The sequence below is a fragment of the Oncorhynchus nerka genome, linkage group LG27 (assembly GCF_034236695.1).
Source record: "Oncorhynchus nerka isolate Pitt River linkage group LG27, Oner_Uvic_2.0, whole genome shotgun sequence".
In the NCBI taxonomy this organism is placed as follows: domain Eukaryota; kingdom Metazoa; phylum Chordata; class Actinopteri; order Salmoniformes; family Salmonidae; genus Oncorhynchus; species Oncorhynchus nerka.
Window position 1 is genome coordinate 68,796,799 of NC_088422.1, and position 144,179 is coordinate 68,940,977.

The window sequence follows — 144,179 nt, forward strand, 5'->3', positions numbered from 1 at the left end:
TGAGAGGGCAACTGCCACCTCCCTACTGTGGCATAAATATGCTGGTCAAACTACTTAAGCAGTGCAGACGTCTGTCAGGGGCAAAGAACTGTCATAATTATTCGCCTTTAATCCGGTGTTGAAAACACAACTGGCCTGCTGGGGCAACATTCCCTGCCTCTCTTCCATCACATCTATTGTGAGTCTGGCCCTGCTGCAATCTTTGACTGGTGCTTGTGATGACTAAGACACTGAGTGCCAATGACCCTCTAGCTCTCCTTCAGATCATATTGAGAAATGTAGTTTTTGGTTGGATGCTGATACCAGACTTTGATACTGCCATTTATGCCCATTAGGAATCCCGAGGGAGAGGAGGCTGAGAAACTCGGTGCTTTAGCAATAGGGATAGTAATATTCTGGTCACACTGCAACAAACCTCACAAGAGGACCATGGGGCCAGCAGGATTTAACGTATAGAGTGGACTGACCTGTAAAAAGGTATAAATTAGTTCCTCTTGATTGGCGACAGGAAAAGGGGGGTTGGAAGCTGCTCGTATCAGAGGAACAGTTGAGGCATTACACAGAGATCTGTCATCTCTAAAAGCAGCCAGCATGAAGAGGGAATCAGAATGGGTTTTGGGGACATTTTGTTCCAACAGGTACACAACAGAAAATCCATTGGCCCCACTGCACAAAGAACATTATATTCCAGCAGATATGAGAATTACAGCATGATGCTTTGGACTGAGATTTTTACAAAAACCTCTCCACTCTGACTAGGTTCTGCGGAATAAGCCTGGCTTTCTGCTGTGCCCCTTAATTGAGTCTCCATTCTCTCCCACAGCTGCAGTATGCTTGGCACTTACAAAACTGCCACTGAAGCCATTCACAAAGGGCCTGCACTCTGAGCAGATGCAAATACCAATTTTCCAAATTAAAGTTTCATACGACTAGACGATTTGAATTCCATTAACGGCGTCACAACAAAAGGGAGGCCCAGAAAGGAAATGAGTGTACAGTGGGACATGTCATTCGGGTTCAAGTCCAGGTTCTGGCTGGGCCACTCAAGGACATTCAGAGACTTGTCCCGAAGCTGCTCCTGTGTTGTCTTGGCTGTGTGCTTAGGGTCGTTGACCTGTTGAAAGGTGAACCTTTGCCCCCAGTCTGAGGTCCTGAGTTCTCTGGAGTAGGTTTTTTATCAACGATCTCTCTGTACTTTGCTCCGTACATCTTTTCCTCGATCCTGACTAGTCTCCCAGTCCCTGCCGCTGAAAAACATCCCCACAGCATGATGCTGCCACCACCATGCTTCAACGTAGGGATGGTGCCAGGTTTCCTCCAGACATGACGCTTGGCATTCAGGCCAAATAGTTAAATCTTGGATTCATCAGACCAGAGAATCTTGTTTCTCATGGTCTGAGAGTCTTTAGGTCCCTTTTGGCAAACTCCAAGCGGGCTGTCATGTGCTTTTTACTGAGGAGTGGCTTCCGTCTGGCCACTCCACCATAAAAGCCTGATTGGTGGAGTGCTGCAGAGATGGCGGTCCTTCTGGAAGGTTCTCCCATCTCCACAGACGAACTCTGGAGCTCTTTCAGAGTGACCATCGGGTTCTTGGTCACCTCCCTGACCAAGTCCCTTCTCCCCCGATTGCTCAGTTTGGCCGGGCGGCCAGCTCTAGGAAGAGTCTTGGTGGTTCCAAACATCTTCCATTTAAGAAGGATGGGGGCCACTGTGTTCTTGGAAACATTACATTCTGCCTAATTGTTTTTGTACCATTCCCCAGATTTGTGCCTAGAAACAATACGGTCTCGGAGCTCTAGCACGATTCCTTCAACCTCGTGGCTTGGTTTTTGCTCTGACATGCACTTTCCACTGTGGGACCTTATATAGACAGATGTGTGTCTTTCCAAATCATGTCCAATCAATTGAATTTACCACAGGTATACTCTAATCAAGTAGTAGAAACATCTCAAGGATGATCAATGGAAACAGGAAACAGAAAGCGCCTGAGCTCAATTTCAAGTCTCATAGCAAAGGGTCTGAATACTTATGTAAATAAGGTATTTCTGTTTTTTATTTGTAATAAATTAGCAAACATTTCTAAAAACCTGTTTCGCTTTTACATTATAGGGTACTGTGTGTAGATTCATTTTTATTGAATCCATTTTAGAATAAGACTGTAACGTAACAAAATGTGGAAAAAGTCAAGGGGTCTGAATACTTTCAGAATGCAGTGTCTATAGAAAAAGACAATGCAAAACCAATGCGTCAATAAATCGTTGTGGTGCTGAATATGTTATCTTTGCTTTACTGTGAATCCATTACTTTACAAAATAATGACACCATATCGTTCAAGCACTGAATCACTCGTTAGAGGGGAGGAAATAATGGCTTGCACCAGCACATTTGCATCCCTACGAGGCATAAAGTCAAAGTCTCAATGTCCCACTGAACTCACGCTGGCATCAGAGATCAATAGCCTTCTCAACCTTACAATATAATATTGTATATCCATCTTCTATGATGCCCCCCATTGAGCGGCTGTTGAGATGTTTCAGTGCTTATTACCGTTTTCAGGCCTGCAGGGGTGAAATCATTTTTAGGCCTGAGGGGTGACATTGCTCTCATGCTTTCATGTTCCAGAGGAATACAGGGGGAGAGGGATCAGGCCCTGTCTGATATGCACACAGCAGGAGCAACTGGGCACACTGGGTTCCCTCCAGAAGGAGTCACTGTGCATGATGGGGTCAGTTCTAAGACCACTGATGGAAGGACTGGGCCAAATGCTTTCACCATGGTCCCTACCCAAACAGTTGTAGCCTGTTTCAAGTAGGCTTCTCACTCAGGGACACCTAAATGCACACAACAAATATTGATTTCTGTGCCATTGTGCAATTAAGTCTGTTGCTGTGCATGCAAGGATAATGTGTATTCTAAGCGACTTTGATTACAATAATAATGATGACGATGAGGATGAAAATGGGAATGTGTTTCAGCACCTTATTGTTTTGTTTGGCTGTCTGTTTGTGTACTCCACTGTGTCCTCATATAGCGTACCTGTGATGATCAACCGAAATGTAGTAATTGGGTTGTCCAGTGTTCCTCCCTTTGGACAGAGAATAGACTTAATCTACGAGCAACAAGCAGGACACTGTTATGAGATAAACGTGTTCATTTTCTAACATGAACCTCTCCTGTCGAACTGATGAAGTAGTGTGAACAAACAATTATAATACACCTTGTCATTTAGGTCCCAGTGTCTCTATCTTGTGGCTTAATTAAGTATTGCTAGTGATCTCTCATGCTCAGTGCTTCATTCATTGGAAACAAAGTTGAATGTTCAATTTGCAGGGGGAGACACGATAAAAAAAATAGGTCAATCATTTATTTGGATACAGAAACCATTAGGTGTCAACAATTACCATAAGCAATACGGGGATACTTTTATCACAAGTTCATGACATACCAACTGATTCCACTTTTCAACATGAGGAGTGCTTTCTCCAAGCCAGTCAGTCTGATTGTCAGTAAAGGTGACACTATTTAATATGCTGTCATCTCTAGGATACGTTTACTAGGCCTACTCTTAGTATGTGACAGGTTGTAGATGACAAGAATGCATGTGACAATAAATAAGTATTTGACAAGAATGTAAACGTCACATTTCGCTATATAAATTGTATTCTAGGTTTTAATATTTTCCTTGATTGGAAAACAGTAAAGTCAAACTTGAATCATTTTATGACTTCTTGGACTGTACAGTAGCCTACCTTTATGTCAAAATAGGAAAATATTGAAACAATTACAGTTAATAATTGCTGCGACATTGTAAACGAGCAATTACTATCTATTAATTATTAGCACAATTGAAAAGGTTCACAATAAAACCCTCCCACATTCTAATCTAAATGGATAATTGTGGAAATGAATGCACAGTAGCCGATTACACAATTTCACTATCGTATCTCATTGGACAGCGGTTGAACGTATGTTCCACACGCCTTCTGTCGGTCGGGGAAATCGCGACTGGTGTGGACTTAGGGAACGAAAATAGGGAACGTTCGTCACCAAGGCAATCAACTTTACTTTCCAACAACTGAGATATTTTTTAAAATCTTCGACCTACCTATTTGGATTAAATCAGCCTTCTGCGTGTGAAGACACAGTGCGGTTATTGGCTCCGTTGCCCGCGTTTGCAGAACGAATTGCAACGTTGTGGAGTTGTTGTAATTTATCCAGGTTGCTCTCAAGTGACGCGCATAGCACATTCTATGATTTTGGTGGGCGACAGTCGCACTTGTCCTCTGGTATACTGAATTTCGTTGGCTGTATGGAGGGATGTCGGGATGGCTTGCACCAGGAGAACCAAAACTTTGGTGTCTACATGCGTGATCTTGAGTGGCATGACCAACATCGTGTGTCTCCTCTATGTTGGATGGGTCACTAATTATATCGCGAATGTATACATCAAAGTCCCTATGCCTGTCCCAGAGAAAAAGTTAGAAGGCGACAAGAAGGGGGAAACCCTACGGATCATAGAACGACTTGATCGACTTGAGAATGTGGTCAACCAGCACATACAAGGTAAAGTAACCACTACAGTGAGCAAGTATCCTTTAATTGGCATTTGATAGATTCTGAGTTGCATATGTTTAATTGCATTGAATGCATGGTTTGTGATTTATTCATGATATAGGCTCGTTCACATAGGTCGATATCTCCAAACGCAGCAAATAATGACATTGGCCATAACATTGTCCTTTATGAATAATGTGACCGCCATTTGTCATCTCCTTACTTCGAATGGTTTGCCTGTCTGGACCATGTGACAGAAAGGGAAAAGGACAATGAGATCATTGCAAAGGCCATTGATACTCTGGGGGCAAAATTCCTAGTAGTCTATGCATTATAATTTGAACAGTGTTGGTGACCATAATAGCTTCTCCCACCATGTTAAATATACATATAATAAATGTATAGCTGCAGTTATACTCAACCTTATTGTTCAGTTTGCTGTCTCTCACATGCTGAAGCTTGAAACCTTTTTCAAAACCCAAGTCTGTCTCCTTATACATTTTGGCATAATTGTCTATTTTTTTGCGTCTGCTCATCAGGTTTATTATGAAACTCTTGAAGTTTGTTTTTCTGTTAGGCCAATAGTAGAAAACGGTCTAATTCTCTCAGACTGTCTCAAGACTGTCTACAGTTTGTAGTGTAGAATGTGAACTAGCCCAGCATATACTGTACGTATCTGCTACAATGTCATCTATTTTGAGCTATAAACTCAATGTCAAATGTACTGGGACTACATTTTGAAGGATGTTATGTCAATGTAATACGGCACACACAGTATAAACTGTACCCAAACAGACGTTGGTCTGTCTTCCCCAGACATAGCGTTGGAGACATTGTTGAACTTGCAACAAGTGAATTTCCACAGACACTTTTTTTTATACTGTACTTTATAGTGTTATCTCACAAGCTCAAATGCAACAGAATGGTGCCATTAATTCAGTTAATCTAATGGGAATTTGATATAACATTTTTTTTTTTGAATATCCTTTTGACTTTGGATTACTCTTGTGTTCTAGGGAATGTCTGGAATTCCCTTCTCAAATTCCTTCAGGCTTTGCCCCTCGCTACAGCATTACTCCATACTCTTACTGTAATTCTCTCCCTCCCTTTCTGTGTCATGATTTGAGCTTTACTATTGTCAACTTGAGAATAATGTTACCCAGGCTCTGATTTGAAGAGAGGACAGGTAGAGTATGAGTTACAGACAGACAGGGAGGCACCCATCCCTAGGTCACGGGCAGAGGTGGACTGAGCTGTGAGGCACCGTACATAGTCAAGCCTGGCTGGTCAGTTGAGTAAACATTCTTTGTGGGGCCAAGACTACATTTCACTGTTTGGCACTGACAGAGAGCAGCCTGTTGAACAGCGGTCTGTACGTTTTCTGTGTAAGACTGTCTGCCTAACTGTCCTATCTCCTCAGGAAATGTTTTGACTATTTGTGTTACTCAAAAGGGTAAATGTCGCATTAGGTCAGATTGTAAAGATCAATTCAATGTGGCACAGAACACGGCTGGAAGGACAGAATGCCCTCTGTCTATAGCACTATACTGTATGGATGGAGGGTGGACTGATAAAACATGCACTGTAACTCAGCTGTACATGCATGTTGATTTGGAATGTATCATCAATCAGCCTATTAGAGGTGGGCCTCAGGTTTGAGAGCGGTTTGAAGACACTGCTTGGGCAGGCATAAAATATTTGGATTCATTTTGTAGAATAGTAAACTAGGAAGACTCCTACTCAGAACACATCTAGAGTTCTGTTTATCTTGCCAATGTAAGTGCCAAGAATGAAAACATTTCTAGTTTGCGTAGCTGACAAGTCCACACACGCCCACCATAAGTGCTGTTACTGCACTCTATGGCTTTCCTCATACTCCCAAAAGGCTTCATACTGTTAATGCATGTGTGTGAGGGTGCTGCTGTACTAAACGGACAACAACTTACACTGTCCTCTATTAATAAATGCGCTGCCATGACACTTGTTTACCCCGAACAAATGACTATCGTTCTAAACCATTTAGTATGTGACAACCAAATATGGACGGAGTGTTCTTGTACAGAGACATAGAAATGTGTCTTGCACTGTATAACACTGGGCATCATTCAGGCATCAACCACTCCGAATTATGGTGTTTGTCTTGTAAGTGTGAAGTGTCTTTCCTCCTGCAGTGTATTTACCTGGCTTTTTATGAGCATACCAGCGCTCACATTTTGAGCCACTCCGTGTGCTCCTCTACACAGGTAACTGCGAATTCACCTGAGAGGTCTTCTTGAGTCATCAAAAAGTGAATGTGAATTTAGACATGACAGAACTCCAAAGGAGTTTTCTTCCATAAAGTACAGTTGTGCCTCAGACTTTTTTTTTACTATAGATCTCCCCTCTGAACATGAGGAAAGAAAAGACAGAGTATGGGTCTATTTAATGGTGATTGTTTTTGTGAGAAGGCAGTGGTCCTCTGGTTGATTTAACCTCAGGGGCTGTATATTACCCCTGGGGATAACTAATTATATGGTGCTGATTCAGAGGGAGATGATGATGCCTCAATCAAATCAACCTGTCAAATCAATTGAAAAGCCCTCTAAATCATAATGAGTGTTTACTCTTGAGAAGAGGAGTGGGAGAGTGTGTGTGTGTGTGTTATTGTATAATCGAACAAGAAATGTATATCCGATGGTATTATCTTTTTGCATGGTTTTGGCTACAGAGCACATATCTGCCTTGTTGCTTCCACTAAAATATCACTCCACATAATCTGCCATGCCAAGTCAGTTTGCCCCTATATCCTTTCAATGAAATATTGAATGACACATAACGACTGCAAGAGGCTGCAGGCGTTGACCAAGTGTCATAATAATACATAATGCTTAACTTGCTGAATATAGGTTAAATATGGATCGCAAACAAGTGGTTCTCTTGATCTAACATTAGGGCTGAATCGGTCGTGTTCCGCTGAGCTGCTGACGGTTGGGAAGCTGCCCAAAACATTAATCAAGTCATTGGCGATGCCAGGTTACTTATAGATATTTAGTTAAGTACCCTGCTTCCTTTCACTGACAGTCTTTATGTAGCCTACTCTTCAGAGACCAATGAATATCCTCATTTCAGAGCAGAATGCAGATATGCTGTAACCCTTTTCCCTCAAAGGGAAGTGGAGATACAGCATCTCATTCTCCCATACTTCCTTTTTTTTCTCTCAGAATTCCTCTGAGCAACTCCCACAACTCCCTTAGCAGGTTGTGGATTGGTAGAATGTGGGTGTCAGGGTAACATTAGTGCCACCATAATCAAGTAGAAATGTTGTCATTTCTCTACAGCGTGTCTGTTCTTTACAGAGCACAGCCTCAATGTATGTAGTGGTTTTGGGATTGTAAACTTACTGGAATGACTAAGATCTACCAATCCTAAGTGAATGTGGTGTCAGTGAAAGTGTGCTGAAGCAGAGCTGAAGTGTGGATAGGGAGGGGAAAGGGAGTCTCCAGAATGTTGATTTCCTTTACCAGTAAAGGAACGATTATTGAATTACAGTTAAACAAATGCACAGGAGGGCGATTGCTAATGAAAACAATTAATTACCATGTATCCAGAGGGCAAAAGCATCATGAAGAAAATCTGAATAAATTAGAAATTGTAACCTCCCTTGCAAGTATTTCAGTTCTGAGTTTCCCCTGACAATTTACTCTAAACAGGAAAATATCTATGGCACTTCTTCAAGGCTACTGTTCCTTGTTTATTTGAATTAACTAATAAAATAGTATCTTCATGTAATTGTTGTTAGTCACTACTCTGATTCTGAGGTAGATTCATGTCTCATTTCTGGAGAAGTGTAAGGAGGGGGTTATTTTTACGGTTTACTCCGTATCTGCTATAATATCTAGAAACCAACGTGCAGATAATTCAGGACAGCGTTTAGAAGTGTCCCACTGAAACAAAAGCGTTTGACAGCCCTCTCTGGCTTTACCTTGATTAAGATGGTCCCAATGCAGACTCTTCCTCTCCTCTATGCCCCACCATCATCCAAAGCAATTTGTCTCAGTCCCTCATATCTGCCCGGTCTATTTGCTAAGTGCACACATGGGCACAAAGACAGCTTGTGTTCCACCATACAGACTTTTTAGGGAAGGCTCATCTCCATGTGGCGAAATGAGGAAGCTGAGTGAAGGTGACAGTAACTTAGACAAATTGGAGTGCTTTGTTTTTACATGCTAGATTGTCTACCCATATTCATCTGCCATCCTATATACTTCATAATTCATGCCTCTGAGTAAGAAAGCAACATTTTGGTTTGAGCAAAAAATAACGTATTATTTCTGGAGTTCTACAGTCTTTCTAGTTTTCTAATACCCTATTAGTCTTTGTTGTATTCATTTATGAGTAGGAGTGTTTTCTCATAGAGCAGGAAACATACCAGGATGTACTACACAGGGGAAATGCACAAACACATTTTCTTAGGAATTCGTATAGAAACTCCCTGACAAGCATGAAGGAAGGGTTGGCACAGTGGTGCAAATCGAGGTCATGCGGAGCACAGCACAGTCTGGCTGCATTCAAAATCAGGTCTGGAGATATTTACATATGTAGGATCTTAATTTGAGCCATTTTGCTACAGCAGGAAAATAATCCTGCAGCAACAGGAAATGTGAAGTATTATGTGGATTATCACGAATGGACATCTTTGTAGGGGTTGATGCAATTTTTCAAAGGGAAAATCAAGGGAATAAAAGGAAAATCAAAGGGAAATTCCAAACTTCAGAATCCTTTTTAAACCTTAAATACACTACACGTTTTACATTTTCTGCATTTCAGGAAGGTTCTCCTGCAACACAGTGATCAAATTAAGATCCTGTATCTGTAATGAAGATATTATTCCGTAGGTAGTGTCTGCAGGTTAAGACATTTTAAGGTAGGGTATTGCTGGAGTCTATTGGCAAAGAGGAAAAGAAGAGTTGTTCTTTATTGCATGCCTAATTACTCTGCGCCTCTCCCTTGTGAATCAGCAGACTACAGATGTAGGATCTTAATTTGATCACCCTGTTGCAGGTGAACTTTCAAATGTAGTGTATTTGAGGTTTAAAAGGGCTTCTGAAGTTTGACATTTTCAGACATTTCAGACTGGATTTACCCTTTTGAAAAATGTATCAACCTCTACAAAAATGTCTTAATTATAATCCACATTTCCTGTTTAACCATATTTTAACCACTGTAGCAAACTGGCTCAAATTAAGATCCTACATCTGTATCCTGCTGAATGTTGGTGTAAACCGTGGATTGATAACCCAGAGACTGAAGGAAGAGATGACAGGAAGGAAGGAGGATACTCAGCAGGAGGCTGCCTCACCAGTGACCTGCCCGGAGATTCATCGCTGTTAACCCTAATTGGGATGTTAATCAAAACGCGTATGTCTCATCATGTCCCCAGCTCACTGGCTCCCAGGGCTCATAAAACAATAATAATAATCCATCACTGATACAGAAGTGAACCGAATGGACCTAACTAACTGTCATTGTGTGTTATTCTATGATCGTTATTCATTGGCACATGCATAGCTGTGAGACTTGAGGTTGTTGCTATGTCGTTGTTTAACAGTCAGTGAGTGAAACAACTCCCTCCTGCATCAGTGTTCTTATTACGGAGTGTACTGAGTGGAGAGGCTTTCTAACTTATACTAACTATTGAGTGTATGACGCAGCTAGTTACAGAGAAGCTACTTTTTTGCACCCATATCTTGAGCAGGGGATTCTAATTAGCGGCAATGGGACCTAATTGCTGGTTAATTAGAGGGAATGAGGAACCTGTGAGTAGCTGTGAGTATCGGCCCAATCAGCCAGAGTTGATCCTGACAGAAATTAGCGCTCCACTGCAGACAGGCATTTGTGCTGATGTATTGCAAGAGAGTGCTACTAAGGCATCTCATACCCACAGGATGTTGAAAATCAGCCTCAATTATCACTATGTCTCATTTGATAATTTTTTCCCTGGAACTTAATTACTTAGTGCCGCTAAATTCTCCTGTTATCTAATTGTTTTTCAGTATTCCTCACAAAACACCTGAAGGCAACACCCACACCACACAGGTTTATTTTCAGATGTTTATTAAAATCGCTATAGCAATTAGCATCTGGCCACTTTTGTCCACTGGGCTGAAACACGTCCTGTTATTCATAATATTTATTACCAATCCATATAATCACAATCTGCCCTGTGTGCATTAAAGACATACCTCATTCATGCTGTTGTGTTTTCTTATAGTGCACATTATTACTATCAATAATAGACTGCACATTACTATCATTATATTGAACATATTCCAAGTAGGGCTGTGGGGGTCATGACATTTTGTCAGTCGGTGATTGTCAAGCAAATAACTGCCGGTCTCACACGGCAATGTACTGTTAATTAACATAAACACTTTTAGCATCTCCTGGCTTCCACGCATAGCCTACAAGCCACTGATGCAGACCTTAGGAACATCTACATTTTAAAAAGTTGAATTAATCCATTTAATATAGCCTACACCATCACAATAAATCCATGATTAATTTTAGCCCGGTCTAAAGAAACATGATATGAAGAAAATGTAGTCTTTCAGAAGATCAGTACAGCATTCTGAGTTGTCCATATATTAGCCATATGGCTGTGGGCTACACTAGTTCATTTAGCAGACGAGTTGCTTAGATTCCACATGATTTTATAGTATGGAGAATACAATTGAACATAGCTGAATAAAAATGAAAGGATATTTTCCCCAAATTATTTCCAAAGAAGTGCACGCTATTCTGTGTTAACAAAGAAACAGGTCCTGATATACATAAATAACTCAATATTAATCATAACTTTAGTTGTGATGTAAACGTTGGGCTATATGTTTAGATTTAGGCATGAGCTCTGATTTGTTTGTTCTGCAGGCTGCACAAACTTCGTCAATCACTCATTCACAATTTGACAAGCATTTGATAATATTCTCAACAGCCCATTGTTCCAATAGCAGTCGGAAATGTGTTTTGTCTTGTCCCGTGTATATATAATATCTTCATATATATTTCGTATATATTGTTAATCTCAATTTCCATCTACGGACTGAACATACTCTCCTGCAACCCGCCTCACCCAATGTGGTACGGATCTGCTATTGTTTTATACTTTAGAACCAGAACCCCCATCAGAAGCTTACTAGCTAGTCGTCAGTTAGCCACTGCTAGCGGTCATCTCCGTTAACTCGGACATCAGCCAGCCTCAGTCCGGTCAATTCCTGCCAGTCTGCACAGCGTGATATCAACCCAGAGCATATCGCACTGCTTTTTCTCTACTACCGCTCCTGAGTCCTACTGCAAGCTCTGGACCTTTTACACCGGATCTTCGCAGCTAGCTAGCTCCTATCAGAGTGGCTACTCCTGGCTGACGTCTCTGTCCCGAAGCAAGCACCAGTTAGCCTGGAGCTAGGCCCATCTCCCGGCTAGCCGAAGAGGTCCATCAGCCAATTCTTGGGCTACAATACCTCGTTTGCCAATTTGCCTGGACCCGTGGCTGCCGACACGGAGCCCAATCCATCATGACTGGTCCACCAAAGTAACCGTCCGAGGTGGTTTCAACAGGCTCTTCCGTTGCGACGTCCCCTGTTTTGGTTAGTGATTGCCTTTATTTCACTGTAGAGCCTCCAGCCCTGCTCAATATGCCTTAGCTTGTCCTTCTGTTCCACCCCCCACACATGCGGTGACCTCACCTGGCTTATATGGTGCCTCCTAGAGACACAATCTCTCTCATCCATCACTAAATGCCTATGTTTACCTCTACTGTACTCGCATCCTACCATACCCTTGTCTGTACATTATGCCTTGAATCTATTCTTCTGTGCCCAGAAATCTGCTCCTTTTATTCTCTGTTCCAAACGCACTAGACGACCAGTTCTTATAGCTTTTAGCCGTACCCTTATCCTACTCCTCCTCTGTTCCTCTGGTGATGTAGAGGTTAATTTGTAAGTCGCTCTGGATAAGAGCGTCTGCTAAATGACTTAAATGTAACCCAGGCCCTGCAGCCCCCAGCACCACTCCCATTCCCCAGGCGCTCTCATTTGTTTACTTCTGTAATCGTAAAAGCCTTGGGTTTCATGTATGTTAACAGTAGAAGCCTCCTCCCTAAGTTTGTTTTATTCACTGATTCAGCACACTCCGCCAACCCAGATGTCCTAGCCGTGTCCGAATCCTGGCTTAGGAAGGCCACCAAAAATCCTGATATTTCCATCCCTATAACATTTTCCAACAAGATAGAACTGCCAAAGGGGTCTGAGTTGCAATCTACTGCAGAGAGAGCCTGCAGAGTTCTGCCATACTATCCAGGTCTGTGGCCAAACAATTCAAGCTTCTACTTTTTTAAATCCACCTTTCCAGAAACAAGTCTCTCACCGTTGCCGCTTGTTATAGGCCCCTTTCAGCCCCCAGCTGTACCCTGGACACCATATGTGAATTGATTGCCCCCCCCCCCCCCCCTGTCTATCTTCAGAGTTTGTACTGTTAGGTGACATAAACTGGGACATGCTTAACACCTCGGCCATCCTACAATCAAGCTAGATGCCCAAAATGATCAAGGAACCTACCAGGTACAACCCTAAATCCGTAACTATGGGCACCCTCTTAGATATCATCCTGACCAACTTGCCCTCTTGATACACATCTGCTGTCTTCAACTAGGATCTCAGCGATCACTATCTCATTGCCTGCGTGCGACAACCGCTCCCTAAAACACTTCAGCGAGCAGGCCTTTCTAATCGACCTAGCCCCGGGTATGCTGGAAGGATATTGACCTCATCCCATCAGTAGAGGATGCCTGGTTGCTCTTTTAAATGTGCTTTCCTCACCATCTTAAATAAGCATGCCCCATTCAAAAAATGTAGCGCTAAGAACAGCATTTTATTGATCACCTACCAACCAGGAACAATTCCGGCTCTCACAGACCTGTTAGTTTTCTTTAAAATGCAAATTAATTACTTAAACCATACAATGTGATTTTCTGGATTTTTGTTTTAGATTCCATCTCTCACAGTTGAAGTGTACCTATGATAAAAATTACAGACCTCTACATGCTTTGTAAGTAGGAAAACCTGCAAAATCGGCAGTGTCAAATACTTGTTCTCCCCACTGTGTATATATATATATCTCAGTCAGTTAGGAAAGCAAAGGCTAGCTTTTTCAAACAGAAATTTGCATCCTGTAGCACTAATTACAAAATGTTTTGGGACACTGTAAAGTCCATGGAGAATAAGAGCACCTCCTCCCAGCTGCCCAATGCACTGGGGACAGGAAACATTGTCACCACTGATAAATCTACGATAATCAATCATTTCAATAAGCATTTTTCTACGGCTGGCCATGCTTTCCACCTGGCTACCCCTACCCCATCCAACACCTCCGCACCATCTGCAGCAACTTGCCCAAGCCTCCCCCTGCTTTTCCTTCACCAAAATCCAGACAGCTGATGTTCTGAAAGAGCTGAAAAATTGGGATCCCTACAAATCAGTTGGGCTAGACAATCTGGACCCTCTCTTTCAAAACTTTCTGCTGAAATTGTTGCAACCCCTACTACTAGCCTCTCGTATCGTCTGAGATCCCCAAAGATTGGAAAGCTGCTGCGGTCACCCCCCCCCCCCCTTCAAAGGGGGAGACACTCTAGACCCAAACTGTTATAGACCTATATCAATCCTGCCCTGTTAACTTGGCTTTTGAAGATTTTAGAAAGGCAGATCACTGACCATTTTGAATCCCACTGTACCTTCTCCACTGCAATCTGGTTTCCGAGCTGCTCATGGGTGCACCTCAGCCACGCTCAAGGTCCTAAACGATATCATAACCGCCATCAATAAAAGGCAGTACTGTGCAGCCGTCTTCATCGTCTTGGCCAAGGCTTTCGACTCTGTCAATCACCGCATTCTTAGCCTTGGCTTCTCAAATGACTGCCTCGCCTGGTTCACCAACTACTTCTCAGATTTCAGTGTGTCAAATCGTAGGGCCTGTTGTCCGGACCTCTGGCAGTCTCAATGGGGGTGCCACGGGTCAATTCTCGGGCCGACTCTCTTCTCTGTATACATCAATGATGTCGCTCTTGCTACTGGTGATTCTTCATCCACCTCTACACAGACGACACCATTCTGTATACATCTGGCCCTTCTTTGGACACTGTGCTAACAAACCTCCAAGCAAGCTTCAATGCCATAACACTCCTTCCATGGCCTCCAACTGCTTTTAAATGCAAGTAAAACTAAGTGCATGCTCATCAACTGATTGCTGCACGCGCCCGCCCGAATAGCATCACTACTCTGGATGGTTCTGACTTGGAATATGTGGACAACTACAAATACTTAGGTGTCTGGTTAGACTGTAAACTCTCCTTCCAGACTCTCATTAAGCATCTCCAATCCAAAATTAAATCTAGAATCGGCTTCCTATTTCGCAACAAAGCCTCCTTCACTCATGCTGCCAAACATACCCTCGTAAAACTGACTATCCTACGGATCCTTGACTTCGGCGATGTAATTTACAAAATAGCCTCCCACAGTCTACTCAGCAAATTGGATGCAGTATATCACAGTGCCATTCGTTTTGTCACCAAAGCCCCATATACTACCCACCACTGTGACCTGTATGCTCTAGTTGCCAAACCCACTGGCTCCAGGGCGTCTAAGTCTTTGCTAGGTAAAGCTCCGCGCCTTGTCTCAGCACACTGGTCAGCATAGCAACATCCACCCATAGGACGCGTTCCAGCAGGTATATTTCACTGGTCATCCCCAAAGCCAACACTTACTTTGGTCGCCTTTCCTTCCAGTTCTCTGCTGCCAATGACTGGAACGAATTGCAAAAATTGCTGAAGCTGGAGTTTTATATCTCCCTCTCTAACTTTAAGCATCAGCTGTCAGAGCAGTTTATACCTATCACCGTGCCTGTACACAGCCAATCTGTAAATGGCACACCCAACTACCTCATCCTGATATTGTTACTTATCCTCTTGTTCTTTTGTACCCCAGTATCTCTACTTGCATATCATCATCTGCACATCTATCACTCCAGTATTAATTAATTATTTTGCCTCTATGGCCTATTTATTGCCTTTTATATTTTGGCAGGTAGCCTAGTGGTTAGAGAGTTGAACTAGTAACTGAAAGGTTGCAAGATCGAGTCCCCGAGCTGACAAGGTAAAACTCTGTCGTTCTGCCCCTGAACAAGGCGCTGTTCCTAGGCCGTCATTGAAAATAAGAATTTGTAATTAACTGACTTGCCTAGTTAAATAATGGTAAAATAAAATTTGCACACACTGTACATAGATTATCCTATTGTGTTATTGACTGTACGTTTGTTTGTAACTCTGTGGTATTTTTGTTGCACTGCTTTGCTTTATCTTGGCCAGGTCGCAGTTGTAAACTGGCCTACCTGGTTAAATAAAGGTGAAATAAAAAAATGAATTTCCCAGTGGCATCCCCCTTGTGTGGCCATAATGCCACCTAAAAAATCCATGCCTTTTGCGTTGGCCGTTGTGCCCTTGTGCTGAATATAACAATTATAATTCCCCCCCCCCTGGCTGTGGCACTCCAAAGCGCCTCTCACTCACATGGCTCTCTCGGATATCTAAATTCTTATTAACCAATGCCCTTCACGTGATCAGGTCCGACTCCGGGATGCTGGCCTTCTAGGCAGAGTTCCTCTGTCCAGTGTCTGTGTTCTTTTGCCCATCTTAATCTTTTCATTTTATTGGCCAGTCTGAGATATGGCCTTTTTATTTTCAACTCTGCCTAGAAGGCCAGCATCCCAGATTCACCTCTTCACTGTTGACGTTCAGACTGGTGTTTTGTGGGTACTGTTTAATGAAGCTGCCAGTTGAGGTCTTGTGAGGCGTCTGTTTCTCAAACTAGACACTCTAATGTACTTGTCTTCTTGCTCAGTTGTGCACCGGGGCCTCACACTCCTCTTTCTATTCTGGTTAGAGCCGGTTTGCACTGTTCTGTGAGGGGAGTAGTACACAGCATTGTACAAGATCTTCAGTTTCTTGGCAATTTCTCGCATGGAATAGCCTTAATTTCTCAGAACAAGAATAGATTGACGAATTTCAGAAGAAAGGTCTTTGTTTCTGGCCATTTTGAGCTTGTAATCGAACCCACAAATGCTGATGCCCCAGGCCAGTTTTATTGCTTCTTTAATCAGAACCACAGTTTTCATCTGTGCTAACATAATTGCAAAAGGGTTTTCTAATGAACAATTAGCCTTTTAAAATGAAACATGGACTAGCTAACACAACGTGCCATTGGAACACAGGAGAGATGGTTGCTGATATTGGGCCTCTGTATGCCTAGATATTCCATAAAATCCACAAATTAAAGTTTGTCACGTGCGCCGAATACAACACCTTACAGTGAAATGCTTACTTACAGGCTCTAACCAATAGTGCAAAAGAGGTATTAGGTGAACAATAGGTAAGTATAGAAATAAAAACTACAGTAAAAAGTCAGTGAAAAACAGTAGCGAGGCTACATACAGACACCGGTTAGTCAGGCTGATTTGAGGTAGTATGTACATGTAGATATGGTTAAAGTGACTATGCATATATGATGAACAGAGAGTAGTAGTAGCGTAAAGAGGGGTTGGTGGGTGGTGGGACACAATGCAGTTAGCCAATGTGCGGGAGCACTGCTTGGTCGGGCCAATTGAGGTAGTATGTACATGAATGTATAGTTAGTGACTGCATATATGATAAAACCGAGAGAAGCAGCAGCGTAAAAGAGGGGTTGGGCGGGGAACACAATGCAAATAGTCCGGGTATGTACAGCCCCGTCGATGAGTGAGGGCGTGCTCGGTCCTCCTTTTCCTGTAGTCCACAATCATCTCCTTTAGTCTTCGTTACGTTGAGGGATAGGTTGTTATTCTGGCACCACCCGGTCAGGTCTCTGGCCTCCCTATAGGCTGTCTCGTTGTCGGTGATCAGCCTATCACTGTTGTGTCATCTGCAAACTTATTGATGGTGTTGGAGTCGTGGGTGAACAGGGAGTACAGGAGGGGACTGAGCATGCACCCCTAAGCGGCTCCAGTGTTGAGGATCAGCGTGGCAGATGTGTTGCTACCTAACCTCACCACCTGGGGGTGACCCGTCAGGAAGTCCAGGATCCTGTTGCAGAGGAAGGTGTTTAGTCCCAGGATCCTTAGCTTAGTGATTAACTTTGAGGGCAATATGGTGTTGACTACAGCTCAGCGTACAATGAATGGTTATTCTCACATATGTTAATTTTGTTCACGTGGGAAAGGGCAGTGTGGAGTGCAATAGATTGCATCATCTGTGGATCTGTTTGGGCGGTATGCAAATTGGAGTGGGTCTAGGGTTTCTGGGATAATGGTGTTTATGAGCCAGCCTTTCAAAGCACTTCATTGCTACAGACGTGAGTGCTATCGGTCTGTAGTCATTTAGGCAGGTTGCCTTTGTTCTTTGGCACAGGGACTATGGTGGTCTGCTTGAAACATGTTGGTATTACAGACTCAATCAGGGATATGTTGAAAATGTCATTGAAGACGCCTGCCAGTTGGTCAGCACACGTCCTGGTAATCCGTGTGGCCCCGCAGCCTTGTGTATGTTGACCTGTTTTAAAGGTCTTACTCACGTCTGCTACTGAGAGCGTGATCACAGTCCGGAACAGCTGATACTCTCATGCGTGTCTGTGTTGCTTGCCTCGAAGCGAGCATAGAAGTGATTTAGCTCGTCTGGTAGGCTCGTGTCACTGGGTAGCTCGCGGTTGTGCTTCCGTTTATAGTTTGCAAGCCCTGCCACATAAGATGAGCATCGGAGTCGGTGTGGTATGACTCAATCTTAGCCCTGTTTTGACGCTTTGCCTGTTTGATGGTTCATCGCAGGGCATAGCAGGATTTCTTGTAAGCTTCCGGGTTAGTGGCAGCTCTGCCGTTTTTAGTTCTGTGCAAATGTTGCCTGTAATCCATGGCTTCTGGTTGGGGTATGTATGTACAGACACTGTGGGGATGACGTCCTCGATGCACTTATTGATAAAGTCAGTGACTGATGTGGTGTACTCATCAATGCCATCGGAAGAATCCCGGAACATGTTCCAGTCTGTGATAGCAAAACTGTCCTGTAGTTTATCATCTGCTTCATCTGAGCACTTTTTTTTTATAGACCGAGTCACAGGTGCTTCCTGATTTAAATTTTTGATTGTAAGCAGGAATCAGGAGGACTGAGTTGTGGCTGGATTTACCAAATGGAGGGAGAGCTTTGTACGTGTCTGTGTATTGAGTACATGTGATCTAGAATGCACATTTAACATGCCGATAGAAATTAGGTAGAACTGATTTAAGTTTCCCTGCATTAAAGTCTCCGGCGACTAGGAGCGCCGCATCTGGGTGAGTGGTTTCCTGTTTGCTTATTTCCTTCATTTGCTGACTGAGTGAGGACTTAGTGCCAGCATCTGTCTGTGGTGGTAAATAAACAGCCACTAAAAGTATAGCTGAAAACTCTCTAGGCAAGTAGTGTGGCCTGCAATTTATATCAATATAAGCAAAATCTAGAAACGTCCTCCGATTTCGTGCACCAGCTGTTATTTACAAATATGCACGGACTGCCCCGCCTCGAGTGTGCTGTTCTATCTTGCCGGTGCAGCGTATATTCCACTAGCTGAATATCCATGTCGTAATTCAGCCACGATTCTGTGAAACATGTCCTGTTGGTAGGATATTCGTAATCGTACCTCATCTAATTTATTGTACAATGATTGCATGTTGGCGAGTAATATTGATGGTAACGGCAGCTTTCCTACTCACCTTCTGCGGGTCCACTCGAGGCATCCCACTGTGTGTCCCCTGTACCTGCGTTTCTGCCTCTTGCAAATAACAGGGATGTTGGCCCTGTCCTGTGCCTCTTGCTTGTTGAAGAAAAACTCTTTGTCTAATCCGAGGTGAGTGATCGCTGTCCTGATATCCAGAAGCTCTTTTTTGCCGTAAGATACGGTTGCAGAAACATTATGTACAAAATAAGTTACAAATAACATGAAAACAAAACATAATAGCACAATTGATTGGGCGCCCGTAAAACTGCTACCATTTCTTCCGACGCCATTTTACTACAATAGTCATTTACAACATCTACACTGTATTTGGAATTAATTTGATGTTATTTTAATGGAGAAAAGTGCTTTTCTTTCAAAAACAAGGACATTTCTAAGTGACCGATCCTGATGATTTGTTTTGAAGCCAGAGCAACGTGCACGGTTCGGTTGAAGCCCATTGAGGGCACCTGCTGTTGTTATTGTTTTTTGTTGTAAACCACAGATGACTCAAAAGACTAACTTTGAACAGATGTTATTATGAGGGGCAAATCATCCATGCCTGTACTATCAAACCTCTCCATTCTGGCCAGTGGGCGGATGGCAGCGGTTTAGTCATCTCTTGTCTCATAGACTGACTCATCTCGTAAGGAAGAACAGAGCTGTAGAAGCTAACAGACACTCAAATTCAGCGTAGGTCACTCAAGAGACTGTTGTCTTGAAACAAAACATTGGATTAGGTTTAATATTCGTTTTTTAAAGCAGTTTCCCAAGAACGGTTCAGGTAGGCTTCAAGGCAAGCTCCTAATCTGCTCTGCTCAGAAAGAAGACGCAATGATGTGTAAACTTTCCCACTGTGTTAACTTTGCCACCTGTGTCGGTATGTTTCGCCTCTGGCATTACCATGCGTCTTGTAACCTTTTGAATCGAGATAAAATTGCTTCAAAGAATATCAACCACTCTCATTATCCCATCCTGTTTTCATTACTTCATTCACCTTACATCAAAGATAAACCCTAATTATTTTAACTTTAAGTTGTGACATTAGCATGAAAGACAGTAGCCTTAAATTCTTATTTTAAGAGAATGATAATCTATTTAGCCTTCAGGTTCAACTCTTCCTCTTCTCTCCAGTTGAAATTGAAAGCCCCTGTGACATTGGCATTTGCGTACGTCAGATGTGAGGACAGATAGCAGCCTGTTCCTCTGCTGTTTCAGTAAACTCTTACACTTGGGGTGTTGGTGTCAGATGCCTCATGTTGAAGAGCTCAGACCACAGGGCTGGAGGAGGAGAGCCCTTTATACGTCTGTTTTCACAGGGAACCAATACAGAGACGACTCTGTTACTGTAGGACGTGATGCTAGGTGAAGTTATCAGGCCCTTTGAAGCTCAGAGCTTGCACCTGAATTGCATCAGTGTCACAGGGGACATCTTCCACATTGACTACAGCAGGTGGGGGTATTTATCATACACAATATTCAGGCGTATCAAATGTTTTTTTCTGTTTTAAATGTTGTCTGAAAATGTCTCTTCAACTTGTCAACACTGGTTAAGTCCTATCCACCTCTCTAGAGCTGTCACTATGTCACTGCAGGCCATACCTCAAGGAATGCCCAGCGAGATGAGTGGTGTTCTGAAACATGTCGTCTCTACTCCTGAAATAGTCTGACATTTTACTTGTTCCAACAAATGCGTCTGGCACACAGGCATCACACATGTGTTTCTCAATCAGCATGAGGTTTTGCACATTTGAGAGGTATGAATCTGTAAACCTACATCCTTATGAAACCTGCTTCTGCTGGCATTCTTTTTGAGCTGCTATTCTTTCTATTGATTTAGGAGAGATTCTATGTTCATCAAGGCCATCAGCCTCTATAGAAAAGTAGCCTACGCCAGTCAGAGGTTGAAGTGGAGCCAGAAACTTTGGTCAGAAGAGGAGTTTATGCCTGGAGTGCTCTGCTCTGCTCTGCCAGACTCTCTCCTCTGCCTCTCTGTTCCGCCTCCTCACTGCACAAGTGCAAGCCATCAAATATTCACTGCTGCCTTTAGAATGCAAATGCAAAGTGTAAAAATAGATCCAATATGTTTTAAGGTGGTGATACTGGAAGGAACGAGTCATTACACATTCTCCCCAAAGATGCTTAAAATGCTGTTTGTGTTTGCATCTGACCGCCTCCACTGAATTGTGTGCGGAACTCTAATGAACTCAGGCTGAGCAATCCAACAGCGGTAGTGTTGGCTCGCTGCAGTCTGATTCTGTTGGACCCACAAAAGGATCCTTTAAATGGTAGTGGTGCATTCATCAAAGAGGATAGCCTGAAGTGTATGATGTGCATCTGCTAGTACTTTGCGCACACATGAGCCCTCAGACCTCAGGTCTCAGGTTCAGGTTCTGCCTCATTAGCTACTCCCGCTCTCTATCAGTTATTTAATAAATTCCCTAAACCGCAATTATTCAGATAAATATCTATGTGAAGACAAATAGCACGGCGTGGAGAAGGTTAGAGGAATGTTAACAACAAACCTGATGCAGGTATTACATTCTAATGTTAGTTCCACAACAGTGTATTGTATACTCTTATTACAGGTTTATCAACTCTGATGAGAATTTGTAGAGAGGATAGTACTGTACTGCTCTGTAATAAAATAACAATTTGTCAGTTACATCTGCTACAGAGGGACAAGAGTGATCCATGGAAATGAAAGTGCTAAAAACAAATTAGCTCCCTACTTTAAAAATGAGATGGAGAACAAGCTATGAAGGAAAATACTGGAGTTTTGGTGCAGGTACAGCCAACTAGTGCAAAAATAACATTGCGATATATTCAAACTGATATGATACAATATATTGTAAAATAATATCCTGATGTGCTTTAATCCTTAACTGTATACTTTTTTTTCGCTATCTCTAGTAATAACTCTACAGCAGGCATGCTGCACAGAGCACAATGCAAATAATGCCTATTTAGTAACCAGATATTCATTCTCCAGTCACAGCGTTGAATGTCTTCCTGCTATGGTTGGAGAATATTGTCCAGCAACCAGCAGCTTGAGAAGAACAGAAAAGAGAATGGTCTTGATTTGAAAGGCTACAGGGTATTGTGTGTTACTTCTGAAGGCTCTCAATGGATACTTCTGAGCTGCCTTTCATAAAAACCCAGTTTGAAGCTTTGGAAAACAGATATTCTGACAAAACGTGATAGGAGGAGCATAGCCACCAGGCAGTGCTTTGTCAGTCTGGCACAGAGGGCAATGGCAGCCGTCAGCAGCCAACCACTCTGTCTGACCTAAGGGGTTAGCGAAGCAGCACAGCGAAAACCTTCCCTCTCGTGTGCTTTAGTGGGGCATCTGCAGGGTGGTGATAAGGAGTGGACTGTTTAATTCCCCCCCCCCCCCCTCACTGCAGACAGTTTCGAGTCAATTAAATCTCTCATAGCACTTTTTAAAATTTTAAGTTAGGGAAATTGTTTGGTTTAGAATTTGCAACCCCAGTCGTGATAGAACATGTTGTAAAAGGATAGCTGGGTTTATTGTCATAAACCCCTCCAACAGTAAGGTTAGCATGGATGTGCTTTACTCTGATTACATAATTATTGAACATTAAGCATTTATTCCCTCTCACTGTGCTGCATATGCCAGGAGACTGCAATTTTCTTTGAATTAGAGCTACAGTTTAAACTTAATCTTATTGCATCTGAGTATCAGTGTTACTGCCAATTTCACATACCCTAGTCAATTTCAATTCATCAAGTTCACCTCACATGGGAGTTTTACTCCATTTTAATGATTTTGAAGGTAACATTTCCTTCTGTAAATAGTTTGAAGAATGATGGCTCTAGTGTTTTCTATGCCAGGAGACAGAAACGGCATAGACGTGCGTGATGTAGAATGCTTTATTCTCCAAAATGCAGAGACTTCCAGGGACTACATACTATCGGAAGTTTCTTCAATGAATTAAAATGTAAACCGTAGGTGATGTCAACAATTGAAATGTCTTTTCTTCCATGGTTATCTATTGCTTTCTTGAGACGTAGTAGGCTGTGTATGAATATAAGTTTGTTTTCATAACTGTTCAAACTCTTCAGCACTCCCATAATCTAATATCGCGTTCATGTGCTAGTCGTAACTAGGAAACTCGTACATTTACGACTTGCTAACAGGTTGTGGTTATACATGTGCCGTGTCCAACCAGTTAGCAAGTAGAACATTTCCCTACTTCCGACTAGCACATGAACGCGGCATTAACTGGTGGTCCATGCAGCTGCCTGTTGTGATTCACTTTAAAGAATGTGTTGTTTGATGTGTCTGAGAAACTATGCTAAGGAGATAGGTCAAACCCTCCTAGCTTTGAGAGAAATGAAAGTTGTCTGCTGTAGCAAGGTTGGTGAAATAGTAATTATCACAAATGAGAACGCTTTTACCTTTCCATAAATATTTAGAGAGGAAAAACATCCATGAAAAAAATATAAGACATCTGAATGCACATCTTTGTAGCCTCATTTGAGTAGCCTTCCACCTCAGGCAAACAAAGCGTAACGTTGTTTGTCTGGTACATACAATGCAGATTCAGCCAAGCACTTCTCCCTCTGAGAGGAGCCTAAAGCTCCCTGCTGGATGTCTGTCTCTGCAGCACACAGACTGAGCACACTCAGCAGCACAGAGCCCCCCCAGTTTAAAGGACAGTCTCATCCAGTCACCCCTAGCCTCCTCCCTCTTTCTTCCTGCTTCAGCCACTTCCTTCCTGCTCCAGCCTTCCCCAGTCTCCTCCAGCCTCCTTCGGTCTCCTCCAGTCCTGCTCCTTCTGGTTAGAGAGCTAATAGCTTCTGGAAGAGGAGGGGATCTGGGCCTCATTGAGAAGGACGGGCCTTTTCATTTGGTGGAAGTGCTGTGTCCATTGTGTCCATTGGTCCCGTCACAGGGTTTCCATAGTCACCAGAAAGTTCATTAATCTCTTTGGAATATGTGGGACAGTAGCGTCCCCCCACCTTGCCAACAGCCAGTGAAAGTGCAGGGCGCCAAATTCAAAACAACAAAAATCTCAGTTAAAATTCCTCAAGCATACAAGTATTTTACACTATTTTAAAGATAAAATTCTCATTAATCCAGCCACAGTGTCTGATTTCAAAAATGCTTTACAGCGAAAGCACCACAAACGATTGTTAGGTCACCACCAACTCACAGAAAAACACATCCATTTTTCCAGCCAAAGAGAGGAGTCACAAAAAGCACACATGGAGATCAAATTAATCACTAACTTTTGATCTTCATCAGATGACACTCATAGGACTTCATGTTACACAATACATGTATGTTTTGTTCGATAAAATGCATATTTATATCAAAAAATCTCATTTTACATTGGCGCATTACATTCAGTTGTTCTAAAACATGCGGTGATTGTGCAGAGAGCCACATCTATTTACAGAAATACTCATTAGAAATGTTGATGAAAATACAAGTGTTATTATACATGGAATTAGAAATATACTTCTCCTTAATGCAACCGCTGTGTCAGATTTAAAAAAATAACTTCGCCAAGAAGTTAGTGGCTCTGTGGTACAGGGGAGCGGGCAGGTTCAGTTGGAGAGGGGTAACCATTTAAATTCTGCTCTCCTTGTGCCCATATTACTCCCTCCGAGAGAGTGAGAGGAGGTGGAGACAGGACTCAAGAGAAAGCTGTTTATTTTCAGACTGCATGCACCCTTATGGGTGCACCCTTATGGGAGACTTCTTGGGCTCTGGGGCTTGTTTTCCACCTTCAATGGCTGGTGACACATTCAGCCTGCTGGTTCAGTTAAGGAGGCTCTGCTATTACAACAACAACAACACTACTACCTCAGGCTATCATTCCACCCATCCCATCTCTCCTTCATGCAGCAAACCTGTTCACACCGGCAGCAGAACAGAGGAGGCTGGTTCAGTAGAGCTGGGTTAGCAGAATATAATGCCAGACAAATCACACGCTTACTGTACTTTCATCAACTCTGTGCTTTGGTGAAGCAGGGTGGTGTACGTGTGATCCTAGCCTCTGCCATCTAGGAACTTATGTTCCTAGCCAAAAGCCAAGCACCAACAGAGCAGCAGTTCGTCTGATTTGAAGTAATTGCAAAAGGCTCAGTCTGGACTGACCTGTACCAGATTCCCATCAACATTCCCTCAGTAAAAATCTGAGCTCTCCCAACTTGAATAATTAATTGAAAACCAACACCAGCTGGAATAACTGATGTTATGATGATGAGAGATCCCAGTGATTGGGCCTGCAATCCAAATCCATGTGGACCTAGTGTTCTAGTATATAGGCCAGTGAAGTCTGTTTTTAGTTGCAGTGAGAAACGACTCCAGCTCATGAGCACATCACAAGCAAGTGGTTGGTGTGACATCTGTAGAATGGCTGTTTTAAAGACAGCAGTCTGTTAAATGAAATATTTTAACACAGCAGATAGAAACATTCAGTTGTCTCAAGTTCCTTTACACTTTACCTACTGGTGTCTAAATGAGTCTTTTCAAGTTCCTTTTTACTTTATCTACTGGTGTCTTCATGGATTGGTACAGGTAAAGGAATAGGTCATGGTGGAGCATGACTTGAATTCTAGATTTGTGTTTTTTGTTCTTTCTGTTCAAAGTTTTCTTTATAAAATATTATGTTGTCTCATTTGCTTGATTACAATAATTAAGATTTAGATATGGTTTAGATTAGAGGTCGGAATGGCCGATTTTAATTAGGGCCAATTTCAAGTTTTCATAACAATTGGTAATCCGCATTGTTGGACACCGATTATGGCCGATTACATTGCACTCAACAAGGAGACTGCATGGCAGGCTGACCTCCTGTTACGCGAGTGCAGCAAGGAGACTAGCTATGCATTAAACGTATCTTTATAAAAATAAAAAAAATCTTAACTAGTGATTATGTTAACTACACATGGTTGATGATATTACTAGTTTAACTAGCTTGTCCTGGGTTGCAAATAATCATTGTGGTGCCTGTTCATTTCTCATCGAATCACAGCCTACTTCGCCAAACGGGTGATGATTTCGCATTCACGAAAAAAGCACTGTCGTTGCACCAATGTGTACCTAACCATAAACATCAATGCCTTTCTTAAAATCAATACACAAGTATATATTTTTAAACCTGCATATTTAGTTAAAATAAATTAATGTTAGCAGGCAATATTAACTAGGTTGTGCAATGGAACAGCAATATTTAGACTTATGGATGCCACCCATTCAATAAAATACTGAAGTTCCGTATTTCACTGAAAGAATAAACTATATGTTTTTTTAAATGATAGTTTCTGGATTTTACGATGTTAATGACCTAAAGGCTTGTATTTCTGTGTGTTCATTATGTTATAATTAAGTCTATGATTTGATAGAGCAGTCTGACTGAGCGGTGGTAGGCAGCAGCAGGCTCGTAAGCATTCATTCAAACAGCACTTCTGCTTTTGCCCGCAGCTTTTCGCAATGCTTGAAACACAGCGCTGTTTATGACTTCAAGCCTATCAACTCCCGAGATTAGGCTGGCAATACTAAAGTGCCTATAACAACATCCAATAGTCAAAGGTATATGAAATACAAATGGTATAGAAAAATAGTCCTATAACTACAACCTAAAACTTCTTAACTGGGAATATTGAAGACCCATGTTAAATGGAACCACCAGCTTTCATATGTTCTCATGTTCTGAGCAAGGAACTTAAACGTTAGCTTTATTACATGGTACATACAGTTGAAGTGGGAAGTTTACATACACTTAGGTTGGAGTCATTAACTCATTTTTCAATCACTCCACAATTTTTTTGTTAACAAACTATAGTTTTGGCAAGTCGTTTAGGACATCTACTTTGCATGACACAAGTCATTTTTCCAACAATTGTTTACAGACAAATGATTTCACTTATAATTCACTGTATCACAATTCCAGTGGGTCAGAAGTTTACATACACTAAATTGACTACACCTTGGAAAATTCCAGAAAATGACATCATGGCTTTAGTCTTCTGATAGGCTAATTGACATCATATGAGTGTACCTGTGGATGTATTTCAAGGCCTACCTTCAAACTCTGTGCCTCTTTGCTTGACATCATGGGAAAATCAAAAGAAATCAGCCATGTAGACCTCCACATGTCTGATTCATCCTTGGGAGCAATTTCCACATGCCTGAAGGTACCATGTTCATCTGTACAAACAATAGTACGCAAGTATAAACGCCACACAGCCGTCATACCGCTCAGGAAGGAGACGCGTTCTGTCTCCTAGAGATGCACATACTTGGGTGCAGAAAGTGCAAATCAATCCCAGAACAACAGCAAAGGACCTTGTGAAGATGCTGGAGGAAACAGGTACAAAAGTATCTATATCCACAGTAAAACAAGTCCTATATCGACATAACCTGAAAGGCCGCTCAGCAAGGAAGAAGCCACTGCTCCAAAACCACCATAAAATAGCCAGACTACGGTTTGCAACTGCACATTGGGACAAAGATCGTACTTATTGGAGAAATGTCCTCTGGTCTGATGGAACAATAATATAACTGTTTGGCCATAATGACCATTTATGTTTGGAGGAAAAATGGGAGGCTTGCAAGCTGAAGAACACCATCCCAACCGTGAAGCACGGGGGTGGCAGCATCATGCTGTGGGGGTGCTTTGCTGCAGGAGGGACTGGTGCACTTCACAAAATAGATGGCATCATGAGGTAGGGAAATGATGTGGATATACTGAAGCAACATCTCAAGACATCAGTCAGGAAGTGAAAGCTTGGTCACAAATTGGTCTTCCAAATAGACAATGATGCCAAGCATACTTCCAAAGTTGTGGCAAAATGGCTTAACGACAACAAAGTCAAGGTATTGGAGTGGCCATCACAAAGCCCTGACCTCCATCCTATAGAGAACTTGTGGGCAGAACAGAAAAAGTGTGTTCTAGCAAGGAGGCCTACAAACCTGACTGTTACACCAGCTCCTTCATGAGGAATGGGCCAAAATTCACCCAACTTATTGTGGGAAGCTTGTGGAAGGCAAAAAAAAAAAACGTTTGACCCAAGTTGAACAATTTAAAGGCAATGCCACCAAGTACTAATTGAGTGTATGTGAACTTCTGACCCACTGGGAATGTGATGAAAGAAATAAAAGCTCAAATAAACCGTTCTCTCTTTCACATTCTTAAAATAAAGTGGTGCTCCTAACTGACCTAAGACAAGGAATTTTTACTAGGATTAAATGTCAGGAATTGTGAAAAACTGAATTTAAATGTATTTGGCTAAGGTTTATGTGAATTTCCGACTTCAACTGTATTGCACTTTTACTTACTTCTCCAACACTGTATTTTTGCATTATTTAAACCAAATTGAACATGTTTTGTCATTTTTAGACTAAATTAACTTCTTTTATGTATTACGTTAAAAGTGTTCATAAAGTATTGTTGTAATTGTCATTATTACAAATAAATATATAACAATCGTCCGATTTAATCGGTATCGGCTTTTTTGGTCCTCCAATAATCAGAATCAGTATCGGCATTGATTGATTTTTCAATCGACCTCTAGTTTAGATATTATAGCAGACCTGCAGACCCATTATTTGAACAATGTCACTCTCGCAAAAAGTTGTCCTGCTCTTAGATGAACTTTTCTTTAGCAGGATCCTTTGCAAAATATTTGTATTATCTCTGATATAAATACCTAACTTATTAACCTGCAGGGCTTTGATCCAAGTTAGTGGAAATTCATGTTCTGTAATGGATCAAGCACCATAATTCTGTACTTATAATAGATTTTGACCACAACTCTCTATTATCATCAGACAGATCTTGGCAGCTTTAGCCTCCTTGATCTCATTTCATTTGGCTCAGCCATGTATTTATTTCCTGAATCTTGTGATCCAATTTAAAAGTTAAGGGAAGGCGAAATGTTATGGGCATGAAAGTCATTTTCTGCCTCTTTCCAGCTTCAGAGTCTTATTACCATATTGGAAACTATTCAAAAGGTTTAGAGAGGCGCATCTCTCGCTTGCTCTCTCGTGCATTAAAAACATTCAAGTATGCTTTGTTATTGGGTGTCTTTATCCTCTTATCCTCCCAGCATTATATTACTTTGAATTGGCTATTATTGAAACTTTGATTAAAAGTTATGTAACATTCAGATTTATGTTCTCAATTTTGAAAAAGTGTTTTGATTTCCATTTCCATTTTTACATTTAAGTCATTTAGCAGACGCTCTTATCCAGAGCGACTTACAAATTTCCATTACAATACTTAATTTGTGGCAGAGGAAACATTTTCAATGAGGTTTAGGTGGTGAGCAATCAAGGCCAGTAATAGCTTACTGGAAATCAATGTAGTCAAACATTAAGGTGCACATACTAGAACTTAATTTGATACAAAGTAAATGTGAGCCATGTTGACTTTTTATAGGTCTTTCATTGAGGAATATTCAGTGTGTCCCTAGAGCTTATTTTATGTCATTGGTGTATTTGCTCTAGCCCTGCCAAACTTGTTAGCTGAGTGATGCGCTGTGAGTCAGACTGTCTGGCAACTGAGGATATTAAATCCGTTAGATGATTCCCAATAGGCTAGTATAGATCTGAGCAAATGAGACACAGGATCATTTACATAAGAAATTAGACTTTTGGGGGATATGCCTGTCCCATAAAGTTAGCAGTGTTTCTTGATACCCCTCTAGGTTTGCAGTTTTGTGGCGTAGCCAAAGGAAATGAGAGTTTAAAGTGTAACCACACCTCCATGCTAATTTGCACTCACTAAAGCATGCTCGGTGCTCTCCATCTGTGACCATGTGACATTTAATCAAATGAATGACTCAAGGAGATATAAATAGCACCAGTGCAACAGATTTTTAACAACTCCCACACACATTATCCCACACTCCATATTTCATTTACATTTTCAATGTACTTCTTTTAAATGTTCTCTTTTATATTTCGTAGGTAGTAGTTTGTACCATACTCAACTCCTCGTCTCTCAGAAAACGAGATTAGACATAGATTTTGGGGTTCTAAACTTGAGACCGGCCCTCTGAAACTGCTGAATATTTCTGAGGGTGTATGAAGGTTTTGTATCAATTTAAGACTGGTCAAATGGTGAGGAAATAGTTGACTGATTATTTCCTGAAGAATGCATCTGTCGCTGTATTTCCTGGTCTTTGTCCTAGAATAAACATGTATCGATCTGAAATACATTTCTTTGTTTGAAAAAATATCACCCATTGTTGATTTCTATACAAACATTGATCACGGGTTTTTACTGTAAAAACCTTTGCTCAAGTGGCTGCTCTACCATCGAAAACAGTCGAGGCAATCATCAATGGTACTTGAGACATGTACTGTAAAGATGCCTGTGCTTCGGTAAGAAGATGCACAGTATTTTTATATGGATTCCTGACTGTCTTCGCATGCCTTTGGCAACCACTGTTGTTCAGCCACTGTAATGTGTTGCTGTGAAATGTTTTTATTTGTTTCCTGCGGTGGTGAGTTTGTTTCTGAGCAGAGGCCATACCCTACACTGAAAATAGAAACCCTTCATGAGAAATCATGCTCAGAGCGCTGTGCATATGAGACTCACAAAGCAAAAACAGAATCTCTTTTAAATATCTCCCCTCTTCAGAGAGTGAGCACTAATCCACAGGCGCCAAGTGTAGTGGGAGTCAGATCAACATGATAGGAGGCAACAGGAGACGCAACTCCACTGACTGGTTTAATAGAGTGACACATCTAACATCTAGTCTCTCAAATACTGCTGTCTACTTCATTGAAGAGACTGAAAAATGTACACAAACATAAGAAACAAAACAATGTTTTGTGCTGTTTTCTTAACATGTACTTTGCTTTGGGGAGAGAAATGTCCCCTTCTGATGTTCTCTTATTTTTACATTATTTTTCATTTTGTAGCCTGGAATTGTTAGAATAGGTCATATCTATCATCCGTGAACCACCCATTGGTTTCCTAAGGGATGTCAGGGATGGGAATGTGAGTGCCTTCCTGAAGGGCCTTGTGATTGTATTACTTTAATGAGCAGAAAGTAAGAAGGAGCAGGGTAAACAATAGTTTGTGGGGAGCAGAGACAACCCTACATCCAAACTCTGCCAGTGTGTATTCCCCCCCCCCCCCCCTCAGGAATAAACCCAGAGAGTAGGCCTACTCCCCACCACACCGGAAGAAATGGTGCCGAAAGAAATGGCAGCAGTTTTACTGGCGCCCAACCAATTGTGCTATTATGTGGGGGGGGTTCCGCTTTTTTAACTTATTGTGTATATAATGTTTCTGAAATCGTATCTTATTGCAAAAAAAGAGCTTCTGGATATCAGGACAGCGATCACTCACCTCGGATTAGACAGATTTTTTTCTTCAACAAGCAGGACGCATAGGACATTCTCAGAACACCCGACAAGGCCAACATCCCAGTTATTTGCAAGAGGAAGAGACACAGGTACAGGGGACACAGAGCGGGATGCCTCATAAGGATCCACAGAAGGTGAGTGGGAAAGCTGCCGTTACCGTCAATATTACTCGCCAACGTGCAATCATTGGACAATAAATTAGACGAGGTACGATCACGAATATCCTACCAACGGGACATCAAAAACTGTAATATCCCATGTTTTCACAGAATTGTGGCGAAGTCTCTCTAGATTTTGCTCGCTTGAGGTAGAGTATTTTGTGATTAATTGCAGACCACACTACTTACTAGAGTTTTCAGCTATACTTTGGCTGTTTATTTACCACCACAGACAGATGCTTGCACTAAGACCGCACTCAGTCAGCTGTATAAGGAAATAAGCAAACAGGAAACCACTCACCCAATTTCCATCAACCTGTTAAATGTCCAACCAGAGGGAAAAACATTCTAGATCACCTGTACTCTTTACACGGAGAGGCGTACAAAGCTCTCCCTCACCCTCCATTTGGCAAATCTGACTACAATTATATCCTTCTGATTCCTGCTTACAATCAAAAATTAAATCAGGAAGCACCTGTGACTCGGTCTATGAAAAAGTGGTCAGATGAAGCCGATGATAAACTACAGGACTGTTTTGCCATCACAGACTGGAACATCTTCTGGAATTATTCCAATGGCATTGAGGAGAACACACCACATCAGTCACTGGCTTTATCAATAAGTGCATCGAGGACATCATCCCCACAGTATCTGTATGTACATACCCCAACCAGAAGCCATGGCAACATTCGCACTGAGGGTAGAGCTGCCGCTTTTAAGGTGCGGAAGTTTATAAGAAATCCTGTTATGCCCTGCGACGAAGATTGAATCGTACTACACCTGCTCCGACGCTCGTCTTATGAGACAGGGCCTGCAAACTATTACAGACTACAAAGGGAAGCACAGCCGCGAGCTACCCAGTGACACAAGCCTACCAGATGAGCTAAATCACTTCTATGCTCGCTTCGAGGTAAGCAACACTGAGCCATGCATGAGAGCATCCGCTGTTCCAGACGACTGTGTGATCACACTCTCAGTAGCCGACGTGAGTAAGACCTTTTAAACAGGTCAACATACACAAGGCTGCAGAGCCAGACGGATTACCAGGACGTGTGCTCCGGGAATGGTCTGATGTCCCTGATTGAGTCTGTAATGCCAACATGTTTCAAGCAGACGACCATAGTCCCTGTGCCCAAGAACACAAAGGCAATCTGCCTAAAAGAGTACAGACCCGTAGCACTCACGTCCATAGCAATGAAGTGCTTTGAAAGGCTGGTAATGGCTCACATAAACACCATTATCCCAGAAACCCTAGACCCACTCCAATTTGCATACCGCCCAAACAGATTCACATTGGATGCAATCTCTATTGCACTCCACACTGCAGGTAGGTAGCAACACATCTGCCACACTGATCTTCAACACTGGAACCCCCCAGGGGTGCGTGCTCAGTCCCCTCCTGTATTCCCTGTTCACCCACAACTGCATGGACAGACACGACTCCACCACCATCAAGTTTGCAAACGACACAACAGTGGTAGGCCTGATTACCGACAACGACGAGACGGCCTATAGGGAGGAGGTCAGAGACCTGGCCAGGTGGTGCCAAAATAACAACCTATCCCTCAATGTACAGGAAAAGGAGTACCAAGCACGCCTGCATTATAATCAATGGGGCTGTAGGGGAGCAGGTTGAGAGCTTAAAGTTCCTTGGTGTCCACATCACCAACAAACTAGAATGGTCCAAACACAGCAAGACAGTCGTGAAGAGGGCACGACAAAACCTATTCCCCCTCAGGAAGCAAAAAATATTTTTCATGGACCCTGAGTTCCTCAAAAGTTTCTAAACCTGCAACATTGAAAGCATCCTGACTGGTTGCATCACTGCCTGGTACAGTAATTGCTCGGCCTCCGACCGCATGGCACTACAGAGGGTAGTGCGTACGGCCCAGTACATCACTGGGGCTAGGCTGCCTGCCTCCCAGGACCACTACACCAGACGGTATCAGAGGAAGGCCCTACAAATTGTCAAAGACCCCAGCCACCCCAGTCATTGACTGTTCTCTCTACTACCGCATGGCAAGCGGTACCGGAGTGCCAAGTCTAGGACAAAAAATCTAATCAAAAATCAAATCAAATTTTATTTGTCACATACACATGGTTAGTAGATGTTAATGCGAGTGTAGCGAAATGCTTGTGCTTCTAGTTCCGACAATGCAGTGATAACCAACAAGTAATCTAACTAACAATTCCAAAACTACTGTCTTATACACAGTGTAAGGGGATAAAGAATATGTACATAAGGATATATGAATGAGTGATGGTACAGAGCAGCATACAGTAGATGGTATCGAGTACAGTATATACATATGAGATGAGTATGTAGACAAAGTAAACAAAGTGGCATAGTTAAATCAAATCAAATCAAATTTATTTATATAGCCCTTCGTACATCAGCTGATATCTCAAAGTGCTGTACAGAAACCCAGCCTAAAACCCCAAACAGCAAACAATGCAGGTGTAAAAGCACGTGGCTAGTAAAGTGGCTAGTGATACATGTATTACATAAGGATGCAGTCGATGATGTAGAGTACAGTATATACGTATGCATATGAGATGAATAATATAGGGTAAGTAACATTATATAAGGTAGCATTGTTTAAAGTGGCTAGTGATATATTTACAACATTTCCCATCAATTCCCATTATTAAAGTGGCTGGAGTTGGGTCAGTGTCAATGACCGTGTGTTGGCAGCAGCCACTCAATGTTAGTGATTGCTGTTTAACAGTCTGATGGCCTTGAGATAGAAGCTGTTTTTCAGTCTCTCGGTCCCAGCTTTGATGCACCTGTACTGACCTCGCCTTCTGGATGATAGCGGGGTGAACAGGCAGTGGTTCGGGTGGTTGATGTCCTTGATGATCTTTATGGCCTTCCTGTAACATCGGGTGGTGTAGGTGTCCTGGAGGGCAGGTAGTTTGCCCCCGGTGATGCGTTGTGCAGACCTCACTACCCTCTGGAGAGCCTTACGGTTGAGGGCGGAGCAGTTGCCGTACCAGGCGGTGATACAGCCCGCCAGGATGCTCTCTATTGTGCATCTGTAGAAGTTTGTGAGTGCTTTTGGTGACAGGCCAAATTTCTTCAGCCTCCTGAGGTTGAAGAGGCGCTGCTGCGCCTTCTTCACGACGCTGTCAGTGTGAGTGGACCAATTCAGTTTGTCTGTGATGTGTATGCCGAGGAACTTAAAACTTGCTACCCTCTCCACTACTGTTCCATCGATGTGGAACCGGGGGGTGTTCCCTCTGCTGTTTCTTGAAGTCCACAATCATCTCCTTAGTTTTGTTGACGTTGAGTGTGAGGTTATTTTCCTGACACCACACTCCGAGGGCCCTCACCTCCTCCCTGTAGGCCGTCTCGTCGTTGTTGGTAATCAAGCCTACCACTGTTGTGTCGTCCGCAAACTTGATGATTGAGTTGGAGGCGTGCGTAGCCACGCAGTCGTGGGTGAACAGGGAGTACAGGAGAGGGCTCAGAACGCACCCTTGTGGGGCCCCCGTGTTGAGGATCAGCGGGGAGGAGATGTTGTTGCCTACCCTCACCACCTGGGGGCGGCCCGTCAGGAAGTCCAGTACCCAGTTGCACAGGGCGTGGTTGAGACCCAGGGTCTCGAGCTTGATGACGAGCTTGGAGGGTACTATGGTGTTGAATGCCGAGCTGTAGTCGATGAACAGCATTCTCACATAGGTATTCCTCTTGTCCAGGTGGGTTAGGGCAGTGTGGTTGAGATTGCATCGCCTGTGTACCTGTTTGGGCGGTAAGCAAATTGGAGTGGGTCTAGGGTGTCAGGTAGGGTGGAGGTGATATGGTCCTTGACTGGTCTCTCAAAGCACTTCATGATGACGGAAGTGAGTGCTACGGGGCGGTAGTCGTTTAGCTCAGTTACCTTAGCTTTCTTGGGAACAGGAACAATGGTGGCCCTCTTGAAGCATGTGGGAAAAGCAGACTGGTATAGGGATTGATTGAATATTTCCGTAAACACACCGGCCAGCTGGTCTGCGCATGCTCTGAGGGCGCGGCTGGGGATGCCGTCTGGGCCTGCAGCCTTGCGAGGGTTAACACGTTTAAATGTCTTACTCACCTCGGCTGCAGTGAAGGAGAGACCGCATGTTTTCGTTGCAGGCCGTGTCAGTGGCACTGTATTGTCCTCGAAGCGGGCCAAAAAGTTTAGTCTGCCTGGGAGCAAGACCTCCTGGTCCGTGACTGGGCTGGGTTTCTTCTTGTAGTCCGTGATTGACTGTAGACCCTGCCACATGCCTCTTGTGTCTGAGCCGTTGAATTGAGATTCTACTTTGTCTCTGTACTGACGCTTAGCTTGTTTAATAAGCTTGCGGAGGGAATAGCTGCACTGTTTGTATTCGGTCATGTTGCCAGACACCTTGCCCTGATTAAAAGCAGTGGTTCGCGCTTTCAGTTTCACGCGAATGCTGCCATCAATCCACGGTTTCTGGTTAGGGAATGTTTTTATCGTTGCTATGGGAACGACATCTTCAACGCACGTTCTAATGAACTCGCACACCGAATCAGCGTATTCGTCAATATTTTTATCTGACGCAATACGAAACATGTCCCAGTCCACGTGATGGAAGCAGTCTTTGAGTGTGGAGTCAGCTTGGTCTGACCAGCGTTGGACAGACCTCAGCGTGGGAGCCTCTTGTTTAAGTTTCTGCCTGTAGGCAGGGATCAACGAAATGGAGTCGTGGTCAGCTTTTCCGAAAGGGGGGCGGGGCAGGGCCTTATATGCGTCGCGGAAGTTAGAGTAACAATGATCCAAGGTTTTACCACCCCTGGTTGCGCAATCGATATGCTGATAAAATTTAGGGAGTCTTGTTTTCAGATTAGCTTTGTTAAAATCCCCAGCTACAATGAATGCAGCCTCCGGATAAATGGTTTCCAGTTTGCAAAGAGTTAAATAAAGTTCGTTCAGAGCCATCGATGTGTCTGCTTGGGGGGGGATATATACGACTGTGATTATAATCGAAGAGAATTCTCTTGGAAGATAATGCGGTCTACATTTGATTGTGAGGAATTCTAAATCAGGTGAACAGAAGGATTTGAGTTCCTGTATGTTTCCTTCATCACACCATGTCTCGTTAGTCATGGGGTGGTAAAACCTTGGATCATTGTTACTCCCCCGCCACTCTTCTTACCAGAAAGATGTTTGTTTCTGTCGGCGCGATGCGTGGAGAAACCCGTTGGCTGCACCGCATCGGATAGCGTCTTCCCAGTAAGCCATGTTTCCGTGAAGCAGAGAACGTTGCAGTCTCTGATGTCCCTCTGGAATGCTACCCTTGCTCGGATTTCATCAACCTTGTTGTCAAGAGACTGGACATTGGTAAGAAGAATGCTGGGGAGTGGTGCGCGATGTGCCCTTGTCAGGAGTCTGACCAGAAGACCGCTACGTTTCCCTCTTTTTCGGAGTCGTTTTCTTGGGTCGCTGCATGCGATCCATTCCGTTGTCCTGTTTGTAAGGCAGAACACAGGATCCGCGTCGCGGAAAACATATTCTTGGTCGTACTGATGGTGAGTTGACGCTGATCTTATATTCAGTAGTTCTTCTCGACTGTATGTAATGAAACCTAAGATGACCTGGGGTACTAATGTAAGAAATAACACGTAAAAAAACTAAAAACTGCATAGTTTCCTAGGAACGCGAAGCGAGGCGGCCATCTCTGTCTTCGCAACAGTTTTTACCCCCAAGCCATAAGACTCCTGAACAGGTAATCAAATAGCTACCTGGACTATTTGCATTGTGTGCCACCCCAACCCCTCTTTTACGCTGCTGCTACTCTGTTTTTCATATATGCATAGTCACTTTAACTATACATTCATGTACAGTGGGGCAAAAAAGTATTTAGTCAGCCACCAATTGTGCAAGTTCTCCCACTTAAAAAGATGAGAATTTTCATCATTGGTACACTTCAACTATGACAGACAAAATGAGGAAAGAAATTCCAGAAAATCACATTGTAGTATTCTTTCATGAATGTATTTGCAAGTTATGGTGGAAAACTTTTGTTATTGACCAAATACTTATTTATCTCAATACTTTGTTATATACCCTTTGTTGGCAATGACAGAGGTCAAATGTTTTCTGTAAGTCTTCACAAGGTTTTCACACACTGTTGCTGGTATTTTGGCACATTCCTCCATGCAGATCTCCTCTAGAGCAGTGATGTTTTGGGGCTGTTGCTGGGCAACACGGACTTTCAACTCCCTCCAAAGATTTTCTATGGGGTTGAGATCTGGAGACTGGCTAGGCCACTCCAGGACCTTGAAATGCTTCTTACGAAGCCACTCCTTCGTTGCCCGGGCGGTGCGTTTGGGATCATTGTCATGCTGAAAGACCCAGCCACGTTTCATCTTCAATGCCCTTGCTGATGGAAGGAGGTTTTCACTCAAAATCTCACGATACATGGCCCCATTCATTCTTTCCTTTACACGGATCAGTCGTCCTGGTCCCTTTGCAAAAAAACAGCCCCAAAGCATGATGTTTCCACCCCCATGCTTCACAGTTGGTATGGCATTCTTTGTCCTCCAAACACGACGAGTTGAGTTACCAAAAAGTTATATTTTGGTTTCATCTGACCATATGACATTCTCCCAATCTTCTTCTGGATCATCCAAATACTCTCTAGCAAACTTCAGACAGGCCTGGACATGTACTGGTTTAAGCAGGGGGACACGTCTGGCACTGCAGGATTTGAGTCCCTGGCGGCGTAGTGTGTTACTGATTGTTACTTTGGTCCCAGCTCTCTGCAGGTCATTCACTAGGTCCCCCTGTGTGGTTCTGGGATTTTTGCTCACCGTCCTTGTGATAATTTTTACCCCACGGGGTGAGATCTTGCATGGAGCCCCAGATCGAGGGAGATTATCAGTGGTCTTGTATGTCTTCCATTTCCTAATAATTGCTCCCACAGTTGATTTCTTCAAACCAAGCTGCTTACCTATTGCAGATTCAGTCTTCCCAGCCTGGTGCAGGTCTACAATTTTGTTTCTGGTGTCCTTTGACAGCTCTTTGGTCTTGGCCAGAAGGACAGAGGAGCCTCTGAGAGCCAGAAATCTTATTTTCCACCATAATTTGCAAATAAATTAATAAAAAATCCTACAATGTGATTTTCTGGATTTTTTTTGTCATTTTGTCTGTCATAGTTGGTGTACCTATGATGAAAATTACAGGCCTCTCATCTTTTTAAGTGGGAGAACTTGCACAATTGGTGGCTGACTAAATACTTTTTTGCCCCACTGTACATACTACCTCAATTGGCCCAACCAACCAATGCTTTCTGCATTGTGTCCCACCACCCGCCAACCCCTTTATTTACGCTACTGCTACTCTCTGTTTATCATATATGCATAGTCACTTTAACCATATCTACATGTACATACTACCTCAATCAGCCCAACTAACCGGTGCCTGTATGTAGTCTCGCTACTTTTATATCCTCGTTACTGCATGTAGCCTCGCTACTTTTATATCCTCGTTACTGCATGTAGCCTCGCTACTTTTATATCCTCGTTACTGCATGTAGCCTCGCTACTTTTATATCCTCGTTACTGCATGTAGCCTCGCTACTTTTATATCCTCGTTACTGCATGTAGCCTCGCTACTTTTATATCCTCGTTACTGCATGTAGCCTCGCTACTTTTATATCCTCGTTACTGCATGTAGCCTCGCTACTTTTATATCCTCGTTACTGCATGTAGCCTCGCTACTTTTATATCCTCGTTACTGCATGTAGCCTCGCTACTGTTATTTTTCACTGTCTTTTTACTGTTTTTATTTCTTTACATATTATTCACCTAATACCTTTTTTGCACTGTTGGTTAGAGCCTGTAAGTAAGCATTTCACTAATGTCTACCCCTGTTTTATTCGGCACACGTGAAAATTTGATTTGATTCTTCCTCCCCTACTCCCAGAGAAAGAACAATGGTTGGAAGACGTGTCAGCTGCTGATGTGTTCTAATGAGAGAGTGCCCCTTTTACAGACCCAGTCAGAGAACTTCATCAGTCTCCACTGGGGCCCAGTATGACAGAGTACACAGCCTCCCAACCTGTGAGCACGTTAATTGGCTATTCGCTGTAAAATGAGCTTTCAAGCTAGCGGGCTCTGGCACCAACCAAACTACAGTCGTTGAGAGAGAAGTGATACAGTATGTCACGGCACTGAGCTGAGCCGTGTGGAGTTGGAGTGTAAGCTAATTGTGCATTTATTTTCACAGGAGAAGTCTTGTTCTGTGAAGATGTGAGTGGTAAAGGGCTTTGACTGTTGAAGAGGGGAGGGGAGGGGGGGGTGATAGCTGGATTGGAGTTATGTAACCTTGTAGCATGAATAGATGATGAGCGGTAGAAGTAGTGGCTTTGTACACACAGGGAATAACAACAGTACTCCACCTCCTTATCCCACACATACTAGAGTTTTCCATGTCAATACATGATTATGCAGTACATTAAAATAGCAGCACCATTGGTTCTTTATTTAAGCATCAATTTAGCATGTCGAAGGTAATGTTTGAGTTCTGGTCAAAGTTTTTTTTTTTTTTTTATAATTCCTGGCAGTGTGCATAAGCCAAAGTATTCCATCTGTCTGTCCACATGGTATGCTGTTCAATGGGCCAGGTGCCCCTCTTGTTTCAGTAGCACACTAGTGTCTTTTCAACACCCCAGCTCACCTGAACACCTGCACAGCCAAACACACATAATAAATGAAAAATCCACCAAATAATGCGAATTCCTTTAATTGAGTGTTATTTAACATTTAATATGTACACAAATGTTTAATTTTGGTATTACAATAAGGTTGGTAGCAACATGGAAAATGGTTTTGGGAATCTGTTGTAGCTTAAGTTGATTACAAAATCCACAAATCAAATCACATTTTATTTGTCACATGCACCGAATACATCAGGTGTAGACCTTACTGTGAAATGCTTAATTACAAGCCCTTAACCAACAATGCAGTTCAAGAAAGAGTTAAGAAAATATTTACAAAATAAAGTAAAAAAGAAAAGTAACAGGATACAATAACGAGGCTATATACAGGGGGCACTGGTCCCGAGTCAATGTGTGGCGGTACAGGTTAGTCAAGATAATTCGTCCATGTAGGTAGGGATAAAGTGACTATGCATAGATAATAAACAGTGAGTAACAGCAGTGTAAAAACAAAGGAGAGGGGGGGTGTCAATGTAAATACTCTGGGTGGCCATTTAATTATTCTGCAGTTTTATGGCTTGGCGGTAGAAGCTGTTATGCAGCCTTTTGGACCTAGACTTGGCGCTCTGGTACCGCCTGCCATGTGGTAGCAGAGAGAACAGTCGATGTAGCGCCTTACCGTCTGATGCCGAGCAGTTGGTCAGGATGCTCTCGATTGTACAGCTGTACAACTTTTGGACGATCTGAGGTCCCATGCCAAACATTTTCAGTCTGCTGAGGGGGAAAAGGTGCTGGAGTTGTGCTTGGCCATGCAGTCGTGGGTGAGCAGGGAGTACATGAGGGGACTAAGCGCGCACCTCCAGTGTTGAGGATCAGCATGGCAGATGTGTTGTTACTTACCCTTACCACCTGAGAAGTCCAGGATCCAGTTGCGGAGGGAAGTGTTTAGTCCCAGGGTCCTTCGCTTAATGATGAGCATTGTGGGCACTATGGTGTTGAACACTGAGCTGTAGGTGTTCCTTTTGTCCAGGTGGGAAAGGTTAGTGTGGAGGAGTGCGATTGAAATTGTGTCATCTGTGGATCTTTTGGGGCGGTATGTGAATGGAGTGGATCTAGGTTTTCCGGGATGATGGTGTTGATGTGAGTCATGACCAGCCTTTCAAAGCACTTCATGGCTACTGACGTGAGTGCTAAAGGGTGTTAGTCATTTAGGCAGTTTATCTTCGCTTTCTTGGGCACATGGACTATGGTGGTCTGCTTGAAACATGTAGGTATTAGACTCGGTCAAGGAGAGGTTAAAAATGTCAGTGAAGTCACTTGCCAGTTGGTGCGCACATCCTCTGAGTACACGTCTTGGTAATCCATCTGTCCCCGCAGCCTTGTGAATGTTGACCTGTTTTAAAGGTCTTGCTCACATCAGCTACGGAGAGTGTGATCATACAGTCGTCTGGAACAGCTGGTGCTCTCATGCATGCTTCAGTGTTTCTTCCCCCGAAGCCAGCATAAAAGGCATTTAGCTCATCTGGTAGGCTCGCTTTGCTGGGCAGCTCGCGGCTGGATTTGCCTTTGTAGTCCGTAATAGTTTGCAAGCCCTGCCACATCCAACAAGTGTCAGAGCCGGTGTAGTAGGGATTCAATCTTAGTCCTATATTAACGCTTTGCCTGTTTGATGGTTTGTCTGAGAGCATAGAGGGATTTCTTATAAGCGTCCGGATTAGTGTCCCTCTCCTCTGTGTGTAGAGTAAAGCAATGCAATGCTCTTTCTATGGACTGGCTGGTGGCTAGCTAGTTAGCAAACTACACACAATAATACCAAAGACAATATCAGCATGTAACGTAGCTAGTTAGCTGTAAAATTGCCAAAACAAATTACACTATCAATTTAGTCTACAATCGCATCATGTTCAACCTGCAGATCGATGTGCCTCAGAGTGGGGTCAACATTTGCAACAGCAGATATACTTTTGAGAAGATGGGAAACGTTGTCCATGCTATGTCAATGAGCTGCACGGTGCATTCTGGGCAATTCTGGGACAAGGAGCGCTCTCCTTCAAGGAGTGAATGGGAGTCTATTGGGCGCTAGCTCATAAACCCAACATTAGCACGAATTTTGGCAACATTAGGTACATTATAAATATTTTCAGAGATGTGATATTAACTTGTAATCTGTAGGATCGTATAGTTTTGGAATCGTGCCATAAGGGACCTTGGAGGAAAATAGGCACGTTTCTCGACATATACACTGACTTTGAGAAGGGATTGTGTGACCATTAGCTTAGCAACTGCGTGACACAGCATAACAACATGAGCACAATTGGTTGACAGTATGCTGGGTGGGGCATTATCAGGACCATCATTCAATTGATTCCTATCTCCTGTCTATAATATCTCTGGCAAAGGCAACATGCAATGCACCCTGGACTAAAGAGGCCGACAAATAGGGAAAATGCGCTAAGCCCTCCATTAAATTACAAATTTCTCGAGGTTGGAATATCGCAGAAATATGACCAATGGGTCATTCGAGAGAAGACATCCTCCAATTATGGCATCGGCTAGTGTTGAAATCTGACGTGCGAAAAACGTTTATCATAATTTAAAAGTCGTATTCCTATTAAAGTTCTAGTGTAGTGAGAACGAGTTTATCACAGTGATGCGTCATACCGGACGGATTTCTGGGTAATAAAGTTACACACAAGGGCAATTTATGAGGGCCTAATGTGTGTACTGAGGGTGTACATTTTCCTTCTTTTTTTCTCGACAGGTAAAGATTTAGTGTTTTTGTCAACACAACTTCGCCTCAGTGAGTTACATTGTGTGCAGGGCCTCACGTTGAAGGTGTCAAAGACAAACGGTTCCTGGTTGAAATATGTTCCCCCTGCGAGGCCACCGGGAGTTGTAATGTGATTTGTTGTCATCATCTTCAGAGTACTCTTATCACAGTGATTTCACTGTTAGTGTTTTGTGGGGAAAATGTAATTGAAAATGATGGCTTGATATGATGGCTTTAAAATATAATAATGATTTAATTGGGTTGGAAAGGGGATGTAAAGAGTTCATGTAAACCTTCAGTGTATTTTCTTCCCTCTGTCTCTGCTGACCTCCTCACTCTGCTCGAGAGCAGCTTTAATCCATCATCATGTATATCATCTGATAGTGTTTGATATGGTGCCTCATGGTACAGCAGCACAGATGAGTGCTGTTGAGTCTTAATTGCCTATTATACCCCAGACAAGACATTCATCTCACTGAACAACTGAGGGGAACAGTGATCGGCAGGCAAGAGTGGAGCTCTTATTGTTCTGAAATCCCTGTTTTCCCATAATACAGCAGAAATCCTCCCTCCGTACGGTTCGCCCTGGGTTGATTCTGTGTGTTCTGTCATGGAGGTTAGCATAGGGAACACGTTTTGCTGCAGCGTACAGACCTGTTCACTGTATCTAACTTTCTCTCCCTCTGCGGTGGACCTCCTTTTGTAAACCTTCCCCTCGCCTCTCGTTGCCATAATCCCTTCGCTATATTGTGCCTTTTGCCTTCCTGAACCAGGAATAAAGGCACTTTGTGTGTCCTGTTTCCCGCTTCATGTTGTCTCTCAGCGTTCCTCCTCTGTGGATGTGCCACAGTAAGCACATGGCCCTAACTGACTTGTCCCGATGTACACACAATGGAGCGCACTGACTGACTCACTTCACCAGGCTGGGCTGCTGCTGATAAGGTCTGGGCCTATGTTGCTGCTCTCTGTGTCTGGACCAGAGCCATCACAGTTTAAAGCAAAACCCCGCTGGGTCCCCCTTCCTGAGCCCTTCAGAACCCACCGCATACACACAGACACACACTCCCACCCACAGAGAAACAAGCCAGGAGCGAGAGACCGGCAGTGTGTTTCTCTTCCTATTACAGGAGTTGCAGTTGTAGGCTACTTAAATGGAACCACTCAGTATTAGCTGAGGAACACGCAACTCTGTTCTCTTATAATGAGGCGGGGTTGCGTTTTGACAACTGGTCGCGCGATTTGCTATCAACAACATTGAGCCACCATCAGTCGATACTTGTTAAAATGTCAATTCTGAAAACGCTTACTTGTACCTATGTTTGTCCTGTACAACTGTGGTCCTTCCACTGTGTGCTTAAATTCATGCTTTTAATAACTTTTGAATACAACAACCAACTTTTTCCTCATTTGTGTTACTCATCTCAGTGTGAATGCGCTTGGTAACTCAATGTTGTTGCTAGCAAATCGTGCAACACGCTATCAAAACGCAGCATTCCATAGCTAGACATGTATTCACATGCATCCTCCTTTCCTTCTACTCTCCCTCTTCTTCTCCTACTGAAACATCAGTTTATCTGCTTCGTGGTATGTTTTTGAGATATACATTTCTTCTGCCTTCTACATTTCTTAATGTCTTGTTTTTGATGCCAGAGTGCTATGAGTTGTTGAACTGTGATTGGGACTTGTATGTGTTCGCGCCCAGGCTCTGTCGTAACTGGCTGCAACCGGGAGGTCCGTGGGGCGACGCACAATTTGCCTAGCGTCGTCCGGGTTTGGCCGGTAGGGAAATCCTTGTCTCATCTCGCACCAGCAGCGACTCTGGCGGTCCGGGCGCAGTGCGCACTAACCACGGTTGCTAGGTGCACGGTGTTTCCTCCGACACATTGGTGTGGCTGGCTTCCGGGTTGGATGCGCGCTGTGTTAAGAAGCAGTGCGGCTTGGTTGGGTTGTGTATCGGAGGACGCATGACTTTCAACCTTCGTCTCTCCCGAGCCCGTACGGGAGTTGTAGCGATGAGACAAGATAGTAGCTACTAAACAATTGGACGCCACAAAATTGGGGAGAAAAAGGGGTAAAAAAAAAACTGGGATAACATGACTAGCAATAAGCGTTTAGAAATATATGAATGCATTCATTCATTCATTACAGACTTGGTTCATAGTGTCAAACTCAGTAACACAATCTTTTGTCTTCGAGGCGATCATCACTGAATTACTGTACCATTTTTTTTTTTTGTCAGAGAGCACTGAGCATGCAGTAGTTGAGTTCCTCTACTGTGTCCAATGGGCATGAGAGGCTGCCTACATGTTTTAGGGGTTTCTGAGTTCTTGTCCCAACAAAAGAGCCTTTGGGATCACACTGCCCAGACTAAGCCAGTACAAGTTGCCTAGGTTACCCTGTCTGCAAAACATCAACCCCCTTACCCAGCTAGGGCTCTAGGCTTCACTCCTGAGGAGAGCGTCTCAGAAGGCCTAATTAATCACCAACACAAGTGGTCACATGAATGAGCCTGGAGGCATGTTTGCTGGGATTGGCAGACTTTTAGAACTTCATCCCTGTCTGAGCCTAATCACAGTGTTCTTCTCCCATCAAGAATGGAGGCATTCCCTTGTTCATCAAAGCAAGCGAAATGTTCAATGCTGCATGTTTAACTTACGGTACACAGCTCCAGGCATTATAGTGCCCTCCACTAATATTGGCACCCTTGGTAAATAATAGCAAAACCTTTTTTTATCCTCTTGGTCTTTTCATTCAAAATATTCACAAAAAATCTAACCTTTTAATTAGTCAAATAATTGAAAGACAAAACATTCTTATCATAAAACAAATATTTTTCTCACTTTTGAAATATTTCCAAAAAGCTCTATTTTGGTCTCATTTGACTATAGAACCGGGCCCATTGAAAGTTCCGATAACGTTTGGTAAACTGTAGGCTTGGGTTTGTTTGACAGCAAAGGCTTTTTATGGCAACCCTCCCAAACAACTTGTGGTTATGTAGGTAGCGTCGGAGACCTTCTGACCCCAAGACCCAACTAACTTCTGCAATTCTCCAGCTGTGATCCTTTTAGATTTTTTGGGCCACTCAAACCATCCTCCTCACTGTGTGTGGGTGGGGTCAATATAGACACACGTCCTCTTCCAGGCCGATTGTTAACATCTCCAATTGCTTTAAACTTCTTAATTATTGCCCTGATAGTGGACATTTTCAACTGTTTTCTTATAGCCATTTCCTGATTTGTGCAGCACCACAACATTTGGTCGCACATCCATTACTGTTCTCGGACCTTTCCCATAGTGATGAATGACTATGGGAACTTTGCCTGTGTGTCAACTTTATATTTACACTACCGGTCAAAAGTTTGGACACCTACTCATTCAAGGGTTTTTATTTATTTATTTGTACTATTTTTTACATTGTAGAAGTAGTGAAGACATCAAAACTAAAACAACACATAATGCCAAGTGTGCAAAGCTGTCATCAAGGCAAAGGGTTGCTACTTGAAGAATCTAAAATATATTTTTATTTGTTTAACACTTTTGGTTACTACAGGATTCCATATGTGTTATTTCATAGTTTTGATGTCTTCACGATTATTCTACAATGTAGAAAATAGTCAAAAATAAAGGAAAACCCTTGAATGAGTAGGTGTTCTAAAACTTTTTACCGGTAGTATATACCCCAATGACAGAAGGGGTGAGGGAAGAATGAATGAATTTTAAATGGACCGCCTGGAAATTCATCACTCGTTCGTCCCACAGTTGTGTTTTCAGTCATCATGGAACCACTGGTAGCTGTTGTGTGTGTGTGCTTTGTATGCGCTACAGTCAATTATGATTACATTTCATATCTTGGCTAGAAGCCAACGCATCCGCAGACATCGAACACTATCCGACGATATCAAGTAAATCGAAAATGACAATGTATTACTGTTGATGGCAGGGAAAGTTGTATGCGCTAGCTAACATACAACCAAAAATAAACATTACTTTTACAAAGTTTTTTTTTGCCATCGTGCATTAGTAGCAATTTCTAACTTTTTTTAAATGTATTTTTTTACTTAACACTTATGTTGATTGTTTAATAAAAAACAGTTTTGGTAAATTTTTCTTAGCGAATGTACAATTATTGCAAATTGAATTATGGGCTGTTTCTGGCCCTGGAGTGAACAGAATTGTACACTCGCACACTTTATCTCAAACTAGGGCTTAGGGGCTTACATGCTGACCAAACCGGACATGTGTGTGTGCACCATCGCACGCACATTGATTTTGTTCACCCACACCAGAAGCGATCAGGGCACGCAGGGTGAAATATCAAAACAAACTCTGAACCAATTATATGAATTTGGGTAAGGTCAAAAAGCATTAAACATTTATGGCAATTTAGCTAGCTAAATGGGGATTCCACCAAGGGCATAAGGCCAGGGTGAGTGGAGGAGGGGTGTGTCTTTTATGAGTTTGAAACGCAGCCAATAACTAGGTTGTTTGTTTCATAGGAAAGTCCAATGCCGCTCTGCACACTGACTCAAGTAATACGATTAAATGCTATACTTTCACTATAGCAGGCTAGCAAGGGCAGAGATGCTGCACTGATTTTATAAGGCAGCACTCTGTTCCTGATGGAGACCTTTACCTACAGATAGACAGACCATTGGAGGTACTGTTTCCTGTCTCTGGAAGTAATACCATTCAATCTGAGGTAAACAATAATCAACCATCTGCTATGTTTATTTTGAGTTTTCGATAATTCATTAAAGGCACATATTTCCTTCTGAATTTGTTGGATGTATAACTTTAGCATTACTTGTTAATGTTTATCTATTCTTGGTTTGGAAAACACATTTGATACCTGGAAAATAAATGGAAGTGTTTTTTTTTCCCCACTGTCAAGCTTAATTTTAGTTTTAACCAGTAACAGTGGGTTTCTGTGAAAGGGTAATGGTTCATTGTCACGCAGTCATCAAACAGATTCTCATAGTGTTGTTTCAAGTCTAATTCTCACCCCATTTTTTTTTCCAATATGACCTCATGTTAGGGGAAATGTAATTTGTCTTGTCAAAGCAATTCTTTTAGCCTGCTGAGTTCATCTGGAAATAGCTGGAGGCAATCTAGATTCATTGGCCCCTTGACATTTTGTTTGGTTTCATGTTATCTCATTTCTTTCTTACAGTATGTTGTTACCCAGGTTTATGAAGAAAGAAAACACTGTATAATAGTTACATTTGCATATGAATTACCTTATTTTTCTTCATGTAGTGCATCCTATCACATGCCCACTTCTAACAGACCAGGTTTTCATTCAGCTCGGGTCCTCCCTGACCCCTCAGTCTCAGCATCCTGACCGGTGCCTCTGGAGCTGCTCTCCCTTACTGTTACAATGGCCGTGCACACTCTGCCTTGTTTTGTGTATAGAAACCAATGACTACTCAGTGACATTCCCACCTCCCCTGTGTTACAAGGTATTGGCTAAACCCCTTAAACAAAGACTGTCCTCCTGCTAAACTTGAGCCCCACTGTGGTCACCATGTGAGATGTGTATTTGACAAGAAATGGGAGACCTTGTAGGCTTAAGGTCATCACAGCGGCCAAAACAAAATGAGCAGATTGAAAACCTACAGCTCTTCAGCTTGATTTTCTGTAGTTTTCTCTAGGATCATTCTGGATCCATTGAAAGCTCCTAGATAGACACACTACACTGAACCATCGTAACAACCTTTTCCACTGATCCCCTTTAAAGTCATTTATTATGACGCGACATTCAAGATTTGCACAAATGTATTGAGTCTTTTTCTTTTCTTTTTTTCTTGTCTTCACAGCGATCATAAATGTCATCGAGCTGTACAACAATGTCACATTCAAATCACACTGCAGCGTTCAGCATGACAGAGCTTTCAGATGTATCCTTCTGTCCTCACTCTAACAGTGTAGAATCCCTCCACACTGGGATTTAAAGGAATGACTGCATTAAATGGCAGCCCTGGGGCACTCGCAGTGTGGCTGTGAGAGTCATAGAGGAAGACGCAGGATCTATTTAAATTCAATTGGATTCCAGGAGTAAACACTGTAATCACACGTACCAACACCGAGTCTGTTTGACAGCTTTAATGTTTTACTTTATCACGCTCACTGGAGCCTTCATTTTTGTCGACTTGGTTAAATGTGTCTTTTGGGTTACAAACCACTAGCCCGTGGCTGCGTTCTGCGAGGGCTCTCATCACCATGCTGGACTACATCTTTCTCAGTGACCATGGAAATCTATCTTGAAAAGCTGTATAAATGGATACAGTTTATTTTCTATTATTGTATACGAATGTAATACGATACAATTATTTACTCAACATTCTGAACTGTATATTGATATGAGTATTGTTACTGCTTTCTAAGGTGTGATAGCGGTGTGGACATAAGCAGTGTAACATCAATTAATTTATTAATGTAAGAGCTCTACTAAGTGTTCTAATGGTAGTTACATTGACCTTGTTATTGCAGCGTTCCTCTCACCCTCAGTAACAGGCAGGGACTATGTATGGCTGGCTTATACAAATATTATATATATTTTTTCTCTCTCTCTGGCACCCACAGAAACCCCCCTGAAAGGAGAGGATGTTCTAGGAGACAAATCGTTTTCTGACTCGTCCCTGTTTGCCCACTGGGGTCAGGAGCTGAGCGCTGACAGCCGCAGGGTGGCCCTGAAGATGTTCCAGTACTACGGTTACAACGGCTACCTCAGCGACCGCCTCTCCCTGGACAGAGCCATCCCAGACCTCAGACCTGATGGGTACGCTGAACTATCTGAATAGAGCACAGAAAACCACTGAGAATATCACCCACTTAAACTTCTGCTGTCCCCCATCTAAGTCATACCAGTAGCCCAGGGGCTAACAGGACCTTCATAATCAAGACTGTCTGATTTCACTATGGTCTTACTATAACACACTAGTTGTGATCGTTTTGGATACAGACGATTCGGAAGAGCACACATTAGTCCCCACTTGTTTGACTGTGTAGAGCATAAAAAACAAAGCTGCCTAGTGGGTTTTCATGTTGAGAATATGCCTCTGCATTTGACTCAAGCCTTCACTGTTTTGACAGGCAACAGAGGAGGAAAGTGTTACTTCAAAACAGCGGGGTGCAATTTTATCTCCCATGATTACCAACTCTTGTCTACCCAGTAGGAGCATAAAATACCCTCACTCCCCCTCTGTCTATCTGTGGTTCTCACACTATAAAGTTACATTGTGAAAAGTGTCATCTTATCCCATTGTTTGCTTCACAGATGCTTTTATCTGGATCACATTGTATTGTTGCTGTCACATCTGCTGTTGCGTTTGGAGGTCTGCCAGGGACATTAACATAACAACCACCTCAACATTGAGACTACAAATTGCCGAAGTCTCTGAGAAACAGACAAATCTTTTTAATATAGCTAGAATGTTATTGCTATGAATGTCCACTTCTCTAAATCAGGTCCCTTCTTTCCACACTCCGCTCACAATAGGTCTGTTTTCTCCCCAGGTGTAAAAACATCACGTATCCATCTAACCTCCCTCAAGTTAGCATTGTGTTTATCTTTGTGAACGAGGCCTTGTCCGTCATCCTGCGTTCCATCCACTCTGCCATGCACAGGACCCCCTCCCACCTCCTCAAAGAGATCATCCTGGTTGATGACAACAGTGACAACGGTGAGCATCATTAGACTATAGTACTGAAATGACCCATGATGAAAGTGTATTGCAACCAAGTGTTTTGTCTGAAGCAGCTGTAGCTTGCCCATATTTTGTTTGATTGCCTTTTCCTTTGAGAACTTGAGCAGTGGTACTTTTCTTTCGCTCTGGGCCTTGGCTCTGTTGGCCTCCAGTTTCTGTGGGAATCTTCTAGTCTTAGTAATTACCCCTTTGTTTCCTGTAGATTATCTCTAATCTAGCTCTTTAATGTCCTTAATTATGGGCTGTGCTCACTGGATTTAAAGGATAGGTGAAAGAATACTAATTAGCAGGAAAAGCAGGGAGATCTGCCTGATGGTAGATTACCATCCAGAGGTAATTAAGTATTTTGAATTATATTATGGCCTCCCAGCTGTGTGAGTCCACTGGTTCTGAGCTCTGTCTCAAACTGTGCCTGGTTTAAAACACCAGCTGATCCTATGGAGTCTCACCACAAGCACAGTCTTTTAAACAGTGCAGCCGTATCGATGAGCGGCCTGTGTCTACTGTTACTAATGACCACCGTCACACAGATGGGTGTGGAGGGGAAGGCTGATTAAAGATGAAGCCAGCTGTGAGATGTAGGCAAACCTCCTGCTGTTGTAGAGTTTGTGCAGCACGACATCACTAAAAGTAAATAATGCCAGCTATCAGTTGGTGCAGACTGCTGATTGGAAAGGATGCTGTTGGGTGGGTCAGCCAGAAGAACCTCATACTCTCCCTGCTGGGATAAAAACTAATTTAAAGATCTCCCTCTTTCTCTTTCCTTCTGCTAATCCATAGGTACCTGAGGCACACTTTATTGCCTCTGCGAGTTGACAGCCTCCTGGGACAGTCCATTATTACCTGGGTATGGGGGGTAGGCTGAGTGCCCCTGTATGGAGATGCCATCTGTTTCCCCCCTAAGTGAGGTGAAATTCCAAAGGTTGTTGCCATCCTCTCTCAGCTCAAGTGGATTACCGTGTCCCATGGAGTCTTTGATTTTATCACGTAATTGGGAGGCAGAGAACCGCCCCTGAGGTCCCTCAGGAAAGCTAGTCACGCTGTGACATTTTACTAATGGCATTGCAACCTGTTTGCCAGAGCATTCTGTCAGATTCACTCTGATAGATTTACCCTTATCATTATCGTCATGATTTCTAATCTTATCTCTACTAAACGTTGTCAGACTGTTGACCCATGGTGCTGCCGAGGCCGTTTCAGGGGGTCACCATCTAGCTGCTGCGGTCCTCCAGCACCAGGAGCATCATAATGGGAATCTCTGTCTGCAGAGCGAGTTCACCTCCACCTCCACCCAGCATTAGCATGCAGGAGACAATGTGACCGTTGAGGGGAAGAAGGGCCAATTTGCCTGGCTGATTGGATGATGTACCCTGCCTAAGGAAGACATGTCTCCGTGCCACAGGGACTCTGACAGGTGTCCAATCATCTGACTGATTGGAGGAAGGCTCAAGATTTCATTGGAAGCCAAGCAGGATTTGGATTGGCTGCCAATGACTCCTCAGTGTTTCAACATTGAGCTACACACTACTGTATTTAAGGATAATTGTAAACCGCAGAACTTATATTGTTTGGAATGTTGTCAGTCCTTAGTTGAACCTGTGATCTTGTGTATTTCTCTATTCAAATTAGCATGAGGTCATCTGACAGGGTTGTATCACAGAGTGAGTTTCTAAATGATTATCATTACGAACAGGCAATGAGAACCCCTTAGGTACATCCTAACATACAGAGTAGAATATCTATGAGGGTGTCATGCCTTGTTATCCAGCTACTCTCCATTGCAGGGAGAAAGGCCTTATATCACAGGGCAAGAAGCATGAAGGAGGATCCATCTTTGTCCATCCACTCTCTGTCGCTCTCTGGTCCCTCATCTTCTCTCAGACTCCATACATCAGTCCTCTCTCTCTCGCACTCGCGCTCTCTCTCTCTCTCTCTCGCTTTCTTTTCTCTTTCCCTCGCTCTCTGTCTGGGCGGAGTGACGAGGATTTGTTCATGTATTACATTCACAGCCCTGACAGAGTTGCCAACCCAGGCTCATGAGTGATGGATGGCAGCCTCTGTGTCTCGCCAACTCCCAGCTTTTAGCTACAGTACATACAGAAACTTTGACTCAACAACAAGGATTGGGCCCATCCCCCCTGGATTATAAACTCCTCAATGGTGCCCAATTTAGAAAGACACATTTGGAATATAGGAAATGGCATAACAGTGCGTTCCAAAAGTATTGGGAGAGTGACAAATTTGTTGTTGTTTTGGCTCTGTACTCCAGCACTTTGGATTTTAAATAATACAATGACTATAAGGTTAAAGTGTCGGCTTTAATTTGAGGGTATTTTCATCAGCTTACTAAACAAGCTGACAGTCTGCACTTTAACCTCACGGTCATTTTATCATTTCAAATCCAAAGTGCTGGAGTACAGAGCCAAAGCAACAACAGTCAGTCCCAATACTTTTGGAGCTCACTGTATATCATCACCTATTCATTATGCTTCTTATACAGACGTAGGATCTTAATTTGAGCCAGTTTGCTACAGCAGGAAAATCATCCTGCAGCTACAGGAAATGTGAATTATGATGTGTATTGTAATTAATTGATATTTTGTAGGGGTTAATACATTTTTCGTAAGAGAAAAATCAAGTCTGAAATTTCGAAGTGGAAATTACAAACTTCAGAAGACTTTTTAAACCTCAACACTTTTAAAGGAAAGTTATCCTGCAACAGGGTGATCAAATTAAGATCCTACATCTGTACTGTGCATTTGCTTTTATAGCAACCTATTATGTCCATGATTCTGCAGTTGTCTTCATTAGCTTTTTCCACAAATTTACAAAACAGAATATTTATCAAAGGACTTTGAATCTATATGAAAAACACTTTGCACTTGATGACTCTAACTGTAGGACTGTGCCTTACATTCAAACATGAGAATTTCATAGGGAGCTTCAGTTAGGGTATCAGTCATAAAAGATTGATATTCTTGGTCATCAGCCGTTCCCAGGGTAATGAACGTGTAACTCCATGTGGAGTTCATTAGATTCATTAGAAACCATTACACTTCATCATTCTTTTTCTCAATTCACACACATCTGAATCTCTTAATTATTAATTGTATAAAACAAATGACTTAAGGCAGGTGATGAAACGTCATCAGCACGTGCCCTTAAGGTGCCAATTGCTTTCCTGAGGAGACTGATTAAAGGGAATGATCTGAACAGAGAATGTCATTTAGCTACTCCCCATTCCATCACTGAACTGATATGTGCCACTCTGAAAGCATTAACGCAATTTGTGAAACATCTAGCAGCTTGTAACCAACGCTCATTTTCTGAAATAGAACAGCCCCACCATTCACAGCACGTCCAGTTGGGCTATTGAACTTTCCCCAAAGATCGATGAGGGACAAATTTTGCTCAAGGATAAAGAAAACGCTAGTGCGCTCAGCCAAAAAGAACAACCATTTCAAGGGCAAGGTGTTGTGCTTCAAGGCAGCAAACAAGGTTCTCTCAGAACACGATCTACTTGACCTGAACTGGGATTGCATGGTGCTGGAGTGGTTATTAGAAATAAATGTACCATTTGTATTATAAAATAATCTAATTCAGTCATGTACTTTTTTTTCAAATTCTGCTGCATGTATTATATTTGCTGAAAAATGTATCTTAGGTCTAGTAGAGATCTCATGTGCTTTTTTTATTCAGTGAGATTCTATAGTACCGGGAAACCTAATGAGAATATGTGGTGGTTGTTAGATGTTTTAGTGAATGTTAGGAGAACATTCCAAGGATATTTCATCAAAAACATTTTGAATGAATGCTTTTGGGATGTTATCATCCGAATGTTCCCAGTTTGCTGGATCGCTACAAATGCATTCTCAAAGGTTCTTCAGTCGATCTCGGTGGAGCGCAATCCCCATAGCGTTGTGTTGTAATGAGTGTACTGACTGAAAAGGGAACCACCCAGAAAATGTAGGCAGGGAGCCCTTCTGTCCCTTTCTCTGTGGATCCATTAGTGTTTACAGTAAGTCATTACTCCCAGGTGGACTGTTTTAGTATGGTGAAATGTGTGATTATTGGATTATGGCTGCCAGCCATACACAGCACAGTAGTTGTAGTGCTTAGGGGTCCCTCTGTTCCTGGCCTGTAGTCATACCATCTGGTGTACATTGTGAGAGATGACTGATGGCAAGTCAGATGCAACCAAGCAGGTGCCTGGTGGGGGTGTGCAGAGTCATTTAGCACATCTTTCGACTTTATAATGATGCAGCAGAACGCTGAGACTTACTCTTCCAACGTGCCCTTGTTCATCTTCATACTGTAGGCATTTCTCTGGAAGTTTACACAACACAGCTCATTAAAGTGTATTTAATATTCTTTGTAATTGACTGAAACCTTTGGATTGGCTGGCATTTCATCGGCTGCTATTCCCCAATGTGTGATTACTCTGAATGTAAAGACTTCCTGTCCTGTAGAGTGAATTGTAATGTTTCAGGTTTAGTCAGTGGTACCTCAAAGTTGTTTCACCTGCGTGCTAACTGGAACTATCTGTCCACTGACGTCAGTTGATATCAGGTGGTTGACCTTGTGTTTCCTTCAGTTGGAGACTTGGCTTGACATGTTGATTAGTAAGCCCTTTGCAGGTTGAAATGGCAGATTTGGACACTGATAAGCGCCTAAATTGGAACGCAGTGGCTGCACAGTTACATGCTATACATGACGTCAGAGCTCAGGGTCTTTACAGCTCATTATGGGTTTTGAATGACTACTGTTCTGAATTTGAGCTCCGCGCACGACAAATGTTTTTCTTCTCATTATCAAAAGTTGGAGCGGCCACGTGACATTTCAGTTTACATAATATGTATATTCACTTTTCAATTCACATTTGCAACGGAACGTCATGTGCCGCAAGAGGGTTCGGCGCTCGGCAACGGTCATTTTACCGTAAATATTCCTATGAACTATCCCAGTAGACTATAGCCACAACCAGTATGCTTCAACTATGCAAGCGACGTTTCTTCTTAACCAGATTACACATTTGAAAAATGGAACCAAACCACATTATACTCTTGAATAAGGCAACAATTCACAAGCATGTGCAGTCAAGTTGGGCCAGTAACCGAAAGGCTGCCGGCTCAACTCCTCGAGCCGGTAAGATGGAAAAAGCAAAGCAGTTAACCCCCCAGCAAAAATAGTCCCGGGTTCGAATCAAGGCTGTATCACATCTGGCCCTGATTGGGAGTCCCATAGTGCGGCACATGATTGGCCCACCGTCGTTCGGGTTTGGCCGGGGTAGGCTGTCATTGTAAATAAGAATTTGTTCTTAACTGACTTGCCTAGTTAAATAAAGCTTAAATAAAAAATGTGTCTCTGATTGACACTCACCATTAAGGAGATTGGGGGTAAGGCCCTGCTATAGACTAGTGTCCTGTCCAAGGGGTTTACTTGTACATCAAGCTGCCTCATGCTACAGAGATAGGCTCCTATGTGCTGTTCCAGCTTGCACAAGCCAAGGCTACTTACTTACTTTACTCTGGGACCTGTGATGCCACCTCTGAAATCACCACACAATGTTAAAAATGTATATATCCTTTTTGTATGATCTACTATTGACATTATACATTTATTTTGGTGATTGGGATGGGCTTCCATAGTTTACGTGGCTCAGTGCAGGTAAAAACTCAATAAAATCAGCCTCAAATACTAGGAAAATGTCTACATTTTAGTGGTTTCAAAAGTATTGCTCTAGGAGTGTTGGGCTGAACAAAGAAATTCTGTTCCCACTGCCTTGCTTCAAGGGGGGCAACTGTCAGGTGAGCGTTGTGCTCTCCCTCTGAAGGTAGATGTTTGCAAGTTCACATTATTAAAAACAGTATAGCCAGGGTATTCTCTCAACCTCTAGAGAATCTGTTGTGGTGTGAAAAGGGTCAAAGTTTCCCCCACCACTCCTGCTAATTGGGCAACTTTTTTATTGTTTGAGTGATGGAAATGGTGTGTGCATATGACGAGGAGTCAATGTATTTTTGAAAGATGAGATTTTGAGGATTATAATAAATACTGCTTTGATGTCATACAAGCAAGCCAAATGTGCACTTCACATTTCCATATCATAAAACTCATGTAATATACAGTGGTTTATAATCAGTTGCAAGATGCCATGGCATCATACACTGGGCTGTCCTAAACAGAATGAGCCTATGTTTGTTGTATTGTGAATACATTTTTTCCACAGACCACACACAGAATGGAGTCATGCACTTATGACTCCATTCTATGCGCACACAAATGACAATCTGCTTCTCTGAATTGCCTTGTGAAAGCCTAACACTGTAAGATCATAAGTTATAATTTAGCTAGTCATGCTGGCAATAGAACAAGCTTTCAAATTATGCCCACCCTAACTCAGCTTCTGATTTGTAATGGATCATTTTGGAATTGAATAAACAGCACTATTTGTGTGATGGCGTAGTTGTTTTGTTTGGAACACAGACCTGCATCCCCAAGTGTGCTTTGCTCTAGTTCCTCAATGGCACATCTAGGAGAGCAATAAAAAGCACCTTGTAGTTGAAGACTCTTCTTTGAGTCATAAAAGTGCATTGAAATAACTTAGGAACTGTGCAGACTTTGGAGAGGTGTGTGTGTGTGGCCATTTTGAGACACCAGATAGACCTCTTACTCAAACCCTTGTAATTATGTTGCATCTACCCCAAATTTCCCATGAATATTCTTATCATATTACTGAATGTATTTACAGATTTTGTTATTAACAAATGCGGCAAAGGGTACAGTAAATAAAATCAACAGTAATGTTTGGATTGAGTCTTGTGTCAGGTGAACTGTTGTGTCCTCACCTTTAGTGGCTAACACTAATTTCCCCATAATCTCCAAATGGTTCCCTTTTAAATGCTACCATGGTTATGCATACAGTATGCTTTCCATGTTTCTTCTGTAAGGAACATTTTAATTTGGTCCTATAGGCCAATACCCATGAGTGTAAGGGGTTAGAGAAAAACAGTCTTTGGTTGACCTCTATAGCAACACTTCACAAGCCGTGGCACTATGCCACCATCTTTATTTAGGCCCATTCATTTCCATAAACCTACAGTTTGTGTGACTCAAGCCTAATGTTGAACTGATGATGTAGTGACTTGTTGGTTTGTCGAAAAGTTAAATACTCTACTGAGGCCAAAAGCACGAACTGTGCCCAATTCCTGCTTTTACTTTCACTCTTTTGATAGAATTGCGGTTTGATTCTTCAGGATTGCAATATCCCCTCAAGCACAGCGAGCCCTATGGAGCCCTACAACTGGAGGCAAGTTCTTTGGTCTAGTGATCAAAGCAGTGGAGCATGAGTACTTTTTGGCTGCCTCCCCCTACCCTTAAATACCCCAAGGTGGATAAGATGGAGTCTATTGGGTGTGGTGTAGGCTATGTATCATCAGTAGCCTTTCTTACTTACCTCAGCAGAGATTGAGGAAACTCCAGGTTTAACACATTATTGTGTGCATATATGTGTGTGTGTGTACCTAATCATGTGTGTTTGCGTGCATTCATGCCTTGTCTGTGTGTCTCCTTTTTAGATGAGCTGAAGGAGAAGCTACAGGACTTTGTGTCTGAGACCAACAGCCAGCGTCCCGGCTTCATCAAGGTGGTGCGCCATGATAAACAGGAGGGTCTGATCCGCTCCAGGGTGAGTGGGTGGAGGGCGGCCACCGCTCCGGTTGTGGCCCTGTTCGACGCCCACGTGGAGTTCAACATAGGCTGGTGAGTCACATGACATACACACACACACACACACACACACAGTACATTAACACACTTCCTTACACTGATTTGTGAAGCATATGGGTTCTCAGCTACAGCACTCTATGGCCATGCTCAAAGCCACATTTGATCAAAGACTTAAAAATTTAAAAAAATATATATATATTTGCCTTTATTTAACCAGGTAGGCCAGTTGAGAAAAAGTTCTCATTTACAACTGCGACCTGGCTAAGATAAAGCAAACCAGTGCGACAAAAACAACACAGAGTTACATATGGGATAAACAGTCGTACAGTCAATAACAAAATAGAAAAATCTTTATACAGTGTGTGGAAATTAAGTAAGGCAATAAATAGGCCAATAGTGCTGAAATAATTACAATTTAGCAATTTACACTGGAGTGATGAATGTGCAGATTAGGATGTGCAAGTAGAAATACTGGTGGGCAAAAGAGCAGAAAAACAAATATGGGGATGAGGTAGGTAGGTGGTTGGTTGGGCTATTTACAGATGGGCTGCGTACAGCTGCAACGATCGGTGAGCTGCTCTGACACGTAAAGTTTGTTAGGGAGATATGTCTCCAACTTCAGTTTTTTTTTTTTTTTTTTTTTTGCAATTCGTTCCAGTCATTGGCAGCAGAGAACTGTAAGGGAAGGCGACCAAAGCAGGTGTTGGCTTTGGGGATGACCGGTGAAATATACCTGCTGGAGCGCGTGCTACGGGTGGGTGTTGCTATGGTGACCAGTGAGCTGAGATAAGGCAGAGCTTTACCTAGCAAAGACTTCTAGATGACCTGAAGGAGGTCATCTATAAGTGAACGAGGACCAGCCAAAGAGAGCATACAGGTCACAGTGGTGGGTAGTATAACAGGCTTTAGGTGACAAAACGGATAGCACTGTGATGGACTGCATCCAATTTGCTGAGTAGAGTGTTGGAGGCTATTTTGTAAATGACATCGCCGAAGTCAAGGATCGGTAGGATGGTCAGTTTTATGAGGGTATGTTTGGCAGTGTGTGTGGAGGAGGCTTTGTTGCGAAATAGGAAGCTGATTCTAGATTTAATTTTGGATTGGAGATGCTTAATGTGAGTCTGGAAGGAGAGTTTACAGTCTAGCCAGACACCTAGGTATTTATAGTTGTCCACATATTCTAAGTTGGAACCGTCCAGAGTAGTGATGCTAGTCGGGCAGGCGGGTGCGGGCAGCGATCGGTTGAAGAGCATGCATTTAATTTTACTTTTGCCTCCTGAGGTATAGCTAAGAGTTGCCAGTGTGGTGGCATGACATGTCTATGATGACAGTGTGGCAGGAAGTGTGTGAGGCCTACTGTAGGCCCTACACATACTTCCCTGGGGTACAACGATCATTGCTCTGACAGAGTTCTCATACCGTCGAATTGTGGTCTCAACAGCCTGACCCAAATCTGTCAGGGCCGTTTGAACAGCATCCAAAATATTTCTGTTTTTAATCTGTGCTGATTCGGTATTAAACCTACATAGCACAAATGGCATCCCTCAGGAATGCTTTTACCTAGATGTGCACTTGCTACAGGCCGATTCATTGTTTCAGTCTGAATACTTGGCAGGTGTGCCTACGCACATGGTTTGTTCAGAATACAATAGATTCATTTTCCAAATCAGCTTCTACAAACTAATCTGTTTTTAGTGTCACACACTAGATGGGTGCAGTGAAATGTGTTGTTTTACAGGGCCAGCCATAGTAGTACAGCATCCCTGGAGCAAACTAGGGTTAAATGCCTTGCTCAAGGGCACATCAACAGATTGTTCACTTTCTTGGCTCAAGTATTGGAACCAGCAACCTTTCGTTTACTGGCCCAATGCTCTAACCGCTAGGCTACCTGCCACCCTGTCTCTACTTGTAACTATTGGTATGTAGCTAATCCAAGCCTTTACTGAGCATGATTGCACAACTATTGTATACTGTTTGCAATTGTTTTTTTGTGCTCATTTGGAGAAGTGAATCATTAACACATCTATGCTCTATTCTCACATTTCTTTTTTTCCCAGTGGCTTAAACTTGACATATATACATTTTAGTAATTTAGCAGACGTTCCTATCCAGAGCGACTTATAATTAGTGCATTCATCTTAAGCTAGCTGGGTGAGACAACCACATATTACAGTCATCGCAAATACATTTTTCCTCTAAAGTAGTTATCAGCAAAGTCAGTGCTAATAGGATAATACACATGTTTTATATTTTACATTTTTGGACCCATAGTTACAATGGACCCTGGATCTTTTTTAGGGGTTGTTACAGAAAGTTAATTGCAGTTTCTTTATTTATTGCACATGGTCCTCATTTACATGTGTAGGGTAGGTAATTGAGCTTCTCATGTACTCAAACTTAATTGCATTCTACTATGTGTTTGAAGGGCTGAGCCTGTTCTCATGAGAATTCAGGAGGACAGAACACGCATAATCTCTCCGTCGTTTGATAACATCAAATACGACACGTTTGAGATTGAAGAGTACCCACTGTCTGCTCAGGGCTTCGACTGGGAGCTGTGGTGCCGCTACCTCAACCCACCCAAGTCCTGGTGGCACCAGGCCAACAACAGTGCTCCAATTAGGTGGGTAGAAATATGGAGACTTATGAATATATATTCTTTCAGCTCTTTTGTATGCAGGCAGAATGTGATGGTTGCGTTGTTTCATAACACCTGTTAAAACATGCAGTGTGTTTTCTGATTTACAAGGCAAATGCGTACATCCAGTATACATGCCAATTAAGTATCCAAGTATATTAGAATATACTGTAAGTAATGGGAACACAATATTATTTTGATAGATATATACATTTTATTTGGGGTAACAGGTTGTACAAATGAAAAAATACAGTATTTAAGTACAAGATACCGAGAGGATGACACATGAAAGCGTAAAAACACTTATTTCCTCTTGTAGGACAAAAACAGGATATAACACATTGAAATATACATTGATTTAATTTGTTCATGCCTCCAAGTTATTTTTTTTTTTTAGTTCAGCTAAGTATCCAGTAGGTCGACTAACACATGTAAATACATGTATCTATTCCATGTGTGATGGTGTAGGAGCCCTTCTCTGATTGGCTGCTTCGTGGTGGACAGGCTGTACTTTGAGGAGATTGGCCTGCTTGACGAGGGGATGGAGGTGTATGGGGGCGAGAACGTGGAGCTGGGTGTCAGGGTGAGTAATAACGTCGCAGGCACAGGGCATTGTTCATTTAGGTAATGGCTCTGATCCTGGAGAATTAACAACGATAATAATCCACACTGTTTTTGGCAGCCCTACCTTTTTATGTAAAGTGTCCTCTGGCTCAAAGCGTTGTGCGGTCTGTAATTAGAACACATTAACAATGTATAGTAAGAGGACTAGGAGGAGTTATACCACCCCAAACTCATTTACATTTTTTCCTATTTCAGTCTTTAAAGGCCCCCTTATTTCCTAGCAAAGAAAAATGTCAGATTTAAATCAACACCTTTTATACACTTCAAAGACTGATTTGGGTTGTGCCTGTTATATTTCTGTGTTAATCTTACGTCATATTTCCAGACTGTCGAGCATACCTCCAGTCAACTATATTCCCTGTATGTGTGAGTGATGGTCCATTCCCCTGCTCAGCTCTGTCTCCGAGGCAGACTCAGTGTGATCTCAGCTGTACAATGAGCAGATGGGCCAGAGGAGGCACGACTTCCCCAGGGAGGTCTAATAATAACCCTGCTATACTCACTGTACACATACCGCCACTAAAACCGCAATCAACTCCAACAATAACACCCAGAGACGGGACAAACAGTCTTCCTCCAGCTGTACCTTTTTAGATGACAGTAGAGAGAGAGAGCGAGAGAGAGTTGATGCCAAAGTGGGGAAATATCCATCCTCTGTAATGACAGATGTAATCATCAGTCACTTTTTAGGAAAGAGGAGGGAGATTAGTCCCATAAGTAATTTTCCTCCAAAAAATTACATGCTTTTAAGATTTGGGGCTTGATAATGGCCCCGCTGATTGCTTTCTGCTGAAAATGTTGGTGATTTTTATGACCTACATAATACATCAGTGTTCTGCATACTGCTATGTACAAACAGTTGATGAATAATTTCAGGTAACTACCTCTAAAAATAGAGACAAAGGAAATCTGTGCCTCCAGATGTGCTGTTTGAACCCCGTGCTGTTTTAATGGCTGGGGTCTGTATCTGGACTGAGTCCTATAGGAAGTGACCCCTGGTCCTTGGATGGAGGGTTAATGTGGTGTAGCTTGCAGCCCTTGTCTGTGTCCTGGATGTGTGGACTGATGGGAGGCATTGGTCTGACAGAAGGAGATGCAGTGAATTGAGAGCTGCAGGACTGGAGCCCATAGATTCCCTGGAACTGATCCCAGATCAGCAAGCGCACTGAGCTCCATCAGGGCCGGCCTCGTGCAGCATATTGGTCCTGCCTGCAGACCACCTGCCAGCACACACTCGGGCTGACAGCAGAACAGCGCTAAGGGACATTCACAGAGATACTCACACACAAGGCCAACACTGCTGCACAGTGCAGGTGACTTCTCTGGTCTAGGCTTGGGCTTAATCTGTAGGGGGATGTCCTGGGTGTATCAGGATGACAGCTGCACCATGTTCACATTCTGTCACTGGAAGAAAATATACAAGGATCATGAAATGTCATATGAATGGCATTTACAATGAATGGTGTTCATTTATTTATTGTATGTGTCAGTCTTAACGTAATCGTCCCCTGTGTGCTGCTTCAGCTTGCAGAATGTGTTGCTAGGGAATGGAAATAGAGGAGCTAGAGGGCACGACATGTTTCTGTCCTTTCTGATGAAAAACCCAGCTGTAGACGGCGGCCAAATCTAAATTATTTTTCTGAAAGATAATCCCTCAAATTTAATTTGGTAATTAAACAAAAAGCAGAAATGTACTTTGTTGTGCTAGATGGTGAGAATTAGGGTTGAATATTTTCCCGATATTTTACAAATGTTCCATCTTGAGCATAAATCACTTTTCACCCGTGTAACCTGGAGTTTCCCGCCAAAACCGGAAGTGTCATTCAAAAGCATTATAAAGTATATAAATTGGCCTATGTCTGCATTTGATTAGAGCTTTGATCGAAGAATTCAAGCCTGAGCCATTAAATCAATTTTATGAGCCCTACATTAAAGACATTTAATGAGCCCATGCCCAAAAAAGCCCAAATGAGTGTGCCGTTCAGTTTCTTGGCAATTTCTCGCATGAAATAGCCATCATTTCTCAGAACAAGAATAGACTGACACGTTTCAGAAGAAAGTTCTTTGTCACTGCACAAATGCTGATGCTCCAGATACTCAACTCGTCTAAAGAAGGACAATTTTATTGCTTCTTTAATTAGAACAACAGTTTTCAGCTGTGCTAACATAATTGCAAAAGGGTTTTCTAATGATCAATTAGCCTTTTAAAATGATAAACTTGGATTAGCTAACACAATGTGCCATTGGAACACGGGAGTGATGGTTGCTGATAATGGGTTGCTGATAATGGGACTCTGTATGTCTATGTAGATATTCCATAAATGATCTGCTGTTTCCAGCTACACTAGTCATTTACAACAATAACAATGTCTACACTGTATTTCTGATCAATTGTACAGTGGGGCAAAAAAGTATTTAGTCAGCCACCAATTGTGCAAGTTCTCCCACTTAAAAAGATGAGAGGCCTGTAATTTTCATCATAGGTACACTTCAACTATGACAGACAAAATGAGAAAAAAAATCCAGAAAATCACATTGTAGGATTTTTTTATGAATTTATTTGCAAATTATGGTGGACAATAAGTATTTGGTCAATAACAAAAGTTTATCTCAATACTTTGTTATATACCCTTTGTTGGCAATGACAGATGTCAAAAGTTTTCTGTAAGTCTTCACAAGGTTTTCACACACTGTTGCTGGTATTTTGGCACATTCCTCCATGCAGATCTCCTCTAGAGCAGTGATGTTTTGGGGCTGTTGCTGGGCAACACGGACTTTCAACTCCCTCCAAAGATTTTCTATGGGGTTGAGATCTGGAGACTGGCTAGGCCACTCCAGGACCTTGAAATACTTCTTACGAAGCCACTCCTTCGTTGCCCGGGCGGTGTGTTTGGGATCATTGTCATGCTGAAAGACCCAGCCACGTTTCATCTTCAATGCCCTTGCTGATGGAAGGAGGTTTTCACTCAAAATCTCACGATACATGGCCCCATTCATTCTTTCCTTTACACGGATCAGTCGTCCTGGTCCCTTTGCAGAAAAACAGCCCCAAAGCATGATGTTTCCACCCCCATGCTTCACAGTAGGTATGGTGTTCTTTGGATGCAACTCAGCATTCTTTGTCCTCCAAACACGACGAGTTGAGTTTTTACCAAAAAGTTATATTTTGGTTTCATCTGACCATATGACATTCTCCCAATCTTCTTCTGGATCATCCAAATGCTCTCTAGCAAACTTCAGACGGGCCTGGACATGTACTGGCTTAAGCAGGGGGACATGTCTGGCACTGCAGGATTTGAGTCCCTGGCGGCGTAGTGTGTTACTGATGGTAGGCTTTGTTACTTTGGTCCCAGCTCTCTGCAGGTCATTCACTAGGTCCCCCCGTGTGGTTCTGGGATTTTTGCTCACCGTTCTTGTGATCATTTTGGCCCCACGGGGTGAGATCTTGCGTGGAGCCCCAGATCGAGGGAGATTATCAGTGGTCTTGTATGTCTTCCATTTCCTAATAATTGCTCCCACAGTTGATTTCTTCAAACCAAGCTGCTTACCTATTGCAGATTCAGTCTTCCCAGCCTGGTGCAGGTCTACAATTTTGTTTCTGGTGTCCTTTGACAGCTCTTTGGTCTTGGCCATAGTGGAGTTTGGAGTGTGACTGTTTGAGGTCGTGGACAGGTCTTTTATACTGATAACAAGTTCAAACAGGTGCCATTAATACAGGTAACGAGTGGAGGGCAGAGGAGCCTCTTAAAGAAGTTGTTACAGGTCTGTGAGAGCCAGAAGTCTTGCTTGTTTGTAGGTGACCAAATACTTATTTTCCACCATAATTTGCAAATAAATTCGTAAAAAATCCTACAATGTGATTTTCTGGATTGTTTTTCTCATTTTGTCTGTCATAGTTGAAGTGTACCTATGATGAAAATTACAGGCCTCGTCTTTTTAAGCGGGAGAACTTGCACAATTGGTGGCTGACTAAATACTTTTTTGCCCCACTGTATATACCTTGCATAATATTTCCCCTTAATGTTATTAGTCTACCTCCTATTTCTCTCTATTTTTGCTTCATTCCTTCCTCACTTCTAACAGTTACATGAAATAAGTTTTTTGTTTTTCTTCATCATTCTATTGACAGAATTAGATGCAGAAGGCTTTCACTTCTCTTCACGAAGATTGAATGATTACGAGTCTGAATAAATAACTGCTATAACCTACCACCATATTGTGTTCACTCTTCTGGCTGCTATATTTAACATTCCGCAAACGAGCTTCTGTCCCTCTTTGAATAGTCTATTGGTATAAGAAAAGCTAATTCAGCAAACTATTCTAGTCTAGATTTTCCTGCATGGAACTCCAAGAGCGAAGGAGCATTTTTTAAGGAGAGACCAGCGAGCACAGGTATGTGTGTATCGCGCAAGAGACAGACGCTATAAATTAGAAGCTTATTATGCATAATCCAGCATTAATTAGCTAAATATAAGGCTAATACTGCATTGAATGTATTACCCGAAGATGTAGGCCATGACATCTTCGGAAAGTATTCAGACCCCTTGATTTTTTTCCACGTTTTGTTAGGTTTTTTTAATCCTCATCAATCTACACACAGTACTCCATAATGACAAAGCAAAAATAGATTTTTAGAAATGTTTGCTAATTAAAAAATATATATAAAAACTGAAATATCACATTTCCGTAAGTATTCAGACCCTTTACGCAGTACTTTGTTGAAGCACCTAGGCAGGGATTACAGCCTCAAGTCTTCTTGGGTATGACTCTTCAAACTTGGCACACCTGTATTTGGGGAGTTTCTCCTATTATTCTCTGCAGATCCTTTCAAGCTCTGTCAGGTTGGATGGGGAGCGTCACTGCACAGCTATTTTCAGGTCTCTTCAGAGATGTTCAAGTCCGGGCTCTTGCTGGGCCACTCAAGGACATTCAGAGACTTGTCCTGAAGCCACTCCTGTGTTGCTTTGGCTGTGTGCTTAGGGTTGTTGTCCTGTTGGAAGCTGAACCTTCGCTCTGGAGCAGGTTTTCATCAAGGATCTCTCTGTACTTTGACTCCATTCATCTTTCCCTTGATCCTGACTAGTCTCCCAGTTCCTGCCACTGAAAAACATCCCCACAGCATAATGCTACCACCACCATGCTTCACCGTAGGGATGGTGCCAAGTTTCCTCCAGATGTGACACTTGGTATTCAGGCCAAAGAGTTCAATCTTGGTTTCATCAGACCAGGGAATCTTGTTACTCATGGTCTGAGATTCTTTAGGTCCCTTTTGGCAAACTCCAAGCGGGCTGTCATGTGGCTTCCACCTGGCCATTCTTCCATAAAGACCTGATTGGTGGAGTGCTGTGGAGATGGTTGTCCTTCTTGAAGGTTCTCCCAACTCCACAGAGATATTCTGGAGCTCTGTCAGCGTGACCATCGGGTTCTTGGTCCCCTCCCTGACCAAGGCCCTTCTCCCCCAATTGCTCAGTTTGGCCATGTGGCCAGCTCTAGAAAGACTCTTAGGGGTTCCAAACTTCTTCCATTTAAAAAGGATGGAGGCCACTGTGTTCTTGGGGACCTTCAATGCTGCAGACATTTTTTTTGGTTCCCTTCCCAGATCTGTGCCTCGACACAATCCTGTCTCGGAGCTTTACGGACAATTCCTTCGACCACATGCCTTGGCTTTTCAACTGGGGGGGACCTTATACAGACAGGTGTGTGTGCCTTTCCAAATCATGTCCAATCAATTTAATTTACTACAGTGGACTCCAATCAGGTTGTAGAAACATCTCAAGGATGATCAATGGAAACAGCATGCACGTGAGGTCAATTTCAAGTCTCATAGCAAAGGGTCTGAATACTTGTGTAAATTAGGTATTTGTTGTTTTTATTATTACTTTGCAAAACAAATCTAAAAACCTGTTTTCACTTTGTCGTTATGGGGTATTGTGTGTAGATTAATGAGGAAAACCTGTATTTATCAATTTTAGAATAAGGTTGTCTTAAACAATGTGTAAATAGACAAAGGGTCTGAATACTTTCCTGATGCACTGTAGATATAGTATATATACATATATCTATCTAACAGAATTAGCTACTATATTTTGGATGCGATTTGAAGCCTGGTGGAGATGTGTAAATTAGACACGCATTCAGTCTCTATATTGCTGTAGCATAGACTATGCAGCAGCAACTGTAGGCCTTCCTGTCATAAGAAAAAAAGTTCTGATGAAATGATAGGTCTACACGCATTGTGAGATGCGCCGTCTGTCCACACCCTGAGTGTTGATTTGCCATGCAGAGGCCGTAGAGAAACCAGGTTTAGACATTGCATATAATTTAACAGTTCCATTTCATGCTGTTCACATGAATTATTTATTATAATTCACCGGTAACCGGGTTCCCCCCATTCAACCCCATTGAGATTGTATGGCTTTGCATTCATATTCTTTAACACCTGCACATTTAGGAAAATCAACACATGCTGCACAGAATGAATATTAATGTAGCCTATGTCACACAGAAGTAATTTTCTGAACATCAGGTAAAAGACTGTTTTACTATATTAGTTATTGTAGGCAGGAAATATTCCATAGATTCCAAAGGCACTTACACGCTGTATGTTGTGAACGGCTCCGTTCAACATCCTATTCACAATGTTGACGCAATAACCCAATGGCTGGAAAACTGTCATAACATACCCTCTGTGTATACACAGTATACACAGCTCCTGTAGCATGAAATGCAATCTTGACATGTAGGAGAGAGAATGAGTGGGTTATGAAATGGTTTTCCTGAAGGTTCACCTGAGGTCATGTGTCCGTAATCTGTCTGTCTGAGGTCATCATCTCTCTGTATCTGGCGTGTCCATACTCTGCACAATGCCGTAAGGGCTGAGAGATCAGAGGATGATGATGATGATGAGAGCAGTTTCTGAGGACCTTTACTTCACCTCTCCAATCAAAGAGTGAAGAGTTATGTCTGTAGTGTATTAACACCAGTTCACTCAGGTCAGGGGAAGAGATCGACATACATGTACGTGACTTTTTCACAGATGCCTGTTTTGCACCTTCACTTTGTTTAGTAGAATCTCCAGATGGGGCAATGGGACTGTGGGTGTTGACATTGCCAGTTGGTTAGTTTGCCATGGAGAAATGAGCACAGCAAACAGAGGCGAGGAGGTGACTCTGGAAAGCAAGACTGAACGCCTCTGTGAGAGAAAGTGACAAGAGTGCCTCGTCCTTGGAAATAGATCACAGCACAGCAGTCACAGACATCATCAATTACATGACTTGCGTCATTGAGCTGTATCACTCCTATAACAATGTAGTCTGACTGTTGTGGTCTGTAACTGTGTGTTCTGTGTGCACTTGTTTCTCTGTGTGTGTGTGTGTGTGTGTCCTGTTTCATATCCCCTGATAGATGACTTAGAGATTTCTGTGGCTGTCCCTGAGTGCTATAAGTAGACAGAGGAAGGTAAACTCCTTGCAGACAGCGGGAGCCGATCTACTCTCCATGCCAGTTCATGCAGTGCTGTGGGCAGCAATGTAGGAAATGATAACATTATGGAATGAGCTTTACCTTTCCAGAAAATCTATCAGAACTCTGGAACAACATCAGAGCTTTGAAGTACATGTTTGCACATAGGACCTGATAAGAGAAGATGTGGAATGAATGTCGGTGTGCAGGAATTCTCAGGATGGAATGTTAGCCCGTTGAAGCCCGGTTAGATGTCAGTTAGTGCTGTGCTGTGGAGGGAGTCGAGAGGAGACTAGAGGCTATGAGCTCTTCAGGGCCAGAGATAAAAACAGGCAAAGCACAGAGCCACAGGGGACAAAGAGCAGAAAGTTTTATCACAACACTGAATCACAGCATTACACTACGTCTAAGAAAGAACAGGAGATATGGCCATATTGTAGGAATGTTGTTACTGACATACTGAATTCTCCCACTCCCTTTTTCTCATTCGCAAACACACTCTCGCTCTTGCTGTCGCTCTCTCTCTCTCTCTCTCTCTCGCACGCCTAGCAGCCATTAATCATGACGTTAAGCATAAGGCACTGGGACTCCAAATGTCATCACATATCAGCAATTAAAACTGTTAGACCACTAAGCCAGACACAGCATGTCAGATGTCAGTGAAGACATGGTGCTCCTTTTTGATGAGGCTTCTGGCACCCTCAACACCTCAGAGTACTATCTGGATGAAGTCTCCAGGTTCTCCTCTTCCTGGCTGCATTTGACAGGCTTTTTGGATCAAGTGGAGAGGTGGAGCTCATGTAGCCCTGTCAGCCTCAGAGTAAGAGGCTTCTGATCTGTCTTTCTACTGGAGCACCCTCTGGAGCTCTAGATCTGCTCTAGGTCTTTTCCTGCCCGGCAACATAATTAACCTAGCTTTGCTCTGTCTTTTTATGTGTAATACCAGGTGTGGCAGTGTGGGGGCAGTGTAGAAGTCCTGCCCTGTGCCCGTATCGCCCATATAGAGCGTGCCCACAAGCCCTACACTGAGGACCTGACGTCTCACGTGAGACGGAACGCCCTGAGGGTTGCGGAGGTCTGGATGGACGAGTTTAAGAGCCATGTGTATATGGCCTGGAACATCCCTCAGGAGGTGAGAGTTTGTCAGCTGCTAACTGAACCAGGGCTACTGAACCATGTCTAATGGAGGGTGGGCAAGAGGTCAGGGTGGGAATATTGTCTCGCTAGTGGGGATTTGTAAATAAAGAGTGATGTATAGTGTAATATGTTAGTGTACAGGTTTACGATCTTCATTTGATCACCCTGTTGCAGGAGATCGTTCCTACAATGCAGGACATTTGAAACTTGTAGAGTATTTGAGGTTTAAGGCTTCTGACGTTTGTAAATTCCACTTTGAAATGTAAGACTTAATTTTCCCTTATGAAAAATGTGTCAGCCCCTAAAAGAAATGTGCATGAATTATAATCTACATAATTAAAATGTCCTGTTGCAGCAGGATAATTTTTCTGCTGTGGCAAACTGGCTCAAATTAAGATCCTACACCTGTATTGTGAAAAGAACTGTTACTAAAGTTAATTTGTAGATCCCAATTTTATATGGCATTGTGTGTGTGTGTGTGTATATATACAGTTGAAGTTAACATACACCTTAGCCAAATACATTTAAACTCAGTTTCACAATTACTGACATTTAATCCTAGTAAAAATTCCCTGTCTTGGGTCAGTTAGGATCACCACTTTATTTTGAGAATGTGAAATTTCAGAATAATAGTAGAGTTATTTATTTAAGCTTTTATTTATTTCATCACATTCCCAGTGGGTCAGAAGTTTACATACACTCAATTAGTAGCATGGCCTTCAAATTGTTTAACTTGGGTCAAACGTTTTGGGTAGCCATCCACAACCTTCCCACAATAAGTAGAATTTTGACCCATTCCTGCTGACAGAGCTGGTGTAACTGAGTCAGGTTTGTAGGCCTCCTTGCTCTCACATGCTTTTTCAGTTCTGCCCACACATTTTATATAGGATGGAGGTCAGGGCTTTGTGATGGCCACTCCAATACCTTGACTTTGTTGTCCTTAAGCCATTTTGCCACAACTTTGGAAGTATGCTTTGGGTCATTGTCCACTTGAAAGACCCATTTGTGACCAAGCTTTAACTTCCTGACTGTTGTCTTGAGATGTTGCTTCAATATATCCACATAATTTACCCTACCTCATAATGCCATCTATTTTGTGAAGTGCACCAGTCCGTCCTGTAGCAAAAGCACCTCCACAACATGATGCTACCACCCCCTTGCTTCAGGGTTGGGATGGTGTTCTTCGGCTTGCAAGCCTCCCCATTTGTCCTCCAACAATGGTCATTATGGCCAAACAGTATTATTTTTGTTTCGTCAGACCAGAGGACAAAAAGTACGATCTTTGTCCCCATGTGCAGTTGCAAACCGTAGTCTGGCTTTTTTTATGGCGGTTTTGAAGCAGTGGCTTCTTTCTTGCGGAGTGGCCTTTCAGGTTATGTCGATATAGGACTTGTTTTACTGTGGATATAGATACTTTTGTATCCATTTTCTCCAGTATCTTCACAAGGTCCTTTGCTGCTGTTCTGGGATCGATTTGCACTTTTCGCACCAAATTACGTTCTTCTCTAGGAGACACAATCTCCTTCCTGAGCAGTATGACTGCTGTGTCGTCCCATGGTGTTTGTACTTGCGTACTGTTGTTTGTACAGATGAACGTGGTAGCTTCAGGCATTTGGAAATTGCACCCAAGGATGAACCAGACTTGTGGATGTCTACAATTTTTTTTCTGAGGTCTTCGCTGATTTCTTTTGATTTTCCCATGATGTCAAGCAAAGAGGCACGGAGTTTGAAGGTAGGCCTTGAAATGCATTCACAGGTACAACTTCAATTGACTCAAATTATGTCAATTAGCCTATCAGAAGCTTCTAAAGCCATGACATCATTTCTGGAATTTTCCAAGCTGTTTAACTTATAGGCACAGTAAATTGACTGTATGTTAACTTCTGACCCACTGGAATTGTGATACAGTGAAATAATCTGTCTGTAAACAATTGTTGGAAAAATGACTTGTGTCATGCACGAAGTAAATGTCCTAACCGACTTGCCAAAACTATAGTTTGTTAACAAGACATTTGTGGAGTGGTTGAAAAACAAGTTTTAATGACTGCCACCTAGGTGTATGTAGACTTCCGACTTCAACTATATATAAATATTAGCAGAGATGCCTGGTGTTTCTTTGAACTAAGGCTGAGTTGATTAGATGCTTTATAGTTTTCCTATTTGCACTCAATACTCACAATTATGTAAAAACTCATTTCAAATGGATGAGCATCAGCAGGCAAATCTCTAAATTGATATCGATACACTGAGTTCTGCTATTCTACTCAACAAGCTTGGAGGGAAATTTGGCCTCAGGATTAGCCTCATGAATTTATTATGTCCAAACGTATTAGAAACCTATTCCATTTCAAGTCACAGCTGTTGCTGTTTTGTCTATTAGACTCTCGTTAGTCCGTTTATTGTATCTCAGAAGGATGCAAGTTTCCTCAATTGCAGTTGATGTTGGATCTATCAGGTCTGCTTCAGCTTTTAAGTTTTGTCAGTGAGGCAGCAATTAAGATAATTGGGGTAGAGTGGACAGGAGCGGCAGCTTGCTGCAGAAGGAAGGCTGGGCCAGAGCGTGGCTGTTGCAGCGTGAGGACTCAGAGGAAATGGCAGATGATGTTAAATGATGTCAGTCACTGAGTCCTGCGGTTCTATATACAAGGAACATGAAAGGCTGGCAGGAGTTATGTCACATTGCCTCTCTGAAATCAGTGAAACTGGGAATGTGAATCCTCTTTCCACCTAAGAGCTTGGCACATATAATCTTTCCTATGCATGATATCTTTATGAATTTGTATCTTTACAGCAATCAAGGTCAATCTGTTTATCTCTGTGTTTGTGTGTGTAGGACTCAGGAATAGACATTGGAGATATCTCTGAGAGGAAGGCCCTTAGGAAGAGGCTCCAGTGTAAGACGTTTCGGTGGTACCTGGTCAACATCTACCCAGAGATGAGGATGTACACAGACACCATTGCATATGGAGTGGTAAGCAACATGCCCTCTGCAAAAGAATTGAGATGCTATGTCAAGTAAAGCCTCCACAGAAAAAAACATGCGGTCCATGCCTGAACAAATAATCATCATCCATTGAGTTACGATTTGGATGACTGCAGTTAGGAATACATTAATTTCACAGAGAGATGAATTTCTGTGGCAGCTTGGCTCTAAAACACGTGGACATGCCTACCATAGCCTCAGTCTTTGTATGTACTGCCAGGGTTGGCACGCTTAAGCTTGGGCAATGTGGGCATGATGTGGAAAAGGTGCAGGAACTCAGACTCTGGGAGAAGACAGAAGACTTGCTGGAGATTATACAGTACACAGACCTGCCCAAGTGCTAAAGCTTTATTTTTCCAGTCTACTCAGAGGAATCTGTCCATTGTGTATGCACATAGAGTAGAGTCTATTGTTTCCACATGCATACAGTAAGAGACAAACCATTGTATAGTATGCACATACACTGAGTATACAAAACATTAAGAACACCTGCTCTTTCCATGACATAGACTGACCAGGTGAATCCAGGCGAAAGCTATGATCCCTTATTGATGTCACGTGTTAAAACCACTTTCAATCAGTGCAGATGAACAGGATGAGACGGGTCAAATAAAGATTTTTAAGCCTTGAGATGGATTGTGTATGCATGCCATTCAGAGGATGAATGGGCAAGACAAAATATTTAAGTGCCTTTGAACGGGGTATGGTAGTAGGTGCCATGTTCACCGGCTTGTGTCAAGAACTGCAACACTGCTGGATTTTTGACGCTCAAAGGTTTCCTGTGTGTATCAAGAATGTTCCACCACCCAAAGGTTATACCATTGAGTATGCACATATTGTTGTGCAGTGGTGGGGCTGGTGAGCAGAGCTTGTTTTATGTCACCTCCTCTCACAGAGATCTGCCTGTGTGGAATTCTCAGCAATGCTAGACAAATGTTTCTGAATTTGTATTCTGGCCATGAGGGCACGCTGGCAGTATTTATATTAGCAATTCATGTTCAACACAAACAGCTTTATTTCTGTGTGGCCACAGTGCATCAGTGCAATATGCCTGAATCTACAGTGACACACCCAAAAAGCAGTCTCATTGGAGTACGGTCTTCATTTCATGGTTGGTTTCTTTCTCTGTATTTCCATATTATTATGAAAAGTAGTAAGACAGAGAGGAAAATAGGTCAGCCTTATTAAAATTAATTCAAGTAGTAAGTGGGTTCAAAAATAGAATGTCCTCATTACTCTGCATTTGCTAGGTGCATTTTATGAACTTGTCAATCATTTTTGTCAGAGAATTCATTATCTAGAATGCAGACTTTGTTCAGCACAGCATTTGAGGTCAAAGGTCATGCTACACCCCACACTGACAAGCAGCCCCAGGTTTTATTCACTCATGCATGAACCTTGCACGTTATAGTTTTTTCATTTCATGGAACCTGAGTGGAATGGTTAGATGTTGTCTGTCAGACTTTATTCCATCATGTTCAGTCCCTGACGAGTATCCCAGGTGCTGCCTGGCGTTTTAATGATCAGCTGACAGAATGAGACATATCCTGTGCCAGTGGGGAGTTGACAGGCACAGTCTCGGACTGTGTCCTTGTAATGTCATATCCGTACCTAATCCTGTCCTCACGGAGAGCAAGGCAAACACATCTTAATCCGCCCAGCCACCAATCCCTGCCTCCAGAGTACCTCCCCTCTCCTCACAAAAACCTGTTGACTGTATCTGTAAAATAAATACTGCTACATATTGAAATAACTGTGCAAACACCAGGCTTCATGTTTGGATTACAAGTTCCATTTATGTTCTATGTCCTGTTGTTCTGCAAAGAACAGAAAATAGTTCCCTCCATGTGTTGTTTTGAAGTTATACCGGAAACCTGCTCTCTGGTTTGATTGAATAGGGAGCTGTGATGGCAGGAATATTTGAATCGTTTCAAGGTCTCATCGATTCTCTGTCACACAGCTAACCTCTCCCTGAACTAGCCGATTGAGTGACATGTCAAATTATGACTCCCTTTGTTATCATTTTCTCCCTCAGCTGAAGAACTCTCTGAAGAGTGACCTGTGTCTGGACCAGGGGCCGGACACCGACAACGTCCCCATCCTGTACCTCTGTCATGGGATGACACCTCAGGTTAGATCCCCCTCTTCAGCCCACGTCACTACATCATCATATCTGTCTCTGTGTCAAATCTCCCACGTGTATAGCCCGCCTTTTTTTATCCCTCCTTTTGACCCTTTCTTATCTTGCATAAGGCTTATCAGTGAAATTCAGTCCACGACTCTGCTACAGTACGATTGGTCCCTTTAAAGAGATATTATTGTATGAAACATGTGTCTGGTCTCTTTTATGGCTTAGTAAGGGCAGCACCTGTGATCTACCAGCTGACCAGCAGGACTCCACTTATCATTCACCACACTGCTAAGGGCCCCCACATCCACCATGGGCTTTATATCTGAACTTCATTCAATCTGAGAGAGAGCGAGAGAGTATAAATAAATAATCCAAAAGTGTTTATAAAAGGTATACTTTCCCGGTCTCCAGACAGGCATTAGCAGTTCATTCCAGGAAGCCACTACAGTGCTGTTGAGATGGAGAGCATCCCCTGACACTGTTTCTATCTGGGTCAGGCTGGCAGAATGATACAGCCATATTTCAGCACAACTGCTGTCTCTGCACTATCTCACCTCTAACAATTTCCATAATGTTGTGAAAACTGAGAAACCATGGACTATGTAAATGTTAAAACAAAAATTGAAACTCAACTTTCTACAACGGCTACCTAGTTGTATATTTTTCTGCCATAAATATGCACAGCAGTAATTTCTTATTAGAGCTTTGGTTCTATTGTTTCTGAATTTACTTCTCTCAAGTTTGCAGAAGGTGAGATTTTAGGCCAGGGTGAGTGTTTATACTTGCATATACTAAAGTCGGCTAGCACCAACCTTAGCCCAGGCCAACTGTAGCTGGTCCTGTTCCGGAGCAGGGTTAGCATCGACTTTTCGGGGCTAGCTCCAGAATAGCCAGCCAAAATAGGCAGTCTGAAACAGGGTCAAGAACAATGCCTGGAATGCTCACTGTCCAATCACAAAAGCTGCACGGTCACTTCATTTACATATTCTTGTGATGATGCCTCTAATGCATTCTACACATTTAGTAAATTCGTACTATTTCAACCTTCCATCTGAGGGAAAAATATATATATTTGGTTGCTATGCCAAAGGAATGGTTGCTATGCAGGCTGGTTTAATGTCTTCTCACTTAGCCAACTAAAGCTACAAACTCTACAGCTGGAAGGGCAGCATATGCTTAATTTTCTTCGCCTTTTTATATGTTTTGTATTGACATTTAATTTGATATATCCATGATAATAATATTGTTGCATAATTTGGCCTGGATCAAAAAAGTTATTGATTTTTGTTCATGCACAGCATTCTCTGTGTAGACCTACAGGGGCAAGATCGAATTTCAAAATTAAAACATGGTTTCCGAGGTTAGACAGGCAGACAGCAAGGTTTATACAAACCATCACTGTTGGAAATCAAATGATCGACTAGAAGCAAGAGGAAATCATGTGCTAATAAATGTCTTATTGCTTATAACACTGGTTGCGTGTCATAGATATAATGTTGGTTGCATGTTGTGTTTGTCCGTTAGCCCAGGGCTTTGGAATACAAGTGTGAATCCTTAGCCCGGGGCTCAAGCTTAGCCCAGGGTTAACAAATGCTTGTGTGAACACATGCTAAGTTAGCCCAGGGCCAGACTAGCCTGTGGTTTAGCTAGCCAGAGGCTAAGAACAATGACTTGAGATTTTTATGTGATCCTTAACCAGACTAGAATTTGTATTTTCTAATGATCCCCAGTTGTTATTCACGTAATAATAAGGAATTCCCCTCGACCACGTTATTTTTCTATTGACCCCCCATTGTAAGAGAGGCAACTTCGTAATCTATTTTTATTTATTTTCTGTTATACATGAATAACAAAACATGCTGAAAAGCTGCTGTATTGCTCAATGTACATGTAGCCAGGTCAAAAATCACAATTTATGGTTCGTAATTCTCCCACGTAGGGAAATGGAGCCTGTGAGAAGAGCCCTGTGGCTTCAGGCTATTCGGTGTGGGAAATGTAGGGTGTCCAAGTAGGCTACACGTAGCAATGTGTGTAAATAAACATTTAATCACCGGTAAGACATTTAACTTGTTAAGTACAGTCTGATTGTTAATTCCACTCACTACTTGTAGCTGTATAGTCTATTTGTTTGTGGTGTTGGTCTTGGCTAGCTTAATGTTTCGGTCGGTAGCCAGCTACAGTAGCTAGGTAGCACTAGTGGCTGCTAGCACCGTCATTAAAAGGGGCTTGAGAGAAGTAGCGAGTACTTTTTCTTAGTAGTGAGAACACTAGGGAGCAGGCAATATTTAAAAGTAATCTTTAGACATGGTGTACTTTTCTTAAATGTAGTTTTGTAACTGACTAAAATGGACAACAACAAAACAATTGTTTGAATAAGGTCAAGTTTTTTGCCATGTGCCAATGGGATCCAAACGAGATTAAAGCATTTGCATCACACAAAAACAGTACATCATACAGCACATTATTACACCACTACACTTAGGTTGGAGTCATTAAAACTAGTTTTTAGACCACTCCACAAATGTCTTGTTAACAAACTATAGTTTTGGCAAGTCGGTTAGGCAAGTCTACTTTGTGCATGACACACGTAATCTTTCCAACAATTGTTTACAGACAGATTATTTCACTTATAATTCACTGTATCACAATTCCAGTGGGTCAGAAGTTTACATACACTGAGTTGACTGTGCCTTTTAAACAGCTTGCAAAATTCAAGAAAATTATTTAATGGCTTTAGAAGCTTCTGAAAAGGCTAATTGACATTTGAGTCAATTGGAGGTATACTTGTGGATGTATTTCAAGGCCTACCTTCAAACTCAGTGCCTCTTTGCTTGACATAATGGGAAGATCAAAAGAAATCAGCCAAGACCTCAGAAATAAAATTGTAGACCTCCATATGTCTGGTTCATCCTTGGGAGCAATTTCCAAATTCCTGAAGATACCACATTCATCTGTACAAACAATAGTACACAAGTAATAACACCATGGGACCATGCAGCCATCATACCGCTCAGGAAGGAGATGTGTTCTGTCTCCTAGAGATGAACGCACTTGCGTGCGAAAAGTGCAAATCAATCCCAGAACAACAGCAAAGGACCTTGTGAAGATGCTGGAGGAAATGGGTAAAAAAGTATCTATATCCACAGTAAAACGAGTCCTATATCGACTTAACCTGATAGGCCGCTCAGCAAGGAAGAAGCCTCAGCTCCAAAACCGCCATTAAAAAAAGCCAGAATACAGTTTGCAACTGCACATGGGGACAAAGATCACACTTTTTGGAGAAATGTCCTCTGGTCTGATGAAACAAAAATAATAGAACATTTTGGCCATTAGGACCATTGTTATGTTTGGTGGAAAAAGGGGGATGCTTGCAAGCCGAAGAACACCATCCCAACCGTGAAGCACGGGGGTGGCAGCATCATGTTGTGTGGTTTCTTTGCTGCAGGAGGGACTGGTGCACTTCACAAAATAGATGGCATCACGAGGAAGGGAAATTACGTGGATATATTGAAGCAACATCTCAAGACATCAGTCAGGAAGTTAAAACTTGGTCGCGAATGGGTCTGCCAAATGGACAATGACCCCAATTATACTAGCAAAGTTGTGGCAAAATGGCTGAAGATTATCAAAGTTAAGCTATTGGAGTGGCCATCACAAAGCCCTGACCTCGATCCTATAGAATATTTGTGGACAGAACTGAAAAAGCGTGTGCGAGCAAGAAAGCCTACAAACCCGACTGTTACACCAGCTCTGTCAGGAGGAATGGGCCAAAATTCATCCAACTTATTGTGGGAATCTTGTGGATGGCTACCCGAAACGTTTGACCTAAGTTAAACAATTTAAAGGCAATGCAACTGATTGAGTGTATGTAAACTTCTGACCCACTGGGAATGTGATGAAATAAAGAAATAATTCTCTGTACTAATTTTTCTGGCATTTCACATTCTTAAAATAAAGTGTTGGTCCTGACTGACCGAAGACAGGGACATTTTACTAGGATTAAATGTCTGGAATTGTGAAAAACTGAGTTTAAATGTATTTGGCTAAGGTGTATGTAAACTTCCGACTTCAACTGTATGTACGGTCACTGTGGGAATGACGTCATCGATACACTTATTGATGAAGCTGTTGACTGAGGTGGTATACTCCTCAATGCTATTGGATGAATCCCAGAACTTATTCCAGTCTGTGCTAGCAAAACAGTCCTGTAGTGTGGCATCCACTTTTGTATTGAGCAAGTCACTGGTACTTTCTGCTTGTAAGCATGGATGTGTAGGATTAGAGTTTATTGTTGGCATGACATGCCTAATTTTGCTGATCTTGCCAATGGAAAAAATCATTGAAGTAGTTGGCAATATCAGTGGGCTTTTGTGATGATTGGGCCATCTGATTCAATTAATGGTTCGCCTTTTTGCCCAAAATTGTATTTAAGGTGCTCCAAAGCTTTTTACTATCATGGTTTCATGGTACATGATCCTTTCATATCATCCTTTCATGGTACAGTTTGTTCATTTTAGTCACGATTTTCAATTTACAGTACGTTTGCCAATTTGGCAATTGCTTATGTCTCTTCCCTGTCAACCATACCATTTTTAAATTCCTCATCAATTTATGGGTATTTAACAGTTTTTACAATCATTTCTTAATGGGTGCATGCTTATTAGTAACTGGAATAAACAATTTCATAAATGATTAAAGTTCAGTGTCTGGTTGGTCCTCATTTAAAGACACCGACCAGTGAATACTATTTACATCTTCAACATAAGATCAGTACAAAACCTCTTGTATGATCTCTTAAACACTATATTATGCCCACATGTTGGTGTTCTTAGATAGGGCTACTATGATCACTACATCTAGTTTAGAGCAGATTTCTGTAAATACCCTGGTAGGTTGACTGACAGCCTGAACCAGGTGCAGGCACTGGTTACCGTTTGAAGCTTTTTTTTGAGTGGACAGCTTGATGAAAGTCATATTTTTGGGGTGACCTAAATACTATCCCTGTTGATATCACACATATTATCCAGATACTGACCGGTAGTACTTTGTGATCTATGGCAACTTCCCACAAGAATAGGCATTAGGTGAGGCAAGTAAACCTGTAGCCATATTACTTCAACAGCATTTGAAATTAGATTCTCTCTAAGTTTTAAAGGAATATGACTCTAAATATAAACAGCAACACCTCCCCCATTGGTATTCCTGCCTCTAATGTATATTTTATAGCCAAGTATTGCTACCACTGTATCATCAAAGGAATTAGCTAAGTGAGTTTCAGAGATAACATTAATATACTGGCTATCTGTTACTAGCAAAATATTGATTTCATCAACCTTGTTTCTTTGGCTACATACAGTATGGTAATGTGGGCTAATTCAACACTTTTCTGTGTTGTGTTATTGTTTTTATTGCTTTACTGGGAGGTTTATCAGAGGTAGACATGACAGTGATATTTATATTTGAGCTGAGAGTGCAGGTGAACTACTCACAGTGGGCTTCCTACTAGAGCAAACCGTATCAGTGGTAACAGTATAACTCCGTTTTCATAAGCGCATGATTACTGCTGACAATTGCTGTCCGATTGACGGAGGCATTCAGGGGAGTTAGAGGAACATCAATTAGGTTACTTACATTATGACTGATAACTCTCTTGGGAAACTGTACATTTGCATCTGCACTACGACATCTCAGCAACACAATGGTAGGGATTATTTAAGCAGGGCTTGGGTCACTGATAAATCATTGTATCAACGCAGCCTTGAAATGGGAGGACAGGGTCCAAGCAGCAAGATGATTTGGATGGACTCTGTCATTCCTGTAGAGTATCTTCTGTTTCCAAAAGGTGTCAATGTTATTTATAAAAGTTATGCCAACAGAGCTACAGTAATCTTTTAGCCAGATGTGTAGTAAAAAGTGGTCTAATCCTTGAAAGTGAAGCCTAAAAGTTGCATCCACTATCATCCTTGCCTATTCAAACATCTCCATGGTAAACCATTCACACTCATTGCACCTGTATTGATGTTTACGCTGGTTTGCAAATTATAGCTCTGGAGGAATCTCCTGTGATCTCTTACAAGAAAGACAGTCAGAGCTGATCTTTCCCAAGATGCCTTGCACACTTTTCTTAACAAATAACTTCAGAGAAAACATGACACCAAATCTCACATCCCGAGAGCAGGCTAATTTAAGAACTCATTAATGTTAGAAATCTGTTCAGATGTCTCTGTTGAATAGTTGTCGGGTTACAGTGCTGTTACTCCTTTTAGAATCCGGTTTCATTTCACACCACTACTGATGCCGTTTTCTTCCTGCTTTACCTCCCACTGATGGTGAGGGACTGAATGATAGTTTTCATTTTTTTGTTATATTTTTAAAACTTTTTTTTTTACGAACTTATACATACGATCATCAACTTACAGGCGCGCACAAACAATGGCGCCATCTTTTCTATCGAGATCCGCATGCCCATACCTCCATCCCTAGTACCTGCATTATTGTTTGCCAAATGGCCTTAAATTGTACCAATTCGTTTTTCTTGGTCACCCATGCTATTTCAATAATAAATGTTTATTTTTTTCCATTGTGTCAAAGATGGCAGATTGATTGATTGACTTCGAAGTTTATAGTACACATGTTTTCAAGATGAGTGACGATAAAGTAATCGTCCAGTAAAAAACCTGAAGGCCCGCACACTTTCTGCTCCCAATTCACCGCTTAGACTGTTTCGATCTCAAACTGATCTTCGTCAGGTCAAACAGACTGAGTGCTCACATCCAAAAATATACACATTTCACCTCACATGACCGTTTCGCACATGATGCATGGTTGGTGTGGAAAGTTTAAATTCACTTTTGCGCATAGTCCATCATAATTAATCACATAGGTACTGTACATAAAAGTAGTATATACATACAAAAGGGTCCAAGTTCAAACCTAGGCAACAGTAATGAGATTACGTTGGAAACTGTTACCAGCTCATTTAACCATTACACGCGGAACGAGCAGTGACCATAGATATAATTAGTGACCTATTTCAAAAGCAACTTGTGTACCTCTAATAAGTTAATATCAGTAGTTACAAGAAAATCTATGTACAAAATGACCAAGTTGAGACCAATATGCCAGAACAAATCAACGTGACATATTCATGTAAGTAATGGTCTAATACATTACTCTTGGTTCAGACCTTTAGGAGACATGGCTGACAAATAGTGAATCCAATACAATTCTCTTCCTAGTAATAGATTATCACAATCCACCTCCCCCCTAAGAGTTTTAACATGTTCGATACCAATGTATCTCAGAGAGCACTCCATGAAATCCACAGCCACAGTGTTTCTCTGATCAAGAGTCCTGATATTACTATTGTGTTCTGCTATCCCTGTTTCAAATGTTTGGAACACTTAATGTTTCCCTTAATCTTAATGGCCTTGGCCATGACATGTCATTGAACATTCTGCATTGTTCGTAAAGTTACACTGGGTACATCGGCCACATCTGTAATTACCGTCCAGCACATTGTCTAGGAAGGTGCTACGTGGCACCGGTGGAAGATCAGACGTCACCACCATTTGACTGATGTTGAGGAGGGGTCGAAAGACTACCCACGGGGGTTCTAAAAAGCGTATTTTCCAGTTGTGAATCAGGGCTCAAGATGTGCCAGTGTTTTTTTTTTTATGATATGGTCAAACCGTTTGCTAAGTGGGGAGTATTGAAGGAAACTCGTTGGTCAAGGCGGGCAGGGTGGTTTGGGTGTGAGGATGTCATTCTGGGTCCTTTTTTTATCATCCCTTGCGCCATGCAGCCATTCCACTGGGTAACCCTGCTGTCTGAAAAGCTCATCCAGACAGTCGGCTTATTTGTCATAGTCACTCTGTGTACTGCAGATCCTGCGTATGCAAATTTATTGGATGATAGGGTTGTCAGCACTCAATCTGTTTGACCTGACGAAGATCTGTTTTGCATCAAAATGTAGACAATAAAGTGATGAATTATTTGAAACTATCTACATTTGTCAGTGCAAAATTACTTTTAAATTCTGTCATGGAAATAAATGTATTTCCTGTTACCAAGTCATTTATGGTTTCTCTGCCTTTAGTTTTCCATGTGGGCCTATTTTACGATGAATTCTGAAAAACTATACAAGGATTGTTCCATAAGGTTGTGTTTCTAGAGAGTGATATTGGTTCTTGTAAAATGTAAAATTTTCTTCCATATCATTATAGTGTTCTTAACTATGAAGTTGTTCATGTTCTTAGCTTTATCCTTGGAAAATAGACATGTGAAAAGATTCTGGGGGTGAGCATGTGCATCTTCAATATGTACACATTGTTCCTCTTTAGTGCATTTAACTATATGTGGCAAGTAAAAGCCTTGGGTGGCAGGTTGATACAATCCAGAGTCTGGAAGGTTTAAACCACCCTCTGACTTAGGAAGAGGTAACACTTTTTAATTTTTATTCTACGACAGAGTATGCTTTTTTAAAGAATGTCGGTGGTGGGGTAATTGGTATTACCAAAAAATAAAAAGGAAAACTTTGGCATCAATGTCATTCTATAGAGATGTATTCTACCTGTAAGATTGATAGTTTTCAAGCATACAGTGTGCTTATGACAACTGTAAACCCCTCCTAATGTAACCCTGTGCTACCTACCACCTTCATCCCCACCCCTATCCAGCTGTGATGTCCTCCCTCCCCTCCAGCTGTTACATTCCCCCGCCTCTCCCAGGGTTCTAGCTACCCAACATGTCTAGCTACCCCACATGTGCAGACAAGCCTCCTCATCCCTCATATGCACTGCGATGGAGTCAGAGCACAGATGTAGCTGCCATCTGTAGCACACACAACTAACTCTGCTGCTCCGCTCAGTTCAAACAGATGCTTTTTCCTGCCACTGGTGTTTTATGGCCTGTTGGCTAAATATGGGCACTCAAGTGCCCTTGGAAAATACGGTCTGGAAGACCGCATCAGAGAGTGTAATTAGAAGTGTTTGGACTAGCTGGTCGATTTGAACTGTTGATGGAGAGCGCTCCTCTCCATAAACAATAAGCCATTTCCCACACTGTGCGTTTTCCTGCCCTGTGCTCCAGTCCAGCGAGGTTAGCTGCATGAATAGACATGCCATATGGGTGATGTAAGTCCGAGTGAAAAGCCTAAAACAAATCAACATTTTGTGAAATGCTTGAATGCCTTCCAGCTCTCAGTAGCTTATGTATGTGCTGCCTCTTCTGTCATTCCAGAATGTGTACTACACCAGCACTCAGCAGTTACATGTAGGGGTGCTCAGTCCCACCATCGACGACGATGACAACAAGTGCCTGGTGGATGTGAACAGCCGACCGCGCCTCATCGAGTGTAGCTACGCCACAGCCAAGCGCATGAAGCTCCACTGGTTATTTACTCAGGTAAGAAACCATACAGACCTGACCAACACACTCAGACTGCTCACTGATTATAGACCAGCAAGTGATCAAAAATGGCAGGTCAATGATCTAAATGAATACTTTGTTGCAAGGGAGTTGGATCATTAGTAAATGTGGCAGAAGTGGAGGTAGATATCTTGGGTACATTTTAGGGTGTAATATTCACAGAAGTCCATGGCTCTGTGCTCAGTGTGGTTGGGTTGGTCTGTGTGGTTGGATTGGTCACAGGAATAAGAGTTTTACGGTCCATAGACCTCTCCACATTCCTCCAAACCATTTAGACGTGAACAGTAAATACATCATAATGACTCTCTCTGTCTTCATTATTGGACTGGCTCACTGAGCACAGTGGCCTGTAATGAGGGCCACATCAACATGGCCTGAAGAGTACTGAAGTTTTGAAGGTGCAATTAAAACCGTTCTGATCATGTTCAGTGTCGTCATAATGTATGCACTCAAAATATCCACTCAATAGTAGGGTGCTAACCTTGAATTCAACTTCTGGGAATTGTGTTTACAGATAAAGATGTTTTTATTTCTCCATTGGTGGATATCACTTATTTATTTTGGGTGGATGGCCGCGCAAGTTACAAACTTGTAGGTTCTGTACCTTATCCCCCCCAAAATTATAAGGAGTGAGACATTGAAAACATACTATACAGTAGTATGTACTGTATGTCAAATGCCTGGATTGGTTGAATCTCTAGCACTAAAATGCCTAAAAGTCAAGGTATTGTCAATATTGGATTCAACCTATTTGCGTCTATAGTTTTGACAGTGTGATATGTTGTGAACTCACTGAGAAGGAAATCCTATTGTGTGTTCAAAGGTTTTCATTGAAATGCTGCTAAGCACAGTTTTACATCTTAATGCAATTTTTCTTTGATTATGTTGGAGAGATCATTGTTGATGGAACTGTGTCAAATTCTTAGTTAGAATGTACCGACCTGGTTTCACTGAAGAATAGGTAGCTCTGCGATGTAAAATGATTTAAATGCTTCGTCTCACGTGTCACATATCTCCATGACTCCTCTGTAGGTGGTTTCTTGGTTTAGCATTGTATAATTCAAGAAGGAATGGAGTCAGACACCATGCATTATTGATCACATTTCTGCTAGACATAGTGTGAAATGTGTTTTACCTCAAAAGGAAGTAGGATGCATCGATACAACTCAAGCATAGGGTTGTACGGTGCTGTAGCGAGGAGGAATGTTCCCATTCTAGCTTAAGCGTTACCACACTTAAATTCTACGAGATGGAGAGGAGGAGAAGAGCAGCAATCAATGCCTCTCTCTGTGGTTGAATGTGCCTGACAATTGTGTGACTTTTCTTTGCTTTAGAGCCTTATAGTGGAAATTCAACAAGTGAAATAATTGTGATGTATCTTGGGAAGCAGAAGAAAAGAAGTGGGTGTTTTTGTATTTGTAAAGATTTTGTCAGCAGTTAAGGTGGCTGCAGCGTGGGCTGTATTATGGAGACAGAGGGTTTAGGTGTAAAGAGCCCTGCTTGGGAGACAATCTTAACACGCCGATTAAACACATCTAATTAGCTTTCTGTTCATCCTCAGTGCTTTCACTGACTCGATGACAAGTGCTTCTGTTTTCTACTATCCTTTGTGCTTTTCTACTACATGGTGTATATTCTGCCTCTCATGTTGGCCTACCCACTGTAAATACGTCCTCCTTATGCAACACACAAACGCATGCACACACAGACTCCCAAACTGTTTACTCAAGAATAATCAATTAGATGAAAGAACACAGGAGAGTTGGTTAACCTTTCACCCCTGCTTGTGAACCCAGGACCATTATCATTCTGACTCGCTGGCTCACTCTCTATAGCAAATCAATATGTTGGTTTTGCAGCAGCCCACGGGATCAAGCACAGGGAGCAAACAGGACAGGTCCTCTGCCAGTACAGAATTCAACCTCAGGCCTCGTATTGTAATGCAGCCTCTCTTGGAGAGAACGCAGGCTTTTTAAGCACCCTGAAGGTTATAATGGTTATTGGTGTTTAAAATATTTTGATGTTGACTTCCCAGATAGAGAAAGGCTGAGTAATGCTGATATTTGTTGTCGTGTGAAATTGTTCTGAAGTGTTCAGTGACTCACTGGAATTCAACTGCCTCAGAAAATATTTGCTATTTAGCCATGTATAGCCGAAACATCAGGTCAAGAACATTATGCCGAAGCCCTGGGGTAACTTGGCAGGCCTCCTGCTGCAAGATGGTAATCTTGCAAATATGAGTAGAATCAGGATGAAATGATGAATATTTTCTGTAAATAAATGCGTGTTTTAGCAGTTTGGTAGACACCTCGTAAATATTTCAGGAAGTGCCTCTGGCAAAGTATGATAATGACAGAATGAAAAATGAATTTATTATTGTTTTATATTTTGAAAGAACTTCAGATGTCTAAACACAGTCTTAACAATTGATGAGCTGAAATAAATACAGCAGCAATGATAAGAAAAATGTACATGCACAACTTTTTTCATATGGGTCTTTTTGGTTCTACTGCATTGTGTAGCTCAATTAGTTTTCTTTGTCATATCTTATTTGCAGGTAATGTTGTTTTCCTTGGACTCATTCCAGGCTATATGCACCATGTGGCCAATGAGGTGTATCTAATGGCTAATGTTTTTTTCATTTGGTTGAACATATGGAATCCACCATGTTATATTTCATGCTACTGTACATCTGATAACCAGTACTACATGTGGAGATGTTGATTACTGATGAAAGACTATTAGTGAATATGTAAACTGTATCCGTCCCCCATGTATTTGACAGAATGCACTCAAGCAGATAATTGTTTCATTCCATAGCTTTTAGGCATGCAAGACCTGACAAGCACTCTTAACTAAACAGACAGTATTCTATTCTAATGAAAACCTATCATATCCTGAATCAGTGACATCAACTAGACTGTCATTTTGATTAATTCACTTTCAAATTAACCTGACCAAATCCTCAGTATGCTGTATGTGCAACAAAACATTAATGACAAGTTGACAATGAGATCGCTTAGAGGTGGTTGTTGACTCTGCGTATAAATATTAATCCCTCATAAAATGTCCTCGTAATTATTAATTGGTAAGTGCAAATCTTAAGGATGTGTATTGGTCTGAATTTCTGAACCTTAACATGCCTCTTTCTTATTAGAGCATCTAATCTTGAACCAAAATGAAAGCCCATTTTAAAACGGTTGCCTTTCCAGTTTGAGTCATCCTTCTTCCTGACTGAGAGGTGACAGGAGATTTTCTGATCCCAGGCCCTGAAGCCACACATAGATAGGGAATTTATCTGATCTGTGCATTTACTCCCATCGCACTGGTCCCAACAGTTGAGTCCAACCCAAAGCTTTAAGGCCTCCAATACATGTGAGAGACTTTCCGCTCTAACAGATGGCAAAGAGAGATGAGATGGAGAGACACTTCGAAGCACACGATTCCTTAGGTGACAAAGATTGAGTGAAGGTGTAAAGTGTAAGGTTTTTTTTTTCCTCAGGTGACGTGTGAAAATGTTTTCTTCTCATCTAATGCTGTCTTCTGTTATCACATAATCTTGGCATTCCTACTGAGTGCTACTGAGTATAATGGCAGATAGTGTTGTTCTTGCTTCATGAGCATGCTGATGCTATCTGGGAAGGCCCCAGTGCTGGCGCCAAAGGGGAATCCATACAAAACAGAGCTGCGGGTGCTTGTTAAGCTATACACATCAACCCCATCCATTAATTCATAGCACTGTGGGGTTAAGGTGACACAGCAATCAACGACATGCACACCAATGATGCTGTCGCATCCCACTGTAATTTGATCTACCTGTTTTTCCTTTCAGGGAGGTTCCATTCAGAACAGGAAATCGAAGCGATGCCTTGAGCTGGTGGCCAGCAATGACAACGAGTCCGGGTACCAGCTGGCCCTTCAAAAATGCACTGGACAGAAATGGTCCATCACAAACACACTGCCTGGCAGTGCCCTATGATGGGCTCCTCTGAGAGAACACTGGATATACTGTAGCTCACTGGACTGGGTGGGGTGCTTATTCTGTTGCTCCTATGGACTTTCTGTTGTGGATAAAGGAGAATGGTGTATGGTTAATGACAGGCATTGGAGGACCATTGATGTCTTTTGTTCACCAGTTGACATCACATGATAAATGTTAAACATTTTCTTTCTCCTATGGATCAGCCATAGATGGTTGATATTGTGCATTATGAGATACTACAATGTTATGAAACATATTTTGTTAAGAGTGTAGTCTGTTTTCTGTTGACTTGAAGGTTGTACTGGGTTCTATATGTTCATTGTTGTACTTGGTAAATAACTGCTACCGTGTAGCAAGCATTACGAAAAGTTCTCTGCTGTTTTCTTTTCTTCTAGTGTCTCAGGTTTGTAGGATAAGTTTATTATGCGATTAAGCTGTACAGTTTTGGGGAATTGCCAACATGTTGGAATATATATATATATATATGGAAATAATATACTATTTTCTAAGTGTAAATATTCAAAATATTTATAATATATGCCAGTAAAAGTACTGATGCTATATGAATGTGTTGCAGTGTTTTTTTTTCTCCCAATGGTACAATGTTGAGTGTGCCCTTTCCATGTAAACTGCCACCAGCTGTTCCGTATGTGCGTCTGTCCCATGTGACACAAGGCAAATGTCATGTAATCAAAATGAATGTGTGTCTTTCCCCTTACGCTCATGCCTTTAAGGTTATAGCTCTCTCAACATACAGAAGTGAATCATTATGTTCACTTTTTTAATGGATGTGGATTGCACAAATTATATTAATGATCACATACAGATGTAGGATCTTTATGTGATCACTCTTTTGTTGTTGAGCAGCAGGAACTTGTAGTGTATTCAAGGTTTAAAAAGTCTTCTGCAGTGTCACATTTCCACTTTAAAATGTCAGACTTGATTTGCCCTAATGAAAAATGATCCACATAATAATTCACATTTCCTGTTGCTGCAGGATTATTTTCAAAATAATATCCTACATCTGTATACTCTTTTATGGTTTTGTGCAATAATGTATCAAAAACATTTTGCGAACACACTCACGCATACACACATGCATACTATACACAGGGAGAAAATTTGAGAAATTACATCTTTTCAGTTTCTCACAGTGATATCAGTAGAAGCAGACAGCAGTCTAGAATCAGGGCTTGTTTCTGTCGAAGCCTTTCTATTCTGACTGTTGTGTGTACCCGGGGAGGAGAGGAGTGGCACATTCCGTTTTCAACATGCCAGTCCTCATTAACATCCACATTCATGCCGGGCCAGGGGAGGCGTGCCATTAAATATACATGTAAACCCACTTTCATCAGAGCTTCCTTCGCCAACAGATTTAAATCAGGAAAATATTTTTTTTGCGTTCTCAAATTCAAAATGGAATTGATTTTCCAAAGGTTGCGAACTGATATGCACAAACCTCATGTGGAAAACCATATTCATCAACTCAAATTTTGCCACGGTAGTTGTATTGCTCTAAATTCATAAAATAATGCAGAACCACATACAGTGAACTCTTCAAACAAATCTCACGTTCAGTGAGATATTCAAATCTTTGAATCTGTGTGACATTGAGTTATTTATGACACTGGAGCTCTTCTTGTTAACGCATAGAGTAGGTGGCCTTTTTGCATAATGTTAACCGTGAATCTTTAAAACCTTTCAGATGGGCATAATGATGAGAGCACCTGCTTTGAAATGTCCTCTTTAGACTGACAGTAAAAGCATTAGGATTCACATACCGTGAGAAATGTAAGTGTGACTTATTACATGATGACAACATGGACTTGTTCAATCAATCCCAGTAACAGTGATTCTAAGATACCTAAAAAAGCATGTGCATCATATGAGAAATGGTATTACATTTTATATACACTGCTCAAAAAAATAAAGGGAACACTAAAATAACACATCCGAGATCTGAATGAATGAGATATTCTTATTAAATACTTTTTTCTTTACCTAGTTGAATGTGCTGACAACAAAATCACACAAAAATGATCAATGGAAATCAACTTTATCAACCCATGGAGGTATGGATTTGGAGTCACTCAAAATTAAAGTGGAAAACCACACTACAGGCTGATCCAACTTTGATGTAATGTCCTTAAAACAAGTCAAAATGAGGCTCAGTAGTGTGTGTGGCCTCCACATGCCTGTATGACCTCCCTACAACGCCTGGGCATGCTCCTGATGAGGTGGCGAATGGTCTCCTGAGGGATCTCCTCCCAGACCTGGACTAAAGCATCCGCCAACTCCTGGACAGTCTGTGGTGCAACGTGGCTTTGGTGGATGGAGCGAGACATGATGTCCCAGATGTGCTCAATTGGATTCAGGTCTGGGGAACGGGCGGGCCAGTCCATAGCATCAATGCCTTCCCCTTGCAGGAACTGCTGACACACTCCAGCCACATGAGGTCTAGCATTGTCTTGCATTAGGAGGAACCCAGGTCCAACCGTACCAGCATATGGTCTCACGAGGGGTCTGAGGATCTCATCTCGGTAACTAATGGCAGTCAGGCTACCTCTGGCAAGCACATGGAGGGCTATGCGGCCTCCCAAAGAAATTCCACCCCACACCATTACTGACCCACTGCCAAACCGGTCATGCTGGAGGATGTTGCAGGCAGCAGAACGTTCTCCACGGCGTCTCCATGTCACATGTGCTCAGTGTGAACCTGCTTTTATCTGTGAAGAGCACAGGGCGCCAGTGGCGAATTTGTCAATCTTTGTGTTCTCTGGCAAATGCCAAACGTCCTGCACGGTGTTGGGCTGTAAGCACAACCCCCACCTGTGGACGTCGGGCCCTCATACCACCCTCATGGAGTCTGTTTCTGACCGTTTGAGCAGACACATGCACATTTGTGGCCTGCTGGAGGTAATTTTGCAGGGCTCTGGCAGTGCTCCTCCTGCTCCTCCTTGCACAAATGTGGAGGTAGCGGTCCTGCTGCTGGGTTGTTGCCCTCCTACGGCCTCCTCCATGTCTCCTGATGTACTGGCCTGTCTCCTGATAGCGCCTCCATGCTCTGGACACTACGCTGACAGACACAGCAAACCTTCTTGCCACAGCTCGTATTGATGAGCCATCCTGGATGAGCTGCACTACCTGAGCCATTTGTGTGGGTTGTAGACTCCGTCACATGCTACCACTAGAGTGAAAGCACCGCCAGCATTCAAAAGTGACCAAAACATCAGCCAGGAAGCATAGGAACTGAGAAGTGGTCTGTGGTTATCACCTGCAGAAGCACTCCTTTATTGGGGGTGTCTTGCTAATTGCCTATAATTTCCACCTGTTGTCTATTCCATTTGCACAACAGCATGTGAAATTTATTGTCAATAAGTGTTGCTTCCTAAGTGGACAGTTTGATTTCACAGAAGTGTGATTGACTTGGAGTTACATTGTGTTGTTTAAGTGTTCCCTTTATTTTTTTGAGCAGTGTATATTTTTTTTACAGACATTGTACAAACTTTACATAAAGATACTGATTTCATTCCTGGATATGTCACTGAGTAATGACCATCTTGCTTTGACAACTGACATTTTTTTCCAATATCTGAAATTCGGGTTTGATTCTATGAATGGCATCGCTTCTTGTTTTTTGTTTTTTTTCTGAGAAATCTAGAATTCCTAACCCAGTAAAGCAGTGGTGTCTTTGGTCTGTGTGTGTGAGACGGTCCTATTACCCTTACCCACATTTATAATTCAGGTTTCTGCCTCTTGGGAGAAAGGCAATGAGAGAGCGCACCGCGATAATCATGCACACTTGCAGTTACGGCTGCCTCTGACACAGACGCAATAAAAAAGAGTGAGAAGAGATATATTCTTGGCACAAAACAAGCCCACTGTGATCGGGGGAATCAGAAAAAGGTTTGGGTAGCAAATGGAAGGAGTCGGCGCCTTGTCTGAATTGAGAATGAATAAATGTCCCACAGGACTCGCTGGAGGAGAGAGTTTATCAGTTGTGGATCCTGCAGGTAAGATACAGGTGGCTAAGTGAAGCAGAAGAGCCACCGCAGGAGGGCCCAGGGGATACGAGAGACATATTGGAACTGGGGCTGGCGATGGGGAGCCAACTTTCAATTGAAAATTCAATTAAATCTTGCTCAAAGTAAAGTCATTTGTCATCTCTATATTGCATATATATTTCAAGCCTGCTGAGCTGTAAAAGAGACCCATTTATAGTCATAGCATTACACTGGTTTAGTGATAGCGTTACACTGCAGCACTGTCGAAACTATCACACCCAACGGAACGACTTGATTAGTGTAGTGTCAACAACGCAGCCACTGCCAGCTAGCCTACAAAGTCAACAACGCAGCCACTGCCAGCTAGCCTACTTCAGCAGTACTGTATCATTTTAATCATTTTAGTCAATAAGATTCTTGCTACGTAAGCTTAACTTTCTGAACATTCGAGACGTGTAGTCCACTTGTCATTCCAATCTCCTTTGCATTAGCGTAGCCTCTTCTGTAGCCTGTCAACTATGTGTCTGTCTATCCCTGTTCTCTCCTCTCTGCACAGACCATACAAACGCTCCACACCGCGTGGCCGCGGCCACCCTAATCTGGTGGTCCCAGCGCGCACGACCCACGTGGAGTTCCAGGTCTCCGGTAGCCTCTGGAACTGCCGATCTGCGGCCAACAAGGCAGAGTTCATCTCAGCCTATGCCTCCCTCCAGTCCCTCGACTTCTTGGCACTGACGGAAACATGGATCACCACAGATAACACTGCTACTCCTACTGCTCTCTCTTCGTCCGCCCACGTGTTCTCGCACACCCCGAGAGCTTCTGGTCAGCGGGGTGGTGGCACCGGGATCCTCATCTCTCCCAAGTGGTCATTCTCTCTTTCTCCCCTTACCCATCTGTCTATCGCCTCCTTTGAATTCCATGCTGTCACAGTTACCAGCCCTTTCAAGCTTAACATCCTTATCATTTATCGCCCTCCAGGTTCCCTCGGAGAGTTCATCAATGAGCTTGATGCCTTGATAAGCTCCTTTCCTGAGGACGGCTCACCTCTCACAGTTCTGGGCGACTTTAACCTCCCCACGTCTACCTTTGACTCATTCCTCTCTGCCTCCTTCTTTCCACTCCTCTCCTCTTTTGACCTCACCCTCTCACCTTCCCCCTACTCACAAGGCAGGCAATACGCTCGACCTCATCTTTACTAGATGCTGTTCTTCCACTAACCTCATTGCAACTCCCCTCCAAGTCTCCGACCACTACCTTGTATCCTTTTCCCTCTCGCTCTCATCCAACACTTCCCACACTGCCCCTACTCGGATGGTATCGCGCCGTCCCAACCTTCGCTCTCTCTCCCCCGCTACTCTCTCCTCTTCCATCCTATCATCTCTTCCCTCTGCTCAAACCTTCTCCAACCTATCTCCTGATTCTGCCTCCTCAACCCTCCTCTCCTCCCTTTCTGCATCCTTTGACTCTCTATGTCCCCTATCCTCCAGGCCGGCTCGGTCCTCCCCTCCCCACTTGTCATCTCCCGTCTGGATTACTGCAACTCGCTGTTGGCTGGGTTCCCTGCCTGTGCCATTAAACCCCTACAGCTCATCCAGAACGCCGCAGCCCGTCTGGTGTTCAACCTTCCCAAGTTCTCTCACGTCACTCCGCTCCTCCGCTCTCTCCCCTGGCTTCCAGTTGAAGCTCGCATCCGCTACAAGACAATGGTGCTTGCCTACGGAGCTGTGAGGGGAACGGCACCTCAGTACCTCCAGGCTCTGATCAGGCCCTACACCCAAACAAGGGCACTGCGTTCATCCACCTCTGGCCTGCTCGCCTCCCTACCACTGAGGAAGTACAGTTCCCGCTCAGCCCAGTCAAAACTGTTCGCTGCTCTGGCCCCCAATGGTGGAACAAACTCCCTCACGACGCCAGGACAGCGGAGTCAATCACCACCTTCCGGAGACACCTGAAACCCCACCTCTTTAAGGAATACCTAGGATAGGATAAAGTAATCCTTCCCCACCCCCCCCTTAAAAGATTTAGATGCACTATTGTAAAGTGGCAGTTCCACTGGATGTCATAAGGTGAACGCACCAATTTGTAAGTCGCTCTGGATAAGAGCGTCTGCTAAATGACTTAAATGTAATGTAAATGGACCTACATCCAACACATAGGGGTGGCAGCATAGCCTAGTGGTTAGAGCATTGGACTAGTAACCGAAAGGTCGAGATCGAATCCCCGAGCTGACAAGGTGCAAATCTGTCGTTCTGCCCCTGAACAAGGCAAGATAACCCCGTGTTCAGGCAGTCATTGAAAATAAGAATTTGTTCTTAACTGACTTGCATAGTAAAATGTCCCTGTTAGTTGTTTTCCAAATCGAAAGTGCATTTTATCCACACCGTCTCTTTGAGGATGCTTCATTTAAGTCACCTTATTTTCAGATCCCAAGACGTCACACCAGAGGTGAACCTACAAACACGACAAATCTACATGTCCTGCTGATACAATATTATTCTCTGACCTTTTAATACTATCCTTGAATGCCTTGAGCTATGCACAGGAACTGACTGACAAACACATCTGCGTATACTGTGGTCTGTGTGTGGTACAAAGGGGACATGAGGAAAAAAGAACATTCACGAGGTGTGCTGTGCACTGATGGATAGCTTTCCAGAGGTTCACTTGTATTAAAAAGGCAACCACAATAGCATGCAGTACCATCAGCCTTTTTTAGGTTAGGCCCCTTGTATATCTCAGACCAAACTCAAACCATATCTGAAGTGAATTCAAGCCATGCAACTCATCCATAAACTACTCTGAAAGTATTATTTTAGTCCTTTCCCATTTCCTCACTGTTTTCACAGTGCTCGTTTCGATTGGACATCCACTAGTGCAACTTCAAAGCTCCTCCAAAGCAAATGTCAGGTGGACTGTCTGTCAGTAGATCGATACATGTTGTTGAAGCAGTCGGTGTTCGCTTCTCTGCTCCAGATAGAGCAATGAAGCTGAATAGTACGGCTTTCTGTATTTGTCAAACTTCTGGATCCTCACAGAGAGGCAGAAGGAGCCTTGATAAATCATAGGGCTCATTTCCTGGGCCTCACTTTCTTGATGCTTATGGATTACAGCAGTATGCTGGATGACAGTGTACATTAACACAAGGCATATACAGTATGTCTGTTCACCTCAATTACTGCCTAAGAACATTTGGTTGTATGACGGCGCCTGCAGTGACGGATTGTGCCATTGCCCAATGGAATGGTGTTTGAATAAAGAGTTCCAATCCTCTAAATAAAGGTTGTCTAATCTTTTTATACCAGTGCGTTTTGCTTTTGTTCTTTTGCCAAGTCTTACTGTATACATTTCTATAGTTATTATACCAGCCCTCCAATTGCACCAAACCCTCCTGTGGACTGTTGTGAAATGACTTTTCTCTTGTATATAACCACACCCTCTGTTAAGCTCTGCGTGAATAAATCAAGCTGAAAATTACACTGGTATCTTGGCGTCATGAAGCAGACAGATTTGGAGCAAGTCTGCAAATGAATTCATTACATACTGAGAGGAGAGAGAACCTTTTGAAGAGTCAGCGTTTCTCTGTTCAGCATGAGCTCATCACTTGGAGAGACTATCCTGGGAGGCAATATAAAGAGTGAGTGGATCTTTATTGAAATAAATAGACATGCACACAGCTCAGAAAACTTCTCAACACAACCAAATATCAATTGCAATTAGTGTGTAGGAATATTTCATGCAAAATACCTTGAGATTTCGGTGCTGTACTGAATGTTTGATCTTAAAAAGTGCAATCAAATATGCTGACTTATATTCCAAATTAATCATAGATTGCCTGTTAGGCAAACAGCACCTTTCAAGTTGCAGTTCAATATTTCAATGGTGTTTACTTTACAGGGATAAAGACCCATTTTATGACCACCTGGTGGTGAACTTCTCTCGGCGGTGCACACAATACAATAAGCCCTAATCCTCTGTATATTGCAGTAGGAAACCCATCAATACTTCTGAATGGCCTTGTGACTCAGCTTCATAAAATACATTGCTTATGGCATTGAAACACATAATGTGCTTCCTGGCGATACATATTGGGTTTAGAGTCCTAGTTTGTACAATGATTTATAAACGTCTGAGTTATTTAGAATTGTCAGGGTTTTAATGTGAACCTCATACTTGAAGTCTGCAAAAACAGAAGCACGATCAGAAGCTTTCTGTTCCCCTGCCGTTCCTAGTTTAGTTAATATACTTTTGATCAACATCTCAGCTCAACTTTGTTTTCCGTGCGCTTTACCGGTCTGTGTAATTAAATCATCTACATATGAGAGATGAACTTCTCCTTTATAGGCAAGGTTGACCTTTTATGTAGGCTACTAATCTTCCTCTAAAGTAAAAGTTTGTGCAATGACAATATTTATTTCTTTATCTACGTCTCTGCCTTTGCATGATCAGTCATCTTCTCACTTGAGCTGTAATTCTTACAGTTAGAGACACTTTGACATAACCTAATTTATGAGCAGGTTAGCGTTTTTAGCGTTCATCATGAGTCTTGTTTTGGAAGCAGTTCTGCAGAGTGGTCACTACAGCCACAATGTCATAAAATCTGATTTTAAACCTAACCCTAACCTTAACCACTCTACTAACCCTAATGCCTAACCCTAACCTTAAATTAGGAACAAAAGCACATTTTAGAAGCTGGCCCATCTGGCGGAAATCGCTCAGTTCTGCCTCCAGGACAAGACTCATGAAAGTAGACGTCAACCTGCAATTTACGAGGGAATGAAACGAGGGAATGAAAAACAGGCCTTTATCATGGATAGATGATAACTGAAAGCAATACACTGCAACTTGAAGAAATCCATTAGTTTATACATTCAGAGTACAGGGGAGGTCTAGCCAGTGGTGGGGGGCAGGTCAGCTCAATCACTGGGGCAGTGTTTTCATACAGCTGAGCTAAGGTTTGCTTTAATTGGAAAATGAACAGGGATATGTCAGGAATACATTTGTCAGCACATCCCCATGCTTGTGTCAAGTAGGGATCACATAACAGTGACATGGGGTGAATAGATACAAACAGAAGGCAACACTAAATGAGGCCTCCTACTAGGCTGGCCTTCTGAGGCTGACCAGACCGGGCGCCAAAATATTTAAACAGAGGTTAGACACTTGGCCCACAATATAAATGGTCTGCCTTGTACTGTATGTGTGATATGATTTGATTTAGGTTTCATCTTGGACAGATATTGCAACCTGAGTAATCATGCTCACTGTGTATACTAGACAAGGACCAAACCTCACCACATCATTAATCACATTCATATTGTGGTTTGTCTTGTCAAACAATATGAACATTTCCACAGAGACAGATACCTCAGTAGGAGCCAGGAGGTGTGTGGTATGAGTAAATGTATACTGTATATGTGTATTTTCACATGTGATCACCCCAGGTTCTCTTTCATCCCTTCTCCTTACTTTCGATGATTGTCTGATGGCTGCGATACAAAACACAATAGGGGAAACTGGGGCATAGAGGAAGGAGCGTTACCTTTGTATTAATATGCTGATAGAACTATGTGTGATAACAAGCTCCATGCCTAATAGATGCTGCAGTATTACCCTCTGCGGTGCAGGTTTTATCCTCCTCATCCCACTAATGCAACCTGGCTGCAGAACTGATTAGGTTGCCTGCAGACAAACCTGCCCTCTGACACATTGTTTCAGATTAGCAGTTTCCCAGGGAGCAAATTGCCCACAAGCCAGAAGATGATAGCTTTTGATATGACAAAAAAGGGTTCAGGTCTTAAACTATTTGTTGCCCATTGTTACCCATAAATACAATTAGATTATAGAATATAATAGCTATTGAGATTGTCAGTGTGTGAGATTGTGTTTTATTACCTCCACTAAACTAAACTTACAGTATATATTGGAAATGTACTACATTTACATTTACATTTAAATCATTTAGCAGACGCTCTTATCCAGAGCGACTTACAAATTGGTGCATTCACCTTATGACATCCAGTGGAGCAGCCACTTTACAATAGTGCATCTAAATCTTTTAAGGGGGGTGAGAAGGATTACTTTATCCTATCCTAGGTATTCCTTAAAGAGGTGGGGTTTCAGGTGTCTCCGGAAGGTGGTGATTGACTCCGCTGTCCTGGCGTCGTGAGGGAGTTTGTTCCACCATTGGGGGGCCAGAGCAGCGAACAGTTTTGACTGGGCTGAGCGGGAACTGTACTTCCTCAGTGGTAGGGAGGCGAGCAGGCCAGAGGTGGATGAACGCAGTGCCCTTGTTTGGGTGTAGGGCCTGATCAGAGCCTGGAGGTACTGAGGTGCCGTTCCCCTCACAGCTCCGTAGGCAAGCACCATGGTCTTGTAGCGGATGCGAGCTTCAACTGGTGCACTCAGGGTTAACAATGCACTTGTATTGATTATGAAAAGGATTTATGGTTTGATACTGTTAAAGAAACCAATAATTGCACTCTCTAAGGGATAAACATTCATTTACAGACATGCCGATCATATTAGTGTTGAGTTTGTTGGGTAGAAGAATAGAGTTAGAGTCTCTAGGTCAAAACCAAACACTAGGCATAGATTTAATATGCCTCTCACTCCTCCTTCCCCACTGAAACCATTTGACCTGAGTAGCATGAAACAAGAGGCATTCACATTGAGCAGCTGTGATGTTGTTTCCTTGGCCGGAACAAGGGATGCGACAGATGCTGAGATAGTTTGATATGCTAATGATATCTGTCAGGAGAAAACTGTAAGCAGAGGAGGGTGTTTGATACTGCACAACAGTGGGCAAGGTCACACACACACACACACACACACACCAATGTGCAAGTACAAAATATTGATCCATGCCAGCACTCTACCCAGAGAGACAAAGAATGTGTGAGACAGAAAGAACAAGACGGGGGAGAGCGAGAGAGAGTGAGAGTGAGAGTGAGAGAGAGAGAGAGAGAGAGAGGGGAGAAAAGAAGAAGTCATTACTGTAATTCATTTGGGATGATGTGCTCATATCAGCGCTAAGACACAGTAATGGAAGCCCTTGAAGTTAGGACTGTGGAATGACCACACAAGGAGTGCCAGCCAGGGAAGGATGAAGTGCAAGGCCAAGTGCTGTGAGGTCATTCAGAGTGGTGCTCACAGTGACAGCCTGATGAAGTCAGACTATCAACTTTCTGAGTGTGTCCAGCAGTATATCAAACATATTGATCATTGAGCCACGTATTGAGCTGCACATTGTGCCCTTGCCACATCTCATGAGAGAGCTCGTTTGGATGGGCCAGGATTATTTCCTTGCCTTTTTTTAGTATTGTGAGATAGATATAGTGACAGGCATCACCAGCCTTGACAAACAAAGTGTGTGTGTGTGTGTGTGTGTGTGTGTGTGCGTGCGTGCGTGCGTGCGTGCGTGCGTGCGTGCGTGCGTGCGTGCGTGCGTGCGTGTGTGCGTGAAGTGGCTGTTTGAAGAGGCAGACAGACACGGTGGTCCCTCTGCGTCTGCCTCCTACACCGCCTGTCTGTCTACAGGAATGGAGCACCCAGAGAATTAGGCCACTGCCAGGGGGATGACAGCTCAGTGACACACCACTCCAACAGCATGACACCACATCTGAAAATGTCTTATTCTGTCAAACAATCTAATATGCGATATATGGGCGTGACTTTTGGAATGTTTTGAGTTGAGTAATAATCAAGGTACCTCACAGACACATCTCAGGGGTTTCTTTTTTAAATTGTATTTTTCTTTTAATTAAAAAAAATATTTTTACCCCTTTTTCATCCAATTGTTTAGTAGCTACAATCTTGTCTCATCGCTACAACTCCCGTACGGGCTCAGGAGAGACAAAGGTTGAAAGTCATGCGTCCTCCGATACACAACCCAACCAATCCACACTGCTTCTTAACACAGCGCCATCCAACCCGGAAGCCAGCCGCACCAATGTGTCAGAGGAGGAAACACTGTGCACCTGGCACACTATGCCCAGCCCGCCACAGGAGTCACTGGTGCACAATGAGACAAGGATTTCCCTACTGGCCAGACCCTCCCTAACCCGGACGACGCCAGGTCAATTGTGTGTCGCCCCACAGACCTCCCGGTCGCAGCCGGTTACGACAGAGCCTGGGCGCGAACCAAGAATCTCTGGTGGCACAGCTGGCGCTGCAGTCCAGCACCCTTAACCACTGCGCCACTCGGGAGACCTGGGGTTTTCTTTTGAGTAGAGTTAGGTACATACACACAGTATCACTAAGTGCACAGAGTATCCTATATTAGGGTAGACTAAAGTGTATTTTAACACTTTATTCATCCCTCCTCTACTCTTCTTCAGTTTAACAGCATGAGCCTTGTCATTATATGCTTCCTTTTCAATTCACATTTGCTTAAAACATTAGTTCCCTACTGCAATGTATTAGTATTTTGAGTGACGCCTGGATAATAAAAAAAACATCTGAAACCATATATTTAATGACACGAGAAAAGTCACTTATTTGTTGTTGAAAAAAGCCTAAGCCGCAGTAAATTGTTTCCTAGTGACTAACGCACTGAGCAAAATTAATTATACAGTGACTGCACAGAGCTCAGAAGAAAGTGAGAGACAAGCCACCCAGGGAATGAGTCTGCAAAACTTTCCACACTCTGGAATCTCATTTGAATGTAACTTCAGAGCTCATCAGTCTCAATCTTGAGGAAACAAAATCAATAGGAACTGGGCAAAGCAAATTGAACCAGAGGAAGGAGGGGTGGTAAATTGTCTTAAAGCCTTGTTTCTCTTACATAGTACTTCACCAAACTGGATACATGTTTAAAGTTGTAATGAATTTCCTCCTCTTCTTCCGAAGAGGAGAGGCGAAACGGATCAGAGGACCAATATGCGGCGTGGTAAGTGTCCATGGTTCTTTTTTAATACGTTAAGATACACATGAACAACTGACTACAACAAACAAGAAATGTGAAACTCAAAACAGTCCTATCTGGTGCAAACACAGGAATATAAACCCACAAACACACAGTGAAACCCAGGCTACCTAAGTATGATTCTCAATCAGAGACAACTAATGACACCTGCCTCTGATTGAGAACCATACTAGGCCGAAACATAGAAATACTCAAATCATAGAAAAACAAACATAGACTGCCCACCCAACTCACGCCCTGACCATACTAACTAATTACAAAACACAGGAAATAAAGGTCAGAACGTGACAAAAGTGTTATAGATGTCTCTGACTGTGAATAACGTGCCCGAATCAGAGTGTGCAGATTTGTAATTTACTTCATTAGATAAGGAATTAGGTAAAATCTCAAATGTTTTCCACATTGAATTGGGAATATGAATTTCAACATATCTACCAAGAAATTGCTTTATTCCATTTTTTATTTTAATGCATCCCTGAAATGTCAGCTGATGGCCACAAGATACAGGAGTTAGCCACTAGATTACTATGTTTACACATTTGCCATTACACAGTCTGTGTATTCTTCATTATAATTGGATTTAAGATAGTGATGTCTATGTTACCGCAGCATTGTGAGATGAGGGAATATTGGGATCACTTTATTACTCAGGCAACAGGGGGGAGAAACATGTTAATGAAAATATAAACATGAGAGGAGAATTAGAATTAATAATATTCTCTCGCAAAAGTTTGTCATTTCCAGTTTTACTTCTGGGGGGAATGCCGTTAACAATTGGGATTACCTTTGTGTTAAGGAAGGAAGCGAAGTCTCCTCCCTCGCAAACGGAAACTCTTGGCCAAACCCCTACTTCCGCTAATTTCATCCGCATTTATCATGGTCAAAATGGAAATGTTTGTTTTCATGAATTTTTACGATATAGCCAATTTTGACTTGGCTGTGTGGCTGTGACATTTAGTGGAAAGCATTTATTATCCACACACAGGCTTGAAAATCACTGCACCAGTTTAAGCACTGTCTTCGCCCAATCCTGATTCTCCAAATAATCAATGACGAAAACCCAAAACCAAGAACTCCTGCTTCTCGTAATAATATTTGAAATACAATGTAACTCTCTAACGCAGAAACACGGTATCCAGTGTTTAGATGCACCAAGCAAGCTTGGCCTCCTGGGTGCCTGCTATGCTGGATAGCAATCTATGGTCCCTTGGCAACCATTGCTCTGATTGTTCAGGTACCTACTTGGAGGGGATACTAAATCATTTGCATTCTGTTTTATGCACATAATCTTCCATAAAGAAGCCTGCAGTTGAAGTCGGAAGTTTACATACGCTTAGGTTGGAGTCATTAAAACTCGTTTTCCAACCACTCCCCAAATTTCTTGCAAACAAACTATAGTGTTGGCAAGTCGGTTAGGACATCTACTTTGTGCATGACACAAGTCGTTTTTCCAACAATAGTTTACAGACAGATTATTTCACTTATAATTCACTGTATCACAATTCCAGTGGGTCAGAAGTTTACATACACTAAGTTGACTGTGCCTTTAAACAGCTTGGAAAATTCCAGAAAATGATGTCATGGCTTTAGAATCTTCTGATAGGCTAATTGACATCATTTGAGTCAATTGAAGGTGTACCTGCGGATGTATTTCAAGGTCTTACCTTCAAACTAAGTGCCTGTTTGCATGACATCATGGGAAATCAAAAGAAATCAGCCAAGACCTCAGAAAAAAAGTTGTAGACCTCCACAAGTCTGGTTCATCCTTGGAAGCTTTTTCCAAATAGCTGAAGCTACCACGTTCATCTGTACAAACAATAGTACGCAAGTATAAACACCATGGGACCACGCAGCTGTCATACTGCTCAGGGAGGAGACGTATTCTGTCTCCAAGAGATTAACGTATTTTGGTGCGAAAAGTGCAAATCAATCCCAGATGCTGGAGGGAACAGGTTCAAAGGTATCTATATCCACAGTAAAACAAGTCCATCGACATAACCTGAAAGGCCGCTAAGCAAGGAAGAAGCCACTGCTCCGAAACCGACATATAAAAGCCAGACTACAGTTTGCAACTGCACATGAGGACAAAGATCGTACTTTTTGGAGAAATGTCCTCTGGTCTGATGAAACAAAAATAGAACTGTTTGGCCATAATGAGTATCGTTATGTTTGGAGGGAAAAGGGGGTGGCTTGCAAGCTGAAGGACACCATCCCAACCGTGTGGCATGGGGGTGGCAGGATCATGTTGTGGAGGTGCTAGGCTGCATGAGGGACTGGTGCACTTCACAAAATAGATGGCATCATGAGGAGAAAAAAAAGTGGATATATTGAAGCAACACCTCAAGACATCAGTTAAAACTTCTTATGGCTGGGGGCAGTATTAAATAGCTTGGATGAATAAGGTGCCTGCTACTCAGGCCCTGTTGCTAATATATGCATATTATTAGTAGATTTGGATAGAAAACACTCTGAAGTTTCTAAAACTGTTTGAATGATGTCTGTGAGTATAATAGAAATCATATGGCAGGCAAAAACCTGAGAAAAATCCAACCAGGATGTGGGAAATCTGAGGTTTGTAGTTTTTCAACTCATTGCCTATCGAATATACATTGTCTATGGGGTCATATTGCACTTCCTACGGCTTCCACTAGATGTCAACAGTCTTTAGAACCTTGTTTGATGCTTCTACTTTGAAGGAGGGGGGAATGGGAGCTGAATGAGTCAGTGGTCTGGCAGAGTGTCATGAGCTGGTCATGCGCGTTCACGTGAGAGTTAGCTTGCGTTCCATTGCATTTCTGAAGACAAAGGAATTCTCCCGTTGGAACACCATTGAAAATGTATGATAAAAACTTCCTAAAGATTGATTCTATACATCGTTTAACATGTTTCTACGAACTGTAATATGACTTTTCTTCTGAACTTTCGCCTGGACCTGCCTGTGCGTCATGAGTTTGGATTTGTGAACTGAACGCGCTAACAAAAGGAGATATTTGGACATAAATGATGGACTTTATCGAACAAATCAAACATTTATTGTGGAACTGGGATTCCTGGGATTGCATGCTGATGAAGATCATCAAAGGTCAACTCATCCAGAACGCCGCAGCCCGTCTGGTGTTCAACCTTCCCAAGTTCTCTCACGTCACCCCGCTCCTCCGCTCTCTCCACTGGCTTCCAGTTGAAGCTCGCATCCGCTACAAGACCATGGTGCTTGCCTACGGAGCTGTGAGGGGAACGGCACCTCAGTACCTCCAGGCTCTGATCAGGCCCTACACCCAAACAAGGGCACTGCATTCATCCACCTCTGGCCTGCTCGCCTCCCTACCACTGAGGAAGTACAGTTCCCGCGCAGCCCAGTCAAAACTGTTCGCTGCTCTGGCCCCCAATGGTGGAACAAACTCCCTCACGACGCCAGGACAGCGGAGTCAATCACCACCTTCCGGAGACACCTGAAACCCCACCTCTTTCAGGAATACCTAGGATAGGATAAAGTAATCCTTCTCACCCCCCCCCCTTAAAAGATTTAGATGCACTATTGTAAAGTGGCTGTTCCACTGGATGTCTTAAGGTGAACGCACCAATTTGTAAGTCGCTCTGGATAAGAGCGTCTGCTAAATGACTTAAATGTAAAATGTAAATGTAAAAAGGTAAGTGAATATTTATAACGCTATTTCTGACTTCTGTTGAAGTCTGTTGTCCAACATGGCGGATATCTGTATGGCTTGATTTCTTGTCTGAGCGCCGTACTCAGATTATTGCATGGTTCATGTTTTCCGTAAAGTTTTTTTTAAATCTGACACAGTGGTTGCATTAAGGAGAAGTATATCTCTAATTCTGTGCATAACTATTGTATCTTATATTAAAGTTTATGATGACTGTTTCTGTAAATTGATTTGGCTCTCTGCAAAATCACTGCATGTTTTGGAAGCAAAACATTACTGAACGTAATATTTTTTGGATAAAAATATGCACTTTATCGAACAAAACAAACATGTATTGTGTATCATGAAGTCCTATGAGTGTCATCTGATGAAGATCATCAAAGGTTAGTGATTAATTTAATCTCTATTTCTGCTTTTTGTGACTCCTCGCTTTAGCTGGAAAAATGGCTGTGTTTTTCTGTGACAAAGGTGCAGACCTAACATAATCGTTTGGTGTGCTTTTGCTGTAAAGCAATCCCGATATCGGGTTAAGTGTCATCAACAACCGCTGAATAGCATAGCGCTACATACAATAAATATTACTATAAATATTTATATTCATGAAATTACAAGTGCAATATAGGAAAACACAGATTAGCCTTTTGTTAATCCACCTGTCGTGTCAGATTTTGAAATTATGCTTTACAGCGAAAGCAATCCAAGCATTTGTGTAAATGTATCGATCACACGATAAACATTAAGTACACTTAGCATCAGGTAGCTCGGTCACGAAAATCAGAAAAGCAATCAAATTAATCGTTTACCTTTGATGATCTTCGGATGTTTTCACTCACGAGACTCCCAGTTACACAACAAATGTTCCTTTTGTTCCATAAAGATTATTTTAAAATCCAAAATACCTCAGTTTGTTTGTCGCGTTATGTTCAGATATCCACAGGAAAGAGCGGTCACGACAATGCAGACAAAAATTTGTTTCCATAATGTCCACAGAAACATGTCAAAAGTTTTTTATAATCAATCCTTAAAATATATAATCGATAATATATCAACCGCAAATTTCTTTCACAGTAGGAGAGGGAAAAGCAATACCTATCCAAATTCTGTTGCGCGAGCAAAACTCATGTGACCACTTGACGCAATGTTATCGTTCTGGCTTATTTTTCAAAATAAAAGCCTGAAACTGTTGACATCTTGAGGAAGAGATAGGAAAATAAATCTGGTTCATATCCCTTTAAATCCAGCAGGGAGGCTATGGAACATGGAGTTTTCAAAATAGAAGACACTTCCTGTTTTGATTTTCCTCAGGGTTTTGCCTGCAATATCAGTTCTGTTATAATCACAGACAATATTTTGACAGTTTTGGAAACTTTAGAGTGTTTTCTATCCAATACTAATAATAATATGCATATATTAGCAACTGAGACTGAGGAGCTGGCCATTTACAATGGGCACCTTTTCATCCAAGCTACTCAATACTGCCCCTGCAGCCATAAAAAGTTAACGGGATCTAAGCCATAAGAAGTTTTAAAGCTTGGTCGCAAATTCGTCTTCCAAATAGACAATGATGCCAAGCATACTTTCAAAGTTGTGGCAAAATGGCTTAAGAACAACAAAGTTAAAGCATTGGAGTGGCCATCACAAAGCCCTGACCTCAATCCCATAGAATATTTGTGCGCTGAACTGAAAAAGTGTGTGCGAGCAAGGAGGCCTACAAACCTGACTCAGTTACACCAGCTCTGTCAGGGGGAATGGGACAAAATTCACCCAACTTTTTGTGGGAAGCGTGTGGAAGGCTAACCGAAACGTTTGACCGAAGTTAAACAATTTAAAGGCAATTCTACCAAATACTACTTGAGTGTATGTAATCTTCTGACACACTGGGAATGTGATGAAAGAAATAAAAGCTTAAATAAATCATTGTCTCTACTATTATTCTGATATTTCACATTCTTAAAATAAAGTGGTGATCCTAACTGACCTAAGAAAGGGAATTTTTACTAGGATTAAATGGCATAAATTGTGAAAAACTGAGTTTAAATGTATTTGGCAAAGGTGTACGTAAACTTCCGACATCAAGTCTATATGTTTTCCTCAATGGAATCAGTTGTTAAAAATTAACAACTTGTAAGCCCCCCACCAATAAAGACATGGAACAGAGCATCTTCCCATATACGTAATATGTACCTTCTTTTGACATAGAAAGCACATACAGTTGGAGGGGAGAGTAGCATTCTGATTCCAATAATGAGTACATGTCAGTAGCTATCACAATATAAAAGTGACTTTGTCCTTGATGAGACAGTCGGAAAGGTGATGGTGTTTGATTTTACCCAGAAATACAGTTCGTTATAGCTGTGGATCAGCCTATCGTAAACAATCTAATGTAATAAACATATGCATGCACTTGACTGCTAGTGCAGTTTTGCAAGGGACAAGGACAAGATTAGATGCTGCTATGGGACTGAAGGACAACTCGCCTCCAAAAGACAATCAGTCATCCGTGATAGTCACACCTCCGTGGCAGTCAGATAACGAGGGAGAGGAGCATGGCTGGGTAGAGTTCACATGAGGATGAAAGCTCTCTGACAGGACAGAGATAGTGGTCAATAGAGGGGTTGCAGTGATAACAGTGGGCATGTGGCCACAGGAGTGTTTTCTTTGTGTTGCAACTGCTCTGATTGACTTTTATAGTTGTTGTGAGGCTCAATACAATGCTGAATAGCAGCATCTTGTGAATGTCTCACTGTGATAGAAATCATTTCTGTTCAATGACAAACAATATTGGTAACCAGGGGTGCAACTTTGGTTTTAGAAGTCGGGGGGGACATATCCTGTTGAAGGGATATATCCTGTCGGGGGTTCTGGTGGTCCTCCCTCAGAATGTTTTAGGCATCTAAAGCTAATTTCCTGCATTTCTACACAATTTAATATGACCATTTTGGGGTCATTTTGGTGTTACTTTTTGTTGTAAATAACAATGTTTCTAAACACTTCTATCCTGAATGTCTCCTTTACCCAAATCCCGATAGCAGATGTTCTGAAAGAGCTGCAAAACCTGGACCCGTACAAATCAGCTGGGCTTGACAATCTGGACCCTCTATTTCTGAAACTATCCGCCGCCATTGTCGCAACCGCTATTACCAGCCTGTTCAACCTCTCTTTCATATCGTCTGAGATCCCCAAGGATTGGAAAGCTGCCGCGGTCATCCCCTTCTTCAAAGGGGGAGACACCCTGGACCCAAACTGTTACAGACCTATATCCATCCTTCCCTGCCTATCTAAGGTCTTCGAAAGCCAAGTCAACAAACAGATCACTGACCATCTCGAATCCCACCGTACCTTCTCCGCTGTGCAATCTGGTTTCCGAGCCGGTCACGGGTGCACCTCAGCCACGCTCAAGGTACTAAACGATATCATAACCACCATCGATTAAAGACAGTACTGTGCAGCCGTCTTCATCAACCTGGCCAAGGCTTTCGACTCTGTCAATCACAATATTCTTATCGGCAGACTCAGTAGCCTCGGTTTTTCTAATGACTGCCTTGCCTGGTTCACCCACTACTTTGCAGACAGAGTTCAGTGTGTCAAATCGGAGGGCATGTTGTCCGGTCCTCTGGCAGTCTCTATGGGGGTGCCACAGGGTTCAATTCTCGGGCCGACTATTTTCTCTGTATATATCAATGATGTTGCTCTTGCTGCGGGCGATTCCCTGATCCACCTCTACGCAGACGACACCATTCTGTATACTTCTGGCCCTTCCTTGGACACTGTGCTATCTAACCTCCAAACGAGTTTCAATGCCATACAACACTCCTTCCGTGGCCTCCAACTGCTCTTAAACGCTAGTAAAACCAAATGCATGCTTTTCAACCGTTCGCTGCCTGCACCCGCACGCCCGACTAGCATCACCACCCTGGATGGTTCCGACCTAGAATATGTGGACATCTATAAGTACCTAGGTGTCTGGCTAGACTGTAAACTCTCCTTCCAGACTCATATCAAACATCTCCAATCTAAAATCAAATCTAGAGTTGGCTTTCTATTTCGCAACAAAGCCTCCTTCACTCACACTGCCAAGCTTACCCCAGTAAAACTGACTATCCTACCGATCCTCGACTTCGGCGATGTCATCTACAAAATAGCTTCCAATACTCTACTCAGCAAACTGGATGCAGTTTATCACAGTGCCATCCGTTTGTTACTAAAGCACCTTATACCACCCACCACTGCGACCTGTATGCTCTAGTCGGCTGGCCCTCGCTACATATTCGTCGCCAGACCCACTGGCTCCAGGTCATCTACAAGTCCATGCTAGGTAAAGCTCCACCTTATCTCAGTTCACTGGTCACGATGGCAACACACAACCGTTACACGCGCTCCACCAGGTGTATCTCACTGATCATCCCTAAAGCCAACACCTCATTTGGCCGCTTTTCTTCCAGTTCTCTGCTGCCTGTGACTGGAACGAATTGCAAAAATCATTGAAGTTGGAGACTTTTATCTCCCTCACCAACTTTAAACATCTGCTATCTGAGCAGCTAAACGATCGCTGCAGCTTTATATAGTCCATCGGTAAATAGCCCACCCAATTTGCCTACCTCATCCCCATACAGTTTTTATTTATTTACTTTTCTGCTCTTTTGCACACCAGTATCTCTACCTGCATATGACCATCTGACCATTTATCACTCCAGGGTTAATCTTCTAAATTGTAATTATTCGCCTACCTCCTCATGCCTTTTGCACACAATGTATCAAGACTCTTTCTTTTTTCTACTGTGTTATTGACTTGTTTATTGTTTACTCCATGTGTAACTCTGTGTTGTCGTCTGTTCACACTGCTATGCTTTATCTTGGCCAGGTCACAGTTGTAAATGAGAACTTGTTCTCAACTAGCCTACCTGGTTAAATACAAAAACAAAAACAAATGAATTGTGAATAATGATGAGTGAGTAAGTTATTTATTTATATAATACTTAACCTTTATTTAACTAGGCAAGTCAGTTTAGAACACATTCTTATTTACAATGACGGCCTAGGAACAGGGGGTTAACTGCCTTGTTCAGGGGCAGAATGACAGATGTTTACCTTGTCAGCTCTGGGATTCGATCAAGCAAACTTTCGGTTACTGGCCCAACACTCTAGCCACTAGGCTACCTGCCACCCCATTGTAAACTCACATTATAAACTCCCACCCCCCATCCCTCTGCTATTGAATTTGTGAGAGGTTATCATGTCTTAGGGGTATGATATTTGTGCGTCTCGAACTTTCTCACTCATCATTATTAATCTTTCAGGATTATCCGTAATCATGGTAGCGTCCACATTAATGTAGAAGTGTTCATTTACAATAAAAGTGACTCCAAAATGACACTAAACATTATTTACTATTAATTTGTATTGGGCACAAAATAATCTGAAACAAAATAAACAGTAAATGCATAGAACACATGTAGAGTCACAAGCTTGATGCAGTCATTGCGTGGTATGAACTTTAATACACATACAAGTGAATTTGTCCCAATACTTTTGCTACCCTAAAAAGGGGGGACTATGCACAAAAAGTGCTGTCATTTCTAAACAGTTCACCCGATATGAATGAAAATACCCTCAAATGAAAGCTGACAGTCTGCACTTTAACATCATAGTCATTCTTTGATTTCAATCCTTCACTGTCCCAATAATTACAGAGGGCGCTGTAATTCATACCATAGACCTAACAGAACTGTAGAGATTATTTTACACTCCATCCTGCACCCTTTTTATTTATTTATTGTAGCTTTATTTAACTAGGCAAGTCAGTTAAGAACAAATTCTTATTTTCAATGACAGCCTAGGAATAGTGGGTTATGCCTTGTTCAGGGACAGAACAACAGATTTTTACCTTGTCAGCTCAGGGAGTCGATCTTGCAACCTTTCGGTTACTAGTCCAAAGCTCTAACCATTAGGCTACCCCACCACACTACAGCACCCCAACCCAACACACCCCACTCAGCTTTAGGATCTTAGTGAGTGAAACATTCATTATTGGTTTCAAGTGTGTTAGGCCAAGGGCAGAGTGGCAACTAACAGTATGACAAACCAACAGTATGACAGACCCCCAGGGCCAGGACTGAGGAGCCCAGCAGCTAGGGATTGCCTAAATAGGTATCTCACCAGACGTGGGCATGTTTTCAATGCAGACTATTTTTGTCGTACAGTATTCCATATAAGGCATCCAGACCTTATGAATGTTGCAATTTCTGCCATCCATTGTGACATTGTGGGAGAATAATCAACCTTCCAATTAATGGCAATGCATTTCTTAGCCGCTATAAATGCTAGGTTACACAGTTTCTACTAATGACAGTCTCCAGTATCAACATTTCCAAACAAACAGATACAGGGAGAAGGGAGACTCTGTAGATATGCTGAGATAAAACAACATACCCTTTGCCAGAATTCAGCCAGCCTTCACAAGAGCATAACATGCACATATGTCCCTTTTGTGTTTTACACCTCCAGCAGAGGAATGTGCATGATATTCAGTTTCACTGGCATATAGTATGTTCTATGGGTGGTCTTAAACTGCAGTAATGTATGTGATTATATGAACATGACTTGGCATTCTAACATATCTGCATCCATTCATCATCATTAATAGCTTCTACCAGGTCTTCTTTACATGTTTATTTGACATGTTTTGTGTTATTGGTAAAAGTCTCTATCAACCCTTGATACAGTTTGGAAACTTTAGAGGTTTGTCAGACTGCCTTAAAATAGTTTCAATCTTTGAAGCTTCTGTCTTCTCCCGTGTTTTCTGCACAGAGAGAATAAAGTGTTGCAGCTGCAAAAGTTCACCTCAGCGCCGTCACAGACTGGTCTTCCCTGGTTGCCTGACCCTGCTAAGAACCCTGTCACCATCTGATCCTGCTCAAATGAGGCATGACAAAATTACTTTGGTGTACATTTATACATTCTATTATCCAGGAATAGAATCAATGGTTCAACAATTGAAATGTCCATTATTCCCAGATTCCAGACTGTAGCCTACCCATCAACTCAAGATGGAACTCTGTATCCATTCACTGATTGTTATAATATACTGCAAATTCTGCTCCATAGACTGGTCTTCACTGGCTGTCTGACCCGGCTGGGAATACCTGTCATCATCTGATCCTGCTAAGACATGATGAGCATAGTGTTGTGTACTAACTGTGCACCATGACAGTGAAGCCTGTAGAGCTGTTTAGACCGTGTCAGTGTGAAAAGTAGGGAATTAGCTAGGGAAACTGACAGATCAATAACATTACATTGCTATACCGACCCCCCAAAAACTCACATTGCGCTGTCAAAAGCCATCTGAATATCGGTCTTCAATCATTTGGCCGCTGGTTTCATAGTTTGATTCAGGTCGAGTGTTATTGAGGCTTAAATAATAGCTAACGTTAGTCAACTTTTGGCTAGCTCTAATGGTATATCAACTGGCAAAAAAGAGCCAAGTAAATTTACTTCTGTTGAAATGGGACAAACAAAGTCTACAAAACATTTCCATACACACAACAGCTGTTAGATACTCCTACCTGACAGATAGCTAGAGGCTGGAGCTGAACTGGCTGTGCTCGCTAGCTAGCTCGTTCATTCACTTCAGACAGAACTTCAGTCAAGAGGGATGAAACCCGACCGCTCTGCGGCGTCCGCATGGTCCTAAAGCACACCGATGCCGCTTTTGGTATCATAGTGCAATGATAAAACTGGGGGGTGACAAAAATACAATTTCAGAATGTGGGTGGGGGTCATGTCTCCCCCGTCCCCAGTGAAAGTTGCGCCCCTTTTGGCAACAATTGTTTGTTTCACACTGCCTGCATGGTTGTTTTACCTTGTTTTACCTTATTACTTTGAAAAGCAAGAGATAAATAGACATTGTAGTTCAAGAATATCACCGGCCCAGCCTGACAGGAGCTGTAATCACAGTCTCAGAGTACAGAGACAACGGAACACCACACAGAGCGAGGGGTACTTGACCAAAAGTTTTTTTACTTCCTCTGTTTAGAAAAGGTTGACACTGAACATTCAGCAGACCAATTGCCTTTGTGTTCTCAGTCTCATACTTTCTGTGTTAACACCACCTGTGATTTATTAGAATGTTTTTCTCACCAAGCGATGTTTGACTGGAACTTCAGCTCTCCTGTCTCGACAGTGAGTTATGGTACTAAAGGAAATAATTAAGCAAGCGCCTCTCCTCTACTTCTCATTCCCGGATATTGTATCGGCACAGCCCAACCACAGTGAACATCAAAGGAGCCTTTTCCAGCAGGCAGGGAGTGGAACCGTCTCAGTATCTGAAGATGTGGGTTTGATTTGATTGTCAGAGCCTCCTCATCTCTTTGATTATCCATTACTCAAGCTGTGTTTGGCCTTGATAACTCAACCAATTAATTATGACAGGTAATCATTTGACACGGAGCTGTCATAGCCTTAAAGGAATAGTATGGGGAGTAAACATTTCTGATATGTATATTTCATTATAGCTCTACCTGAGATGAATTCCGTCAAACTGAAAGTAGTCTTACCAGACTTTCCCTTGATTTAGTTTTTATGTTTTTGTAACGTCTTGAATCATCAGGAAGTTACAGTCGTTGTTTGGTAGAAAAATTTGAATTTGACTTCACTTTTATGATGTGAGGCAGGTCAGGTTGCCTGTAGTGATGTAGTCACTTTGCTGAATTAGAGAGAGAGATGATTGAAAGGAATGGAGGAATTAACAAGAAAGCATCAAATTATTTATTTGTATATCTCTTTATTATCCAGAAAGGTGAGAGTAGGGTCAAACAGTGTTCTTTTTCTATTCATTCATTACTGAGATTAGATATGAAATGTAAATTTAATTAACTCCAGTTTATTACTGAAGATGTGTTTACTTTACAGTCATTAAACGGCAGAGGACATCAGGTTTATCCGAAAGAGCTTATGGGTATGCTCGTCATCGGCAAGGACTAGAGAGTCTTTTAGGATAAAAAGGAAAATAAATCGAGCTAAATTGCTTAGTTTTCCTCTGAGTATTTGGCAAACATTGCTATCTGAGGTGGTGCCTTTACAGCAAGGTCGGAGGGTCCTCCTGCCTACTAATTCAAACTCTGATCTTTGAGACGAGAAGGGAATCAAAATAGACTAATTAGGAAATGTAATACATTATTAGAAAGTTTATGTTTTGAGAGACAGAGAGACAGTTCTGCTTGCCAAGTCTTTGAGATGCTGTGTGAATTCATGCAGAAGAGAGATTGGGAAACAACGTAGTCTTAGTGCTTACTGATTCTGGATAATTACGATGAATAAACTTCAGCTCATTCAGATAACCTTGATAAACATGCGTGCCCAACATTGTAAATCTCTGTGTGTCATGATCAATACTGAATATATATATATATATATATAACAGTGGCACTGGTCGCTTCAGGCGCACTTGTTATTGTTTTTGTTATGTTGACTAAACAGAGGTGAGGAGCATCCTAATGGAAGTGAACAGCATGTTTTAAAAACTCTGTACATATTCTGCTGTTCTATTGCGCTTGTAATAGATGTCTGAGAGGGAAAAAAACTGTGTTTGTTGTTTGCAATAACTTCTTTATTATCCCAAACAGACATGGCAGTTTCACAATTAAGGATTCCAGCATTAACTCTGGCTCAGTGAATTGAAACGGCACAGTGTGAGAAAATATATTTTTTAAGAAAATGATTGAATGATTATGGAATCAATCTAATTGTACCCTTTTTGAGATGTATCAGGTGGTAGTCAATTACTGGGCAGGGCAACCGACCTATGAAAGTGGTCTTGGGTAATGCTATGGGAATAGTTACATGCTGATTTATCAAATTACTCAAAATGAAATGCAAGCTATTTCAATTCAGAGTATATTCTGGTATCAGCAGTATTGAGGATTCTTATCTGTACAGTGTGGTAGATTAATATTCTGTAATTGGGGGAAGCGACCATGGAGGATGAGACCATCAACTCAGAAGTGAGAGAAAGAATGGGAGGAAAAGTGAAAGAGAGCAATGAACAAAAGCCTTTCTTGGCCTGAAATATCATCGCTGTTGGAAAATGTCTGTCCCCATCAAGATTAGTTCAGCCTGAGCGGTTTAGTCCCTTACTGAAATAGAGTGCCTTCAGAAAGTGTTCACAAACTTGGACTTTTTCCACATTTTGTTGTGTTACGGCCTGAATTAAAAATGTATTCAATTGAGATTTTGTGTCACTGGCCTACACATAATGTCAAAGTGGATTTGAAAAGCTGAAATGTCTTGAGTCAATATGTATTAATCCCTTTGTTATGACAAGCCTAAATACGTTCAGGAGTAAGAATGTGCTTAACAAGTCACATAATAAGTTGCATGAACTCACACTGTGCATAATAATAGTGTTTAACATGATTTTTGACAACCTCATCTCTGCACCCCATACAAACAATGATCTGTAAGGTGGCTCAGTCAAGCAGTGAATTTCAAACACAGATTCAACCGCTTTCAATGCCTTGCAAAGAAGGGCACCGATCAGTAGATGGAAGAAAAAAAAGCAGACATTGAATATTCCATTAATTACAATTTGGATGGTGTATCAATACACCCAGTCACTACAAAGATACAGGTGTCCTTCCTAACTAATTTACCAGGGAGGAAGGATACCGCTCAGGGATTTCACCATGAGGCCAATGGTGTGTTATGCAGATGAGTGAGGACCCAACAGCGATTCAACAGAAACAGAGTCTTTTAATGTCCAAACAGGGAAAACATAATCCTCAATCTTTACAGGAGATGTCCAAACAGGGAAAACATAAATCCTCTATCTTTGCAGGAGAGTCCTCCTTCTAGTAGTAGAGGAGAATTGCAGGGCTAGCGGCAACAGACTGCAGGTCCCTCTGGGTAGGCGCGGGCCGTAGTGGACAGAGACACCTGCTCACACGCAGCATCTGATGAAGAGGCAGATTACGACAGGACGGGACAAGGGCAAAGCAAACAAGAATCCGACAAGGACAGAAGCAGAAACAGAGAGAGAAATAGAGACTTAATCAGAGGGCAAAAGAGGGGACAGGTGTGAGAGAGTAAACGAGGTCGTTAGGAGAATGAGGAACAGCTGGGAGCAGGAACGGAACGAGAGAGAGAGTAACCTAATACGACCAGCAGTGGGAAACGAAGAGAAGGGAAAGCACAGGGACAAGACATAACATGACAGTACCCCCCCACTCACCGAGCGCCTCCTGGCGCACTCGAGGAGGAAACCTGGCGGCAACGGAGGAAATCATCGATCAGCGAACGGTCCAGCACGTCCCGAGATGGAACCCAACTCCTTTCCTCAGGACCGTAACCCTCCCAATCCACTAGGTACTGATGACCACGGCCGCGAGGACGCATGTCCATAATCTTCCGGACCCTGTAGATAGGTGCGCCCTCGACAAGGGGGGGGGGGGGAGACGAACGGGAGCGCGAAGAAAAGGCTTGACACAGGAGACATGGAAGACCGGGTGGACGCGACGAAGATGTCGCGGAAGAAGAAGTCGCACTGCGACAGGATTAACGACCTGAGAAATACGGAACGGACCAATGAACCGCGGGGTCAACTTGCGAGAAGCTGTCATAAGGGGAAGGTTACGAGTGGAGAGCCATACTCTCTGACCGCGACAATACCTAGGACTCTTAGTCCTACGCTTATTAGCGGCTCTCACAGTCTGCGCCCTATAACGGCAAAGTGCAGACCTGACCCTCTTCCAGGTGCGCTCACAACGTTGGACAAAAGCCCGAGCGGAGGGGACGCTGGACTCGGCGAGCTGGGACGAGAACAGAGGAGGCTGGTACCCGAGGCTACTCTGAAAAGGAGATAGCCCGGTCGCAGACGAAGGAAGCGAGTTGTGAGCGTATTCTGCCCAGGGGAGCTGTTCTGCCCAAGACGCAGGGTTTGAAAAGAAAGACTGCGTAAAGATGCGACCAATCGTCTGATTGGCCCGTTCTGCTTGACCGTTAGACTGGGGATGAAAACCGGAAGAGAGACTGACGGAAGCCCCAATCAAACGGCAAAACTCCCTCCAAAATTGAGACGTGAATTGCGGACCCCTGTCCGAAACTGCGTCTGACGGAAGGCCATGAATTCTGAAAACATTCTCAATGATGATTTGTGCCGTCTCTTTAGCAGAAGGGAGCTTAGCGAGGGGAATAAAATGAGACGCCTTAGAGAACCTATCGACAACCGCTAGAATAACAGTCTTCCCCGCTGACGAAGGAAGACCGGTAATAAAGTCTAAGGCGATGTGAGACCACGGTCGAGAGGGAATGGAAAGCGGTCTGAGACGGCCGGCAGGAGGAGAGTTACCGGACTTAGTCTGCACGCAGTCCGAACAAGCAGCCACGAAACGACGCGTGTCACGCTCCTGAGTGGGCCACCAGAAACGCTGGCGAATAGAAGCAAGCGTACCCCGAACGCCGGGATGGCCGGCTAACTTGGCAGAGTGAGCCCACTGAAGAACGGCCAGACGAGTAGGAACGGGAACGAAAAGAAGGTTCCTAGGACAAGCGCGCGGCGACGGAGTGTGAGTGAGTGCTTGCTTTACCTGCCTCTCAATTCCCCAGACAGTCAACCCGACAACACGCCCCTCAGGGAGAATCCCTCGGGGTCGGTGGAGGCTACTGAAGAACTGAAGAGACGGGACAAAGCATCAGGCTTGGTGTTCTTTGAGCCCGGACGATAAGAAATAACGAACTCGAAACGAGCGAAAAACAGCGCCCAACGAGCCTGACGCGCATTAAGTCGTTTGGCAGAACGGATGTACTCAAGGTTCTTATGGTCAGTCCAAACGACAAAAGGAACGGTCGCCCCCTCCAACCACTGTCGCCATTCGCCTAGGGCTAAGCGGATGGCGAGCAGTTGCGGTTTCCACATCATAGTTACGTTCCGACGGCGACAGGCGATGAGAAAAATACGCGCAAGGATGGACCTTATCGTCAGAATGGGAGCGCTGGGACAGAATGGCTCCCACGCCCACCTCTGACGCGTCAACCTCGACAATGAACTGTCTAGAGACGTCAGGTGTAACAAGGATAGGAGCGGATGTAAAACGCTTCTTGAGGAGATCAAAAGCTCCCTGGGCGGAAACGGACCACTTAAAGCACGTCTTGACAGAAGTAAGGGCTGTGAGAGGAGCTGCCACCTGACCGAAATTACGAATGAAACGACGATAGAAATTCGCGAAACCGAGAAAGCGCTGCAGCTCGACACGTGACTTAGGGACGGGCCAATCACTGACGGCTTGGACCTTAGCGGAATCCATCTGAATGCCTTCAGCGGAAATAACAGAACCGAGAAATGTGACGGAGGAGACATGAAAAGCGCACTTCTCAGCCTTCACATAAAGACAATTCTCTAAAAGGCGCTGGAGGACACGTCGAACGTGCTGAACATGAATCTGGAGTGACGGTGAAAAAATCAGGATATCGTCAAGGTAAACGAAAACAAAGATGTTCAGCATGTCTCTCAGTACATCATTCACTAATGCCTGAAAGACAGCTGGAGCGTTAGCGAGACCGAACGGCAGAACCCGGTATTCAAAATGCCCTAACGGAGTGTTAAACGCCGTTTTCCACTCGTCCCCCTCCCTGATGCGCACGAGATGGTAAGCGTTACGAAGGTCCAACTTAGTGAAAAACCTGGCTCCCTGCAGGATCTCGAAGGCTGAAGACATAAGGGGAAGCGGATAACGATTCTTAACCGTTATGTCATTCAGACCTCGATAATCCACGCAGGGGCGCAGGGTCCCGTCCTTTTTCTTAACAAAAAAAAACCCCGCTCCGGCGGGAGAGGAGGAAGGGACTACGGTACCGGCGTCGAGAGCTACAGACAAATAATCTTCGAGAGCCTTACGTTCGTGAGCCGACAGAGAGTATAGTCTACCCCGGGGGGGAGTGGTACCCGGAAGGAGATCTATACTACAATCATACGACCGGTGAGGAGGAAGGGAGGTGGCCCTGGACCGACTGAAGACCGTGCGCAGATCATGATATTCCTCCGGCACCCCTGTCAAATCACCAGGCTCCTCCTGTGAAGAGGGGGCAGAAGAAACAGGAGGGATAGCAGACATTAAACATTTCACATGACAAGAGACGTTCCAGGAGAGGATAGAATTACTTGACCAATTAATAGAAGGATTATGACACACTAGCCAGGGATGGCCCAAAACAACAGGTGTAAAAGGTGAACGAAAAATCAAAAAAGAAATGGTTTCGCTATGATTACCAGAGACAGTGAGGGTTAAAGGTAGCGTTTCACGCTGAATACTGGGGAGAGGACTACCATCCAAGGCGAACATGGCCGTGGGCTCCCTAACTGTCTGAGAGGAATGTCATGTTCCCGAGCCCAGGCTTCGTCCATAAAACAGCCCTCCGCCCCAGAGTCTATCAAGGCACTGCAGGAAGCTGCCGAACCGGTCCAGCGTAGATGGACCGACAAGGTAGTACAGGATCTTGAAGGAGAGACCTGAGTAGTAGCGCTCACCAGTAGCCCTCCGCTTACTGATGAGCTCTGGCTTTTACTGGACATGAAATGACAAAATGACCAGCGGAACCGCAATAGAGACAGAGGCGGTTGGTGATTCTCCGTTCCCTCTCCTTAGTCGAGATGCGAATACCCCCCAGCTGCATGGGCTCAGCACCTGAGCCACTGGAGGAAGATGGTAGTGATGCGGAGAGGGGGGAAACGGATAACGCGAGCTCTCTTCCACGAGCTCGGTGACGAAGATCTACCCGTCGTTCCATACGAATAGCGAGTTCAATCAAAGAATCCACGCTGGAAGGAACCTCCCGGGAGAGAATCTCATCCTTTACCTCCGCGTGGAGGAGGTAAACGAGCAACGCCGGCTCGTTCCAGTCACTGGAGGCAGCAAGAGTGCGAAACTCTATAGAGTAGTCCGTTATGGATCGATTCCCTTGACATAGGGAAGACAGGGCCCTGGAAGCTTCTTTCCCAAAAACTGAACGATCAAAAACCCGTATCATCTCCTCCTTAAAGTTCTGATACTGGTTAGTACACTCAGCCCTTGCCTCCCAGATTGCCGTGCCCCACTCACGAGCCCGTCCAGTAAGGAGAGATATGACGTAGGCGATACGAGCTGTACCCCTGGAGTACGTGTTGGGCTGGAGAGAGAACACAATATCACACTGGGTGAGGAACGAGCGGCATTCAGTGGGCTCCCCAGAGTAACACGGTGGGTTATTAATTCTGGGCTCCGGAGACTCGGAAGCCCTGGAAGTAGCCGGTGGATCGAGGCGGAGATTGTGAATATGTTTCGAGAGGTCGGAGACTTGGGCGGCCAGGGTCTCAACGGCATGTCGAGCAGCAGACAATTCCTGCTCGTGTCTGCCTAGCATCGCTCCCTGGATCTCGACGGCTGAGTAGAGAGGATCCGAAGTCGCTGGGTCCATTCTTGGTCGGATTCTTCTGTTATGCAGATGAGTGAGGACCCAACAGCGATTCAACAGAAACAGAGTCTTTTAATGTCCAAACAGGGAAAACATAATCCTCAATCTTTACAGGAGATGTCCAAACAGGGAAAACATAAATCCTCTATCTTTGCAGGAGAGTCCTCCTTCTAGTAGTAGAGGAGAATTGCAGGGCTAGCGGCAACAGACTGCAGGTCCCTCTGGGTAGGCGCGGGCCGTAGTGGACAGAGACACCTGCTCACACGCAGCATCTGATGAAGAGGCAGATTACGACAGGACGGGACAAGGGCAAAGCAAACAAGAATCCGACAAGGACAGAAGCAGAAACAGAGAGAGAAATAGAGACTTAATCAGAGGGCAAAAGAGGGGACAGGTGTGAGAGAGTAAACGAGGTCGTTAGGAGAATGAGGAACAGCTGGGAGCAGGAACGGAACGAGAGAGAGAGAGAGAGAGAGTAACCTAATACGACCAGCAGGGGGAAACGAAGAGAAGGGAAAGCACAGGGACAAGACATAACATGACATGGTGACTTTAAAACAGTTACAGTGTTTAATGGCTGTGATAGGAAAAAACTGAGGATGGATCAACAACCTTGTAGTTACTCCACAATACTATCCTAAATTACAGAGTGAAAAAAAGAAAGCCTGTACAGAATAAAATTATTCCAAAACATGCATCCTGTTTGCAATAAGGCACTAAAGTAAAACTGCAAAAAATGTGGCAAAGAAATGAACTTTATATCCTGAATACAAAGCGTTATGTTTGAGGCAAATCCAACACAACACATGACGGAGTACCACTCTTTAATATTTTCAAGCATGTTGATGGCTGCATCATGTTATGGGTATGCTTGTCATCGGCAAGGACTAGGGAGTCTCTTAGGATAAAAATAAACGGAATTGAGCTAAGCACAGGCAAAATCATAGAGGAAAACCTGGTTCAGTCTGCTTTCCAACTGACACTAGGAGACAAATTTACCTAAAATGACCTAAAAAATAACATAAAATGCAAGGCCAAATATACACTGGAGTTGCTTACCAAATAAAGGTTAACATTTTTTTTTTTAAACAGGATGACATTGAATGTTCAACAACCAATGATCAACAACCAATTTGACTGAAATAGATAAATGTTTTAAATAACCATGTGCAAATATTGTACAATCCAGGTGTGCAAAGCTCTTAGAGACTAACCAAGAAAGACTCACAGCTGTAATCACTGTCAAAGGTAATTCTAAAGGACATATTCAAATTTACTGGGGAGGGTTGTAAAAATGTACTTAGGTTTTTGCTTTGCGGAGGGTTGTGTGGTTTTTTGGGGGGAACTGGGTAGGGTAGTGTGTTTTTACCCTGGTTTACATTTGCTCTTCTGCTCGTATTTTCCCTATAAACAATGGCCTGACTTACTTTTGATATTACCCAAATATAGTTTAGAAACTTTTGTGAAGGTTTGGTATGGTTTGGCTATTATTAAGCTTTAGCTATTGCAGGCCTATGATTTATTTATTTGTATTTATTTTTTGCCCTTTTTCTCCCCAACTTTGTGGTATCCAATTGGTAGTTACAATCTTGTCCCATCGCTGCAACTCCCGCATGGACTCGGGAAAGGCGAAGGTCGAGAGCCGTGCGTCCTCCGAAACACAACCCAACCAAGCCGCACTGCTTCTTGACACAATGCCCGCTTAACCCAGAAGCCAGCTGCACCAATGTGTCGGAGGAAACACTGTGCACCTGACTACCATGTTTAACGTGCACTGCGCCTGGCCCGCCACAGGAGTCGCTAGTGCGCAATGGGACAAGAACATTCATGCTGGCCAAACCCTCGCCTAACCCGGACGATGCTGAGCCAATTGTATGCGTCCCATGGGTCTCCCGGTCGCAGCAGGGTGCGACAGATCCTGGACTCGAACCCAGGATCTCTAGTGGCACAGCTACAGTAGCACTGCGATGATGTGAAGGCAGTGCAACAGTTGACTCCGACAGTTGAACTTGAGGTGAGGAAGGCTGTTTCAGGCCTACCAGAGTGATTCCTATAATCTAACAATATAATGCTTATGTTCATACAAAATATTCAAATCGAAAATGTAAGAATTACCCTCCCTCTGTACGTCTATATCTGTATAGCAGACGCAGTAGTCCTCTGACATAAAGAAGTGCATGTCAATGCCATAGCATGCCACCTGTATATCTCTATCTGGGGTTAGGCTGAGCTTCTCTTTCTTTATATACAGTGCATTCGGTGGACACCTAAGCCTTTGCATGCAATGCCCTGATACATTTAGTACTCTAATCTCTGACAGCTTAACCGTGAGATGGAAAAAATTGGCTATTAAGTTTAAAATATGCTACACATCATTTTGTAATATTAGAAAGGCTATTTTAAGGACATGTAAATGTTGCTTAATTGGCCAACATCTCTTATTTATTGACGCCGCTGGCTGTGCCAGGTTGGCTCTGAATGCATATGGAAGGCCGTTAAATTTCTTAAATGTCCAGTACATTAAAATCTTCCCTGTCATGTTGTCAAGCAGCACATTTTCCTAAAGGAAACTCTGAAATTACATTTAGTTTTTATAATTAAAAAATATATATTTACATGAAAATCTGTCGCCAATTGGATGGAACCCTAGCTATAGACATCCTAAAAACACTGGCAAGTGTGCAAGTCCAGTGTAACTTTTATTATGCCGTCACATCATGGTTCACCAGCAGCCCCAAACGTATAAAGAATAAGCTACCAGCAAAACATGATTGTAAGAATTTGACTTAACCTTCCCCCTCATACTCATCTAAAGGTTGAGCATTTTTTATCTCTATCAATGTAATGTGTCTGTCTGTATCTGTGTAAATGTGTATGTATTCATGTAAAAACAAAAGGGGACCGACCACAATGGAAATAATAATTTATTGTGCAATCCTTGTCACTTTAAAAAATCTTTGTATATACAGTTGAAGTCGGAAGTTTACATACACCTTAGCCAAATACATTTAAACTCAGTTTTTCACAATTCCTGACATTTAATCCTCGTAAAAAAATCCCTTTCTTAGGTCAGTTAGGATCACCACTTTATTTTAAGAATGTGAAATGTCAGAATAATAGTAGAGATAATTATTTATTTTATTTCTTTCATCACATTCCCAGTGGGTCAGAAGTTTACATACACTCAATTAGTATTTGGTAGCATTTTCTTTAAATTGTTTAACTTGGGTCAAACTTTAGGAGACAGAACCCGTTTCCTTCCCGAGTGGTATGATGGATGCGTGGTCCCATGGTGTTTATACTTGCATACTATCGTTTGTATAGATGAACGTAGTACCTTCAGGCGTTTAGAAATTGCTCCCAGGGATGAAACAGACTTGTGGAGGTCTACAATTTTTTTTCTGAGGTCGTGGCTGATTTCCTTTGATTTTCCCATGATGTCAAGCAAAGACGCACTGAATTTGAAGGTAGGCCTTGAAATACATCCACAGGTACACCTCCAATTGACTCAAATGATGTCAATTAGCCTGTCAGAATCAAATCAAATCAAAGTTTATTTGTCACGTGCGCCGAATACAAGGTTACAGTGAAACGCTTACTTACAGGCTCTAACCAACAGTGCAAAAAAGGTATTAGGTGAACAATAGGTAAGTAAAGAAATAAAAACAACAGTAAAAAGACAGTGAAAAATAACAGTAGCGAGGCTACATACAGACACCGGTTAGTCAGGCTGATTGAGGTATTATGTACATGTAGATATGGTTAAAGTGACTATGCATATATTATAAACAGAGAGTAGCAGTAGCGTAAAAGAGGGGTTGGCAGGTGGCGGGACGCAATGCAGATGGCCCGGTTAGGCAAAGTGCGGGGGCACTGGTTGGTCGGGACAATTGAGGTAGTATGTACATGAATGTTTAGTTAAAGTGACTATGCATATATTATTAACAAAGAGTAGCAGCAGTGTAAAAGAGGGGTTGGGGGAGCACACAATGCAAATAGTCCAGGTATCTATTTGAATAACTGTTCTGCAGTCTTATGGCTTGGGGGTAAAAACTGTTGAGAAGCCTTTTTGTCCTAGACTTGGCAATCCGGTACTGCTTGCCATATGGCAGTAGAGAGAACAGTCTATGACTAGGGTGGCTGGGGTCTTTGACCATTTTTAGGGCCTTCCTCTGACACCGCCTGACACCGCCTGGTGTAGAGGTCCTGGATGGCAGACAGTTTAGCCTGCCAAGCTTCTAAAGCCATGACATAATTTTCTGGAATTTTCCAAACTGTTTAATGCACAGTCAACTTAGTGTAGGTTAACTTCTGACTCACTGGAATTGTGATACAGTGAATTATAAGTGAAATAATCTGTCTGTAAACAATTGTTGGAAAAAGTACTTGTGTCATACACAAAGTAGATGTCCTAACCGACTTGCCAAAACTATAGCTTGTTAACAAGAAATTTGTGGAGTGGTTAAAAAAACAAGTTTTAGTGACTCCAACCTAAGTGTAACGACTGTTGGTGGAAGAAGGTGAGGACCAAGATGCAGCGTGTTAAGTGTTCATCATTATTTTAATAAACTGAACACTAAATACAACAAGGAACAAAAGAAACAACCGAAACAGCTCCGTCAGGTGCAAAACACACTCAACAGAAAATAACCACCCACAAACAAGAGTGGGAAAGCAGGCTACCTAAGTGTGAGTTCCGGTGGGCATTCAATGTTTTTGTTCTACGTTTGGTATTTCTATGTGTTTGGCCTGGTATGGTTCCCAATCAGAGGCAGCTGTCAATCGTTGTCTCTGATTGAGAACCATACCAGGCCAAACACATAGAAATACCAAACGTAGAACAAAAACATTGAATGCCCACCCCAACTCACGCCCTGACCAACCTAAAATAGAAACATACAAAAGGAACTAAGGTCAGGACGTGACACTAAGTGTATGTAAACTTCTGACTTCAACTGTATGTAAATGCTGGATTTCTATATTTAATTTAGAAAACATTCTAAAAACATGTTTTCACTTTGTCATTATGGAGAATTGTGTGTAGATGGGTGAGAAAAAAATATATTTAATCAATTTTGAATTCAGCCTGTAACCCAACAAAATATGCAATAAGTCAATGGGTACGAATACTTTCTGGAGACACTGTATAATCACCAGGAAACAGAGCATGTCACAGTCTTTGTCAGTTCAGCGGCAGAGTTCACTGTAAATCAAATCACTGTTGATCAATTGGCTTGGTTCACTCAGATCATACCTGTTGTTGTATCCTTTCCAGATGCTGAGGTGATCACTAAAGCCATGGAGCATGCTGGGAGATTACAGTGTCTGTAATCCAGAGAATGAGGGTACATTTGGCTTGGCACACTTGTCCATGTGAGAACAATCATAGCCCTTTCCTGCAGTCAAATGACCTAGTGGCCTCATGGGTGGAATGTTACTAATATTTTTCATAATTTCATAATGAATAAACATTTATTTTTTACGCTGACAATCTGGTGTTTCTATGTCAAACAATTTCAGTCTTCTGTGATGTATATAAAGTGAAATATTGGCATGCAAACTGAAAATGTAATACATTTCAACTCTATTTGACATGGTACAGGTATCTTATTTTAATTAAGCCCGTAACCATGTGTGTGAGGTGTATACTTTTGTTTCCAAGTTGATCTATTTAAGACTACCAATAAACACTGATTTTGCCCACTGCGGTTAATATCCTAGTTCTTTTCCAAGGCACAACCTCCTTATGGTAAACATATTCAATCATAAATATTAAAATATGTATTGCATTCATACTCATTAAATGACACATTTTCAACAAATTTAGTTGGACTTAATTTAGCTTACATCAACATCGTGTAATTATTAATTTGAAAGATTGGAAGGAAAATATGATTTATAACATAGGGGCAAGTTGAGCAATCCTTTTTTCTAGGAAAACATACAGTACCAGTCAAAAGTTTGGACACACCTACTGATTAAAGGGTTTTCTTTATTTTGACTATTTTCTACATTGTAGAATAATTGTGAAGACATCAAAACCATTTGGCCTTGATGACATCTTTGCACACACTTGGAATTCTCTCAGCCAGCTTCACCTGGAATGCTTTTCCAACAGTCATGAAGGAGTTCCCACATATGCTGAGCACTTGTTTTCCTTCACTCTGTGGTCCAACTCATCCCAAACCATCTCAATTGGGTTGAGGTCGGGTGATTGCGGAGGCCAGGTTATCTGATGCAGCACTCCATCACTCTCCTTCTTGGTCAAATAGCCCTTACACAGCCTGGAGGTGTGTTGGGTCATTGTCCTGTTGAAAAACAAAATATAGTCACACTCAGCACAAACCAGATGGAATGGCGTATTGTTGCAGAATGTTGTGGTAGCCATGCTGGTTAAGTGCGCCTTGAATTTACTAGCAAAGCCCCCCCACACATCACACCTCCTCCTCCATGCTTCACGGTGGAAACCACACATGTGGAGATCATCCGTTCACCTACTCTGCGTCTCACAAAGACACGGCGGTTGGTTGGAACCCCAAATCTCAAATTTAGACTCCAGACCAAAGGACACATTTCCACCGGTCTAATGTCAGTTGCTTGTGTTTCTTGGCTCAAGCAAGATTCTTCTTCTTATTGATGTCATTTAGTAGTGGTTTCTTTTCAGCAATTCAACCATGAAGGCCTGATTCACGCAGTCTCCTCTGAACAGTTGATGTTGAGATGTGTCTGTTATTTGAACTTTGTGAAGCCATTTCTGAGGCTGGTAACTCTAATGAACTTATCCTCTGCAGCAGAGGTAACTCTGGGTCTTCCTTTCCTGTGGCGGTCCTCGTGAGAGCCAGTTTCATCATAGCTCTTGATGGTTTTTGTGACTGCACTTGAAGAAACTTTCAAAGTTCTTGACATTTTCCATATTGACTGACCTTCATGTCTTAAAGTGATGATGGACTGTTGTTCCTCTTTGCTTATTTGATTGGTTCTTGACAAAAAATGGACTCGGTCTTTTGCCAAATAGGGCTATCTTCTCTATACCACCCTTTCCTTGTCACAACACAAATGCATTGGCTCAAACGCATGAACTTTTAACAAGGCACACCTGTTAATTGAAATGCATTCCAGGAGACAGTGGCGGATTTAGGTATGGGCAGTCGCACCATTTTTTTGTTGGAATGGTGACATTTGTGCGATCACTTTTCTATAGCTCATTTGTACGCCACGTCAATTATATAATGTCACCGTGTGGGACTGTGGGTCGGAGTGGGCGCCCTGATTCTAGTTTGTGAGCTAGGCAGGGGACTGCCTGGGAAGCTCCCATTCAGAAGTACGAGATAGGTAGGGGGGCGGGGGTAGGATGACCTCAGGTTTCCCCACTGGATGCCCGAGGTAGGGTGAGCGGGGGAATCTATCAAATAGCGCAACTCTAACTTTGTACAGTACTAATGAAATTAGTAAAATCAGTCACACTACGAAATGCTACCAAATAAACCACAATTCATTCATAATTCTGTGAATATATAGTTTCACAGACATATTGTTTGCATTTTTTTTCCCAGTTTGTGTAAAATTGTTACGAATAATATAAAACCAGTCTGCACACCACCAAGGTGAATTGGTTTAGTATTGACTCCTGGTTGACAGTGTTGGGGGATCGGTAATGTATTGATGCTCGAGTGCCAAATCAACACAAATGGATAAGAAAAGGTCTAAGCCATCATGTGCCCAGTTTAGGAAAAAGAGGAAAGAAGAAGAGGAGAAATGCGCAAAAGAATAAGGTATGCAGCTATGTCATCTCTTTATGAGTATAATATTATGCATGTCATGAAATAGGCTAGTATAACAGTTGTGTTTGTTAGCCTATGCTGCTATGTTGCTTGCTATGCTATTACACATAGGGCGACAATATTCCGTTTTCTGTCCAACTAGCGTGGATATGATTTCACACAGTTTCATCATAATGATGTGTGTAGCCTGCAGCAAAACGATTACAACCTAACTAGCACATTATTGATTTGGTTAACTTTCATTGAGGTGACATCATAAAAGTTTTCTGTGATTGTATTGACTAGGTCCTAAGCTCAGTAAGGTGAATTTCCAATGCTGTAGGCTAACTTAAAAGATGTCTATCTTATGCTGATATTTTGTATCTTTTGGGATATATTGAGTTTTTTGGGGTGTCTTATGCCTAGAATTAGTCCAGGGGGTTGTATGGTTCCTTTGGTTCCAATTCTGAAAGTTTGATCAATTGTGCATAATGACATGTATATTTAAATGTGCAACAAATGTATTTAGGGTGTCAGACTCATATACTGTATTTCAATGCAAATTCAGGGGCACTAATGAAATATTTTGGAGCACCCTCTGGCACTGACCAGGACAAGGCGCCATCTACCTCCTCAGCCACACAGGCCTCTTCAGAAATGGTCTCGGAGCCTCAGGATGAGGAGCCATCACCTCCTCAGCCACACAGGCCTCTTCAGAAATGATCTCGGAGCCTCAGGATGAGGAGCCATCACCTCCTCAGCCACACAGGTGTCTTCACAAATGTTGTCTGAGCCTGAGGATGAAGATGAAGACCCATTTGCTTCCACTTCTCCCCAGCAGGATTCTTCAGGTGTGTTTGTAACATAACATAAACATAAACAAAATAAATAATTTCCCTTTTGCAAAGTTCTAAGTTTCCATATTGTAGGTAACAATGCTGATTTTATTATTACTGGGTGTGTATGTGGGATGATCCCCCACTATAAATGCTGTGAATAAAGTGTGCAAACTAATGCCCGTGTGCTCTCCATTAGAAATGCCTGTTGCAGCATCCCCACTAAATCCTGATGCTGAGGATGAACCACTGTCTACAGACCCTGCTGCGGAGGATGAAGGACTGTCTACAGACCCTGCTGCTGAGGATGAACCACTGTCTACAGACCCTGCTGCTGAGGATGAACCACTGTCTACAGACCCTGCTGCTGAGGATGATCCACTGTCTACAGACCCTGCTGCTGAGGATGAACCCCTGTCTACAGACCCTGCTGCTGAGGATGAACCACTGTCTACAGACCCTGCTGCTGAGGATGAACCCCTGTCTACAGACCCTGCTGCTGAGGATGAACCACTGTCTACAGACCCTGCTGCTGAGGATGAACCACCTACAGACCCTGCTGCTGAGGATGAACCACTGTCTACAGACTGAGGATGACCCAGACCCTGCTGCTGAGGATGAACCACTGTCTACAGACCCTGCTGCTGAGGATGAACCACTGTCTATAGACCCTGCTGCTGAGGATGAACCCCTGTCTACAGACCCTGCTGCTGAGGATGAACCACTGTCTATAGACACTGCTGCCGAGGATGAACCACTGTCTACAGACTCTGCTGCCGAGGATGAACCACTGTCTACAGACCCTGCTGCTGAGGATGAACCACTGTCTACAGACCCTGCTGCTGAGGATGAACCACTGTCTACAGACCCTGCTGCTGAGGATGAACCCCTGTCTACAGACCCTGCTGCTGAGGATGAACCACTGTCTACAGACCCTGCTGCTGAGGATGAACCACTGTCTACAGACTCTGCTGCTGAGGATGAACCACTGTCTACAGACCCTGCTGCTGAGGATGAACCACTGTCTACAGACCCTGCTGCCTGAGGATGAACCACTACAGACCCTGCTGCTGAGGATGAACCACTGTCTACAGACCCTGCTGCTGAGGATGAACCACTGTCTACAGACCCTGCTGCTGAGGATGAACGACTGTCTACAGACCCTGCTGCTGAGGATGAACCACTGTCTACAGACCCTGCTGCTGAGGATGAACCACTGTCTACAGACCCTGCTGCTGAGGATGAACCCCTGTCTACAGACCCTGCTGCTGAGGATGAACCACTGTCTACAGACCCTGCTGCTGAGGATGAACCCCTGTCTACAGACCCTGCTGCTGAGGATGAACCACTGTCTACAGACCCTGCTGCTGAGGATGAACCACTGTCTACAGACCCTGCTGCTGAGGATGAACCACTGTCTACAGACCCTGCTGCTGAGGATGAACCACTGTCTACAGACCCTGCTGCTGAGGATGAACCACTGTCTATAGACCCTGCTGCTGAGGATGAACCCCTGTCTACAGACCCTGCTGCTGAGGATGAACCACTGTCTATAGACACTGCTGAGGATGAACCACTGTCTACAGACTCTGCTGCCGAGGAGACCCTGTCTACAGACCCTGCTGCTGAGGATGAACCACTGTCTACAGACCCTGCTGCTGAGGATGAACCACTGTCTACAGACCCTGCTGCTGAGGATGAACCACTGTCTACAGACCCTGCTGCTGAGGATGAACCACTGTCTACAGACCCTGCTGCTGAGGATGAACCACTGTCTACAGACCCTGCTGCTGAGGATGAACCACTGTCTATAGACCCTGCTGCTGAGGATGAACCCCTGTCTACAGACCCTGCTGCTGAGGATGAACCACTGTCTATAGACACTGCTGCTGAGGATGAACCACTGTCTACAGACTCTGCTGCCGAGGATGAACCACTGTCTACAGACCCTGCTGCTGAGGATGAACCACTGTCTATAGACCCTGCTGCTGAGGATGAACCCCTGTCTACAGACCCTGCTGCTGAGGATGAACCACTGTCTATAGACACTGCTGCCGAGGATGAACCCCTGTCTACAGACCCTGCTGCTGAGGATGAACCACTGTCTACAGACCCTGCTGCTGAGGATGAACCACTGTCTACAGACCCTGCTGCTGAGGATGAACCACTGTCTACAGACCCTGCTGCTGAGGATGAACCACTGTCTACAGACCCTGCTGCTGAGGATGAACCACTGTCTACAGACCCTGCTGCTGAGGATGAACCACTGTCTATAGACCCTGCTGCTGAGGATGAACCCCTGTCTACAGACCCTGCTGCTGAGGATGAACCACTGTCTATAGACACTGCTGCCGAGGATGAACCACTGTCTACAGACTCTGCTGCCGAGGATGAACCACTGTCTACAGACCCTGCTGCTGAGGATGAACCACTGTCTACAGACCCTGCTGCTGAGGATGAACCACTGTCTACAGACCCTGCTGCTGAGGATGAACCCCTGTCTACAGACCCTGCTGCTGAGGATGAACCACTGTCTACAGACCCTGCTGCTGAGGATGACCACTGTCTACAGACTGCTGCTGAGGATGAACCACTGTCTACAGACCCTGCTGCTGAGGATGAACCACTGTCTACAGACCCTGCTGCCTGAGGATGAACCACTGTCTACAGACCCTGCTGCTGAGGATGAACCACTGTCTACAGACCCTGCTGCTGAGGATGAACCACTGTCTACAGACCCTGCTGCTGAGGATGCTGTCTACAGACCCTGCTGCTGAGGATGAACCACTGTCTACAGACCCTGCTGCTGAGGATGAACCACTGTCTACAGACCCTGCTGCTGAGGATGAACCCCTGTCTACAGACCCTGCTGCTGAGGATGAACCACTGTCTACAGACCCTGCTGCTGAGGATGAACCCCTGTCTACAGACCCTGCTGCTGAGGATGAACCACTGTCTACAGACCCTGCTGCTGAGGATGAACCACTGTCTACAGACCCTGCTGCTGAGGATGAACCACTGTCTACAGACCCTGCTGCTGAGGATGAACCACTGTCTACAGACCCTGCTGCTGAGGATGAACCACTGTCTATAGACCCTGCTGCTGAGGATGAACCCCTGTCTACAGACCCTGCTGCTGAGGATGAACCACTGTCTATAGACACTGCTGCTGAGGATGAACCACTGTCTACAGACTCTGCTGCCGAGGATGAGCCACTGTCTACAGACCCTGCTGCTGAGGATGAACCACTGTCTACAGACCCTGCTGCTGAGGATGAACCACTGTCTACAGACCCTGCTGCTGAGGATGAACCACTGTCTACAGACCTGAGGATGAACCACTGTCTACAGACCCTGCTGCTGAGGATGAACCACTGTCTACAGACCCTGCTGCTGAGGATGAACCACTGTCTATAGACCCTGCTGCTGAGGATGAACCCCTGTCTACAGACCCTGCTGCTGAGGATGAACCACTGTCTATAGACACTGCTGCTGAGGATGAACCACTGTCTACAGACTCTGCTGCCGAGGATGAACCACTGTCTACAGACCCTGCTGCTGAGGATGAACCACTGTCTACAGACCCTGCTGCTGAGGATGAACCACTGTCTACAGACCCTGCTGCTGAGGATGAACCCCTGTCTACAGACCCTGCTGCTGAGGATGAACCACTGTCTACAGACCCTGCTGCTGAGGATGAACCACTGTCTACAGACTCTGCTGCTGAGGATGAACCACTGTCTACAGACCCTGCTGCTGAGGATGAACCACTGTCTACAGACCCTGCTGCCTGAGGATGAACCACTGTCTACATACCCTGCTGCTGAGGATGAACCACTGTCTACAGACCCTGCTGCTGAGGATGAACCACTGTCTACAGACCCTGCTGCTGAGGATGAACCACTGTCTACAGACCCTGCTGCTGAGGATGAACCACTGTCTACAGACCCTGCTGCTGAGGATGAACCACTGTCTACAGACCCTGCTGCTGAGGATGAACCACTGTCTACAGACCCTGCTGCTGAGGATGAACCACTGTCTACAGACCCTGCTGCTGAGGATGAACCACTGTCTACAGACCCTGCTGCTGAGGATGAACCACTGTCTACATACCCTGCTGCTGAGGATGAACCACTGTCTACATACCCTGCTGCTGAGGATGAACCACTGTCTACAGACCCTGCTGCTGAGGATGAACCACTGTCTACAGACCCTGCTGCTGAGGATGAACCACTGTCTACAGACCCTGCTGCTGAGGATGAACCACTGTCTACAGACCCTGCTGCTGAGGATGAACCACTGTCTACAGACCCTGCTGCTGAGGATGAACCACTGTCTACAGACCCTGCTGCTGAGGATGAACCACTGTCTACAGACCCTGCTGCTGAGGATGAACCACTGTCTACAGACCCTGCTGCTGAGGATGAACCACTCTACAGACCCTGCTGCTGAGGATGAACCACTGTCTACAGACCCTGCTGCTGAGGATGAACCCTGTCTACAGACCCTGCTGCTGAGGATGAACCACTGTCTACAGACCCTGCTGCTGAGGATGAACCACTGTCTACAGACCCTGCTGCTGAGGATGAACCACTGTCTACAGACCCTGCTGCTGAGGATGAACCACTGTCTACAGACCCTGCTGCTGAGGATGAACCACTGTCTATAGACCCTGCTGCTGAGGATGAACCCTGTCTACAGACCCTGCTGCTGAGGATGAACCACTGTCTATAGACACTGCTGCTGAGGATGAACCACTGTCTACAGACTCTGCTGCCGAGGATGAACCACTGTCTACAGACCCTGCTGCTGAGGATGAACCACTGTCTACAGACCCTGCTGCTGAGGATGAACCACTGTCTACAGACCCTGCTGCTGAGGATGAACCACTGTCTACAGACCCTGCTGCTGAGGATGAACCACTGTCTACAGACCCTGCTGCTGAGGATGAACCACTGTCTACAGACCCTGCTGCTGAGGATGAACCACTGTCTATAGACCCTGCTGCTGAGGATGAACCCCTGTCTACAGACCCTGCTGCTGAGGATGAACCACTGTCTATAGACACTGCTGCTGAGGATGAACCACTGTCTACAGACTCTGCTGCCGAGGATGAACCACTGTCTACAGACCCTGCTGCTGAGGATGAACCACTGTCTACAGACCCTGCTGCTGAGGATGAACCACTGTCTACAGACCCTGCTGCTGAGGATGAACCCTGTCTACAGACCCTGCTGCTGAGGATGAACCACTGTCTACAGACCCTGCTGCTGAGGATGAACCACTGTCTACAGACTCTGCTGCTGAGGATGAACCACTGTCTACAGACCCTGCTGCTGAGGATGAACCACTGTCTACAGACCCTGCTGCCTGAGGATGAACCACTGTCTACAGACCCTGCTGCTGAGGATGAACCACTGTCTACAGACCCTGCTGCTGAGGATGAACCACTGTCTACAGACCCTGCTGCTGAGGATGAACCACTGTCTACAGACCCTGCTGCTGAGGATGAACCACTGTCTACAGACCCTGCTGCTGAGGATGAACCACTGTCTACAGACCCTGCTGCTGAGGATGAACCACTGTCTACAGACCCTGCTGCTGAGGATGAACCACTGTCTACAGACCCTGCTGCTGAGGATGAACCACTGTCTACAGACCCTGCTGCTGAGGATGAACCACTGTCTACAGACCCTGCTGCTGAGGATGAACCACTGTCTACATACCCTGCTGCTGAGGATGAACCACTGTCTACAGACCCTGCTGCTGAGGATGAACCACTGTCTACAGACCCTGCTGCTGAGGATGAACCACTGTCTACAGACCCTGCTGCTGAGGATGAACCACTGTCTACAGACCCTGCTGCTGAGGATGAACCACTGTCTACAGACCCTGCTGCTGAGGATGAACCACTGTCTACAGACCCTGCTGCTGAGGATGAACCACTGTCTACAGACCCTGCTGCTGAGGATGAACCACTGTCTACAGACCCTGCTGCTGAGGATGAACCACTGTCTACAGACCCTGCTGCTGAGGATGAACCACTGTCTACATACCCTGCTGCTGAGGATGAACCACTGTCTACATACCCTGCTGCTGAGGATGAACCACTGTCTACAGACCCTGCTGCTGAGGATGAACCACTGTCTACAGACCCTGCTGCTGAGGATGAACCACTGTCTACAGACCCTGCTGCTGAGGATGAACCACTGTCTACAGACCCTGCTGCTGAGGATGAACCACTGTCTACAGACCCTGCTGCTGAGGATGAACCACTGTCTACAGACCCTGCTGCTGAGGATGAACCACTGTCTACAGACCCTGCTGCTGAGGATGAACCACTGTCTACAGACCCTGCTGCTGAGGATGAACCACTGTCTACAGACCCTGCTGCTGAGGATGAACCACTGTCTACAGACCCTGCTGCTGAGGATGAACCACTGTCTACAGACCCTGCTGCTGAGGATGAACCACTGTCTACAGACCCTGCTGCTGAGGATGAACCACTGTCTACAGACCCTGCTGCTGAGGATGAACCACTGTCTACAGACCCTGCTGCTGAGGATGAACCACTGTCTACAGACCCTGCTGCTGAGGATGAACCACTGTATATAGACCCTGCTGACTGGCCTTCAGTTCTGACTGACATAATTCGGACACAACTAGTTTGCAGTACCACCTAACTTTGTTTTCCCAAGGAATGAGAGTGATGGAAGAAGTTGCCACCACCCATATTTCAGGAAGACCCCGGTGAGTGGTAAAAACCTCCCTAGAAGTTGATCGGTGTATTCTGAAAGAAACAACAGCCTCTTCTGCTTCTGCTGCAAACTCTTTTCTAAGAATAAAATTAATTGATCAAACTCAGGACTGACAGACTGGAAACATGCAAGTTCTTTGCTGACTTCACAGGACATCAAAACTGCATGAAAACATGAAACGAACTGGCAATGAGGATTAAAAATGGGACACAATTGATATGCATGAGATGGCACTTATTGAGGCTGAAAGGATAAGATGGAGAGAGGTGTTGACACGTCTGACTGCTATTGTGCAGTCTATGGCAATTAGAAATCTGCACTATGGACATTTCCTCAAAGAGGTTTTACTGATGGCACAATTTGATCCAGTCATGAAAGAGCACCTTAACCGTGTCCAAAAAGGGACCTCGAGTCACACCACCAGCTACCTTGGCCACCAAATACAGAATGAACTCATTGATTTGTTGAGCAGCAAGGTCATTTCAATAATGGTGAGTGACATCAAGCTGCCAAAATTCTTCTCTATCATTCTAGATTGCACCTCAGATGTCAGCCGCACCGAACAGCTGCCAGTTTTATTAGGATTGTGTCACTGAAGGAGGAGCCCCACATAAAGGAACATTTGATGTGGTTTCTGGAGGCAGAGGAGTCAGCAGGCCAACATTTGGCATCCCTGATTCTCAAAAGATTAGACAAATTCATTTTGAGGACTGCAGAGGACAGTCTTATGATAATGGGGCCAACATGAATGGCAAAAACAAAGGTGTCCAAGCCAGACTCCTGGAAAGGAATCCAAGAGCTCTATTTGTACCATGTGGGGTCCACCCATTGAACCTGGTTGTGGCTGATGCTGCTAAAAGTTCTGTCGATGCCACAGGTTACTTTGGCATTTTACACAAACTGTACACCTTGTTCTCAGGTTCCACACAGCGATGGGCCATCCAGAAAAAAACATGTGGACATCTCTTTGAAGATGTAAAGTTAAGAGTGTCGAGCCACTGAGGGATCAGGCAGCAGCGATGACAGAGGCACTGATTTGAGGTGAGGGATCAGACTAAAGACCCTGTGATAAAGATTGAGACCCAGTCCTTGTCAGGGGAGGTGGGATCATACTGCTTCAGCACCTGTACAGTCATGTGGTATGACATCTGGAGCGAGATCCAACATGTGAGCAAGCTGATGCAGTCTCCCAGTATGCATGTGGATGTTGCAGTCAGTCTTCTCAGAAAGACAGAGAGAGGTCTCAGCAACTACAGGCCAGCAGGCTTTATGACTGCACAAACAGTCCATCAGGAAAGATTATCCGCATTGGAAAATGTGGGAGAGAAGTTTGGAGTGCTATCAATCTTCCAATGTCTCTCAAATGAGGAGGTGACAAAACAATGTGAGGCCTATAGTATGACACTGCACTATAAAGAACACTCAGACTTGGATGACAGAGAGCTTTCACAGGAACTGAAGAACTTGCCTGACTTGCCATCGAAGACCATGACCCTGCTGGGCAGATTTCTTATGATGATGTAATTGATGACTTTGCATCAAGGAAGGCAAGAAAGGTCAGGGTTTAGATGGCAGTTGCGCAATTTAGTTTGTGTGTTTCTTGTTTGAAGTGCAATAGTGTAATAATCAGGTTCTTCTCTTCTTTATACGTGTGTTATTCTATTTGTGTATTTGTGTGATTTAGGATCTGTGCAATTTAGTTTTATTTGTGTGTATTTTGTTTTTTGTTTTTTGTTAGCACTAGTGTAATAATAAAAATAATTGTAGTATTTATAGTATTTATATACTACAATTTGTTTGTATTTGTCTATGTTACTTCTTTTTGACATTTATGAGTCTTATTTTTGTATATATTTTAGATTTATATGTGGGCGGGGGTGCTAAAGCGCGGGGCGGAGGGGTGCCCAGGGTGCCATGCAAGCTAGAACCGCCACTGCCAGGAGACTATCTCATGAAGCTGGTTGAGAGAATACCAGGAGTGTGCAAAGCTGTCTTCAAGGCAAAGGGTGGCTACTTTGAAGAATATCATATATAAAATATATTTTGATTTGTTTAACCCTTTTTTGGTTACTAAATGATAATATATGTGTTATTTAATCGTTTTGATGTCTTCACAATTATTCTACAATGTAGAAATTAGTATAAATCAAGAAAAACCCTTGAATGAATAGATGTGTCCAAATTGTTTAATGGTACTGTATGTGAACTGCACTGTTGAAAATCTTGACTCTGGTAGTCATGACTCACTTCATGGAGGTCAATAACATGATCATGCTGTCAGAGCTAAATCCCATTACACCTTACACCTGTGGAGAGGATGAAATACTGAGGAGACGGAGTCATTTAAGGCCTGATACATAAAGTGCTCAAGGATGTGGTAAATGTCATGGGCTTTCTCTCTCCAGCCTCCTCACAGATTGAGATGCTTGGGGAATTAAACGAACACAGAGACTGCAGAGTATGTAGAGAATGTGAAACCTTGGACTATATAACATAGGTCTACTTTTACAAAAAGAATGCCATATCTCTATTCAACCGTTTCATGAAAATAGGCAGTAGCCTTCCTTTAAATCTATAAGTTCTAAACATTTGATAATGCATCTTATTTTTCGTTCTTGTGCAGGTTCTAAAGTTATAGTTTACTGCTGCTGTTATTGGGTGATTTTTGATAAATGGCTTCATTACTTTTCCTGCGGTCTAGAGGAGATGTTTTGTAATGGAACAGTGCAACTTGTTTGTCCTTTCAGAGTGTTTGTGTCAGTAAAGCCTTCGCCACCCAAGGCAGGCAGAGAGCATGATTTCATTGACTGATTTCTCTCACAGAGGAGGATGGAACACAACTTCTGTTGTTCTGAATCCTTGTAAAGAGGTGACTGGGGGAACTGTGTGTTTCACTATAGACTGGATAGGTGAGTAATTCTGCTGTTGTGGGAAACTGGGAATACACCCACACCTCCAGAGGCGTCATGCTCATAGGGGGCACAGGGGAAGGTGCCCCCTCAGATTTGTCCTGTTTAAACAATATATATTGCATTTCTTTGTTAAATTTGTTGTTGTTTCTCTGTAATACTACTAGCCACTAGCAATTTTATGAAGTTGGTTTTAGCTAGCCCAGATAGGTTCCCAATCTCCCAACCTCATAACTAGCTACCCCAGAAGCCATTTCTGGCTATAAAACACGTTTGAGTAGCATGCTTTTCTAACTATCTTTGCTGCCATGCAATTACTAAATGTACTGAATAAGACTCACATTCCTTTAAAAAATGTTACCCAGATTTTAGCAGAGATGCAGGAAAGCATATTTAGTTTATTTAAAAGAATAACCACTTAGGGCCTCCCGGGTGGCGTAGTGGTTAAGGGCGCTGTACTGCAGCGCCAGCTGTGCCATCGGAGACTCTGGGTTTGCGCCCAGGCTCTGTCGCGACCGGGAGGTCCGTGGGGCGACGCACAATTGGCCTAGCGTCGTCCGGGTTAGAGAGGGCTTGGCCGGTAGGGATGTCCCTGTCTCATCGTGCACCAGCGACTCCTGTGGCGGGCCGGGCGCAGTGCTAACCAAGGTTGCACGGTGTTTCCTCCGACACATTGGTGTGGCTGGCTTCGGGGTTGGATGCGCGCTGTGTTAAGAAGCAGTGCGGCTTGGTTGGGTTGTGTATCGGAGGACGCATGACTTTCAACCTTTTAGTAGCTACTAAAAACAATTGGATATCACGCAATTGGGGAGAAAAAGGGGTGAAATTTAAATCAAATTAAAATTAAAAAATAATAACCACTTAAAATAACCACCATTCTTAGATATGCTTAAATATGCAGAAAAATATACATATTTTTTTACAAGAAATTAAGCATCATGATTATGGCTCTGGATTGCAGGAAAAAGCTGTTTCAGGTGTTTGCATTTATTTTTTACTTTTTTGTACTTTGTGCCCCATCCGATTTTGGTGTTCATGCTGAAGTGATGTGTTTTGTGTGTATTAACGGCATAATACCAATGTAAAAGTGTGTCTTATTGTTCAAAGAATATCCCCACTGCCTCAGTTGGTTAAACTAAAAAATGTCCATACTAGCAATGCCACTAGAGTATTTGATATGGGCTCTCTCTTTAAAAAAATATACTAGATCTTTTCTCTCCTTTCCATTTTCTCCATCCCTCTTCAAACCTAACATTTTAACCTCTGTCCATGGAAACCCTTCAGAGCAAGAGGTTCCTCCTCGCCTCTAATCTCAAAATGTGCCAGCAGCCAGTCAATTCCTCCTGCAGACAGGCTGGCTCATCAGGTGGGGAGCCCTGGATGTGTGAGTGGAGTAGGAATCAACCACAGGGCTCACCACAGGAATCAACCACAGGGCTCACCACAGGAATCAACCACAGGGCTCACCACAGGAATCAACCACAGGGCTCACCACAGGAATCACCACAGGAATCAACCACAGGGCTCACCACAGGAATCAACTACAGGGCTCACCACAGGAATCAACCACAGGGCTCACCACAGGAATCAGCCACAGGACGATGACTCTGACGGTCTCTGAACCCCCACACAATTTGTAGATCTCACGTCCGCCATTGCTGTGTCTCAGCAGATCCAGGCAGGTGTATGTGCATGGAATGTTAACCGGTTGGAGCTGGGTCAGGACTTCCACTGTCCATCAACTTTGACCCTGTGACCCACACAGCTCCATACAGGAGAAGATGTTTGGAGAATTCCCTGCTCATTGTAGGAGAGCCAATAGGATGCCCTGCAAGGTTACCCAGAAAATAAACATCCAATACCAGAGACACATGCTGTGTGCTGGGCTGAGCTGATAGGAAACTCCCTGGAGATTTACCTTCAGGAACCACTCAGTGTGGATGGTTCTATTGGCTAGGTTTAGCCACTTCAGACAGCTGAAATTCATTTATTAAGGACCAAAATTGGGGGGCTGGTTCATATGAATAATTCAGCACATCTAGCCTTTGTTCTGAATGTAATTCATGCTGAGGGTTGAGTCAATTAAATGTGCATTCTAAAGAGTTTTTTCCCTACTCTTCCTTTGCTAATGGATGATTTCAGATCTCCTTGACCCATACACCATAGACCGTAATTTAGAGCTTACTGTAACACTCTGAAATGAGCATGTGAGCATGTACAAGAGTCTGCATGGTCATTTATGAGTCGAGAGAAAGGCGACGGCGATTCCATACAGTACAGATTTGGGAGGGGGTGGGCAGGGTCCACGGTTTGGTTTGGAGTATGAGACCCAATATTAAGAGGGTGGATCATGCTGTCAGGCGGTTGATAGGCCATTACTGTGGAGGCTGGACCTCCATCTCTCAGAGTGCAGCTTGTCAGAGAGCCTGCCTATCAATCATCAACCAGTGTGCCTCAGTCCTCCACAGGCATACCACACTGCAACACATCATCCTGGAAGAACCACACTGGAGTCACCCGGGCAGAGCAGACTCCCAGAGGTGCAGAAATAAACCAGTTTCTCCACAGAACTTTCTTTCTCACAGCCGCAAATGTGTACTTACTTGAAGAGTACACACACTTTGATGTGCCCGTTGCAGTCCATTGCCTATATCTGTTACACTTTACCAGCTCTGCAACATTGTAGAACAGGGAAAATAGTAACGTTCAGAAATTCATATGAAAACCAATAGGCTGTGACATAGCTGAAATAGTTCAGTAGTTATAGGACCACTTCAGTACATTGGCTACTGACCAGACAGTAAGACTGCTAATTCATTGGAGGGATCAGAAAAGTTCTAGAGGCGGGATGAGATCATAAATCTTGAAGCAACATAATGCCTGAACTCCTAATCGAAACCAGCCGGGGCCACTTTCCTCGCCTGCAGAAATCCCATTACTGGACACCGATTGATCACCAGCACCTCCCCATTACATTGACAGAGGGCTCCAACGTTATGCTGTAAGCATGTGGGATGGGGTTAAGACAGGATCCTTGATTTTGACAAAAGGCATTGCGACAGGTAGGATTTTAAAACTTGTTGAAATAAGATGTATCATTGTCAAATAATGGAACTTGCCAGTGAATTTGATTCCACTAAACTGTGTGGAAGCATACTGACCTCTTGTGGCTAAAGAATGGAGTTACTTATTTTATGTATAGTGTTGTGGGCAATATAAAACAACAGAACAGCGCAGCAATTAAAATCGCTAGTCTCTTTCCCTGCCCTCCTTTTCCTCCACACGTCCTGGGTAGTGATTCGAATGCAGGAAAAATAATTTTAATCCACAGTCTAACCTCTCACAGCTCAGAGGACTTTCCTCTATCTCTGGAATCTTTGATCCTGCTTTGACTCCCTGTGGAGCAGTTCATTTTGAATGACGTTCCAGCTCTGGCACAGGGATCAGACAACAAAGAGACATGCAATGGCACAGAGGTTCACCTGTAAAAGACAGGTCTGATGCCCTCATACAAAAGCAGCAATAAAGAGTTTCACCCTCTCCTCAGTACTGCCGCAGGATGCGATTGAGACTATGACAAGGGCAAGGCGAAATGTACTAGTCATTTCAGTTAGAGAAGAATCCCAACTGTAGAAACGTGCATGCAACTCCATTTTCACTAAAGCCATTCAATGAGAAACTTTCATGAAAGATTGATTGTGCCAAGTTAAATAACGGTTAAATAAAATAAAAATATATATAATAACTTTGGATTCATCACTCTCGATTTCTCTGACTTTCTCTCACGCCAAAGATCTTTGGCTTGTCTCTTAAAATTATATATATTTTTTAAATAAAAACTAAAATAATTATCAACACTAATTAGCTACTTTAGTTATCAGAATGTTAATAGTTTTTTAAAAATTGTCCCATCAAATTAAATTTGTATCTAAACATTTTGCAAAAACATTTGAGTAATGCTTTTTCATTCTCCTGCCTCAATGACTCCTCGTGTTTTCTTTTCATTAATGCCTAGTTCCATAATGGAGACTGTGTTCTGATCTCAAGCAGAGATCTTTAGGAATTCCCTTTTGTCCATGCAAATGTACATCCATACTGGTGGCACATTAAAATGGTAACTTTAATCAATGTTTTTGAATATGTAATTCCTCTTTAAATATCTTTCCATAATTTTTGGACAATCTACTGAAGGAAGCTGAAAACGTGTCTTCACTTTCCATGTTCCAGGTAAACACTGCATAAGTTATCAGAGTGCAATTAGCAATACAACTCACAAGAGTTGACAGTAGTCTCGGTAGTATCACACTGTACTGCTTTTATAGCTGTATAAGTCCACAGAAGGTGTTACATTTTGAGAAGCTGCCCTGGGATCATAGCCCTTCCATTCAAATTAGTGCTGGAATGTTAGTGTTTTATTTTTCATTTTTCTAGTTCTAATGCAAGGGAGCAACGAAGGGAGTAACTATGTGCCGAGAATAGAAAGCAGAGAGTTATGCTAGACTCTTCTTGCGGTGTCTGGAAATGGAGAGGGGAGCCAGTTTTGTGCCTTAGAAACAGCTGACAGACAGGGTGGCATGGCAGAGAAACATCGCCACAGGCATCATCTGTTTGATATCCTGTCCATGGCTACAGGTTGGCTATTGTGGGGAATGCTGGACAGATTGAAACCTTTTTCAGATGTTGCAGAGGCGTTTGGGATGTTTACACACACACCTATAAAAACGTGCATTGGTCTATCATGAGCACACAGCAGCAGCCTCCATTTCCTTTCAGATGATAAACT

General features: G+C 43.1%; 1 protein-coding gene across 1 annotated transcript; it reads left to right on the forward strand.

Annotated features, from left to right (window-relative positions):
• Window positions 1–3,949: 3,949 nt before the first annotated feature.
• LOC115112210 (polypeptide N-acetylgalactosaminyltransferase 18-like) lies at window positions 3,950–89,664 on the forward strand. Its single transcript, XM_029639089.2, has 11 exons — window positions 3,950–4,563; window positions 49,870–50,065; window positions 50,803–50,969; window positions 58,568–58,751; window positions 61,144–61,341; window positions 61,825–61,939; window positions 70,388–70,573; window positions 73,412–73,549; window positions 75,597–75,692; window positions 84,933–85,097; window positions 88,954–89,664. The coding sequence occupies exons 1-11, from the start codon at window positions 4,326–4,328 to the stop codon at window positions 89,098–89,100; spliced, it is 1,830 nt and encodes a 609-aa protein (XP_029494949.1). The 5' UTR covers window positions 3,950–4,325; the 3' UTR covers window positions 89,101–89,664.
• Window positions 89,665–144,179: the final 54,515 nt, after the last annotated feature.

Coding starts and splice junctions, on each gene's coding strand:
- LOC115112210 (XM_029639089.2), top strand. CDS start 4,326: ATGGCTTGCACCAGGAGAACCAAAACTTTGGTGTCTACATGCGTGATC. Junction 58,752..61,143: donor GTGGAGTTCAACATAGGCTG/GTGAGTCACATG, acceptor ATGTGTTTGAAG/GGCTGAGCCTGTTCTCATGA. Junction 70,574..73,411: donor CCTGGAACATCCCTCAGGAG/GTGAGAGTTTGT, acceptor TTGTGTGTGTAG/GACTCAGGAATAGACATTGG.